We start from the raw sequence: 104029 nt of genomic DNA on the forward strand, positions 1-104029 counted from the left end.
TATACACAATCTCAAGTAAATGCTAGAAAAGTCCTCAATCCTAAAGAACATCCCCTCATTTTCATTTATTTGCCTGTATTTTGTCTACAATATTTTATCTCGACTTCTCTGTAGAGTTCTTTACAAATACTATCTCATTTTATCCTCACAACAACTCTGGAAGGTAAGTGCTATTATCATTCCCATTTTACAGATGAGGGAACTGAAGTTGCAATAGTTTAAATAGGGGCAACTAGATGAGACAGTTCCAGGGAGACAGTTAAGAGAAAGAGAGATGTTTGAATGCAGGACTGGCAGTTGTTTGAGGAGAAAAATGAATCAGGTATATTGTAAAGGTAGAATACAAATAAATTTGGGAGGTAGAATTGACAAGTCTTTTCAAATGATTAGAGTATTGGGGTGAAAGAGAAGGAAAAGTCAAGGATGACTGAGATTGAAAAACTTGGATCATTTGAAGTGCTGATCCCAACAGAAAGGAAAGTAAGGAATGAAGATAGGAGAAGATGGAGAATTCTGTTTTAGACATGTGGAGTTTGAGATGTAGATAAAAATCCAGTTGCTTCAGAAACATCATCTAGGAATTTTTCTCATGAAAAATCATCATGGTCCATGGATATGCTTAGCAAGAATTTGGATGAATTTCTAGAATAATGAACACTAGGAGAGAGAGTTTGTAGGTTATATGAAAGCATTTTCTCCTTTCTACATTACTATATAAATATTTCCCCAAACTCTTGCCCCATTTCTTTCATTCATTCAACATGCTTTAATTAAGTACCTGCCATATGCTAGATCCTGGAGGTGAAAATATAAAAACAAAGCAATCCTTGCCCTCAAGGAGCTGGTGTTCTGCTGAAGGAGAAGCAATGCTCACAGAGAGAATTCAATATAATATGTCATATAGAGAAAATAAATTGTGAAGATCAATTCTGTGGTGAAGATCAAATGAGGAAATATATGTAAAGCCTTTGCAAACTTTAGAGACTATAAAATGTCAATTATTATTATGTTAATCCCAGTCGGAAGGGAAACACACATCTTTGAAAGTACCAGCTTATACTAAAGAGCTTAGAGATAGGGAAAAAAAGCCAAGTCCTCTTTGGGGCTTCTCTCTGCAGAGAATGGAAATTCTAGGCCCTAGATAATGAGCTTTAAATGCTGTGACAATAGAGAGAAGAAAAGTTGCATAATTAAAAGTGGAATGACTCACTGGTATCCACTCCAAATGCTTAGTCATTGCCCATTCTGTAAAAAAAATGAACCAAAAAAGCAATTGTCAGTACTCATTCTTTCATGCCTTACAGTATTGGTGGTTGTTGAGTAGTTTGCTTTTTTTTTTCCCCAGGTGTCAGATATTTTTCTAGTTAAAGAAGGCCAGTTTGGGTAAAGAGGGGAGCCCCAGGATTCTTTGTAGGCTACCTCCCTGGGACCAGCTTCGTTGAGCTCACTGGGAGAATTCCCCAAACCTTGACTACCTTCTTTCATTCATATGACATGCTTCTATTAAACACCTGCTATGGAAAAGGTTCTGTGTAAGGTCCTGGGAATGAAAATATGAAAATAAAACAATTCCTGCCCTTGAGGAACTGGCATTCTGACAAAAGAAAGGCAAAATTCATAAGGAAAAATGCATATAATATATGATATAGATGAAATAAATACAAAGTAATTTGATGGGAAAGAGCATCAATACCTGGAAAGAGTCGTGAAGAACCCCCTGTAGGAGATGGCAGTGAAAATGACCCTTGAAGGAAACCAGGATTTCTAAGGGGCAGAGGTGGAGTGAGTACATTCCAGGTGTGGGGGATGTTTTCTTGCAAAGGTACAGAGTAGGAGGAACAGCATGTTCTGATCAGGGAGACAAGAAGGCCAGTTTGGCTGGAACGTAATGGATGAGAGAGGAGTTAAGTTATAGCCACATAATGAGTTTACAAACTAAACAGTTCATTTTATCTCAGAAGCAGCAAAGAGCCAGTGGCATTTTTTTTTTCCAACAGAGAGGTGAGATGCTCAGACATGTGCTTTATTGTCTGTCAGCTGTGTGGAAGATGTTCTGAAAAGAAAAGACTGTTAGGAGGGTATTGCAATAGTCCCTGTGAAAAGTGAGAAGTGTCTAAACTAGGAGGGCAGCTATATGAGTAGGAAAGCTGGGGGGTGCAGAGGATAAAGCACTGGGCTTGGAATCAGGAAGACTCCTCTGAGTTAAAATCTATTCTCAGACACAAGCTGTGTGACCCTTGGTGAGTCCCTTAACCCTATTTACCTCAGTTTCCTCACCTGTAAAATAAGCTGCAGAAGGAAATGGCAAACTGCTCCAGTATTTTTGCCAAGAAAACCCCAAATGGGGTCTTTAAGTATTGAAAAGCCCAGATAAGAGAGGTATTATAGACGCTGCATTGATCAAAGTTGATAACTGTTGGGATGTGAGGGCCAACGAGAGCAAAGAGCCTGATATCTGATTAGTTTCACAAGTCCCATCACAGCAACTCTGCCTCTTCTTATTGAACATGATCCATGATCCTTCAGTTTTGAAGGGGCAGCAAGATTTCCACTTATTTATTTCCTATTTCTTGTTAGCCATGTCAATTTGCTTGGCCATTGATTCTTTCTGTCTCTCACCCCATAAGACATCCCTGAATCTCATATGGACTTTAAAAGTTTCTGTTTCGTACTGCTAACATTAGTCTCAACATAGTTCCAGCAACCATCCATATTCTAACATGTTCTAAAGTTAGAGCCTGTCAATGGAATCAGCTCATGAATAGAAATGGAAAAGGGGTGAAGCAGTATTGAAAAGCAAAAAGCTTATATGTAAAAGCATTGTCAGGAGAATGTGAATTAGGGAGAATAGGACCTAAAAGTCTGCATTAAACCAATATTGACTGTAAGATTCTGTTGATTATATTTCTGGTCATTGACCAACTTTTTGTGTGTGAGGTATGAAGAATATAGCATTAAGGCCTCAGTTGTATTGTAACAAGTAAATAACATAAGGGCAGCATCCTGGTCTAAAGTCCTTGTTCTCTGGACAACTCAAATTAAAACCCTCATTAGTCTTTCTTGAATTGAAGTCTTTATTTCAAAGAGGGAACTTAAATCCTTCAGACTAAGAGTTTGTCTAAGTGTAGAAACATCTTTTGGTTTAATCTAATCCTTAGAGATATCTCTTTGTTCATCTTTGACCAAATTGAAAGGGAAATCTTTAGAGGAAGCGGTATAGCAAATGTTCTCTCTCAAGGTATCCTCCATTTATATCACTATGGTTTTACTTAGTAACTCTAAAACTCTTAATTTCATTTATGTGTCTTCTTTTTACTTTGCTTTGGAATTTTGTCTTTGGGTTCACAATTACTATAATTGTTCAAGGACTAGGACCATGCCTTGAATACAAATTACTCTGGCTCTCATTGAGTGACCAATAATAGATCCCAAGCTAAGCCACACTTGGTCATAGTTTAGAGTCTAAAAAGAGATGAAAAATTGTTGATGAGACTATTCAAAGCTTGCAGGAATTATTGGATTCCTGGCACATGAACTAATAGATAATGGATTCCTTTTGGACTATTTCTAGGACTTATGGACATGTATAAATTCTCATGTTGATTCATGTTATTTGTTACATTACTACTAGCCTGTGTTATATTGGGCCAGGGGTCCTCAAACTTTTTAAATAGGGGGCCAGTTCACTGTCCCTCGGACTGTTGGAGGGCCGGACTATAGTAAAAACAAAAACTTTGTTTTGTGGACCTTTAAATAAAGAAACTTCATAGCCCTGGGTGAGGGGGATAATCGTCCTCAGCTGCTGCATCTGGCCTGCAGGCCGTAGTTTGAGGACCCCTGCTAGACCCTGATTGGCTTGGAGAAAATGTAAATAGCAATTGTTTCTGTTTTGAAACCCACAGGGTCTTCCCCGCTCAGATTGATTTTTTTTTTTTTTTGACTTGGTAAAAGAAATTCTCTGCTTCATTTTTTCACATAGCTTTAATCACTGATTGGGCATTATCTCAGTCAAACTGAAATGTGTTAAAAACCTTACCTTACAAAGGCCAAAGCCTCCCACTATCATCTAGGGTCATGTCTAGTCATCCTGATCTTTATCTTTCCACTGGACCCAGATGATTCTGGAAGAGAAAGTGAAGCAGATGGCTTAGCACAATCCTCCCATGGGATTCTTCATGACCCCATTGGGGTTTTCTTGGCAAAGATACTGAAGCGGTTTACCATTTCCTTCTGCAACTTATTTTACAAATGAGGAAACTGAGGTAAAAGGGACTCACCGAGGATACCACACAGCTAGTGTCTGAGAGATTTTAACTCATCGAGGAGTCACAAACAACAGCTACAAAATGTAATTTGTAAATTGCTTAGGCAGAGAAAGAATTCTGATTATCAGGGTGATTTCTTCCAGCATGAATCTATCTTCAAAACTAAAATGTTTGTTGACAGACTTGGGTTAAATTATAATGTACAGAATTTTTCTTCTGTAGGGGAAAGTTCCCCATAATCTAACCCCTATCGAAATGAAAATCCTTTTTCTAACAACCAACCTCTCTTTAAGCATCACCATACCTTTTACTTGATTTCTGGTTGTTTTTTGAGACTAAAACTGGGGTACCTTATCTCACCCAGGCTGGAAGCACAGTCATTCACAGCCTTACTGCACTCTTATTCAATATGGAAGCTTTATTCCACTTCCTCAGTTTAGTTTGCTCTTTCTTCAGCAGCCTGATGGTCCCCCAGCCTCAGATGCTCACCATTTTAGCATTGAGCTTCGTGTGATACCCAATCAACTTAGCCGACTTCAGTTTAGAACTCCTGAATTCAAGTGACCCACTAGCTTCAGCTGCTCCAATAGCAGGCATTAGAATATACCTCCACCAACTGTGAACGAACCCAACCATTCTGGAGAGCAATCTGGAATTATGCCCAAAAAGTTATCAAACTGTGCATACCCTTTGATCCAGCAGTGTTTCTATTGGGCTTATACCCCAAAGAGATACTAAAGAAGGGAAAGGGACCTGTATGTCCCAAAATGTTTGTGGCAGCCCTGTTTGTAGTGGCTAGAAACTGGAAATTGAATGGATGCCCATCAATTGGAGAATGGCTGGGTAAATTGTGGTATATGAATGTTATGGAATGTTATTGTTCTGTAAGAAATGACCAGCAGGATGAATACAGAGAGGCTTGGAGAGACCTACATGGACTGATGCTAAGTGAGATGAGCAGAACCAGGAGATCATTATACACTTCGACAACGATACTGTATGAGGATGTATTCTGATGGAAGTGGATCTCTGACAAAGACTCAGTTTCAATTGATAAATGATGGACAGAAGCAGCTACACCCAAAGAAAGAACACTGGGAAACGAATGTGAACTATTTGCATTTTTGTTTTTCTTTTCGAGTTGTTTTTACCTTCTGAATCCAATTCTCCCTGTGCAACAAGAGAACTGCTCGGTTCTGCAAACATATAGTGTATCTAGGATATACTGCAACATATCTAACATATATAGGACTGCTTGCCATCTAGGGGAGGGAGTGGAGGGAGGGAGGGGAAAAATCGGAACAGAAATGAGTGCAAGGGATAATGTTGTAAAAAAATTACCCTGGCATGGATTCTGTCAATATAAAGTTATTATAAAATAAAATAAAATATTAAAATATATATATACCTCCACCCCTGGTTATTTGTTGTTAAATATAGTGAAATTCCATTTTAAAAAATTTTGAAATCATCCTAAAAAAATCTTCACTTTGTGAAAGGAGAATTCCTCCTAGACCACTACATATACTAAATGTTGAAGAAAAATAAATTTTTACTCTGGATGCAAGCCAACAACTTCCTTTATTGAGCCCTGTGTTTTTATATTCATGGCGATAACTCCAAGCTTGAAAGAATCTGAATTTAAATCCTGGCCTTTATACTTATGAACTGCATAACTCTGGGTAAGACATTTATCTGTGTCAGACCTTGGTTTCCTCATATGCAAAGAAGTTTTGGATGTGATGACCTCCAAGGTTCTTTTTAGCTCTAAATCTGTGATCTATGATGATATTATGAACATCAAGGGTACAATAGACTTTCATCAAGGGTACAATAGACTTTTTTGCACAAAATTTAGTCTAGGTATTTGGAATTTAATTCTGTTAACAGAAGTTGTGGTTTCCAAAAATTATTTCTGGGCTATGTGAAAATCTGCTTAAAGGTGTATCATCAAAAAAATAAATAAATAAATTCCTAACAAACTCTTTAGAAAGAAAAATCTAGAATAAGGTAAATAAAGGCAACTGTTTTTCTTCTCTGCCCCCCCCCCCCGCTTAAAAGTAGAAAAACTACTTTTCTAAAAAGCAGGTAGTTTTCCCATATTGGATTATTTTCTTTTGTCAGATTAGATGTTTCTGTTCCAATCATTCTAAAGAGCAATTTGGAACAATGCCCAAAGGAGCTTTAAAAACTGTGCATACCCTTTCATTTAGCAGTGTCTCTATTGGGTCTATATCCCAAAGAGATCATAAAAGAGGGGAAAGGACCCACATGTGCAAAAATGTTTCTAGCAGCCCTTTTTGTAGTGGAAAAGAACTGGAAATGAGTGGATACCCATCAGTTGGGGAATGGCTGAATAAGTTATGGTATGTGAAGGTTATGGAATATTATTGTTCTATAAGAAATGATGAGCCATGAGAGCAACATAATATAGTGAACAAGACACTCAGAAAAACACCATGGTATAGTGAATAAAAGATTTTGCCTAAGAGTCAGAAAGAATCCAGTTTCAGTTCTAGTCCTACCTTTGATATTAGCTGGTTGTGTGACACTAGGAAAGTCATTTACCTTTTCAGTACTTCTGGCAACTAACTGTTAGAAACAGATGCCAATTGTGGAGCAAGTATGAATCTATGTTGGCAGAGGATGTTCCTTACCAGGAGCTTCCTACATTTATATTACATTTAAATGACATAAAAAATTATTATTTTTAAAAATTATTTATGTTGCTTTTACAATATCCTTTAAAAATTCTATTTTAATTCTTAAATTTGATTACAATGCACCTAATGTATGTATATAGTATTACATGTATGTTTATTATTAAATAAATAAATATCTTTATGTTGAGAGTATATATTCAATTTTTTTAAATGATCAAAAAAGATAGGAATTTGAAAACCACTGTCCTTTAAGCAATGATCTCATAAAACCTGTAGAAGAAAAATTATTCATCCCAGAGATATCAGCACCATCTAGTGGTAGAAAAATACATCACACTCATGCTAAAAGTTCATGCAAAGCTCAAAAAGGTTTCCTTTCAGATAAATGGAAAGTTTTTTCAGCAGCTTCCTCAATATTGAAAGCATTTCTAATTCTCAAGCTATGTTTTGCCATTTTCTGAGGCATAAATGCTCATGCTGAAATTCTTTTTTTAGCTTTTTATTTACAAGTTATATGCATGGGTAATTTTACAGCATTGACAATTGCCAAACCTTTTGTTCCAATTTTTCCCCTCCTTCCTCCCATCCCCTCCCCTAAATGGCAGGATGACCAGTAGATGTTAAATATATTAAAGTATAAATTAGATATACAATAAGTATACATGTCCAAACCGTTATTTTGCTGTACAAAAAGAATCAGACCCTGAAATAGTGTACAATTAGCCTGTGAAGGAAATAAAAAATGCCAGCAGACAAAAATATAGGAATTGGGAATTCAATGTAATGGTTCTTAGTCATCTCCCAGAGTTCTTTCCCTGGGTGTAACTGGTTCAATTCATTACTGCTCCATTGGAACTGATTTGATTCATCTCATTGCTGAAGATGGCCACGTCCATCAGAATTGATCATCATACAGTATTGTTGTTGAAGTATATAATGATCTCCTGGCCTTGCTTGTTTCACTCAGCATCAGTTCGTGTCTCTCCAAGCCTCTCTGAAATCATCCTGTTGGTCATTTCTTACTGAACAATAATATTCCATAACATTCATATACCACAATTTATTCAGCCATTCTCCAATTGATGGGCATCTACTCACTTTCCAGTTTCTAGTCACTACAAAGAGGCCACAAACATTCTTGCATATACAGATCTTTTCCCCTTCTTTATGATCTCTTTGGTCTATAAGCCCAGTAGTAACACTGCTGGATTAAAGGGTATGCACAGTTTGATAACTTTTTGAGCATAGTTCCAAATTGCTCTCCAGAATGGCTGGATGTGTTCACAATTCCACAAACAATGTATCAGTGTCCCTGTTTTCCCACATCCCCTCCAACATTCCACATTATCTTTCCCTGTCATTCTAGTCATGCTGAAAATTTAACAATCAGCTCTTGAATCAGCTGACTTTATTATAACCCAATTTGGAACAATTTAGATTTTAATTAATTCTAACATGTAAGTTATCATAACTTTTCAGTTATTCTCTCTCTAGGTCTCCATTGTACATTTTTTTTGGTACATATATTCTCCTTCACTTATTTTCTTATATGGTCTCAGTACATAATTTGGTTTTTTGTCATTATTCATTATTTCATGAAAGTTGTTCCAAATTTCTTTGTATTTCTCAAACTTACCAATCTAAATAATATCATAATAATGTGTCACTCTTGTTTTAACCTTTTCCTTATAGTGTTTTTTAGAATTATATATAATGCTGTTCTGAAAATTTTTGTATGGGCATCAATTTTGTTTCCAATAACATTTTCAGGGCTTATTTCCAGCCATGAAATCATCAAATCACAAAGTGATGATATTTGTAACTTTAATTGCATCCTGAGAGATGAACTATATTAACTCTTTACTTTTCCCTTCAGGACAGTCATTGGAAGGGCCTGAAAGAAACAATTCTCTTTGGTAAAAATACATGTGTATTGTACTGGGCCTTAAATGATTTATAGGAGTTAGAAAAATAATATGCTTTGCCATTTAAATACTTAATTAATATTTGAAAAATTGAATTTGATGAAATGTTAAATTGAAAAATGGGAGCATCATGGGAGCAAGAGTAGGGCAACAGCATGAATAAATGGTGAGCCTAGACTAAGAATGTCACAGTTTGGGTCAGAAAAGAGACTGCCTAGCTTTAGTGGGGAAGGGTATTCATGTTAGAGAGTAGTAGAAGATACAAAGAGCATTCATTATAAATGAGCATTTAGGAAGTCCCTGAAATATAGTTTTCTGTATGAGTTAGAAAGTATAGTCATTTCCTATTTAAAGTGATACTATTAGATAGGGATTGTGACTAGGATAATCTAATCAGATAACCTAGTTTCATATTTGATTTAGGGATACATGATGTAATGTATTTGGGCACCACATTTCTTAATTATGTTTTGTTTATTAAATTAGTTTCCACTCCCTGAGCAAACACCACAGCTGAAAGTTGAAGGAAGTTTACCCAGATGGTGGGGGAAGCAGCCAACCTGGCAGTGAAAATGGATTGTAGGTAATCCATGTGTAGACAATTGAGAATTAATTGTACATTAAAACATTATTCTTGTTTACCAGGAGCCCACATACTAAAAGTTGTCTCCATGTTTATTAGATAAGATGAATAGTCTGTTCCTCTATCCATCTTCATTTATACTCTACATTATATAGCCTCTACAAGAGGCTGGAGGGACATGCCTGACACAGTTAAGAAAAAAAAAATAACCTATCATGTTTTAGTTTAGCTTAAAACATAAAGTGAGAATTAGAGCATTTTAGAGCATGTTTCAATTATATTCTTTTAAAAAGGAGATTCAATGTGTTGTGATTGAAATTCTGAGAATAAGGAAAATTAAAGCAAAGAGTTTTGAAAATGATCAATTTATTAGCAAGACTAGTAATTGCCAATGAAAGAGATCCAAGTGATATAGACTTTGAGCTTACTCTCTTCCCTTGTCAGGAAGAAGCCCAACCAGCTATTATTAAGCATAACCAAGTCCCAGACTATCATATTTGATTGTAAGACTTGGAGCTCTTTATCAGCCTTCATCATCTAATCCCTTATACCTCTGGGAATCTTTAAACAACCTTTGAGATATTGATGGGCATAGCCAGGTCTGGAACCTGGTCTGCCAGGTACATTTTATCAAGGTCCTCCTTGATCCCTCAAGCTACCAAATTCTTCCTTGGTACTTCCTCTCCTCCTCTGAGAAACCACCAAGGTTATATTTCCTCTATGAAAGATACACTCATAATAAAGATCTTTGCTAAATCCTTCTTCCCTTTAATGGTGTCATTGGCTGTACTATAGCTAACTGCTAAACTCTTCTATGGATTTAACCTGCCAGTAAATAGCATATCCAGGCATAGTCCTTCAATGGATTCTTCCAAACTCCTTTCCTTGTAGTCCTATTACTGCCCCAAATCTATTTCATATTTATTGTGTCTGTTGCCTATTTTATCTCTTCATTTTATCTGTAATCTCTTCTCCTAAATAAATCTCCCTTTTGGCAAAGAGAATGGCTATTGAAAATTTGTCACATGTTTATTTTGAATTAGTAATTGTTACCCTAACTTCATCATAAGGATCCTCAGTGGCCAAGGATCCTGAACTGAATTTTAAAAGCATTTTTATAAATCATAAATGAGGAACATCAGAATGAGAAACAAAAACAAAAAATGAAGAACATTGATCCTAATTGAAGAATGTGATAATCATTCTCAAAAGAGTTCACACTTTCTGACTGGTTGGGGTATTTGGGGATTTTCTATTGTCAATATAGAAAGCTGTCCTGTGTCAGGAACAGGAAACTTCCACAGCATTTGGGGCATGGAGATTTTCCAGCCCTACGTGATCTATAATTTCTATTACCTATAAGCTAAATTGCAATGGGAAACTTTGGTCTTTTTAAGCTAAGGTCTTTCCCAGATCTCAGTTTATCTGAGGCAATGCCCATTCAATGATTAAGGCTGGGTAGAAATGAGGCAGAGAATGGCTTTTTACCTAATCCAAAAAAAAAAAAAAAAAAATCAGTCTGGAAGGGGAAGACATTCAGGGTTTCTGGCCAAAACAGAAATAATTGCTCTGAGCCATCAGAACCCAAACAGTGACCTTTGATCTGAGACCTATGTTGGCTAATCAGGGAGACTCATAATGATTGAGGCTTAAGACATGGTCCTTAAAAAAGAAATCTAAGCCATAAACCCCAAGATATCTTTTGAGTTTTCAGCAATCAAAATTTATATTCCTTTGGGTAGAACACCTGAAGGTAAAGATATGATTCCTATGTCTACAGAGGAAAAGGAGGTAAGGGAAGGAGAAGAAAGAAGAGAAAGGAAAAAAAGGAAGGAAGGAAGGAGCTTTGTTGCCCACCTGGAACTGGAAATCTTAAGAGTTTTACAGAATAGCCTTTAATATTTAGATATGCAACTCCCACCTTGGTCTACCCCATAGAGAAGAAGATGAATGATGGGATATGGAGTTGCAGAAGTGCTGAACCCCAGAATATATTGGAGTTTCAGGAATTTCAGACTCCCCATACAGTCCATTAAATATTTGGGAGTAGGAGTTTGGATCCCAAAAGTATATTGAGGTTTCAGATTTGTGGAATTAGACCTCCAAATCAAGAGGCAAAGCTTTTATTATTACACCATTGACTGTTGTGCTAAATTACAATGATGTGTTAGGTGTGGTTAGTAGAGGAACTTATTTATCTCTGGGGTAATACGGTTGAAGGCTCTGATAGAGATCAGTTTAGCTCCTTGGTCCCTCCCTTTGGGGAGGTATAGAATCTGAAATCCAAATTATGTCAAATACCCTTTGTAAAGTCTCACCTCATCATGTCCTGTCATCAATTCCAGTCATGTCCCTGCGACTATATTTTCTCTATAAAATCTAGTTATAGGCTATCCCATGGTTGCTGCTTTCTTTTGGGTCAGTTCACCAAAGCATTCTGCCTCATTGTGTCTTTTCTCTTCCCCTTTCCCCATGTCACATGGTATCACTCTTGACTCCCTATGCTTCCCAAGCCCACTTCTCCTCCTTAAAGCTGACTCTTTTAGGGTGCTATGTCCCTTCCAGGACTTAGCCTGCCAGCTAAGCACAGGCCCCAAACTCATGGGATGCTCCCTTTCTACTGGGTAATTGTGAGTTCCACTGAGGAGCTTGTCTTTCATATGCTCTCTCACTCTATTTCATATCCACCATTCCCGGTGTCCATTGTATCCCTTCATTTTGTTTGTAACTTATTCCCCTAAATAAATCTACCTTCTGCCAAAGAGAATGGCCATTGTGAATTCTTCACATGACCAAACTCCAACTTTTGGTGCCTGCCAACTTTTGGTGACAAACCCCACATCATAGGTCACATCACAAAAGGTAGTTTTAGCCATTAACAAGGGGAAAAACAGAAGCTAAATTCTCTAGCTAAACTCACAAAAGACACCATGGTGGGGGGTGGATAAGGGGGTTGGGGGGGTGGTTTGGAGGGGTTGGGAAGTGGAGAGAGTGCCATAAGACAGACAAAATTAATTTGCTGCTACAAGGTAGGCAATTCCTAATGGACCTGCAAAGAAGTGGGGAATTGGGCCATTGGCAGGTTAACCCTAAAAAGGATTTAGGGCCCTAATAGACATTAACAAGCAAGTGAAGTATAGGTAGGTTTTTTTTAAGAAGAGAAATATCTTGGGGGTTGACATTATAACTTGGTCTTCTGATTAGAAACAGTAACTATAGGGTTTGTCAGAGCAAGGAATTGAACAAGGAATTCAATCAGGGACTATAACACAAAAGGTCTAATCAAAATCAAAAGGTCCACTTAAAGAGATAATTTTATCAGTAATTTGGGTCCTAATGCCCCTTCTCAAGACCCACCCCACTACCAAAGACCTAGTCTTTGTTGAGGTTTTTTTCATCCTCATCAGAAGTACTTCTAGCCACTTTAACTGGACTTCAGGCTTGAATCAATCTCCAAGTCAAGGGCAAAGTTTATTATAATTGTAATGCTAATTGCAGGGGGCTAACTTCCAAAAGGATTTAGCAAAGAACCAAGAGCAAGAAGATACAGGTATAGGAAAAAGATAAAGAGATTGGGTGTTTCATGTCACTGATATTCTAATTTTACAGGTTAAGGTAAAATTGAGGAGTGGTCTAGTATGTACCTCATTATTGAATTTTATGGTCCAGACTGGTATGCACCTCATTATTGTCTCAGAAACTTTGTTATTACTGACCAACAGACTGTTATCTGGCAGCCAGCATTGTTTGTGGAATGACAGTACTCCCTAGGTGAGGTGACCTTAGAATTACTACCACATCTCCCCTGGAAGCTGTACCTCATCAAAAGCAATGAACAAATTTCAAATAGGATATAAGATGAGGTCTGACTACCATAAGAAATGGAAGAATGACAAGTTGGTTAAATATTTGTCCTGGAATCAATTTATTCTTTCCGTTTTTCAGGAAATGCTTAAACACTCACCCTGGGAGCTTAAGTTACCATAGTAAGGCAAATGTGATGTTCCTAGATGGTCTTGATTAGCATCTTTAAGGTACCTAATGAAGAGGGGACCCCGAAACTCTAAAAATCCTTAAAGGAGAAAATCTCCTTCAACTTTGCCTCAGTGAGGGACCCTGCCCCGAGGAATAGTTTCATCCTTGTTAAATGGGTGGTGTCAACTCAGTCCTGAAACTCATTGAATTCAATTCAAATTCCAGCTCAAGCTGAAACCCAATGATGAGCCAACTTGGGACTCCACCCATGAGTTCCTTTCAGCTAAAGCTCCCATTACAAAAGAGCCAAACTAAAACTCTCTCTTTGCAGAGGTTCCAAACATGCCAGCCCTATGCTTGGCACCCCAAGCAGCTTCTGCCCACTGGAATACTCTTTCCAGTGCCGTCCTCTCTTTACCCTCACCTATTTCCCTAACCAGACACCTATTTCCCTAACCAGACTTTATGCCTCTGTCAGGATTTCTAACCTTACTTCCAATCCCTATAATAAACCTCTTTTATCAATCTAGGTTTTCAAGTCTGTAAATTCTTTTACAGAGAACCTCTGTGCCACCAAAAGGGAATCCCCAAAACTAGCGCGGAATCCCAAGGGGTTGCAGGGGAGCCAAACCTCTCCATTTGGTTCCCTGAACTCGAACCTGCCAGTAGATCTTATCACTTAACTCCCTGACCACCAGAAAACCTAATTTCATTTTGGTTCCCTAAATCTAAACCTCATCACTATGATGAGAAACCAGGCTTTCCCAGACTGCCTTTGTTAACATCGTTCATAAAAATAAGAGGTGAAATAGGCACAAGGATCGGCAAATATGAAATAAAGTTGAGAGAACACATAGTTAACAAGGAAAAGACAAATTCCCAAAGGAATTCACAATTAACCAGGAGAAAGGAAATACTCCATGAGGTGGAAGTAAGCCATTGACTTAGCAGGTTAGATCCATAAAGGAGTTTAACAAATTAACCAAAATTAGCTAAAGAGAAAGGTGCCATTAAAAGGAAGGTACTATGAGGGAGATAAAGAGAGTGCCTGATAATAGTCTTAGCAAAGATCTTCATCATAAGCAGATCCTATATAGAAGAAATACAGCCTTGGGATTTCCCAGGCAGGAACTCAGAGAAAGGATCAAAGATCAAAGGAAGTACCAGGGAGCTCAAAGGTAGGGGGATAAAGGAGCTAGATGGAATACTTCTGACAGACCAAGTCCCAGACCTATCTAAAGATATGCTAGTCAGTATCTCAAAAGTTGTTTAAAGATGCAGAAGTTGGGGGACAGACTAAAGAGTTCCTTGCTCACAATCACTCTATTCAGACAGAATAGCCGGGGAATTGGTTATATCTGATAATAACCTGTTAGGCTTCTTCCTGACAAGGGAAAAGAGTAAGTCACATCAAAAGTAACCTTTCATTGTTTTAGATTTTCACATGGTTCACAAGATACTATGATTTTACCAAGCATGATGGATCACAGCTCATGGAGGGAGGGGAAGGAAGTTTCCCTTTTATTAATCTTCAATTTTTTTTATTAATCTTTTATTAAATCATAATAATTCTATATTTTAAGAAAAAATGTACTTCATTATAATTTTTCAAAGACTATTATCACATTCATTTTAATTACTCATTAGGAAGGAGGATTAAGAGTATTTCACAATAATTTAGAAAAAATTCAGAGCTTATAATTAAAAGCATGTTCTCTTAATCATAACAGAATTCACATTTCTAATCACCTCTGATATTCTCCCAACTTCCACAATACAAGAAAAATTATAAGCTGAAAGAATAATATGCTTGTTTTGTTTTTCGATTTTTTCCAATTTTTAAAATTTTATTTATTTATGTAAAACAACTACAAAATAGGAAAAAAAGACATTGCCATGTAAACATTAAAACATAATAGAGCATTCAAAATATGAAACAATAAATTTCCATTTCAAGAAAGCCTATATAATTAATACTACTCATTGTGTTTAGAGCTGTTCATCTTTTCTTTGCTTCCTTGTACATTTTCTCTTGTTTTCTGCTCTGCTTTTTATTTTGTTCTTTTTTCCATTTTCTTTTCCCTTCCCTATCTCCCCAAAAAAGATTGCAATTAAATATGTACATATTTAGTTGTCTATACATACATATATATATACATAAGATATCTATAATCACATACATATATATTTATATATGTATATGAAAGATCATACTATACTTGTCTGTCTTCTGTTTTTCTGAAGGTGGATAACACCATCCTTCATAAATCCAAGTTTTTCCATATTTTCCATCATTTCCTATACCTTAGCAACATTCCGATCTTATTCCACTAGGAAATTTTCCCTTTTCATCATTAATTATTTAAAACCCCTTTCTGTGCTCTTCCAACTCTATTTCATAGTTATCATTCCAGTGTCTATTGTATCCCTTCATTTTGTCTGTAACTTCTTCCCTAAATAAATCTACTTTTTGTCAAAGATAATGGCAATTGTGAATTCTTCACATGACCGAATCCCAACTTTTGGTGCCTGCCATCATATGGTTTTTACATTACCCATGTTGGTCCTCAAACACATCATTTGGTGTCAAATCACACATCACAAATCATCTCATTAAGTACAGGTCTTTTTGCAATAAAATTCTGAAATTCCGATATTTCATTGAATTCCTAACTGTATTGAGTTGGAAATTAGCTCAGAGACACTCATTCAATTCCAAGATTTTCTATTCTGATTCCAGATCAAACTGCTCCCAGCCCCAACCAAGAGCTGTCCCCAGCTTCTAGCTAAGGTTTCAATTATAAAAAGAGGCAACTTGGGCCTCATTCCTTGCAGAGGACTAACATGCCATACCAAGGAACCTCTCTCTCTGCTTGGCATAAGCTGCAACCCTCTGCCCACTGAAATGATATTCTCCTTCAGCGTTACTCTCTCTTTATCTTTATCTTTCTGTTTCCCTAACAGGACTATGCCCTCTTTCCCTCCTTGCTGGGATTTCTCTGCTAGAGGATTTCTCTGTTAGAAACTTTCCCTCTGCCAGGACTCCTCCACTAAAACCTGTATATCCCTCTGTGGGGACCTTGCCACAAAGGAATTCAGTTTTTCTATTCATGCATAGCAAAGGCTGACTTCCCAATGCTTCTTTTTGCCAGCCTAGCTTTTCAAGTTTGTAAATTCCTTTACAAAGGACCTCTGCGCTGACCCAAGGGATTCCCACAACTCCCAACCCTGCACCAAACCTCATTATTTGGAGACACAACCCCAAACCTCTTCATTTGGCTCCCTGACCACTGGAATTGAGAGGAGCCAAACCTCTTCAGTGATCAGTGGATTTTTTCTATTTTTACTTTCCCCTTTTGTTCTAACACTTCAAGACAAATTTAATTATTTCTTATATTATTGTATAAGATTCTTTATTTTATCATAGTTTTCAGGTAGAACAATTATTCTTATTTTCTCTTCTTAATTCTACAGATCTGTAGTTTTTCTTATGAGATGTCTCACATTTTTTCTATCTCTTTATTTTTTATATTTTGTTTTATTATTTCTTGGTCTCATAATTTTGTGGCTTCATCATGTCCAATTCTAGTTTTCAAGGAATCATTTTTTCCCCTTAAGATTCTGGATCTCCTCTTCTAATTGGTTGACTTTCTTTTCATAATCCTAGGGTAGGGATTTCAACAATCTTTCATTTGATTTTTAAAGTTTCTTTGAGTTCTATGAATTCTTTTTGGGCAGGTTACCATTTGACACATCTTTGGGGTAGGAGACACTTGTTTTTGCTTCAATATCCTCTTTTGATGGCATACTTCATTCCCATAGTAACTTTCTATGGTAAAGTTCTTTTGTCTTTGCCTGTTTTTGTTTTTTAATTTAAGCAGATTGTTAGTGTAACCACCTTTAGTCCTGGGATATAGAGGATGGTACCTTCTTGAATTCTCCCCTTTAACCTGGAACCCACAATCAAGAACTCAATTCTCCTGTAAATGATCATAGCCAGCCCTTTGCCTCACTGATTCTATACTCATCAGGATTGTGTCAGTTCCTTCTTATAGAGTCACTTCTGGGCAACAGAGCTGGGTCTGTTGTCTCTTATCAGAAGAGGTTCCCAAAATCTTCCCTGACACAATTCCCTGACTCTCCATACTATCTGGAGATGAAAATTCCTGTGGCTGGGGCCAAAGCTACCTCCCAACCCAGCTAGCCCCAGGGTTCCCCTTTACCATTTCAGTATAACTATCTTGGAGATGTTTACATTACATTCAAGAGCCAAACCTCAGTTCTGGTATATTTCTTAGGTCTTCCCAGATTGTCCCAGGAGAATCACTGTTTTGCCCCAACTCTTATTTGTTTATACTTCTCTGCGTTTGACTTGAGGCACTATTTTATCTTGTTTGTGGGGAAAATCTGGAGAGCTTGGAAATTTCTGATCTATTCTGCCATCTTCTCAGAATTTTCTCTGTTGAATTTTTAAACATAAAACTTCTCAAATTTCACCTATGTACAAAATCTTAAATTATCCTTCTTAGAAAATCATTCATGTGGAGTGCCACCCCAACATTGAAACTTACCCTTGCCTAAACTTAAAAGCTTAGATAATTGAAAGTACAGCAGAATCCTTGGGGCCCACAAGGAAAACTGCTATTTCACTGTAGTCCACATGACTTAACCCACCTGTCCTCAAGGACAACACGAGACATCCTCTTGGCTACATGCAAAACCCCCATAGTTCTCTACTCCCTCATGTACCCTTCATGCACAAAGGATAAGCACAAACTCAACATCCCATGCTCAATTCCTTTGCAGGCACCTGTTGCTCCTTGACAGGGAAATTACAGTAAACTCTCCTTTTTCTTAGGCCCATCAGGGTTGCTTTTCAATCAGGGGCTCCTTTGTTAATTTTGGAACATCTTGGGCAGCATAAGGCCTAAGGACATCCCTAGATAAGAACAAATGGCTGGCTTTTTGTTTCTGTACAACTTCTAAAATGGCAATAAGGACCCTCTCCCTCATGGTTCTTGCTCCTTATAAGCTCAACTCTCCTTCCATTAAAATCTGCTCAGATTTGGAACCCTTTTTCCCCCTTGTAGCCATACCCGCAAATCAATAAATCTCATCAAATTCTGTCTTATCTCACATCCCTTCCCGCACAACATATTACCTTCAATGTGTTACTTAATCTAAAACCCTACAATACTTAACATTTATACAGTACCCAGTAAGCAAATCACTTTAGAATAATTTTATTGCTCCAACAAACTTTGGGAGGTGGATGCTAAAAGAAAATTGATTAAATTATCTAATATGCCATAATTATAATGTAATTTCAGAACAAAATTTTTGACAAGCTCAAATTCATATTTATAACCCCCAATAAAAATATTTAAAACCTAATTTTTCTAAGAGCCCACTGTTTTCAGCTAACATGCTTTAATTTGTTCAAAATTCAATGTTTTAAATATAAAAACACAAACTTTCTTAACTCCATAAATTAAAAAATGATGCTGAGCCTATAATTGCTAATATTCAATGAACAGTAAATATCACTTTTGTTCTAATTATGAGGAATTAACTGAATGAAGATATTCTCATGGGAATATAGCCTTAAACTATATCTTAATTGTGATTTTAGACTTTATAATAACAAATAGAGCCATAGCTAAAAGTTGCAAGTGTTTGTCCTCTCTTATTTTTCTATCACCTCTTAACAGTTAAGTAACTCTTGTAAAAGTGATGATGGCTTTGAATTCTCTTATCTGGCTTGTATTGCAGTTCTTTAGGAAATTTAAATTAAGAGTTTATTATTGTTGATTTGTATTCTTTTGTTTCTGAGTTAGAGTTCCATGATTAGAATGTAAGCTTAAACTCCCCCTAACAATGGGAGAGAATGCAAGCAAGAGTAGGGATTTCTGCCTTCAGGGACCTATTCAATCTTGTGTTTTGCAGTTTATGCTTTGTAATTCCTTGTTGACAAACACCTTGTCAGAAGGGAGATGTACTTTCTTGTGAGGTTGTAATAAATCACTTTTTTTGCTTTTTCTTACTCTGAGAGTTTCTGATTGTTTTTGTGGATGATGCTGTCCCATACATAATTTTAAAAATCAATGAAAGTTAAACAAATTTAAGTAAACAACTGACACATATCAGTGTTGAGGTTCAAAAAAGAGATCCAAAAGGTTGAGGTATCAGACCCATGTTGCAAAGTATCTCAAAAGAATTTGCAGGCTTGAATCCATCTCCAAATCAAGGAATGAAGTTTATTGTAATTGTAATGCTAATTGAAATGGGTTAAGTTCCAAAACATTTAGCAAAGAACCATGGGCAAGAAGACAAATTTATCTAGTTCTTCTTGTCACTGATATGCTAATTTTATGGTCCAGAAGAACTGAGGAGTGGTCTATTTACTATTGTCCCAGGAATTTGTTTATCATTGTCCAGCAGATTATCTGACAGTCAGCAATATTTGTAGGACTGTCCTGAGGCAGAAGACTTTAGAATCATTGACATCTTGATTCCCTGGGGCGGGTCTCTCAGGAGAGAGCTTCTCTGAAGGGGTTTCCCAAGTTTTCCCCCCAAAGTCTAAGAGAGAAAGTGAGTTTTGGGGCTCCCCTCATCACTACAACTTATAATATACTCTTTTTAATTTCATCTTTTGTGATTTGAGCCTTTTCCACATAAGGTGAGCAACATTTAATGAATTGTTTAGGTAAATTACACATTCAAGGGAGAAGCACTTAGCAAAATCTTCCTTAGCTCTCATTAAAAATATAGAAGCCAACTCCCAAATAGTAGTGTAAGTCATTAACATTTCACCTTTCTAGATTTTTTGGTAATTACTGCAAAAAAGTAAAAATCTTTAGAGTTCTTTTTTTTTTTCTTCAGGAGTCCTCTAGGTTTCCCCAAACTAGGTAAATGAAAAGGGGGGGTGGGGGGGAGGAGAGGAAGACTTCCCAGTCAAAATAAGACAAAGAGAAAATATTCTATGTCTCTCTAATGAAAACAGATAAAGGGAGAAAAAAATTTTCTTTGTCAATATAGTACAAAGGGAGATTCCCTAGGGATTACCTGGGTTCAGGGTGTAGAATTAATCTAGGTTCTGAATTTACATTCAACAGGCATAGTCTTAAAGAGGGTAGGTACAAATTTACTATTGTTCAGAATCTTGATTCAAACAAGATTTAAGAGGAAACTCACAGCATGAAAATAATGTGCAATTAACAAACATGGTAATCAGCAAGACAATATAAGAAACAGACAGCATACAATATACATCATCATCACTATGAGGAAGCACCAACATCTGAATTCCTTTAGCTGGGAGAATCCGGGTCTCAGCTATTCAAAGTCTCCAGTGGGAGACTATTAAGCAAGTGGCACCAAACTTCCTGAGTTTCATTGATCTTCCATACTTTCCTGTCTGATAAGACACTTAACATACTTAACATACTCAATAACTCAGTAGAGTTTTACTGGACTTGGCTTTTGAAACTACATCACCTTTTAAATATAACACATTAATCAAGGAATTAAACTGAAGTTGAAGGTAAATGTGGAGGAAAACAAAGTGCTTTTTGAGTTGTAATAGAGAAAAGAAGTAGAACTAGTAAACAGAGTGAACAGTGATAATATATGATAAATAGAACCATTCAACTCATTTTCTCAGACTAATAGAATGATTTATGGTTCAGAAAATCAAACAAAATATCTAATATGGAGTTGAAACCTAGGAGATGAGCTCTTAGCTTTTCTTGATAAGTTATGAAAAACTATACCCCAAAGCATAACAAAAATTGGAAGATGTGATTGCAGATCCATTGTGCATATTTTTGAAAGATTACATAGAATGAAAGAGGTGTTGCAAGTACAAACAATGCAAATAGCCTAATTTTTTAAAAATGGAAAAGAGTAAACAAACAAAAAAAACCCAGTAGCCTAATGCTTCTTATTTCAAGTTCTGGCAAAAATCTAAAACGCATTATTAAAGAAATGGTTAGTAAATGCCTAGAAAAAGGAAGAATTGGTCAAAAAAACACCCTGCATGGTTTTATCAACAGGTTACATCAGGCTATCTTCATTTATTTTTTTTAACAAGATTATTAAAAGATCAGATTGGAGAAAATGCTAGGAAGAGTTTAGGAAGATTTCTACAAATTCTATTATACTGTTCTTATGGACCAGATGGAAGTGGGAAGCCAAAGGATAGTATAGATAGGTGGGTATAGAACTAAATGGCTTGATAAAAAATATGATCAATTATGGCTCAATTTAACTTATATAAAATTTTTAAATGAAATGTCCTTAACTTGGTTTTTCAAAAAGTTTGTCATTTAGATCATATAATAAAATCTGAAGATGACTCAGAGCTGGGATAGATAAAAACAAACATTATCCATAGAATTTTTCTTACGTAAAAAGGGGAATTGGTGCCTCATGAGACAGTTTTCATTACTATTGAAGACTTTTTTAAAAATGGGAAAATAAACCAACTAACCTAAGTGACTAGTAGTGATGAGGTCCTTAAAGATGTTTTGGACAGAGAAAAACTAAAGAACTGATCCCTGAGGCAAGCAGAGGGAAGGCACTGATAAAGATCAGTTTAGCTCCATGGTCCCACTGTAATGCCAGAGAAACTGAGGCAGGATAGAGACTAGAAAGTTTTTAATATTTTGAGAGAAAGAGATTGTGCTGGGGATATATTGCCCCCAGCATTGATGTCTCAAAGCATCCAGCAGCGAATGTGTGTTTCCCATGACATATATATGGCTCTAAGCTCGGAAGGACAATTCAGGGAAATTGAGGCAGTACAATTAGGGAAACTGAAGCAGGACAATTAGAGGAGACTTGCACAACACCACCTTCAGAGGAGGTCTCTGGAATCCAAGTTATGTCAAATCCCTGAGACCCATTCTCTGTAGAGGTCTCAAACAGTCTTACCTTGGCCATGTCCTGTCAGGAATTCCAATCATAGCTAATTCAGTTTCAATTGATCAAGGATGGACAGAAGTAGCTACACCCAAAGAAAGAACACTGGGAAATGAATATAAACTGCTTGCATTTTTGTTTTTCTTCCCAGGTTATTTATACCTTCTGAATCCAATTCCCCCTATGCAACAAGAAAACTGTTCAGTTCTGCATATATATATTGTATCTAGGATATACTGTAACCTATTCAACATGTAAAGGCCTGCTTGCCATCTGGGGGAGGGGGTAGAGGGAAGGAGGGGAAAAATCGGAACAGAAGTGAGTGCAAGGGATAATGCTGTAAAAAATTACCCTGGCATGGGTTCTGTCAATAAAAAGTTATTTAAAAAAAAAAAAAGAATTCCAATCATGTCCCTGAGGTTAAATTTTCCCTATATAATTTACTTATGGGCTATCCTATGGCTGCTACCTTCCTTTAGGTAAGCCAGCCATAGCACTCTGTCTAATAGCATCTTTCCCTTTCCCTTTCCCCCATGCTACACTCCACTATGCTTCTGAAACCCATTTCTCCTCCTTACAGCTAACTCCTTATAGCATAATACTTTAATGATTATCTAATTCAGTCTTCTCATTTTACAGAGGAGGAAACAACTAGCAAGGAAAGTAAGTAGTCAGTGTCAAGTTTGTGAGAAATGCTGAAATGTTGGGTTTCCACAGTGTTGCAAACTTTGAGGTAGTGTGCGATTGGGATAGTGGGTATACCATACCAAGAGCTATGAGAGGTTAAGGAAGATTAGGATTCACAAAACAATTAAGTGATCAATACATGCCGTGAGCACACAAGAAATTGAAGAACTAAGAAGGCGCAGGTAGATTCAACCAATCAGAAAGAGTCTTATAGTTTTGAGAAAACCACAAATTTAAGATAACTCCAAACTAGTTGAGATCAGTGACCTGATAACCAAATCACTACTGTGCCTGCTAATAGCTAATTGAATATTAAATAACACACCCCAGAGGAGGAGTTTTCCGGCATTTTTGAACATGGGATATATGATGGGGGGGGGGTATGTTTTATACATGTTAAGGGGAAACATGTAGTAGGCATATCAGAAAGACTGTAACGTGGATAAAAGGGACCAATCCGTTCTCTGAAGGGAGAAGCTGCACCACAGGAACAAGTATAAAGGTTGCCCCATTTCTGTACTTGCTGCTCCCTCTTCCCAAAGAAGAGTGGGGCCCACTTCTGGCCAGAAATGTTAAGATGATTCTTTAAGATTCTTCTTTAATTTTCCTTGATATCTAATTTTCAGTGTAAAGAGTGTTACTCCTAACAAGTTTATAGTAAATTCAGACTCATTTCTTCTAAGACCAATGTTCTTTTGAGACTGAATATATCTTCCTCTTCAAAGTACTGGGTCTTCCTCATATTTTAATCTTCCCAAGGATATGTAATTTATCATTGTGAGCACTGTTCTCATCAGTGCAGATCATAAGCCAAATATCTATAAGCAAAAAAAAATTCATCTGGTGGCTGTTGATTGGCCTTTCCATACATAGCTAGGCTGTTTCTCAGAAGAGAAATCTTTTTTCTGTAATCATTTTTGGGCTGATATTTGAAATCTTTCCAGATTGATAGTTGCTGATAAAGCTTGTAATTAGCTTTCATAGTTGACCTTAATAAATATTCATTGATTTAAGTAAAATTAAATCATAAACATCAAACTGGGATTCCATTGCAATGATGTAAAGAAAGAGCTCTGGACTCAAGAGTCAGGAGGTCTGTATTCTAATCCAAGTTCAGCCAACTCATAAATGTTGGTATTTTTCTTTATTTCCTTGGTTGCCATAAACAAAATATTTATCACCTAGTGGCAAGTTAGGACCATTTTTTAGGGTGGTCCTTGGAAAAGTGTTTGTCACTGAGACTATGCTTGAAACTTTTTTTTTTAAAGCATTATATTACTTGTTTTGGAGGACACTCCTGAGCACCCAAGGTTGCTTCCTTGAACCAAAGTCCTGGTACTTTAAGCTAGATACACTTAGGATCTTGGAACCTAGAGTTGGAGGAAATCTTAAAGATCGTTAAGTCCATCCCCTTCATTTTACTCAGAATGAAAATGGTATAAGGAAAGAGATGAATTATAATTCTTCATTCACTGTAGTCTGAGGGTTCAAGGCATTTACTAGCACATTTTAGAATTGGATGTGACCATAATGAATATCTGACCCAATCTCATTTTTTTTTTTTTTTTGATGAGGAAAGCACTTGAGAAGCACCTTGAAGGAGAGATTCTCCTTGAACCCTGCCTCTGTGACACCCACCCCAGAGATTCAAAACAAAATGGTTTATCTTGGTGGGACTTGTAGAAGTAATCTCATTTTATAATTGAGGCCTTGGCTACAAACTGGGGTTAGAATCTCTCTCCAGACTCAACTAGCCCCACCTAGATAATAGAATGAAGCTGATTCTGTTGTCTTGATTCCCTGGGGAGGGTCTCACAGAGGCAGGATTCAAGGAGAATCTCTCCTTCAAGGAGCTTCTCAAATGTACCTCTCCTTATTTTTACATTTAAGGATAGACATCATCAGCAATGGCCTTGCCACTGCTCAGTCGGATTTCTTCCAATATTAGCATTCCTCTAACATAATATCCAAAAAAACAACCTGGGCTTCTCCCTAACTGAAAGTCTTCAAACAAAGGTCACTTGACCTTGGGTAATTTTGTCTAGTGCAAGATTAAAATAGGAGACATGTAAGGTTCCTTTCAACTCAGATTCTGTGATCACTAGGCCTCGTTCTCAATTTTCTTGAGTTTCCAAGCTTGTTTTGTGACCATGGATAGGGCAAGGTATACAAAGTTCTTCATATCCATTGCCTCAATTGATCTTCACAACTTCCTGTGAGAGAAGGGGCAGCATCTATCCCTCCCTCTGCTTTTTACACAGAAAGCAAATTTCTCTTCCACGTGGTAAATTCTGAGAATTCAAACCCCAGTCTTCTTGACTTTAAGTCACAAGTTTAAGGCCAGAGCAAGGCTGTAGGGCGGTGATCGGCATTCTACCCAAAAGGAAACTGAGGCCCAAATTAGTGCAGAACCTATACAGTTCCCAGTCTCACCCTTCTGGTTCCTCCCCAAATTAAATCATTTCCCTAATTTAATCGCTTTATGTCACGAGTAGTAAGCAGATGACGTGGGATTTAGGGGTTCTACCCAAAGCCCTACTACGCGGGGCTTCCGCGCACAATCACGGCGCTCTGGCTGCCCCGCCGGTATCTCGGGGACGCTCCCAGGTGCATAAGCGCCTGTCCCTAGCCCCGAAGGAAGGAGACAGAAGGAAGACCAGCCCGGTCCTAGAAAAGCCGCTGTTCGGCTTCCGGACATGTGAGGTTGGACGGCAGGAAGGCTTGGTGGGCTGGACGTCTGGGCGAAGACATCAGGAAGCCATGCTACTCCCAATCCCGCACTTCCGCCCAGATGGTCGTCGCATGCCCCTCACAAAAATGGCGGAATCTAGGAGAAAAATTGTCTCCTCCTCCGCTCCAAACAAAAATGGCGTCACAGGAGGAGGGTCTCACGCGCCTTTTGGGACTAGCGGAAGTGACGCGGAGAGCAGAAGCCCGGCTCATGGAGCCCGGGCTGCAGGGCGTGCTGAGCGAGGTCGCGATGGGACGGCTCCGGCGGCCGATTCTCCCACCGTTGCCACCGCTGCTTCTGTTGCTGCTGTTGTTCATGGCTCCGGCGGCCGAGCCGTTCGAGCCCATCAGCGTGGGCATCGCCATCGGCGCCGCCTCGGCCCTCACTGGCTACCTCTCCTACCCAGACTTCTACTGTCGCTTCGTAGAGTGCTGCCGCGAGGAGCAGCCGCTCAACGCCTCGGGTAGCGGGCTGTGGCCGGGCTGGGAGTCGGGGAGGCTGGAGAACGGAGGGGTTGTGCCGAGGCGAGGCGGCGTGCGCGTGCGGGGAGATCCCGGACCGCCACGATTGCAGTATGGGGGGGCGGAGGCAGCTGCCAGGCAGAATTCGGGGTGTGATGGACCGTGCAGCAAATGGGGGCAGGGACGAGATCGCAGCCCCCGGTGAGGGTCAATGGGACTGGGAGGACACTAAAGCGACTCTTGGGTGGTTCGAGCGCCGAAGGAGTGGATTATCTCCGTCAGGAAGAGGAAAGGGCGATGGGGAGAAATGCACCTCTTAAAACAAGTGAAGATAGTGGATTGAATTAAATTAGGAAAGTCACTTAGTTTGGGGAGGAACTAAGAGGGGAATGACTTGGAACTCTTGGACTAGAAAGCCGGAGTGGTAGTTTTTAATCTGCACCTAATCCATCATGTTCTTATCCCAGTTTGACACTTGGCTTTAAGTTGCAGATTGCAGAAGTGTTGGCTGGTAATACCTTAACTGATGAGAACTCAGATAAGACCTTAAATTCTACACGTCAAAAGAAACTAAAATGATAGCACTTGGGAGTGATAATTGTTTTATGTTCTCTTCCCTTAGCTTCTTCCTTAAATGCTAGTCTTGGTAAACTTTTGGAATAAGAATCCTGTTGAATCTGGTAGAAAAAGAACAGTTGCACTTGGTTTCTTTCTAGGGGATATAGAAGAGGCTTAATTGGGGCAGAGAATTTTCTTAATTCTAAGAAAAGAAACTGGGAAGAAAGTAGTGATACATTTGAGTGCTGTGTCTTAGGATGAAACTGGCTAATATGAATGAAGATATATGAAAAAACACTTTACAGAAAGTGGAGATACAATCAGAGTGGCTTTATTTAGCATGCATAATTGGGCTTTATCTATGGGGTGTATCAGAAACCCTTCAAAATTTTTTGATCACTAACCTTAGCCAAGAATCCCAAGTTAGCAGAGCTAATTGTCATCATCCTGTTGTGTTTTTAATGTGTGTGTATCTTTTTTTTTTTTTTTTTTTTCTGGGGTGGTTCATTCAGCACTAAAGTTAGATTTAGAAGAGAAACTGTTTGGACAGCACCTGGCTAGAGAGGTGATTCTCAAAGCATTGACTGGCTTCAGGAACAACAAGAATCCAAAGAAACCTCTAACTCTCTCTTTACATGGATGGGCTGGCACAGGCAAGAACTTTGTCAGTCAGATTGTGGCTGAAAGCCTTCACCCCAAAGGACTCAAGAGTAACTTTGTCCACCTGTTTGTTTCCACTCTGCATTTCCCGCATGAACAGGAGATAAAATTGTATCAGGTAAAAGAATTGATTGTTTTCTGATCCATATATGCACGAAATTTAATCTTGGCGATCTGCTAACTCATACTTCTTCACTGAAGTTCCCCTGATTTCCTTTGAGATTTGCATTTTCTAGCTGTATAATGAAACACTTTTTTAAAATAATTTTTTGTCCCTGGTCCTCTTGTGTTCCTTTCTTTTCTCTTTATGGAACTAATTTGGGTAAAAGTGAACCTTAAAGGTCCCACTCACCTACCCCTTTTCCATTTCATTTCTTTGAAAGTGTTCATTAGGCTCAATTTTAAAGTGTGTGTTCATGTTTTCCTATGAGCAGAAATTAACTTCCCAGTAGAGTTAAGGATTATGCCCCTTTGGTTGAGTTCTTGTTTCTAAGAAATAGAAACTTAACCAAACAAGGAAGTGCAGTTAAAAAGTCTGGTTATCACAATAACCTTTAAAAAATGGAAACCAAAATAATATAAGAATTTGGAAAAGAAAACTGTTCTTCCAGATCTTTTCCTGATATTGGTGGATTAGCAAAAGTAAGTGAATGTGTCTTTTGAAATGTTATCCTATTTCATTTAAGAGAATAAAGATAGGACTTTTAACTTTGTCTTTTACTCAATGGCCTCAAAGTAAGTAAATGTTAACTTAGCCATTTCATAAGATATTATCTCCTTCAGCCTGTGAATCTGTAAAAAGTTACCTTTGTGACTTTCAGCAAGTCATTTTAATTCTCTGGGCCTCAGTTTCTCAATTTTTAAAATAAAAAGATTAGACAAAGTGACATATGGTATTTCATCTTTAAATCATGGGATCCTTTATTAAAGTCATACCTATTTATTCATGTAGGCTTGTTGCTCACTGGGAATTTTTGTTTCTATATGAAATCTTAAAATTATGAGTTAGAACCTAGAATTGATTTCTCCCTAATGGTGAAAATTTTTAAATGGATTTTTTCTTCATCATGAGTTCAAATCTGTCCTCAGATGCTTCCTGGCTCTGTAACTCTGGGCAAGCCACTTAACCCAGTTTGCCTCAGTTTCCTTAATTGTAAAATGAGTTGAAGGATGAGATGGCAAAGCACTCAAATGTCTTTGCCAAAAAAGTCCTAAATAGGGTCATGAAGAGTCGGACACAAATGAAAAACAACTGAATAACATCAAATTTCCTCTAATATAGTTCCCTTCTAGATTTCTTGAAAGGTACATTCAGAGTGGTTTTAGTGAATAAATTGCCATGCTCTTGAATTTAATCAATGAAAGTGTGTAAAACACAGTATGATTGATTTATCTTTTCAAACTGAATATAGAGCAAAAGGCTTATAAATGGTTTTTTTCCAGGAAAAAAAAAGTTTGTATTTGTACTGAACTTGTAGTCAGGATTGACCTGGATTTAGAACCAACTTTTTCTGATATCTAGCTCTGTAACCTTAAACAATAATGCAATGTGCTGTGGATAGAGCACGGGCCCTGGAATCAGGAGAAACTGAGTTCAAATTCAGCCTCAAACTTTTAATACTTCCTAGCTGTATAGTCCTGGACTGTGGTGTTCTTGTTCTTCTTTTAAAATAATATAAGAAGGTTCTCTCTGGGGGAGAGAGCAGATTTCTTGGGGGAGGTTTTTCTGGAGGTAGTCTTAATATCAGTTCAGATCAATAATCACCCCAAATGCAGCCAGCTGGTAAAAATATAAACGTTTATTTCTCCTTCCAAGTCTTGTCTCTTTTCTTGGGCCCGAATTGCTAGATTCTTAGAGGCCTATCTCTCTGCTTGGTTCCAAGAGCTCCCTCTGAATGTCTCCAAATACAAAGGTTTGATCTTCAGCCTCTGCCTCTGCTTTCTTCAGTCTCCAGCCAGCTCTACTCTTCATGTAATTCCGCTGAAATCTGTCCAAGAGCCTCTGTCTGTTTCTTTTATACGAGAGAGGAATTGTGGGATACGAGAGAGAGGGATTATGGTTTTCTCCCATAGTCCTCTCTGGCCCCAAGAGCTTCAAGGGAGGTATGAATTCACAAAGTTACAAAGTTTACTTTGTGAATCTCCCATACTTGTGAACTCCAATGAGTAAAGGTGTAAACAGAAGCATTGTATCAATTAGTTCTACTTAGTATCTTGTTTCAAGTTCTGGCCCAAAACATCTTCTTGTAAGATCAGATCAATAATCTATCAACTCTAATGAGTTAGCAGTTTGTAAAGATTCCAACACTGGACAAGTCACTTAAGCCCAACTGCCTTGCAAAACCAAACAAATAAATAACGCACTGATCCAAACCTCAGTTTTCACATCCATTATGCTAGAGATGGGAAGAATAATGCTTATATTACTTACCTCAGAGTGTCAAATGTAATAAATGTATGTGAAGCACTTTGTTAATCTTTCAGGCACAGCACAAGAGAGGCCTCCTCCAAGGAACCAAATATGCAGGTTTTAAATCAAGAAGTGCATTCAGATCTATTGCTTATTAACTTGTCTTCAACAAGTCACCTAACTAACCTCTTTGAACCCTTATTTTCCATCTGTAATATGAGATAATGGCACCTTTAGTATTTGCTTTCTATCAGTTGTGAAGTCTTTATGAAGTAATCTATTAAAATACTTTAAAAAGCTTAAAGTTCCATAGAAATGAGAGATCTCGATGGTAAGAATCAAGAATGCTCTTCCTTCTTAGTCACACTGCTTTCAGCCCATTCCCATTCCCTCTGCTCTTCACTTCCTATGCAGGGTTTCATATTTCCTTTTTGTTCTTCGTATAGGAGCAGCTGCAGAAGTGGATTCGGGGCAACGTGAGTGCATGTGCAAGATCTGTTTTCATATTTGATGAAATGGATAAATTACACCGTGGGCTCATTGATTCCATCAAGCCATTTCTAGACTACTATGAGCAAGTTGATGGAATCTCTTATCGGAAAGCCATCTTTATCTTCCTCAGGTTAGGATGTGGTGGAGAAATTTGCCTTGTTCTTTTGATGGGTAATACAGTACTTAGCTGTAAGGAAGGCTTCTGAACTTTTTTCCCTTTATTCCATAAATGCTGAAATCCTAGTCCTCAGTCTGGTCCACGTTCAATTTTATATCAACAGTCTATGAGAGAAGATTGAATCGATTAAACTGGAAACCCTCTTTGTGTCTGTTATGGTGTGGGGTATGGGAAATAGAATATCATAGAACAGTAGACTTAGTGGTGGAAGATAACTCTGATCTTCAAGTCCAGCTTCATTTTACAAATAAAAAAAAACAGGCCCAGAGAGAGGTAAGGACTTGCCCAGGGTCAGAATGTTAGCAGAGCTAACATTTGAACTACAGCCTCTTACTACAGGATCCAGTGCTTTTTCTTAGGATCAGGCTTGTATAACATTTCAATGGAGTTTTGTTATAATGTATTAATATATTGTAAATATTAGCATTATGATGAAGGGGTTCGGGATATTTACCCACAAAAGAATCTAACATGCAGATAAAATAGTGATTATTTACATATAGAAGGTTGTGTGGCAAGGAAGGGGTAGGTAGGGAAGTGTGTATGGAGCATTTTTGTCTCTTGCTTTACCAAAGGCCTTGAAGTAGAATTCCTGAATGTACACATCCTGCTTCATCAATACAATAACAGTATGACTTGATACACATCCATCAGATTGACAGTTTGTCAGAGTACAACAAAAAATTATGTTGAAGAGAAAATTTCAACTTTGACACTTGATAGAATCAAGCCTTGAATAAATTTTACAATCTGAGCCTGACAGCTGTGCTTCCTAATATCTTGGCCATATGTACTAAACCAGTGAATTTAAGTACAAAACTGCCCAGTCAGTTATTAAATATCAAGTTTTGTTAATAGGCATTTATGAAAAGCCTACCTGTACAAATTGCCATTAATGGTTAATAAATTAAAGATAATCTCTATAATATAATAGTCACAAAAATGGAGAGTAATCTTTGTAGAGACCGAGGCTTTCACAGCATCCAGTAGAAGACCATACATATATTAATAGCTTAGTAAATGTTTGTGATTGAAAAATAGCAGAATAGTGGAGGAAGGCATCATTCTAAACTTTTAACTGTTTTATCTTGGGTTCTAAAAATAACATTAAGCTTTTCTTCTTCACCCTCCCTTCTCTTCTCAAAACTCAGCAATGCGGGAGGTGATCTTATAACCAGAATGGCCCTTGATTTTTGGAGGGCAGGAAAAAAGAGAGAAGACATTCAGCTCAAAGATTTGGAGCCTGTGCTATCTCTAGGAGTCTTCAATAATAAAAACAGTAAGTATGCATAGCAGTTTCCTTGACTTGGCCAAAAGTCTTCTCTTGACATGAATTTTTTTTTTTTAATATGAAATTCTATTGTTGGACTTGGTTTGATTATTTGCTCTTCCCCTACCTGAAGCTGGATCAACATCCTTTTTATCCATTGATACAGTCAACATTTATTGAAAGCCATTAGACACTAACTCTTTTGCAGGTAACATCATTAGTAGTCAGATTCCATTGTTTTGCTAAAGAGTATTTAAGATAATGAATATTTCAGTGGCATAAGGAATTGCCAGGAAATTCTCTTACCAATGTAGGCTGGTATTTCCTGTAACCCATTGTCATAGAAAATTTAGATTCTGAGAATGTCAAAGCTGGGACTTAAATCCAGTTTTTCTTGTCTTTAAGGTAATCTCTTTACCCATTCCTCTGCCCCCCTTGGAGATTATTTACCTTCATTACCTTTATCTTACATCATTGTCTCATTAATTATTATGTAAAGCTGTCAAGCAGAGAAAAAGTGCTGAAAGGTCCTACCAAGATGGAAATAGAAAACGGTCCTAATGATGAACTGAGTCTCTTATTATATCCAGCCAAAATAAATTTGAAATGGATCCTCAACAATTTGGTCAAAGAATGCTGATTTTTCCACTGCAACAAAACTTAAAGATTGTAATACTAAGTTATAGAGAAAAATATTGTTATTCTTTTTCACACTGTTAAAATTACTGGTCTTTGTGACATTGAAGAAGTATTTAAAAGAGATCAACCACAAGTTGAATATCATTTCTCCTTAGACTTTTATCTAACTCAACTGTGATTTGTTTTATAGGTGGCTTGTGGCACACTAGTCTGATAGACAAGAGCCTCATTGATTATTTTGTTCCATTTCTGCCCTTGGAATACAGACATGTGAAAATGTGTGTGAGGGCAGAGATGAAATCAAGGGGTTTTGCTATAGATGAAGAAGTTGTTACAAGAGTGGCAGATGAAATGACATTTTTCCCAAAAGAAGAGAAAATCTATTCTGATAAGGGCTGCAAGACGGTTCAGACAAGGCTGGATTTTCACTGAGCTTTTTACTGTGAGAGGCAACCAGAAGATGCAGGTCTTGCTGTTCTGAAGCACTTTTTGAAGACCCTTTTTAGGAATCTGCACATTTGCACTTACTGACTTTTGGGAAAATAACTTTCTAAGAAGAGTGGATTTTAAAAACATATCACTAAAAAACTGCAGCCTAACTGATAGTTTTCAGTTGAAGATGGTACTTGAAAAATTCCACTCAAGCTTGTCATCCCTAACTGCCTTAAGTGGCCTTTACAACTATTTGTGTTTGTAATTATTGCTGACTCATAACGTCTGCTATGCATCAGAATGACTGTCTTAACTGAAGGGAGTTCCTTGGGGCTGGCCCTAATGTTTCCACGTAATATTAGGTGTTCATCGGAAAAATTATAGATTGGATTATTCTGTTTACTTTCTGCTCATTACACGTAGAACACTTATAACTTCTGGGAATGGTCATTTAAAATCTAGAGCACTCCGCAACTACAAAGGATACTAGGTGAGAGTATATGACCACATGTGTTCTTGAACTTGAAGAATTGTGCCATTGAGGAAACTTATCTTATTCTACAATCAGCCCATGTTTCCAAAGTGGAGGATAGAATCTCTTTGACCTTTTAGTCTGTCTATTCCTCCTCCTATGGTGACGTGGAGCACTGAGGTCATCTAATATAAACAACCCCTATTGATTGATTCAGTGTCCAGATCACAATGCTCTCACACACTTTTTCTGGTCAGAAAACTGCATTGTACCTCTAAACTTCAGCCTCATGTCTCTGAAATACATCTCCAAACTCTGGTACCAAATTCAAATTGCTTTGGGTGATTGGGTCACTAGTTCTAGTAGTCAAACACTTCTGCCTGTTACAGCTTATATAACAGTCAATCTTGGAATTTGGTCCCTGCAACTCTAGTATGAAATCCACAGGATTTGTAAATTAATAATGAATGACTCATACCTTGTATGAACATGCAAGTGACTCATGTCACTGAAAGGTTATTATGTCATAACTAGTATTTTCAAAGATATATTTTTGATAGTTCTGATATATGAAAGGTGTGAAAAACTATTTGATATAAGGAAAAATATAGAATGGAGTTAAAATTTATCCCTTTCTTCATACGGACTCTTACACTCAAGTGTAGTTTGAATTCCCATTACAAACTTTATAGTAATGTGAGTGAAAATTAAGATCTGATATGGTGGCTAGTTATAGTCTGCCTTGCCATGGGAACCTGAATAATATCAATTCCCCTACATGGACTGACTTAGTTGCCTCTTTGAGGGAAGTAAGAGTTTTTTTATTCCATGTGGGAACTATAGTTGCAGTGCAACTAGTTAATTGTGCAGCCTTTTTATACATAAAGTTAAGAGAATGAATATTTTTGTAATATGTTAAACATTAGAAAAATTTTAAAGCACCAAATGAGTCTTTTAATAAAATTCCCCCAGGATGGCACTTTCTATATTTTTAATATACATTCTCAAATTGGAATAATTAGCTTTTTTTTTTATCACCTTGTGGGTAGTTGGTCTTATGGTGACCTGTTTATTCTGTTGCAATAAACAGAACACATTAGTAACCTTAGGCCTTTGGACTGTTGTTTCTGATTTATAACTTAGAAAACCTGCAAGTAATTCTCCTGTCCCCTATCCCTCTATTCTGTTCCCTTAAAAGATGTGAATGAGAATTTTAAAGTATAAATAAAAATAAAGATGAAATTTTATCATTTGATATATGTCTTCCTTTCAGTAGTTTGTTATTTAGCAATTTTTAAACAAAAACACTTTTTTACTAGTTCTTTAATTAAACTGACAATTTTTATGAGATTTAGCCTGAGAAACGATTTTAAACTTATTTTAGGCTCTAAAGTTATAGAAGTTTGGAGAATAAAAATTGTATTTTTTCATAATAGCTTAGTAATATTGGGCAGACTCACCATACCTATGAGGAGTACAAAGCTTATTTTCATTCATGTAAGCTTAATCATTTGGGGAATCAAAATTGTTACATACAATGTTTTTGTCAGAACTTACAAAATCTTTTTCTACATAAAATACCATATTCATAAAACTCTTTGCAAACTTTTAAGTGCTATACAAATGCTAGCTATTAGGAGTAATGTTTAACAGCACAGAAAATGATTATATACAAAATGTGTGAAAACCTGGTGAAAAATTGAAAGCAAATTGATGTTTCTTGTCGTGATTCAGTTATATAGCACTTGTCTTTTATAAAGCATTTTTGTCATTTCACCCTAAAAAGAGATTATCTTAATTTTTTTACAGATAAGGAAATAGGCTCAGGTAGGTAAAATCATGTGGGCAGTGGTAGAGCTGTTAAGTACCAAAGTCTGAATTCAAGCCAGGCTTTGGAATTCAGTCTTGCCACTCTGCCATGCTGTCTCTTAGCCATATACAATTTGGAATCAAACTATGTTATTAGACATGTAAAGGCCCTCTTAAACTTAGGCATGACCTCCGTGCTGATTTGAGATAAATGTGTGGCTGTTTTCAAATAACTGAAAAGTTCTTAAGTGTGATTTAGTGGGAAAAGTACTGGCTTTGGGGTTCAAAGATCCAGGTTTCAGTTCCAATTCTATTACTTAAGAACCTCTCTGACTTTGGGTAAATTCCACTCTCCACTTCCAGTCTGTTTCCACATCTGTAAAATGAGGAATGGAAGCAGAAGAAAGGCAAGAAGAGTTCCTTTTAGCTCACAATTCCATGGCACTTTGTAGCATTTGTAGATTTGTTTGTAGCAGAAGTGCTCAGACCTAGGGCCAATGAGCAGAAGTTAGAATGAGGCAGAGATGTGCTTTGTGGACACTGTTCACATGGTAAAGTTACAACTTTTCTGTTACTGTTTGCATCTTGGTTAAATGATCATCTGTCAGTGAGGTTTTAGAGTTTTGATTTAGGTATGAGGTCAGACTAGATATCCTTCTAAAAATCTAAGACTGTATGAGTTCTAGATAACTGTCTTTTAGATGCAATTCCTAAAAACTTATTACCAAAAGGAGGGTGTATCTCCATGAGGCAAAGTTTTCTTCTAAAATGCATCATAATATTTAATCTCAACTACTTCTAGCTATCAAACAAATGTTCAGAATTTTTCTCTTCATTCTAACCCAATAGTTTATATATCTTAATGATGTGTGAAGTGTACAAGGCAAGGGCTTTCAGGACTTATTTTTTCCCCTGAAGAAATGTATTCACAGATTAGAAAATCAAATTTTATTGAAAAACCAGTTATTTATAAATAAAAACACTATCCTCAGCATCTTTATTAGATGCATGTACATTTCCAAGGTTTCCAAGCCAAGGAAGAAGATGGTTTTGTTAATCCCTTTATCATAAAAGCAAAAACTGGTCATTATAGAGAAGAGCTTTAAAATGTGGCAGAATTCACCACATATAAATAAGGAATGCAGGTACATAAAGAGTACAGTTGCTCTTCCTTCGGAGCAAGGCATCATGAGTAAAAAGTGAGATGGACACAAATGGGATATTATTTGGCCTTCCTTTTCATGTTTCTAGTCATATACTGAAAACATTCAAAATGCCATGTTACTTTCATTTGAAGAACAATACTGTTTTTACAAACTCACTGTTTCAGTTCTTATAAGTTTTGCTAATTACCAGTTTTAGTACCACTGCAATGAACTTGCTTGAAAAGACATTTTAAGGCTTTTTGTGACACAAGCACAGCCTCAAAAGTTCATCTTCTCAAGTAGTTTTCCTTTATTTAAAAACTCTCAGCTCCTGGGGGCAGAAGTGACAATTTCAATTACCCTCTTCTCACAGATTGCTTTCTCTCTATTCCTGTCCCTGGGCTACACCAATACAAATCTAGGAAATGCCTTCCAGATTACTGATGCTTCTGTACTAAAGACATGATCATTATCAAGTTGGGGTTTGTTGTTGTTGTTTTTGTAAATTCTTAAACCTCAAAATTTAAACTCTCTAAGCATAATTTCTCATGATGTTAAAAACTATTTTGAGTCAACTCATATTTTTCATAAAACTTACTTGTCTTCTTGAAACAAAAACTTGTCATTTGAAACTTGATTTAAAAAAATCATAGGCACTGTTATAAATATGTTAAATAATGGATGACTTCTTTCATTGGTGCTGTTCCCATATAAGTGAGGGAGGCAGATCCAGGTTTTTGAAAAGGTTCGATGGGTACTGCAGATTCTTCTGAATAAAAAAATGCAAGGAGAAATCCCTTTTTTTTTTTTTTTTTTTTTTTTATATAAAAGACTCAAAATTCATTTTCCTCCTCATCTAGGAAAAGGAATTTGGAAAAAGAAAAAAAAAAACAAGTGTTTCCATTTTGAGTACTTTCTTTTTCAATGCAAATAAATGCATCCTGAAATATTTAGTCATCATAATAATAATCCAACTTAGTATATACAGTTTTGCAGCCTTTATCAGAGAAAACTCTCTCCTCTTTGGGGAAGAATGTCATCTCCTCTGCTACTCTGGTTACAATCTCTTCATCAACTTCATAGCCACGAGATTTCATTTCAACTCTGATGCACATTTTTAGATGTTTGTATTCCAGAGGTAGAAATGGAACAAAATAATCAATGAGGTTTCGGTCAATTAGGCTACTGTGCCAAAAACCACCTGGAAAAAAGGGAAACAAAGTCAGTACTGGTGAAAGTTAACGTTCTTCTGGGAAAGGAGCACTGGAATTGCAGTCAGGACATGGATTTCAATTCTCATCTCACATATGTCAGACCTGTGACCTTGAGCAAATCACTTAACTGAGGAAGCTAGACCTGTTTCCTCATCTGTAAAATCAGGGATTAGAACAGATGACCCATACAGAATTCTGTATAGTCAGGGAATAACAAAGTCACTATTCCTGCATATTCTGTGGCCATAAATATCACTACTTGGCCCATACTCCAGAAGATTGGAAAGAAAGATAAAAAGGATCCGTATGGATTGCTTTTTTCATTTTCAAGAGGCAGAGTCCTGAAGGAATGCCTCTCAGTTGGAAGATGATTGAAAAATTATGGTACAACAGCACCACTAAAACAAATATCTCTGAAGGACTTAAGAACTCTGGACAATGGAGTGACAAATCCTGGCTGCACAGTAGTAATAATAAAGCCTACTACCCACCCACAGACAGAGGAAGGATGAACTCAGAGCAGAAAATGAAACAAGCATTTCTGGATCTGGCCATTGTATTTGTTAGCAAGATTTTGTTTCTTAATGTTATTTTCAGTTAAAGAGCAGAGAGTTGGAGGGAGTGAAAATATGTTTATTAATTTTTTAAAAATAAAAGTTTAAAAAAACCAAGGGACAGAACCCGATTCAAGTTTTAAAAAGTTAAAGTTAGGAATGTAAAAATAATTCTAGATGAAGAAGTCCACATATCCAATTCACTAGAGCTATTATAGCTCAAGAAAATTCCTTTTCTTCCACAATGAAATGATTTAAAATAAGAAAATAAAAAACTATGAAAATTGTTTTAAAATATTTTAGCAGCTCTGTTTGTGAGGGCAAAGAACTAGAAACTGGAGGAATGCTCATCAGATGGAGAATAGCTAAAAAAGTTGTAGAATATGATTGTGAAGGAATACTACTGTGCTGTAGGAAATGAGCAAATTGACTTTGGATGGAAAGATTTGCATGAAATACTGAAGACTGAAATTAGCAGAACCAAGAGAACACTATGTAAAATAACAGCAATATTACTCACAAAATAATTCAAAAAATTTAGCTATTCTAAGCATATAAGTATTCAAATCAATTACAAAGATCTATGAAAAAGTACAAATAATATCATTCTTATATATATGTATGTATATAAATATATATCATCTATACACACACACACATATATATATACATATATAAATGTGTGTATATGTCTCTGTCAAATGGTGGCATTCTCAAATGCAGAGTGGGAAGGGAAGGCATGAAGCAGTTTAGACTAAAATGTAACAAAAAAAAAAGGATAAAAATTATGAACATTTCCAAATGTACAGACTAACACCTAAAACATTCTAGACATGGAGAAAACAAAGTCCCCTCCTCAACCCATATATACAAAACACACACATACTGCTACTTACTATTCTTGTTATTGAAGACTGACACAGATAATGCTTGTTCTACATCTTTCAGCTTGATTTCCTCTCTCTGCTTGCCACTTCTCCAAAAATCTAAAGCTATATCTGTTATTCTTTCAGCTCCTGCATTGCTGTGAAACATATACAAAAATAAGGACTTATTTTAGTTGCTTTTAAGACACTTCAGAATTCTTTATTCCTTCCAAATCTCATCTTACCTGAGAAAGATGAAGATGGCTTTCTGATAGGAGACCCCATCTATCAAATCATAGTAGTCAAGAAATGGCTTGATAGCATCTATAAGTCCTGCATGCATCTTATCCATTTCATCAAATATGAAGATAGACCTTGCACAGGCACTCACATTGCCCCGAATCCACAATTGTAACTGGTCCTGGATTACAAGAAATCAAAAATACTCAGAGGAGACCTCAATAAGAATTACATATAAAATATATACGAATGTTACCCCAGAAGTAGCTAAAATATCTAAGGAATCTTTCTTTTATTGATATCACGTCAATGTCATGCCGATCTTTTTTTCCCCTTTTTGTCATAATTAGAGAAGAAAGAGTGAAATATATGATCCTGTGTATTTTAATGAGGAAAACATAGTCTACTGAGTTATAGTATGATAACATCCTATTGATTATCTGGAAATAAAACATTTTAAGTTCAAATTGGATACCACTAGTTGTAAAATAACATAAAGCACATTAAAGAATAACCTAGTGAACTAAAAATAGTGGAAAGACTTCTGTTATTTATGACCATAGAACAATAATATTAGTATATCTATACCAATGAAAGAAATAATGAAGAAAATCAATTTAAATATTCTTACCCATTCTCAAAGACAAAAAAAAAAAAAAAACCTCCCTAAAAACTTTTGGTAGTGAAATCAAACAAACAAGTTATAGAAATGGTACAACATGAACGAGGTTCCACTGGCAGAAGTTATGAGTTCTAATCTAGTTCTGTAATTAACTAACTATATGAGTAATAAATAATTTCCCCACTTTGGGCCTCAGTTTTATCAGATGAAAAATGAGGGACTTCTTTGCCAGTTGGATCCCTAAAGTGGGATTCTTCCAGTGATATATTCTATTCCTAACCTGAATGTTAATCTTACCAATTCAGCACAAAGGACACTTCTACAAAGCTCTAACAGCTTAACTGCTTGTGTATCAAATATATATACCACCACCCAAATGCTATAATTTTTAGGAATGTGCAAAATACAATATAAAACTGACATCAAAAAGAAATCCTCAGAGATCATTCATTTTTTTCAATATATTATCTCATGAACTTCACTGCCACCCACACGAAATCTTCAAAGACCAACTCCTGTGTAGAAAGAAAGAATTCCAAATTGTCTTCTTGCCTTATACTGTGTGATGTTTCCAGCGTGTGGAAAGTGCAATGTGGCCACAAATAGATGTACATAGTCACTGTTGAGTCCACCCTCATAAATATGCTCAGCTATGATTTTGCTGACAAAATTTTTCCCCGTGCCAGTCCATCCATGCAGGGAGAGGGTAAGAGGTTTCTTGGTCTTCGGGTTATTTATGAACCCAGACACGGCATTTAAAATCACTTTCTTTGCAAGGTGCTGTCCAAAAAGTTTGCTGTCAAGGTCCTTCTGCAATGCTGAGGAAAAAGCAAAACTTGTCATGTGCAAATAATCAATTGGTTTGCAGATTAGACAAAACATACTACCAACTAAGGGTTGGTTTGGATCTTCTGGAATGGAAACTAACTCTGACTAGCAGTTGGCTGAAATAACCTGATTCTTCAGCCCCCAAAAAATACTATGGAAGACTCTTCCCACCAGACTCCTTGCTGTTTCTTCCCTGCTGTAAACTTCCTATATATACCATGTCACCTCATCTTCTACCTTTTTCAAACAGGAACAAAAACTGTCATGAGTTTGCAAAACAGGACTCTGCCTCCTCAAAGTCTACATCACATGTGAGGATTAAATACTCAAATTCAATCCTACTTTACTGCCTTCCTCAGTTCAGGAAGAAAACAGGGCTCCAGTGTACCACTTATATAACTGAGGCAAGACTCTTTCAACATCTTTCTTCTTTTCAATTAAGATGACACTTCTATTTTCTCTTGTAAAGAAGGTTGAAGTAGGGTCTCCTCTTTTCCCAAACATAGAACCTCCCCCTTTTTTTTTTGGAGGCAGGAAGCAGTTCCCCATCTTGAGTCCCATACTCCTCCCCACAAAATCTCTACACATCTCACGAACCTCTACTACTTTTTTCATGACAACCAAATTATCTTCCCCCTTGACCTTACCAGGTACCACTGATCCTCATCCAATCTCCAACTTTTACTTTTCTCTGATCTCTCCCCTTGAGGAAGTACAATACAATGGGAAGACTACTGGATTTGGGAGTCACCCTGGTTTTAATTCTAACTTTGTTATTTTAATAATGGCTCACATTTCTAGATTACAAGGTGTTTTACTGATAACACTATGAGATGATGTTTTTTTTCTTTGTTTCTTTCATATGTAAAAGGGAACTTTTAGTGTGGAAAATCCCTTCATTGATATAGGTGGGCAACTCTGGTTATTTATAGATATACAATTTTCTAGGAAACTAGGTTAAGTGACATGCCCAGGTCATACAAGACTTGAACCTCAGCTGCTTTAGACTCCAAGACTAGCCTTTACCCACTACATCTTTCTTGCCTTTCCAAAAAGTGATCTCTGCCAAGAAGCATGGCCAGGTCTTGTTCTCACCAATTAAGATCGTGGCTCCAGACCAGTCAAACTGGACAAGTCATGCTATCTCACTCAGGCTTCTTCCTCTTTAAAACTAAGCTAATATTAAACCTAATATAAAATATAAAACCTAATCCAAAAACTCCCTCCCCTCTCTTTCTACTTCTTTCTTTGGCAACTATAATCAAATCTACACCACCACTTTTTTCTGGAAAGGACTTGCCAAACAGGCATCTATTAAATATTGCTCCAGGCCCCATGCTGGGTATTGGGTAAAGAAATACACAGAATGAAACAATGTCTACTCACAAGGAGTTTACATTCTAACAGGGAGAAACAAGGTCATATAAATACATATGGAATAAACATAAGGAGAGTAAATACAAAGTAGTTTGAAAAGAGAGGCCACTAGAATGTGAGGGAATCAGGAAAAGTTCCCAAATTGCAACAGAACTGCATCTGAAGGAGAGGGGCCCTAGGAGGCAGAGGGGGTACTCCAGACAGGAGGGAATGGCCAGGACAAAGGCCCAGAAGCAGGAGCCTCTAGGACCTACGGGGCTGTGGTTCCACTAACTACTTATCCCCCTCGCTTCCCCCCCCTTCCCCCCCAGCCATCATCCTAAAACCCTTTCCAAAAAAACAGGCTCCGGGGGAGCAGGGGCCACCTTAATTTCGTGATTTTCCTTTTTTTTTTTTTTTTTTTTTTGAATCCCCAGGGCTCTGTATGTTCCTGTTTCTCTCGCAGATAGGGGGCGCTGTGTGTACCCCTGAACAAGTCCCTCAGTTTCTACATCTGTAAACTGGGGACAATAACAGCACCTCCCTCCTAGGTTGACTTTAAGAATAAAATACGCTTAAAGCGCTAAATACAAGCTATCGTTACGATTTGTGCATTCATCTATTCACACATTTATTCATAAATTTCAGAATCTGGATTCTAACCTGAGTCTCAGGTCTCTATCCAGAGCCACAGTTCTCTCTAGCACAACATAATGTGTTTCCGACCACTGGGGTACTCTCGGGCCCGTGATTCGTCCTTGCTAAGAGACCTCAGTTTCTCGATCCGGTCAAACGAAAGGACTGAACTAAATATCCTCCAAAGATCCTTTCCAGCTCTCTAAATCCTCCAAGGGAGACTCCGCTTCCTCCCCACGTCAGAGACTGGGGGTCTCTCGGGGCCGGAGTCCAGCAATAGATGCTTCCTGGTCCCCCTGAATTAGTTTCCAGGGAGCACGGCTCATTTAGTCCCCATCGCCCCACTGAGTAGATGAATAAACTGAGACTGAAGAGAGGCAAGATGAGGAGCCCGGCGGCTGTCGCCCGCCTCCCCTCTCCCCCTCCCCCTCCGCTCCCGCCACCTCGCGTCCCAGACCCCGGGCTGGCCCTACCCTCGCGACTAAGGCTCCTCTTCCGGCCGCAGCACTCGGTGAAGAGGCAGTAAAGGCGCGGGTAGGAGATGTAGCCGGTGAGCACGCCGGCCAGGGCCAGCCCCAGGCTGATGGGCTCCACCGCCTGCACCAAGGACGGAGCCAGAAGGAGCAGGCCCAGGGCGGCCCGGACCAGCTTCATGCCCGGACCCGCACTGAGCCGAGCCAAACCGAGCCCGCCTTCCCGGCCGCGGCTTCAGCCGGTGCCAATGACAGGCTGCCGCCGCTTCCGGCTCCGCCCCGCCTCTACCGCTGGCTTCCATCTTCGTGAGGGGGGGAAACACTTCCTGCGCTTCCTCGGAGCACTGGCAGCGAAATCGAAGTCGGCCATCTTGGAATCGGGCAAAAAACCAACTTCCTTCTCACTTTTCCTTTCTCCGCCCCCTTCAGGCAGTGGTTCCCAGGACTATTTTACACACTTAAAAATTACTGAGGATGCTAGCTAGACCTGGAGAGAAGAAGACCTGAATTCAAATACGACTATGTTTCCTTGGCAAGTAAGTCATTCAACCTCTGTCTGCCTTAGGTTCTTCAACGCAAAGTGAGAATAGTCATCCAAGTCAGGGCAGCTATCTAGAACCTGGACTCAAAACAATGTGCACTTTTTTGTTTCATGAAAGGGGGTCGTTGTTAGCCCCCATTACCAAACTGCCCACCAGTCATGTGAATCTCACTCCCATGATGTCACTTACCCTGCAGTTCTTCATTCTACTTCCCAAATCCCCATAAATTTACCTGCTTGCTTCTTACTCTTTTCCTCTCTTGAAATTTAGCCCACTTTAATTGGTATTACAATTATAATAAAATTTTACCTCGGCTTAGAAATTATCCAAGCTTCCAAATTCTTGGGTGTTTTTTTCTCCTGAGGCAATTGGGGTTAAGTGACTTGCCCAGGGTCACACAGCTAAGAAGTGTTAAGTGTCTGAGGTCATATTTGAACTCAGTTCCTTTTGACTTCAGGGCTGGTATTCTATCCACTGCACCACCTAGCTGCCCCCAAGCTTCCAAATTCTTTTGGGATACCTGAACACCAGTCCAGGATCCCAAGATATTTTAGGGATACCCTCCATCCTGAACCCCAAGAACATCCCCATTTTTTTCATTTTACAGATGGGGAAACAGGCTCAGGAAGGTTAAGTGCCTTGACGAAAATTGCATAGGTTGTAAACTATTGCTAAGATTGGATTTAACCCCGCCTCTTGGTCTCCAGAACCAATGAGCATTTTACAAACTAGTCAGGCCCAGAAAAGGTAAATGCCCAAGAAATTAAGGATAATAAGTAGCAGAATTTTGATTCAAGACTTTGTTTCATTCCCTCACAGATCATCTAAGCACCTGTTAATATAGTGCTGCCAATGCTGGGTCCATGACCACCTCTTAAGGATCATTGGGTAGGCATTATGCTGAATTCTAAATATTGAATTTAATAGAACCACTGTTAGCATAGAAAACATGAGGATAGACTTCAATACCCAAAGTGGCCACATACTTCTCAAATCCACCAGTCAAGTGATGTAAACATTTGTAAAATGTGGTTTTTTTCTACTGCTGTTATCCCCAACACAAGCTTGAACTGAATGTAGAGTTTTCCTTGGGCATCCTTGGTGATGTTCTAGAAGCATCTGCCTTTGCCTGAATGGATTCCAAGTTAAGTGCATTTCCCTCTGCACATTGCCTTAACTTCAATAGGACTGAGTTTTCTTTTCTATAAAATGAGGTAACTGGCCTCCAAGATCTCTTACAGGCCTGAGGTTGTGTGATTCTTGACACAAAAACTGACTAGATGGTATTACTGCCTCCTACATACTAAAAGTGTTAGGAATACAAAGATTAAAAATGAAAATATGCCCTTAAAAATCTTACAATGACATTCAATATACTGAAAATACATCTCCATAGATATATACAATATATTTTTTTAATACCTGATGTGTAATTTCATAGGTATGCAGAACTCTCCCTACCAATGTAGATTGGCTTGTCAGTCAATCAGCCATCAGCCAATAAACATTAAGTGCCCATTACAGACCAGGCAGGGTGCTCAGGGTTAGGGATACAAAGAAAGGTAAAGCAAAATCTCTGCCCTCAAGGAGCACACAATCTAAAGAGGTAATCATGTAAAAAAACTATGTACAAAGTACGGACAGGATATACTGTAGATAATCAATGGAGGACAAATATGGAAATTTAAGATCATTGTACATGATAATCAATGGAGGGAAGGGATTAGAATTGAGGGAATGAAGAAGGTTCATATAGGTGGGGATTTAGCTAGAATTTGAAGTCAGGAGGTAGATATGAGGAAGGAGAGCATTCTAGGCATGGGAGCAGCCACAGAAAATGCCCACTGAAGAGATGGAATGTCTTGTTCAAGGAAAAACAAGGAAGTCAATGTCCCTGGATACTAGAGCATATGATGGGACAGAGGTGAGGGCCTTCGTTCTAAGGCATAGTTAAGTCAATCATGTCAAGTCTATCACTTATGAATGAAATGCCTGGCTTATGAATGCCAGGGCTAGGGCTCAACACCTACAAAAATTGAGATAAATGTCATCTTCAAGCAGGTTATAGTTTTTTTTAAAAATAGTTTTGTTTATATCATTTTCATATCACCTATTATATCCCAATGTTCCTTTTTTTGGGGGACCCCCCAGAGAACCTTTCTTTATAATTGTAATAGGACACTGACCAAAGAGGATTCACTCTTCCTGAGGTTAATTGCCTGTTTGATAAGCTTGCTTCTCAGTGTCAGCTACGGAAGAAAGGAAGGGATTACTCTCCTATTCAGCATACCCTGGCCATTTTATGCTCATTTACTAATTACTCAACAAAAAAAAGGCTTTTTTAGTTGCTTGCTAAGCCACAATGCATTAGGGGCCACACAAGGTTTTTTTTTTGTTTTTTTTTTCCTCTTCATGGTGGACAAGGTGATATCTGCTCTTAAGCATCTAGATAGTAGAGGGAGCATGAGGGCTAGCAACCTGGTCTCACACCTGGCTCTGAATAGGTCTTTTTCTTTTGTCCACTTGAGTGTGTCTTTCTTGATTTTAGGTGATGCATTGGAAATGAACTAAGCTGTGGACCCTGTAAATTTTGACAGATCAGAAGAGTCACAAGTGAGCAAGGATCTAGAGTCCATCCTAGAGTCTGTCATTATCATCAGCAGTAGCAGCAGCAGTAAAGAAGCATCAGCATTGCTATTTGGAGTGAACTGCCTGACCTCGTCCCAGCAGTGGTTAGATTAATAAAGAAGTAACTTTTTCAGCAGGTAGTTCACATTCCCAAGTAGGCTTGTGGGGCAAATATTTCCTGGCAGCAGCTCTAAACTGAAGCTCACTCTCTTCAGGCACTGAAGTGGTACAGACCCTATTATGAAAGGGATATTTGTCTTTCTCACCAATGTGTCTTCTCAGCAAATATCCTTTGGTAAAAGCTAACTGATATTATTGGTTAAATGATACCAGGATGCTCATCACTAGAGCAATAAATACTAATTGGGAAACGTGTTGGAATAGGGGATTGAGCCAATGATATTAGACATTTCCAACTCTTCAGGGATTTATTCCTATTAACCAAAGGAGAGACGGAGCCCGCCCTCTGGGGACCTGTCTGCAGTAGGGAGGCAGAGTGGGAGCAGGAGCTGGAATAACAATCCCAAGTGTTTAAGGACTACATAACAATAAAAGAGGAAAAGAGTACCGCAAAACTACACAACACATTTATGTTATCTGACATATATTCAGTGTCCACACCCACAGTCCTCCACATCTGTAAAGAAATGGTACCTTCTAATATCTCTTCCTTGGGTTCAAGGTTGGTCTTCATAATTTCACAGTATCCAGTTTCCATTGTTATTTCCATTTCCATTGTTCAATTAATTATACATTTAATTTCCTGGTTCTGTCAACTTCAGTTTACACCACTTGATATTTTCTCATGCTATCACCTTAGCTCCCATCTTCTCTAACTCACTACCATCCTTTTCATTTCTTCTTCTTAAACTTTATTCAGATCAATACTACCATTGCTTTTGGAAAGAACATGTCAATTAAATGTTATTCCCCTCACCATCTCTGAGACTTTGCAAACTAAAACAACCTTTCTTAGCCACCACTTCCCCCCTTAGAATGTTACTCTTTGAAGGGCAGGGACTGTCTTCACTTTTTGATATTTATATCTCCAGTGCTTGGCATATTGTAAATATTTGCTAAGTGCTTTTTAAATACATTTATTTCAACCTTAGATTGCTCCTTGGAGAAAAGTTCATCACTGTAATCATACTCACACCATTACAGCATAAAAGATTCTGCCAGACTCCTCTAAAACCCAGGTCACCTCCTGCCACACACAGCATCAAAGCAGGACTTTAGTGGAAGCCAGTCCTCGCTGAATTATCAGATCATGGAATTTTAGAGACCCATTTTCCTTTCTGAGCTGATCTCTACACCTCTCTCTGAAAGGCACAGTAGATACTGATTGAATGAGGGCAAGTCAATAAAGGAGTACTAATACATCTGTACTACAATAATCACCACTGTGACCCAGAGCAAATCATTGAATCTTGACAAACCTCAGTTTCCTCACTTGTAAAATGAGAAGATTGGATTAGACGACATCTATTCAAGCGCCATATCAACAATCTTATAATACAGCTCACAAATCTATAGCACTTCACAACTAATCACAAAACACTTTCCTCACAAGCCTGAGGTAGGTAGTGTAAGTATATTATTAGTTTAATGAATGAATGAAAAAGCATTCATTAGATGCTTACTATGTGTTAATCTCAAAAGGCAAGGTGAATAATCCCTCACATTTGTAAAGTACTTTACATTTATTCTCTTGACAGGCCCTAAAATATCACATTTTGGACCTGACTTTCCTTGAATCAAAATTTTCAGCCTGTAGCACAAACTTTTGGGAGCATTTTAGGAGTTTTCAAGCCTCCTATTTCAAGATGATCACTGACTATTCCTTCCAGAAGGAGGCCTATTTTGAAAAAAAGGAAGCCTACAATCCAAGTGGCAATGTTTTTTAATATCAAGTAATTTTGTGAAACATCAATTCCTTATAAATCAGGTTTTTAAAAAATATCTTTTGAGGGAGATTTGAAAGTTCATTTTAGTCACTCAGGTTCACCCCGGAGTTTAAGAATATAAAACCTTAGCTCCCTGGGCATCCGAAATGCCAGGCACCAGCAGATCTGGCAGAAGGTAAATATCTCCCAGATAGATTTGAAGTGTCTGGTTTTAATTTCTATTTAAGAATTATGAATTATTTTATGTAATTATTAAAACATCCAGTTATAACTTCTTGATAGAGAAATAAATTGTATAGAACAACCAATAAGATTCTGGGAAAGTCAGAAAAGCCACTGTTGTCTCCTTAACTCTATCCTGGATTTCTTTGCTGTTCTTGTTTTCTTCCTTTTAAAAAACAAGCACTACAGGATTACAAAGTACTTACTTGATTTTCACAACACCTTTTGAGGTAAGGTAATATAGTTATTAATCACCCCATTTTACAGACAAGGAAAGTGTGGCTCAAGGGGAAAGGAAGACTTACTCAAGGTCACACAGCAAGTGACAAATTTCTGTCCTGTGAATACTTCTTAAACAAGATTTCCTAACTAAGCTAAGAATCAATACTTGGGCATAAGAAAATAGTTTAAAGAATAAAATCACATAAATCCTGTGCCTATTTCACATGACCCAAATATCAAAAGAAAACCAACTTATTTACAAAAGAGATTTGGAAATAGGAACAAGAATACTATTTGACCAAAAAGAAAAAAAAAAGGAAAACCTCACAGCTTAATGAGGTTAATCCATATCTTAAGAAAACTTGGCAGGTAACATGCAAGATCATTACATTTGAAGTTCATATGTCACATTCATAAACATACTTATTTGCAAAAAAAAAAATTAGTAATAATTTTTAAACTCTAAAAAGATTATAAAACTACACAGTCTAAAGAGATCAAAAAGAAACAAACTTTTCTTTCTGTGATATTTACACTGCATCTTGTTCTTGACAAAAAATAAACTCTCTGCAAAAATCCCCTCCCCACCTACTCCCATTAAGTTAATATCAGTATCGTCTGTTCATCTTCTTAAACTTCTCATAATGATAATCATCGGTTGCCTTTTCATTGGGGGGGCGCTTTCTATTTGGAGGAGACTCTTAAAGAAAAAAAAAAGAAGAAAAATATGTCAGCCATAGCTTAAAACCGAACATCTTAGGCAACAAATATCAGCAGTTACTATGCACTTGGTTAAGGTGAAGGGAAGATGGCAATGTTCAAGTAGGAGCTTCCAGGACAGATTCCTGTGATTTTCTTGCTAGGGGATTCCCTACAAATGAGAACTGGAGAGGAGAGTCACAGGAGATAAAAAATTCTTCTCTTTTGCCACTCTGATCACATGCCTCTTAGAATACAGCCAAGGGAACCTCAAGGCCAATCCCACCCAGTAACAGATGTCAAGAGGACCAGGCCAAACAAGCAGACATGGATTAAATAGCATTGTTTAAGGCCAAAAATAATAGCAGTCAAAAGAGAAAGAAAATAGAAAACTATGATTTTTCTATTTAGGATAAAAGGAAAAGCCTAATAGTGCTGGGCTTTTGGAGATAAAGAAGGTAGGGCAGAGTCCCAGAGCACCTCCTTTCAGGGAACATGTTCAGGAGCAACTACCAATGGGGGCCCCTTGTCTGCTTAGTTTGCTGGGTTTTCAAGAGAAATATGCAAGATTTTGAAAGGGTTATAACAAAATCAGCCTTAGATAAAATATGCAGAACATAGTCTCTAAAAAAAATCTTGCTATTGAATGCCTTTTTCTTCTCTTTCCTGTCCTTGCCATTTGTCAAGGACTCCCCCCTAAATTCCAAAGCAAGGAAGTACAGAGACACTTGCTCTTACTCTCAGGTTCTGGCTTCTCTGTGTCTCCCACCCTGAGAGGTCGGGTTTTCGGCTCCTCTTTGTGCCTCCGAACTGGGGCGTTGAGCTCTTCATGATAAACTAATAGGGAATAATTGAACAACAAATTCAGCAAACATTGAGAAGCACCTACTGTGTGCAGCTCACTCACAAGTTAAGGACTCCAACTATGTTCCTGCCCACACAGTGGAACAGAAGTAAGAGAAAGGGCATTTGGCCTGGCCACTGTGGTGATCTGAGAGAGGAAGGCGGGGCCTGAGAGACACTTACATCGGTTGTGTTGCACATAATTCACAGCCATGTTGGTGGGAACAAAAGACGTTTCACTGTCTTTCTTTTTGTTCTGTTGCTCAGCCAGTAGGCGCGCCTTGGCATCCTCTGTCGAAATGATATTTTTTATTTTTGCACTATAGGGAAGAGAAGGAAAAATCACTTTATCTTAAAATATGGGAAATTCAAAAGCAAGAGTTAAGCCTGCCACCTTCCCTTCACCCTCACCAAGTGCACAAGAGACAGAAGATCATGAATTAGAAAGAAGCTGGGGGAAGAGTTCTTTACTAAGATTTTAACCAAGTCCACATGCAGAGGAGACCTTAAAGAGAAGGTACACATCCACATAAATAATTTTTGATTAATATATTGGTTTGTTACTATCCATACTATATTGTTAAATACATGTACTTGGTTACTATATTGATTTGCATTATTTTCTCTCTTTTAAAAAACAGCTGTTTTAAGCTGAAATGAAGAGGGATGATTAAGAAGGAAACTGAACTAATTGCTACCAATTTCACTGTTAAGAAGAAAGTCGGAGGCCTCAAGGATCAAAATGCCTTGTTGAAAGCAATATTTAAAAACACTTTTACTTTTAACCACAAGTGTGTGTGTGTGTGTGTGTGTGTGTGTGTGTGTGTGTGTGTGTGTGTGTGTGTGTGTGTGTGTGTGTGTGTGTGTGTCTTAGACTAACTTTGTGATTTTCACTGACATAGGGACTTCCCAGGAAACTTCCACTTCCAATGCAGACTGGTACCTGCGCTGCCACTTCTAGCTTCTGAGTTACCTGGAATACCAAAAGGTTCCTTGATTTGCCCAGAGTAACACAGCTAGTATGGATCAAGGGCAGGACTATTAACTCTGAAACCAATTCTTATCCCACTTTACTTTTTCATGGGAGGGAAAGATGGGGAGAAAGAAAACAACTTCAAAGACTGGGTTAAAAGAAGTAAGTGCTAATCAGCTCTCCAAACCACAACTTGTTCAGGGTATTGGTCCAGAATCCTTGTTAGCCCTCTCCAATTATATTTGCTATTCTTGAAGTAGCATGGAATGAACTGGGGACATTAAATTTATTTTTTATTTTTGCAACACTCCCCTTAAGTTCTATCTAATGTGAACTGGTCAGTCAGGTAGCAGTATATAAAAAGTTCTAGATTTGGAGTCAAGAGGGCATGAGTTCCAATTGTGTCTCAGACACTTACTAGGTTATAACATTAGTTAAGTCAATTAACTTCTGTCTACTTTATTTCTCCCATCTGTAAAATGAAAATGAAATGAAAACAGCACCTATTTCCAAGGATTGTTGAAAGAATCAAATGAACATAAATTGGAAGGTATTTTCCAAATGTTAAAGAGATATATATGCTAGTTATTAGAATGATTATTTTTATAAATATATTATTTCTATTGATTGAAAGGATAAAGTAAGAGAATGAAACCTACTCAATGCCTAAGTCCACCTCAGGAATGCCACTCAGCATCTGGTTGGACAGCATCTCTTCTGTTTTCTTAGCTGAGGAGACTCGGATGCTCTCGGGGAGTTCATAGAGACAGTCTTCAGCATTCTTCAACTTCACCTTCAGTTCTTCATTTTCCATAATTCCTTTTCTCTTCTTTAATTCAGTTTCAATGTATTTCATCCTAGAATATACCAAGAGACAGCAAGTAGCTTACAAGGTAGGCTCTGATTTATCACCCTTCGGTTGGTCCAGCAGAAGAAAAAAGCATATTGAGGGGATCTTCAGGAACTACAGGGTAGGTAGAAAAGGTTGGGAGAATGGAAGACAGAAAGGAAGATGATTTTGAAGCCTTCTAGAAATTCCAAAAATTTCCCTTGCTTTAGTTGGGAAATAGGACTTAGAATCCACAATAAAAAGGTAATCTGTTCACACCCTAGAGAACAAAAACACTTACATGTCAGCATCTTCATCTCTTCGATTGGTTTCTGCTGAAAATGATGTCCCCAAGTTGAGATCCTCCTCTTCATTAATCCTAAATGGAGATAGAAGTATCTTTAATGTTGCTTTGGGGGAAAAAAATTATTCAGTTCATTTAAAAAAAATACATTGAAGAACATTTTGTCAGTCCTTTTTTCACACCTGCTGTTTCTTCCAATCTCTCTGAGGATGTACGTGAGTCTTCCTACTACTATGAGCAATCAAAATTGAGTACATTCACAGGAAGAGAAAATGTTCTCAACAGTTTCTAAAAATGTTTTCCACCAACCTGTCCTTATTTCTTTCCTTAATTTTCTTCATGTCCACCATTCCACCAGTGTTGATATTAAAGGGATCATCCTACCAAAAAAGAATGATGATAATGAAGACCAAATATGGTTTGTAAGTTCCATGAGAGACAATGATCATTTCTTATTTGTGTTTTTTATTACCTATAGTATAATTATCAGTGTTTGAACAGTACTGAGTGCTAGACTCTAAAGCACTTAGGATTCTGAATAAGTTACATCAATAAATGTTGGTTGATGTAGGACAGATAACCTTTTTAGAGGACAACCTACTTTCTGGAGGACAAATATGCTTTACTGAACTATAAACCACACTTTTAAAACCTACTAATCTTCCAGGGTCATCCTTCCTAGCCAAATATCATGACATTCATCAAAGATGTCAGCAAAACTCACCACTAGAGTTGTTTCTTCCTGTACTTTCTCCCCAACCAGAAGGGCTACAGCACTGGGGGAAAAATGTGGGTACAATTCAAAGACAGAAAAATATAAAGCAGTCAATTCAAAAATTCATTACCCAAGCTGACAAAAAAAAAAAAAAAAAAGCTCATGTGAATAATGGCAGCCAAAAAGGCATGTTAGGAAAGATTATGTTTAAAAAACAAAACAAAACAAACAAAAAACCAAACCAACAAGACTAAAAGTGATACTAGATTTCCAACTTTACCGGTATGTTCTTAGGATTTAGAGGTAACCTCATCCAAGACTCCATTCCCTCCCACCCAAGTCACAAAGATAAAAAGGGCCAGCACTTGAACCTAGATCTTGTGATTCCAAATGCAGCCCTCTCTCCATGATCTTTCCAAATTGAGAGGGACTCAAAATTTCTGCCAGTTCCTTCAGTTCCACAGGATGTAAAAAATAAGATCGTGGTATCCCTCATATTCTCTAAATAATTTTTATCATGTCATTTTCAATGCAAAGGTCATTCCCTTGGTAGAGAAAACGGAAACAAAATACACGTTAAGCACCTCTTTTGTGTACTCTGTCTACTTCTCATTCTGAACTATTGACAAATGCCTAGAAAAAGCAGGGGAAGCCAGGTGGTAGATGAAACGCCTTAGTGTACAGTTTAACAGGGAAGATAGGCTATTTCAAGTAGTTGTACATTTGTTACAGCATTACACAAAGAGGACCCAGACATACTTTTCATCTTTTCTTCTGACTGTGGTCCACAATCCAAGGTGCCGGACCTACCTCACCCCTTTAGGTCGTCTCCTCAAGCTCTGAACTTCTTTGGTTTCCTCCAGTTTCAACCTGAAGATAACATAGAGAAATGATTAAGCAACTCAAAAATCAAAATGAAATAAGGTCTGACTGTGAGGCTCTTTCCCCAGGGATCTATATTTCCAACTAAAGACAGGTTAAGGAAATTTTCTTACCTGCTGTGGGACAACAGCCCCAAAGTGTAGCAGTTTTCAACCTTACCGATGTGTGTGTATCTTCATAGGAGAGGATTAGGGGAAATTTAAATGGAGTGCTAGGAATTAATTTTTGTTACACTGACAAATTAGATTTCAATATCTCTTTTATCGCCCTTCATTCTCCTCCTTTATTTCCTATATGTAACACTGTTCCCGTTTCTCTCAAAAGAGAGGAAGTTTAGTAAATCTCCTGAATACTATGGGATAGGATATAACATACATGTACGTCTATATATGTAAGAAGGAGAATAAGGTTCCAGGTGCCCACTTCACAGGCTCAAATGAGGTGACTCTGTGATGTAGCTGTCAGATACGACAGACACCGAGGAAAGCATGGCTATGCTGGCGACGACATTGGGAAGAGAACACACAGTATCTACTTTAGGAATACTAGGCACCCAACACAGTTTCCTGGCGAGACAACAGGCACATGTCCTGGATACAGAGAAAGGCAAAGCCAGAGTGTCCTCAAAGAGCTGCCATTCTCCTGCAGGGGCGGGAGGCGAGCAGAGAAACCAGGACTGGCCGGGGTACAGGGAGGAAGGACCCGGCGGCACTTGCCCAGGGCGGGCAGAGGAGACGACCACCCGGATAAAAACCAGGGAGCAAGGTATCGAACAAAAAGGCTCGCGGTTAGGGTCAAAGGGTCGGCTGCCCTCAAGTCTAGGCGGAGGTCTCCCAGGTCTGCAGGGAGCCACCCAGACCCGGGGCTCGGCAGTTTTCCGCAGGTCTTGCCCTGGGTCAGGGCTCCTCCGCACCGCAGTTCTGCCGCCCTGCACCCCGCTGCCCACTCACCGGACTTCTTCACTGTCCTCGTCCTCGTCCTCGTCCGAGTCGCCGTGGTGCTTGCGGAAGGTCTTGCCGGGCCTCATGGTCCCCCGCACCCGGGCTTCTCCCGGGGCCTGTCGCGGGGTCCCCACGGCTCTGCTTCCAGGTCTCGGACCTGCGCAGATGTTTGGGGCCGGTTCCGGCGCAGGCGAGTGCGGTCAGAGCTGCGTACGGAGTCCGCGGCTGCGGGCCCGCCTCCGGCTGCCAGGGCCGGCGCGGGGCGCTCCCCATAGGGCCGCGCGCTCGAGAGCCCGCCCTGCCCTGGCCGACCCCGCCTCTATTCTGCGCTGCCGCCGCCGCCGCCCGAGCCGCGGGGGATGGGAAGGAGCAGCGGCGGCTCGGGAGCCCGGTCAACCCCGGTGAGTTTGGGCTCGCGGGCTGATGGACGCCAGTTATCCTCGTAGAGCCGTGGGGCTGGGGAGGGGAGGAAGGCTGCGAACTTCTGGGAAGGACCCTTCCCCTTCCCCTCTCCCCGGGCTTCCCTCTTCTTTCATTCCTCTCTCCTCTCCTTCCCTCCCTTCCCTGCTCATTCCCTTCTCTATTCCTCTCATTGAATTACCGTCTTCTCTTTTCTTTTTCTCCCCTATTCTTCTTCTCCTCTAGTTCCCCTCCTCGCCTTTCTTCTTCCTATTCCTTCCACCCAAATCCCGCATGAGCAATTGTCAAAGTAATATCGATGTTCCAAATTCCGCGCCCTCCCCCCCTCCAAAAAAAGATGCTTTCCAACGGATCAGATTTGGGCAAAATAAAGTCCTAGAGATCTCCTTGCTGCTCAGAACCAAACATCTTCAATTTGTACCATTGATTCTAGTACATTTTAGTAATTATTTAATTCAGATGGTAAAGAACTATCTATTAAAAAATGAATGAGATAATACAAAATAATACTTTTAAAAGTAAATTTGGAGACGTAAAAGATTTTCCCAACATCCCACAGTCCTGAGATGAATTTTTTAAAAGGAAAAAAAAATTACACCTTTCCCTCCTGTTATTTTAAACCAAACACCACTAACATTTGCGTCAGGATCCAGACCGCTATCATCCCTAACCAATCAGCAGAGAGTTTTCTGTAGTTTTAGTTATCATTAGTATAGTAACCCAATGCAATTGGATTCTGGAAGGAGAAGATTCTGTACTTGATTTTAATATTTACTTGTAGTTGCCCTTAGCCAAGTTGTTTAATAATTCCACTTGCTTTCTTTATGGGTAAATGTCCGAAGAGCATAAAATCTCTTTTTCACAAATTCTGTGAGGATTACCTTCATCTTTTAAAAGTGGGTTTTTATTAGTCCATAGTAATTGTTCATTTTTTTTTTAAACCATAGGGGAGGTTATTCTGGTAGTTTGGGTCTTCAGCTAGCAAATTGTCCCAGTTTTAACAAAGTGGGTTCCCATTTACCTTCCTTTTCAATTGCCTTTTCCCCCCCCAGAGGTAGTTGGGGTTAAATGACTTGCCCAGGGTCACACAGCTAGTAAATATTGAGTGTCTGAGAGGTCGGATTTGAACTGAGGTCTTCCTCACTTCAGGACTAGAACGCTATCCACTGCACCATCTAGCCCCCCTTTTCAATTGCTTTTAAGGTATGCACCAATGCTGATTTTTTTTTTTTTTTTTGGTGCCAGATCTCATATCTTTGAACTGCCAATGTTGACTCGTACCTGGGAAATAAGGTATTTTATTCCTCTGAAAGGATAAAGCTTAACCTGCCCTGAGCTACAACATACTACAATATATCACACTAAGCCTGTAAAGTAAATGGCACTAGATAATCTTTAAATACAGATGAATAGTAGATATTGAGATTGCTTAGCTAACTAGCCCCTCCAAAAGTTCTTCTCAACTCTAACTTTGGCTGTAATCTAGGCCCCTGCACACTGACTATGCCCTTCAATTGAATAGGTAGCCTATCTCATAAGTTGGTACTATGACTAAATGATTGGCAATTTTGGTTTAGTGGAATTAGCACTGGACTACAAATTAGAAAACCTGAGTTTGAATTCTGGCTGTGCCGCTTGTTTGCTACATGATTTTAAAGAAATCACTTAAATTTGATGCTTCTGTTTCTTCATCTGTAAAGTGGGGATGATATCTGTATTACCTACCTCACAGAGCTGTTATGATGTAGATCATGGATGTAGATGATGGGGATATAAAGCATTTTATAAATCATAAAGTGTTGTTTTAATGTCAGCTTTTGTTACTATGAATTTAGATTTAATGTTTGTTGGATTGAATTGTGAGAATATTTTGATTTTTTTGTTTTGTTTTGTTTTAGGAGAGATATTTGTATGGTTTGAACTGGTTAGCTAGCTGTTTGCTTAAAAAAAATTGGTTTAGGTTAAAGGTCAGTAAAATTAATATTTGTCTTCAGGAAATTAGTATTTGTGATTCAGCAAATTGGTATCATTTGTGCTGATTCCTTAGTTGATTGGTAGGATGGTGAAAAGAGCACCAGAAATGGGTTCTGCCATTAACGTTCAGGGTGAATCTAGCCCTCAGTTTCCCCAAGACGAACAGATTACTAGCTGATGTATCATCATGGGCTTTCTAGCTCTAAAAAACTACACATATATCTAAGTGCCTGTTTAAAAGTCTGAATGATCTCTCTAGGACAGAGGTGTTTAATACAACACACACAGTCAGCATGTACAAGGCCCCAATATTCCTCAGTATATTAGAACATGAAAATTGGAAAATGTTTAACAAAATATATAAAAATACAATATAACATTAATAATATATGGTTTTCTTAAGTCCGTATTTGTTCTAAAAAGATCCTTATGTTTGGTTTAGTGGTCTGGTTTCTATTTGAGTCTGACACCAGTGTATATAATAATAATTAAGCCAGATCAGAGAGCTTTTTATATATATTTCATTTGATTCTCACAATGACCCTGACAAGTAGGTGCTGTTATTATCCCCACTTAATAGATGTGGAAACTTGAGGCAGATAGGTTGAGTGACTTGCCCTGGGTCTCACAGAAAGTTTTCTTTTTTTCTTTTTTTTGTTTTGTTTTTTTGTTTTGTTTTTTTGCAGTTGTTATGTGATTTATTTATTTATTTATTTTTTACAACATTATCCTTTGCACTCGTTTCTGTTCCAATTTTTTTCCCCTCCCTCCTTCCACCCCCTCCCCTAGATGGCAAGCAGTCATTTATATGTTGGATATGTTGCAGTATATCCTATATACAATATATGTTTGCAGAACCGACCAGTTCTCTTCACAGAAAGTTTTCAAGGCCAGAATAGAACTCAGGTCTTCTGACTTTAGAGCTTTATCTACTGTACCACCTAGTTGCCAAGGAATGCCTAATGTATATGTTGTTTGTGATTAAGCTTTGTGGATTTTCCCTATCCCTATCCAGTCCCCTTGCACTGTATAGGAAAACCCTGGCTTATCAAATCACTGTTTCTTGTGCAGAACAGTAATGTTGGATACTAAAAGGTTTTAGAATTACAAATTATGGTCTATGCCCTCAAGAAATTTACAGTTTAGTTGAGCAGTCTAGATCCTCACAAGTTAAATCATTCCCTTAACTAGTATTTATTGAGTTCCAACTCTGGATAAAGTACTGTGTCAATCATTGAAGACGATGAACATGACCTATGCCCTACTCCCAAGGACCTTCACTTTAATGAAGGAAATAAGATAAAAGGAGTAGAAATAACAGCAATAATGTTTATTTATTATATTGCTTTAAGTTTTAGGAAACATTTTCTTTCCAATAATTCATAACTATAATGCAAATTAAAATATCCCCTGTCCTTAGATTGTTGTTCGAATTTTTGTATTCTGGGCATCTTTGATAATGCCTTGAAGCAATAAATATTTAATAAATGTTTGCTGAATCGAGTGTGTAAAAATATAAATATTCATATTGAGTGTAACACTAAAAATATTTAAAGAACAGTCCAAAGCAATACAAGATGTCATAAGGTCATAGCTGATTGTGCAGCTAATTATGTAGCAAATAAATGCACCAGGAGCCCAGCCATCTCTGGGAATTGGGCAGGGTTGAGCTAGTCCTTGAAAGCTTCTTGGAGAAAATAGGGCTGGTGCCAGGTCTGGAAAGTTAGGCAAAATCCAGACCAGGAGAGAGAAGGGAATTTTGTTTGCTTTACCGTAACGGTCCTGTGCCCCTACCCCAGTTCCCCCAGGATTTCTAATACTCTAGTTGTCAGTGCTGGGACAGTTACTTTTGCGGGTTGGGTAGTGGTCTTTGACTTTCAAATGACTGGGAGATAATAGGTGCTAATTTTGCTTGCAAAAGCTATGATTGCTTTTCTTTTTAGTAAGGTTTTACTGATTATCTTAAAAAAAAAAAAAAAGTCATCGTCACTTTCCAGTGATCCCACCGATTGCATCGACCCCTATAACAAGTAAAGTCTACATGCGATCCAATCTTCGGCCAGGCCTGAAGATGTATTCATTGCATGTACCGCTCCTGAAGTCTCGCATTTCTGCAGAAAGGTTAAGCACGGTCCCTTTTCCCGGGAGGAGGTAACCAGGGCACTGGGGGAGAGGGCCACCCCAGTAAGCCCCAGGAGTCCCCGCCTCTCGGGCTCCGAGCTGGGATGCCTGCGGGCCCCGCCTCCGCCCTTGGCCTAGGAGCTGCTAGGCTTCTGCAGCTCGCGCCTCGAGCTCTAATGCTCGTGGGCTAGCTCTCCAGGTAGGAGGCACTTTTCTGCGCCCCCTGTCCCTACTCAGTTCGTGGACCAGCCCGGCGCGGCGCCCCTCCTCCCCAGCCTTCCCTTGGATTCTGTCCTGGTTCTGAAGGGAGTCTTTCCCCCTCCCTGAGCCCCAACCTCTACCCACGAATCTGCTTCTCTCCGCCCCGGGCGCAGTCTCGGACCCCCGGCCTCGGTCAGAAGGCGGGCGGAGCCCCGGGACCCAGGGTGCCGCAGCCGCAGCCCGAGGCCGGAGAGGCGAAGCGAGGCGAGGCGGAGCCCAAGGAGGCGAGGCCGGAGGAGGGGACCGGTGAGCAGCCGGGGCCCCATTTCTTCCGTTGGGAGACTAGGGGGAGGGGAACCAAACCCACCGCTTTGGAGAGTTGGGGTACAGGGGACAGGTTAAGGGGATTGAGAAGGGTTGAGAGAGAAAAGGAAAAATGGGGAGGGTTGTGAAGGTGAGGACACGGTAGAGCAGTCTGGGAGTGATATTTGGGGAGGTGCTGAAAAGGTTTAAAAGTAATGGGGGATTGTGGATGGATGGATGGCCTATCTCCTCTCACCTCAACTCCCCTCTTTCCCCCCAGATGAGGAGAAGTTTGTTAAACCTCGGCGGAAATGTGAGGGTTTTTTTTTTTTTTTTGGTGGGGGATGGGAAAGAGTGGTTAAGGTTAGTAAGAAGCAAGATATTTATATTTGGAAGATAGAATTGAGGGAATAAATCGGGGCGGGGGAAGCAAACTAGGCAGTTAGCGTTTGGAGCGGGGGATGGTTTAGGAGAGAGGCTGGAGTTGTGCTGGAAAGGGGATGAAGTGCATTGGTAAATCGGGTAAAAGAATTAAAAGATTAAAGCTGAAAGCAGAGTAGTCAAGAAATGTGTAGTACATGCAGAAACGAGGTAGAAACCAGAAGGAACTGGTGATTCCCGACAGAATTAGTTAAGATAGTTGCTTGGGACGAGAAGTGTTTCCTTAGGGGCTGCTTCTTCAGTCCTCTGTTCAGTTTTTGCTCTGCTGCAGTTCTTCTCTAAGTGAGCATTTATGGGCTGGGTCCTAGGTCAGTTAACCCTCCTTGGACTCATTTTACTATTTTTTGTTTACATGCTAATGGAAGTAATTCTGCAATTCCAAAGGCTGCTATCACAGCAAACACCTGTGTGGACTAGAATGATGCAGCAAAAGCTCTTTGAGAAAATGATGAGTAACACTCTGGGCAACAGGCTTCCTGGGTAGAGCCCTAGTTCTGTTGGAATTTGATGCTTGCTCATGGGCCTGCCTCCTCTAGACCCAGACCCTCCTTTGTCTAGGAGTAAAGTATGACAGCTGCAATTGATCTCTTCTGAAGGAGCATTTATCTTCACCTGCAGCCTCTCTTTTGAAATCTTAATTGTGTAACCTGGCAGCCTCCAAAGGAAGACTGATTTCACTATGAAAGCTCAGTGGAAAGCTTTATATATCAGTATGTGTGTGTATAACATTCTTCTCCCATTTCCCCTTTCATGTAGTGCTTCCCTCTCCCCCAGATCTTCCGAAAAATCTTTGTAAGGTTTTTTTTTGTTTTTTGGTTTTTGGTTTTTGGTTTTTTTTTTTGTTTCTGTCTTAACTTGGAGGAAGGTGGCATGTGAATTCTTTCCAGAAGAAAGAATGGATTTGTGTGCAGTGATATTGTAGTTTTTGTATGAATATGGAAGGTAATCGATTATTTATAGTATAGTGAGATTTGTCAAAAGTCAGGATGTCCATTTTAGCTCAAGTTTTCGAAGTGGCCACTGGAGGAAGAGGGAAGACATAGGAGCTTTGTTTTTTGTAAATTATAATTCGTTTTCAACAGGTCGTGAACAAATGCCTACTGAACAAATGCAAATCCTTTGCCAGGCACTCCATTTCTTTAACTTTTTCAAACTGTTTTTATTTTTCTAAGATAAAAATGAGGGCTCAGAAACATTGCAGATTACTGGCAAAAGCTGGATAGGATTAGTGAGCAGAAAGAAGTTGTCAGTTCATTCTCTGGGAAAAGGTTGTCCATTGATAATTAATTGGCAGTTCTTGATCTCTGCTGCATTTTTAGGGTTTGCTCATCAGTTCCTATTAAATGAGGATTATTTACTTGGCTTCAGAAGCAATTAACTTCAAGCTTAATTGATGCTTACTTGCAACCTTGCTTTTCTTTGTCTACTTATAGACTTTTCTTTTTAGGTTCTGTGAGTCTGGATGTTTGGCCTTGGGATTTGGTTCTAATTCCTACCTAAGTATGGTCTTCTTCTCAGGGACTTTGGTCGGATTCTACATGTGATGTGTCAAAAGAAGAAAACATTATTGGTGGGTAGAAAACTTAGCATGTGGAGTAATCCTCCTCAGCTCAAGGAATCATCTCTTAACAGGTCTGAACCACAATTCAAGGACTGTGGAGATGTGTGCTTCTTATGTTATCCTCTTTCTGTATGGCCTGGACAAAAGAGATGCCAATAGAAGCTGTGCTTAAGGTAATTTAATTTTTTTTTCTTATCAGACACATTGTAATTTTAATAAATGACTGTTTTAGGAAAGCGGTGATACAATTTATTATGATGACTGTGTCTTGTTACAATGAAAGAATCCACTTGGTAAAGTAGATAGAAATAAAAGGCATATCAGTAGTCAAAAGAAAAGAACACACATTTGAATCTACCATGATTATAAGTATTCCTCAATTTAAGGAAAGACTTTTGTTCTCTCCCCACCCTCCCCACCCCCATAACTAGGTGAGAGTCTTTTTCTTTTGTACACATGATATGATAAATGTGGTATTTATATAATGTAGAGCAGGGCTTATTAACTTTTTCCACTCCTGACCCCTTTTCACCTAAGAAATTTTTATGCAATCCTAGGCATATGTATATTAAGTATATTAAATAGGGATATATGTTAAACATTATTGATAATCATAATTTTATTTTAGAACAATTTTCTAGTATAAATGTAATTTATACCATTTATTAAAGAAGAAAGCAAATTTATATACAAATGAGATGGATATGTTTGTTTATTTTTATATAAAGAATTAAATCTTAGTGGAATATTTGATACTTTTTACTGTTGCAAAAGGCCCATGGTTTAAGAAGCTTTGATGTAGAGCATTTCTTTAGAGAGTTACAAAGTTTTTCTGGAAGCTCCCTTGAATTTAAGCAAAAATGTAACCAAAAAAGGCTTTTTTGGTTTTGTTTTGTTTTGAATCCTCTACTTCAGACTGCAGATTCTAAATGCAGTATAGTTACCCACAAGCTTTGGTAATCCTGCAGAGGTCAACATTTCCTTCCACACTGAATGAAAAGAATTTAGTGTTTCTTTAATAGCTAGAGGAGGTCTCAAGTCCTGATTTCCCAATCTCAGAGGTAAACAAAAGCAACAACAAAAAAATAATTTATTAAGTTCATGCTGGAAATGAATTCTTTTCAAAATCATGGCTAGGTTAGAATGTGTTGGAACAAACACAAGGTAAATATAGTTATCTGAGAAGAACTGAAGAAAACTTTTTAGATAGTAGCCTATTGTTAAGTCTACTTAAATTTAAAGTAGATATGTTAATAATTAAGGAGTCATCAAAGTTTTATCACCCTCAGGTACCTACTAATACAAAACATTAATATTGTAGATTAATAATAATGGTATTAATGATAGATTTCTTTTATATAATACTTTAAGTTTTGCAAAGTGCTTTACAGATATTATTTTGTCCTCATAGCAAAGATGGATACTGTTAATACTCTCATTTTACAGATGGGGAAACTGAATTAGACAACAGTTAAATTACTTATCCAGAGTCACTCAGATAGTAAATGTCTGAGGTCAGATTTGAACTTGGGTGCTCTATTCACTGAGCCATTTAGCTGCTTCCAAACATTTCTTGATTCAAATCAGAATTAATGAGGGTAACTCCAATTCATTTTTTTTTTTTAAAGCAGGGGGACTTAGCCAAGTTGTGCAGATTAATCATCCTTACTATGGATTTTATTTATTTATTTATTTACCATACTATTGTGCAGTTTAAATGTACCAGTATGTAGCTATTAATTGCTTGCCAACCATAAATTATGATTTCTTTATTTTTGCTATTTTGAGTTTCCATCTCTGCCAAAGTGTATTGTCTGTATAAGTTGCAAAACTATAATATGATTGTGAAGAGTATTGATCACTGACAAACACTGAACAATGGAGCAAGGTGTTCTGTTAAGTTGATTGTTGTCCTTGGTACTCAAAGAAGACCAAAATGATATCACTCGGATGGGGTCAAGGTACAGTATGTCCAACTGTGGCTGCTTAGACCAATATAAGCTTGGAAGGCTCTACCACAGGATGAGCTCAAATAGTTCATATGAATATTTGGAGTGGAAATGTCCCTAAATTTACACATTGCTGTCTGTTAGGATAGGCTACATTTGGCAAAAAACCTGGTCCTTTATTTCTCTGAGAAAAGAGAGTCCATCCATGGTTTTTTATCAACAATAAGATGATTCAGGCCAGTTCTAATGATCTTGTTATGAAGAGAGCCATCTATACCCAGAGGACTGTGGAAACCGAGGATGGATCACAACATAGCATTTGCATTCTTTTTATTGTTGATTGTTTGCATTTTATTTTCTTCCTCATTTTTTTCCTTTTTGATTTGATTTTTCTTGTGCAGCAAGATAATTGTATAAATATGTATGTATATATTGGATTACTTTGCCATCTAGGGGAGGGGTTAGGGGGAAGAGGGGGGAAATTGGAAGACAAGGTTTTGCAAAAGTTAATGTTGAAAAAAGATCCATACAAGAAGTTTGGCAATTGTCAATGCTGTAAAGTTACCCATACATATAATCTGTAAATAAAAGGCTATTAAAATAAAATAAAAAAGAAAAGAAAAATTATCCATGCATATGTTTTGAAAATAAAACGCTTTAATTAAAAAAAAAAGAATCAAACAAAAAAAAGAAAAGAAAAGAGAGTCCATCCATGAGGATTTTATTTCCTTCTCCTTAGCTCACAATCCCTGCTCATGTTTTCTTAGTTTTTCCTCCATTCTCTGAAAGATGGTGGCTTTCTTGTTGAAACCAATCTCTCTTCTTGTGCTTTTGATCTCCAGTCTCTTCCTGGAATTTGTTCCCTTTGTCATTCCCTGTCCTTTTTTTTTTTTTTTTTTTTTTTTTTTTAATCTTTCTATACATGGCTCCTTTCTCATGCCTTAAAACTTGGCTCATAATTTAAATGACCTTCACTTGATTCTGCTGTGCCTTTGAATGTTTCCTATATCTCTTTCTTTCTCCATCAAATTCCTGGAAAGGGGTCACTTAATTACCTCCATTTCCTTACCTACCATTCAGTTGTCAATCCCTTTACAAACCTATCATTCTAATTTCTTAAAGATGACCAACAATTTCTTACCTGCCAAATCCATTGATCTTTTTTCAGCCTCATTCTTCTTGGCCTCTTGAAAGCTCTGCTTCTCTCTACTATGATAGTCTTGGTTTCCTCTCATTGTTTTTGAACAGATGTGTAATTTCATTGGCACAAGGAGCTTCAGGTAAGGGATTTTCCCTGATACAACTGCTTTTCACCTTTGCAGCTATAGAGCTGTCTAGGGTACTGAAAGATTAAATGTCTCATCCAAGGTCATATAACTAATATGAATCAGAATCCAGGTTTTCCTTATGCATATGACTCCCATGAAGGATCATATAATTGAATGTGGGGGTCATGAAAAATTTGACAACAATAAAAGGTATCGAATATTTTACAAATATTTAATTATATAAAAATAAATACATATGTCCATCTCATTAGTATGCAAATTTGCTTTCATCTTTAATAAATGACAAAATTATAAACACATATATGCACCAAATAATTATTTTAAAACAAATTTCTGATTTATTGTCAGTAAATGTTTGATTTGTATGTCTTATTTTACATATCTATATACGCAGTCACATAAACATTTCTTGGATATAAAAGGATTGCAAGTGGAAAAAGTTTAAAAAGCCCTAGACCATACTTCTTCAGCTCTTCTGATCATTCCTCAGTATTCTTTGGATGGAACATTATCCTCCTCTTCACTAAATATGTGCAACTCTTAAAGCTCTTTATCATCTAGTCTTCTTTCTAGATATCCTTTAGTCTTTTCTCCTGTGATCTCATCTGCTTCCATGATTATAGATCATGACTCCCCAAATTATCTCTTTCTTTCCTGGAATCTCACCTGCATGCTGGATGTTTCCATCTAAATGTCCTGTAAGTATCTCAGATGATGACAGAGCAGATATTTGGAACTGGAAGGCATCTTAGAAATCATTTAAGTTTTAGCCCCTTCATTTTACACATGAAGAAACTGAGATTTAGATGTTATATGATTTGCTTAAGATAGTAAGTTATAGAGTTTAGATTTGAGATCCTCTGATTGTACTGATGAGGGGAGCCCCGAAACTCTTTCTCTTTCTCTTTCTCTGACTTTGGGAATGAGCCATGAGATAGAACACTTGAGAAACTCCTTCAAGGAGAAATTCTCCTTGAACCCTGCCTCTGTGAGACCCGAAGATAAACCAAGGGAACCAAGATAAAGTGATTTATCTTGATAGGACTAGTTGAAGTAATCTCATTTAGCTGGAGATCTAGATTTCTATTCTATTGTTAGCTCAAAACTACTCCCAGTAAGTGGTCTCATCTAGGCCTGGGGACAGTGACAACATTGAAGGAATCCCATTGTCTTGAAACTTCTGTCACAGATTTTCTTATAAAAACAGCAATTTTCAAATCATTTCTTTGCAGAGGATCTAATATACCATGCCAAGGAAACTCTCTCTCCCTGGCATAGCTGCAACCCTCTGCCCACTGAAATGATATTCTCTTTCAGCATTACCCTCTCTTTATCTCACCTATTTCCTTCACAAGACTTTATACCTCTCTGTTGGAATTTCTGTACTAGAAACTTTACTTCTCTGTCAGGACCTTGCCACTAAGGAATTCAGTCTTTCTATTCATGCATAGCAAAGGCTGACTTCCCAATGCCAGTAATAAACTTCTTTTACCAATTAGGTTTTCAGGTTCATAAATTCCTTTATGAAGGACCTTTGCACCATCAGAAGGGGGTTCCCATATGCCAAATTTCAAGGGAATTTAGGGAGCCAAACCTCTTCATTTGGTTCCCTGAACCCCAAACCTGCCACTAACCTCATCATTTAACTCCTTGACCACTAGGAACCCAAATATCATCATTTCCATATCTTTTCTGCCAAACTCTTCTTCCTAGCTTTTATTTTATGAAGAGTTATCATCATCTTAGATACTCAGGTTTAATATCTTGGGTTATGCTTGACTTTTCTCTCTGTAGCTCCCATATTCAATCAGTTTCCAAGTCTTGCCATTCTTTTTCTACATCTCTTGCACCTAGATTCTGCAAACTTATTAGTCTCAACTCTAGCCTAGACCTTTACTATCTCTTGCCTGCATAATTGCAGTAGTCTTACAGTGGTTTTTTTTCCTGCCTATAGTCATTCCCCTGTCTAGCCCATTCTCTACACAGTTGCCAAATTGACATCACCCAATTAGATCTATGTCACCACCCTACTCAAAAGCTTCTGTAGTTTTGTTGCATCTAGGATAAAATACAAACTCCTCAGACTAGCATTTGAAGTCCTTGTGATATTATTCCCATCTACATTCTCCTTTTCATTTACTATTCTTTTCTTTCTTTTTTTCTCTAATCCCATAAGAATGGATTACTAATTGTTCTTCACACCATGACATCCTTTCTCTCACCTTTGCAGTAATGATTACTGGTGTGGAGGAACTTAATCGTTTGTCACCTTCAACTCTTAGAATCCTTAGCTTCTTTTAGCGCTTGACTCTAGTGCATTCTCCCATATAAAACTTTTTGTGTTCTCCCTAGTTATACTGCTGCACCCTCTCATCTTTGAAATTGCTTTGTATAAGTTTTGGTTTTTTGGTTTCTAGTACACATTATATTTTCCAGAAAAATGTAAACTCCTTAAGGGAAAAGAATGTTGCTTTTTAATTTTTTTTAATCTTTGCACATTCAGCTCCATTCTTAGCATTTAGTTCATAATAAATGCTGGTTGAATTGATTTGTTCTGAAGTAGTTAAAAGTCTAAATTGTGAAGAGAGAATCTATACAAAGGTAAATAACTTTTCAGTAAAGCATAAATACTAAATGAGTGTGATAGCCTCTGGGGAGAAACTTTTGAAAATGCTGCTTATTCTGTTTTAGGGGATGGAAAGATAAGGAATTTAAAACTTGAAGCCAATCATTGTCCTGTGATTTGTGGATTCAGTTTAAATATTGTTCCCTTCCAAATGCCACTCCTTTTTCAAACAGTTCTTTTTTAGGTACTCTAGTCCTCCCGGGGAGTTGGAGAAGGGGTGGATGGAATTTGTTGTAGCCACAATCTGAAACCTTAAAAACTTTGAAGGATGAAGTAAATTGTAATAGGTTTGTGTTTCTGGAAACTTAGGAAAATTCCAAATGATAGCTCCTTGAAACAAAATATGATTGATGAGCTAGGATGGAGTGTTTGATAAAAAGCCAAGCCCATCCTAACTGAAGGGATTTGAAGCTGAACCCGAAAGGGAAAAGAAAAGAATAGTATTTTTGGGCCAAGACTAACAGCCACTGCTCTGAATCCACATATCCTCCTGTAGCCTCTATGGAATTCTCCTTAATAGGTCTGAAGGAATCTGGTGAAGTCCAGAGGGCAGATAATCTTGCTTGCTGAGCCTGAGCTGGCTTCAAGGCTGAGCAATTTCTAGTTGTCAGAAAAGTCCATTGGAAGTGTTGGCAATGTGCCTAGTCTATCTGCAAAATAAGATAAATTAATCTTAGAAATTAAAGGTCTATTTGGCTTTATTGTTTGAATGCTTCAGTTTGCATGGTGAACTACCCTTGATGGAACTTCAATCCAGGTTTCAGATCTCAAACTAGATTGTTTTTATTTTTATTTTATTTTATTTTTTGCTTATTTTGCTGAGGCAATTGAGGTTAAATGACTTGCCCAGGGTCACACAGCTAGGAAGTGTTAAATGTCTGAGGTCAGAGTTGAACTCAGGTCCTCCTGACTTCAGGGCTGGTGCTCTGTCCACTGCACCATCTAGCTGCCCCTAGATTAGTTTTAGAGAGTTGCATGAAGTAGCTAAAAGATAAGTGACTTGCAGAATCATATAGTTAGTAAATGTAGAGAGGAGATTTAAATCTAGGTTTTTCCAATTCCAAACTATTATAACCTACTTCATCCTTCAAAGTTTTTGAGGCTCCAGACTATGGCTACAACCAATTCCACATACTCCTTCTTCAACTCTCTGGGAGGGCTAATGTTCCTAATAAAGAAGTTTGAAAAAGGAGTGGCAGTTAGAAGGGAACATTAGTTAAACTGAATCTGCAAAACACAGGACAATGATTGGTTTCAAGTTTTAAATTCCTGATTTCAAATTTCTTAACCAAAGGTTTTTGAACTTAAAAAAAAATGCTTTGATAACTATATTTAAATGTAATTAATTTCTTTTATAATTAGCATATTGTATTTTATGCATTGAAAAATATGATTCTCAGAATAGTTTTATTGGCTTCCCCATAATACACAGAGGTTAAGAACCCCAGCTCTGGAGTGTGGCATTTTATAGAAAACGACTATACGTCCTGTCTTACAGGGGTTTGTTAAATATTGATCACCTGATATTAGAGGCATCTTAAATTTTTTTTTTTAAATCTGCATAGGTCTGTTAAACCATGCAGCCAGATGGCCAGGGGATGGAGCCCTGGACTTGGAGTAAGAAAGACTTGAGTTTAAATCTTGTTGCAGACTAGCTGCATGACCCTAGTTAAGTCCACTTACCCTCCCTAAGCCTCAATTTATCCATCAAATGGGAATAAAATAGCACTCAGCTCATAGGGTTAAATGAAATCATATGTGTAAAGTGCTTGGTAAATATTAAAAAGCAATATTCATGTTAATTCATTTTCAGTCATGTTGTAACCCTGGCTGGGGTTTTCTTGACAGAGATGCCAGAGTGGTTTGTCATTTCCTTCTCCAGCTTAAGTTACAGGTGGGAAATTGAGCCAAAGAAGATGAAGTGACTTGCTCAGGGTCACATAGCCAATAAGTATCTGAGGCCAAATTCCAACTCAGGAAGATGAGTCCAAGAGAGCCAGGCCTGGTGCTCCATCCACTGCTCTGCTTAGCTGTTCCAAATATACATGTTGTTATTAATATTATTGTTTATTATATATTAATATTAATAAAAGTTATTTTTTTAAATAATGAAAGACTGGTATTTGTTTTCTTTTTTCTAGGCTCTTTGGTATAATCCTGATCAGCTTCTTCCAAAGAAGTTGAAACGTTGAATCATCTATAGGAGAATGCTTACAACTGCTCAGTGGATTCACTTAGAGGTATGGCAAACCAGATTCTCACAGGTGATGGATGAAATTGTTCATTCATGACAATGATAAAGCCACCTTTGGAGATCTATGTGATTTCTGTTGAAATACAGAAGAGCTACATTAAGTTATTATACATATTGCTTTTTTGTCTGAATTAGCCCTGCTTTTATAAATAGATCCACTTACTAGTTTAATCAAAATAGATTAAATGCCTCTATATGCAGTGCCTTTGACAAGGTACTTGAACTCTGCTTTGGCTTCTTAGATTTAGAAAGTTGTTTCTGAATGACATTTCCCAAAAGGAATCCTTAGTAAGGGCTGATTATGCTGCTTTTACTATTATTTGTCATTATTTAATAATTTTAGGTACTCCTTTTGATGAAGTTGTTCACAGAATATAAAACGTTTTGTTTCTCTAGAGGAATATTTAGGAAAATTTGGATAGAAATGTCTGATCTTTTTTCTCTGTAGCTCTTATAAATATAATCAACTTTCTTGTATTGCTCCCTAACAATTATCAAAGGAGAATATTCACTGGGCTAAAAAATTTGATTCAGTCTAAAAAAACAAAACAAAAAACCCAGTAGCAAACAGTGTCTAGTTTTGAGCATATGGGTGTTTATATTAGTAGTTAACTTTTTTTCCCCTGTGAAATGAGGCTAATCAACTAAAGGTGACTTTTATATCCTCTTAGGTGCATTAGGGTAAGAATGGGAGACTCCAGGGAATTTTGCCCTCACCTTGATTCTATAGGTGAGGTCACCAAAGAGGACTTACTACTGAAATCCAAGGTAAGATGTCACACTTTTATAGGAGATGGGGTCTGGTTATTGGACTTGCTCTTGGAGTCCAGAAATGACCTGTATCAGTGGAAGGGTTCGACTATATACAAAGACCTCCTGATGCCAATTTCTTGTGTCCTCATCCTCCTTCCATCTTTTTGAACATATTGACATCCTGTTAGGAGGCTGTTTTCCTGGTGATGTATTCTAATGGCCAACCATGATGAGTTGGATCAGTTTGATTTTAATTTAGCTAATGGTAATGCTCTCAAGCCATTGGCATTTGGAAATAATATATAAATACTAATACAAAGGAATACTCATTGGGGATTTGGTAAATTCATTTAAAATGAGAAGATTAAGGCATCATTGGGCAAAATACTTCATATATTTGCTGTTGCCCAGAAAGGGCTGGTTGGTCCTTTTATCCTTCTTTCGTACAACCCTTGTTAGAATGTGGCATGAGATGAAAGCACCCTAATCTCTTTCCAAGTGAATTATTTTTCTGAGTATTAAAAGAACAGTTGTGAGTGCCACATTTTAAAGGCCATATAAATTAGTTTATGTCCAAAAGAGTACAAAGCCTTTGAAAGCCATGTTACATGAGGGACCAAAGTAATGAACTTCCATTTTTGGAAACACCTAAGCAAAGACCTAATCCCAGAATCTTTGTAAATGGAATTCTCAGTGTGGGACTTGGGATTCAGGGTCTTTGGGTCCTTTTCATCTCTTAAGAGTTTATGATTTGGAGCAGCTAAGATGGCATCTATCGATTGATAGAGTACTGGCCCTGGAGTCAGGAGAATGTAAGTTCAAATCTGGCCCTTTTTCTGGTGATCTGTACATCTCTAGAACTTCTCTGTTTACTTTCAAGAGTGTCATGAAATTCTTGAAACAAAATTAACTTTAAATAATAAAATACTTAGAGGAGAAAAGTATGGCATAAAATCAAACAAGGTATAAAACACATTGAAATTCCAAAGCTGTTGAAAATCACGGGTGTTTATGTTCGCTCTCTCTATAGCATGAATTGCACCCAAAACAGGATGTTTTTATAATTTACCTTCAAGAACAGACTTAATAAATATCCCTTTAATCAGTGATTACCAATTTAGTGACTGTTTTCTAACAGTAGCCTTTTAAATCTCAGGGCTTTTTTCTAGATGTTTTCTTAGATTTTTGTTTTACGTGTCTTATATTCTTTTAAAACTAACCAAACAAAAAATAGCTCTTGAGTCTTGTGACAGAAGCCTGTATAACCTCTGGGTGCGATTTGGAATTTCTCTCAGAATTAATGAGGTATGCAGTGGAGATGGAAATTTAGGCTGGGAACTCTGCCACCTGTATTGTTTTTGTTTCTGTTACTACTATTAGACTTTGAATTGATCACCTTGCCCTCTTTGAATCTCTCACTATCTTCACTTTTAAAATGAAGGCATTGTGTGCATTATCTTATGTTTTTGCTTTAAGGCTATACAGCAGTGGTATCAAACTCAAATAGAAACGGGGGCCACTAAACAAGTAGGTAAGGATCCCTGCCCACTACATATTGACTGAGAAAAACAACCATATTGTTCTATTGTATTTTTACATATTTTGCTAACTATTTCCCAATTACATTTTTATCTGGGACAGCCTGAGCTTTCCATGTAACACCTCTGCTTATAAGCAGTCTCTAATAATTGGATCACATAGACAGCCAAATTCCACCATCATTAGCTTCTGGAGACAAGTAATAAGGCATCCAGTTTTATATTAGAACTGTTTGCCCCTCTGTCAAAATTAAAGCCTTTGTGTTTTTATTTATCTATGGCTTGTTCTTTTTTAGATTTGTTTAATCAAGTCCTGCCCCTGGGGACTTCCCATTTGGCAGAGGATACCTGGTCATTACCTATGGCTTCTTTTTAATGCAGATTCCTTAGTCTTGTTTCAACAGTTGACCATTGGCCATTTTGGGGCACCTAAGTGATAAAATGGATAAAATAGGCTTCCACCTTTGGAAAACTTGAACTCAAATGTAGCTTCAGATATATCCTAGTTGTATGACTATGACAAATCACTCTATCTCTTTTTTCCTCAGTTTCCTGCACTATAAAATGGGGAAAACAGCATCTGCCTCCCAGGGTTTTTGTGAGAATCAAAAGAGATAATTAGCACCTAGCAGAGTGTCTGGCACATAGTAGACTTTGTATAAATGCTGATTGCCATGATTATTTGAACTGGGTGTCTCCTATGCAGTATGTCCCAAACTGAACTTGTTCTTTTTTTTCCCAAAACACTATGTCCTTCTCAGCTTCCCTGTTACTGGGGAGGACACTACCATCCTCTCAGCCCCCCAGGCCAAACACCTCAGTATCATTTTTGCCTTTTCACTCAGACTCAACTCCCATATCCAAACTTGTCATTGCTGCCTTCCCAGCATTGCTTGGTGACCTCATCAGAGACCTGTGACTAAATTACTTTCTCTCTCTCCTGGTGATTCTCAAATCTGCTTACCCAGCCCTAAGGTCTCTTATCTCTTAACTGCCTGTTGGCCATCTCAAACTAGATGTGACATCTTAAACTCATCAAGTCCAGAACTGCACTCATTTTATTCAACTCCCACTTCCTCTGCTAAACTCTGCTATTATTGTCAAGAGCAACACTATCCTTCAGTCACCAGGTGCGCAGCCTAGGCTTTCTCCCCAGCTCTTCACACTCAACCCCACAGATCCAATCTGGGTCCCCAACTATAGTTTTTACCTTCATTCCCTCTCCCTTCTGACAATGTCACCCTCTATTACAGGCTCTTATTACCTCATGCCTGGATTATTGCTATGGTTTGGTGGCAGGTCTCTCTGCCTCAAGTCTCTCCCCAGTCCATTATATTCTACACTAAGTGACCAAAGAAGTTTTCCTAATACATGGGTCTCTCCATTGCATATTTAACTCTAGTGGTTCCCTGTTAATTTCCTCCATGATCAAACCCCACATTCTCTGTTTATCATTTAGAGTACTTAATCTGTCCAGCATTTACTTTCTGGACTGCTTATACTTTCTCTCCTCCATGTATGCCATTATTCAATGATACTGGTCTTTTTGCCAGTCCTTGCACATAACACTTGATTTCATAATTCCCTGTTTTTTTAACTGGCTGTCTTCCACATCTGGAATTTTCACCATTAAAAACTTTGCTCAAATCTTGCTTTCAGGAGATGTTTCTTATTCCCTTTACCTTTCCTTTAGTGCTAATGCCTTCCACTTATATTACATTTATAATGGGAGTAAGTGTGTGTGTGTGGACATAAACACACACATATCTATGTAGTACATAGTTGCTTGTGTCTTATATCTCCCTTGAGAATCTGAATTCCCTGAGGCCAGGAACCAGGTTTGTACCTTTCTTTGTATCCCTAGTGCTGATACAAAGCAAGTACTTGATAAATGCTTGTTGACTAACTGATCAGTATGGAATAATCAGAATATGGGATGTCCAAACAGGGTTTCAGCCTGATCCCAGGGATTATGCGATTAACCAATTGAAAGTTGACAATATACATTACATTCTGCCATCTATTACAGGCTTTAATACCTTGATATCTACCCTCTCCTCCTGAAACTTCTCCCACTCCTTTTCTGCAGACCCCTTCTGCACCAGTCTTAGACTCCTCTGAGGTAGTCTTAGTCTAATTATTACCAAGTACACTACCATCACCTCAGCTCAGATTTTCATCACCTTTTCCCTGAACTATATTGCCTTGTCTCCTAATTGGTCTTCCATCCTCAAATCTCTTCCACACTTCAATCAATCCTTCCATATAGCCAGCAAAATTATTTTCCTAAAGCTCAGATGTAATCATATCATTTATTTACTCAATAAATTTCATGGGCTTCTTATTGACTCTAAGGTCCAATATTAATCTTTGTTTAATTTTTTTATCAAATTTTATTTTTGCATAAGTTTTATAATATACAAAATTATTAGTATAATAATACACATACATAATACATAAAAAGTAGATATATGCATATAAAGAGTATGTGTTTAAATGGTTTTTAATGTTAGGGATTCATGATCATAATAGTTTGGAGACCATTGGTAAAAAGCACAAGACTGAGATGTTGATGCTTGGGGTGATTAGAAGGGCATCATAGTGGAAAGAGTCTTTCCTAGAACATGAAGAAGCCTGGCTCTAGGTCTGTTTTTGCCACTGACTGAATTAGGTTGCTTCCTTTCTCTGGACCCAAGTTTCCTTCTCTATGAAATGAAGAAATGGTTTTCAAAGTCCCTTACAGCTCTTACATTCTGTGTTCTGTGGCCCAGTTCTCCACTGGCTCTGGAGGATGGATTTGTTGGCTGGGACCTCTACATAGTTCCTCCTCTCAGGATGTCAGGTCTGAAGTCACAGGTCACCCTTGGAACTGCAGGTAGTAGGACTGCAGAACTGTGTATAATCTGAGTACCAGGGTGCCAGTGGGAAAGCCCAGAGCTTATATATTGGCAAGTCTGAGGATTTCATCTGGCTGAGATTTGTAGACATTTAAAATGGGAAATTGAATATTTTTTGCTAGAGGAGAACAACAGAAGTGATTCCACCTCATAGACTTGTACTGACTGACTTACCCAAATACTTGATGATTTCTGGGTCAGTCATAGACGTAAGCAAAAGCTCTGAGGGACTCCTGCAACTTCTTAAAAGAGATTCTTTTTCTTTTGCATGAAAAAGGGAACTTGCCAGTCCTGTGGAGCAGGAGGACCGAACCTCTGGGCCTGTCTCCAGGTAAAACAACTCAGGGTTTTTCACAGGCTAGTGATGTTTACAAGTTAGGTAGTCTATCTCCCTAAAGCCTTTAAATAGAAAATAGGTTCTATCAGTTCAGATGTAGTTCTAAAAAACCAAATCAAGAGGGCACCAGAGGCAAAGAAATTCAGGGCACATGATGTTACTTATTCATATCTCTTCACATAAAGATGGGAAGCTCATGAGAGAGGGCTACACCCTGTTATATTCTAGCCAGTCACCCAAATGACAGGCTCTGACTGTGCACATGCCATACTAGTTCTGTGAAAAGTATGGAAAATAATAAGAAATGAAACTGTAATTCATTGAGGAGGCAAGACAACCCTTCAAAAAGTGAAGGAGAGTGTGATTAAGTGCCAACCAAGAGGTAAAGATGAATGGCACAGGAGTACTGTGAAAAGTTAAACCAGTCTTTGAATTGGGGTGATGGGAGAAAGCTTTATGTCACAAATGGGATTATATTGGACCTTTGAAGTAGCCATATTATTTGGAGGAATTAGGGAAGATATTCTAGGTATGGGGAATGGCATAAACTCAGGCAGATTACAAATCACAAATCTTCAGAAAAAGACATTCTCTACTCTCTCATGACAAACAAGAAGTAGAACAGGGAATGAGAAAACTCTTTTAATGGAGATAAGATGGTTAGAAGAAAAGATCTGTTATGAGACCATAGCAGGGTCATCTCCCCTTACGCATAGCATAGCATTGAAAATCCTTTTTAATTGCAAGGGAAGAAGAGTTGTTGGTCATGAAAGGGTCTTAAAGGGCCCAAAGCTGATCTTTCTGTAGAATCCCAGGCATGTACCCTTCATTTTCTGAGATGATAAATATTCCCAATTTTAGTTTACTTTTAGAATTTGAAGTCAAAAAAATCCCAGCAATGTCCAATTCAGCGTTGTATCAAGAGTTTGGAAGAAGTATAATAATAATCTAGATGCTAAATAGTAATTTAGGATGCAGTTATTTTTTTGGTCTTGATTTCCTAAGCTGCTTAGCATTTGCTTCTACTAACTCATTTCCTTTTCTGTTCTCCTAGGTTGCTTGCCCTTATGTTGGATGTGGAGAATCTTTTGCTGACCATAGCACTATTCATGCACAGGTAAACCTTTCCCTTCAGGCCCCTCTAACTGGGTGGAAGAGGAAAGAGAACAGTCCTTACTTACTAGGTTGTCCAAAGAGTTTACCAAATTTTATTAGCAGTTACACAGAGCCGGACTATGGCAGGAGTCCATGTAGCCAGAAGGCCTTCAAGCTCATAACCTTATATGACTATTCAGCTACTCCTTTCACTTTCTAGGCCAAAAAGCACAATCTGACTGTGAATCTCACCACTTTCCGTGTATGGTGTTACGCTTGTGAAAAGGAAGTCTTCTTGGATCAGAGGTTGGCAGCACCCACACCAGCTCCACCATCCAAGTTCTCAGAGCAGGTAGGTCTTAACACTATTCAATCTGCAGATACTTCTCTAGTACCTCCTATGTACTAGGTATTTCAACTAGCCCCAACATTACTGTTTTTAAAAAAAAAAAAGTTGGCTTTTTTCAGCCCAAAGGGCACTGTAATGCTTTAGACAAAACATAGCACTAAACACTGAGGAAATTTAAATTGGATTCTTGTGAGTATACATGTGATTTTGGGCATGTCATTTCTTTTGGATCTGAATTCCCTTTCTGACATAGAATAAACACTTCCTGTCCTCAGCTTTCCTAGAATATCTGAGCTTTTTGGAGAAGAGCACTGTTGAAAAACAAAGTAATGTTGCTAAGCAAACTTTTTCATCTCTTTCCTAGTGAGTGCTTTTATATTTAAGGCTTTTGCCTCAGTATGTGTATATGTATGTATACACATATGTATACATATCTATTATATATAGATACACACATATCTGTAGCTTTCTCAAGTGAAGTTTATATATTGCTCTTTTCTTCTGGGTCTTTCATATAGGAAACTCCTTTGCCTTCTCACTCTTTGAAGGCTGTCCCTATTGCAGTAGCCGATGAAGGGGAATCTGAGTCTGAGGATGATGACTTGAAACCTCGAGGTAATAGCCCACTTTAAAGAGCTAAGCTGTCTACTTTGAGTCTGGAGCATGTATATAACCACATGCATATGTGGTTTCAAAATTCTCATGTACCTCTTTCATTCCTTTCCTGCTTCTGTAGGCCTGACTGGTTTGAAAAACCTTGGGAATTCTTGCTACATGAATGCAGCCCTCCAGGCACTCTCCAACTGGTAAGTAATCAGGACACCTGGGGAGATAATAGGAGATTAAGGAACCTAAGGCTCCTCCAAGACACAGTAAAAAGAAACAAAGCACTCTGTAAAGAGATATATCAACAGGGGCGTAGCCAGAGGACTCCTTTGGGAGGAAATATAAATTTCATGGAGTTCAGATCTGAAAGAATTAGAATGGCAATAGAACCAATTGGGAAGAGACTGCAATGTTTGGTTTGTCATTAAGAGTCCTTTTGGCTATCTTCCCCAGGGCTTTAGAGCTTCGTCATGCTGGCATCAGCAGGCCCTGCTCTGGGTAGGACTTCTGACTCAGGACAGGTTGATCTCTTATAAATAAATATCCTCAACTTCCCATTCCTCTTCAGTCCACATATTTTAATAATTTGCAGAATCTTGTCAGTTCTGCTAACATTCCCTTCTCTCTGCTGCCTCATTTTTCTCCTGACCCATTGTGGTAGCCTCCTAATGAGTCTGCAGTCTCTCTGAGCCCTCCTCCAACTCACAGTTTAGTGATTTCCCAAATCCATAGGCCTATGCCACCACCACCCCTCACTACGCTCTAATGGCCTATGACTTCTTGGGATCAAACACAGATTCCTCACTTTGGATTTAAAGTCTTTCACCAATTGATTCAAACTTACATTTCTGACCATTTTATGCCTTCATCCCCTCCATGGATTCTACTATCCAGCTAAGCTTGCTATCTTTTTTCTGTCTCCGTTTTGTGACATTCCATCTTTCAAATCAGGATCTTTGCTCCAGCTACTTTCTATACTTGGAAATCATTCCTGTTGTGCCTCCTCTATCCCCTTTATCACTCAGTTCAGGCACCTTCTGCATGAGGATTTTCTCTCTTTCCCCTCTCCTGTGTGTGTGTGTATACAGACACACGTGCATAGTATATATTACATGTGCATGCGTATGTACACACACACACACACAAACACACATACATATATGCTGCTCCTTCAATAGAATGTAAGTTCCTTGGGGACAAGGCCTATTATTTATATTTTTGTCTTTGTATCTTTGGTGCCTGGCACATGATGAATACTTAATGAATGCATATTATTTGACTGATTGAACCATTCCATTTCTTTATCCAGCTTTATTAAACTCTGAAAATTATTCAGGAGAGCAGTGTTTTAGATGCTGATGTATCGATAGCAGTTGATATTTTGTGTAAGAAAGAATAAACAATGTAGTCAGTGTAAAGATCAATGCACTTGGAATCATTTACTAGCTGTGGGTAACTGGGGTAAAGTACATAACTTTGGGATGCTTTGGTTTCCTTGTCTATAAAATGGGAATGATAAATGCATTCAAATTTCTAAAGAAGTTAAATGAGTTACAGGAAGAAATACTCAATAAAACTATACTAACAGGGGACCACATCTTTCCCTCCTCAGAACTTAATAAATCTAACCACAAAGTAAACAAGAAAGAAGTTAAAGAGGTGAATTGAATTTTAGGAAAGTTGGATATGGTAGACCTCTAGAGGAAAGTGAATGGGGATGAAAGGAATATACTTTTTTCTCAGCAGTATATGGCACCAAAAATGGGGATGGTAATACTTGTTTTCTTATCTTTACAAGCTTATTGGGAAGATAGGGCTTGATTAGGTTCTCACTGGCATTGTTAGAATGCTTGAAGATTTACATACTTAGTACTTTCCTTATACTAATTGGGAGTACAAGCATTTTATCCCTCTCATATAAATAAGTAAATTTGAGGCTTAGAGAAAGTAAATAAATTGCCCATAGTCAAAGAGTCACAACCTGAATACACACTACTGTGATTTGGAATCTGAAGCTATTCCCATCATCCTGTGCTGTCTTTATCTGGGCTTCCTGCTAATCCTGCCAGATATTTCTTTGATGAATTAACATGTGTTCTTCCTCTCAATACTCTCGTTTGTTTTTACTCCCTCTCTAGTCCCCCTTTGACCCAGTTCTTCTTGGAGTGTGGAGGACTGGTGAGAACTGACAAGAAACCAGCCCTATGTAAAAGTTACCAGAAGCTTGTCTCAGAGGTCTGGCACAAGAAGCGGTGAGTGTGCTTCTGGTTCAGGCAGATGAGGGGAGAGAGAAGGTGGCCCCTCAAGTTCTGACCCGGGAGGGAAATGGATGTCAAGTTTTTTCTTTTTTTCAGCTTGAATTGGCTCTGTGCTAGCTTTGTAAATGGGGTAGAATTTAGTCATTTTTCCATTTTCCTTACTTCAAGTCATTTCCCTTGAATAACTTCCTGGTGGGATAGGGACAGCTTTGCAAAGAACTATCTATCTGTCTTCCAAAGAAAAGTCCAAGATCTAAATGAGCCAGACCTAGGTTGTGTGAATTCATGGCTTTTTCAGCCATAGTCTATAATTCTTCAGTAATTTAAAGAGAGTTGATCTCGCTGTCAAAGGGAGCTAACCCATACTGGACATGCCTTAGGCAGGCCTCTGAGACTTTAGGTGCACAACAGGTAATGACTTCAATAGATGGAGGGACTTTGGCATTTCATCATTGTTGGCGCCTTACACTGATGAAATCATAGATTTTGAAGGAAAAAGATTGTGGGAACTTTTACAAGGAAACTGGTGTACTCTGCCCTCCCTCACTTGAGAGAGGCATTGTGTTGTAATCATCAGAGTCCTGGCCTATCAGTTCCCAAGACCTTCTTCAGATTCTGCTTCTGACACTTCTCTGAATCTGTTTCCTTTTCTCTAAAATGGGGACATTTTAGAGAATATAAAGGACTGTAAACTTTAAGGCACCATAGAAATGATAGGTATTATTCTTTATAATGAATTTATTAATAATCATCATTTCTAGTCCACAAACTGATAAAATTTGATCAATTATTCATGTTTCTTAGACGCTGCTGATAATAGTTGATACCATGTATGAGAAAGAACAAATAATGTAGTTAGTGAAAAGATCAGCCCATAAACTGCAGCCAAGACCTCTTCAGTAACTTGGAGAGCCTTAATATTGTCCTTTTTGGCTTGTACTGTTCACTCTTGTTACTACGGCCTGGCTGAGAAGATGTGGTTTAGATTGTTCCATTAAAGACAAATATCTCTCCATATGCAGACTTGTGTGACTCCTGGCCCTGTCTTATTCTGAGTGATCGTGTTGTCACGGGGGGAGCAAGATAAAAACTGTCTCTTCTTTTTTCACAGGCCCAGCTATGTGGTGCCTACCAGTCTCTCCCATGGAATCAAGTTGGTCAATCCCATGTTTCGAGGTTATGCACAGCAGGTAGGCCAGCTGAGAAGTCCAGTGTAAAGCCCAAGAACTTTAACCAGATTTAGTATTAAGAAATAGAATATGAACATCACTTATTGGTTGAATCCTGAAACAAACTTGCAAATGATCTTTCTTTTTTAACATATAGAATTGAAATTAATTTGTTATAATTTTAAAGGCATTGAAACCAATCAAACATTTATTAGGCATTAACTATGGCAAGGCACATATAAGGAACCCCCAAATGGGGTGAAGAATCAGCATGATTAATCAACTAAACATCACTACCAACATATACTGGTTGTTGTGCCAAGCACTCAAGATAAAACAAAAAAATGTAAAAATAATCTATTTTAATGGTGGAGGATACCATGTACATAGATAGTTACATATAAGTTACATATATGATACATGATGAAAAACAAATACATGGAACAATAGATGGCAAACAGCCTTGGAATAATCCAGAAAAGCATCCTGAAGATGCCAGGTTTTTTGTTGTTGTTGTTGTTGTTTTAAATTTTCTCCTTCCCTCCATACTCTCCCAGCCGTTGAGAGAGCAAGAAATATGATATCCATTATACATATAAAGTCACATAAAACATTTTCATATTAGCCACATTGGGCCTAATGAAATCAATTAAAGAGAAAATAATATGCTTCGATCTGTGTTCAGAGTCCATTAGTTCTCAATCTGGAGATGGATAACATTTTTCATTGTAAGTCCTTTGGAATTGTTGTGGATCACTATGTGTTGATAAGAGTTTTTAAAGTCTTTCACAGTTGATTATCATTATGATATTTCTGTTAATTATAAACACTGTTCTTGAAAGAAATGATTATTTCTTTCTTGTATTTAACAACTAATTCTTGAATTAGGCTCAAAATTTTTCTCCTTTTCTACTTTCTCATTCAGAAATAAGTCCCTGTAGGTTACTCAAGTGGCCTTTGAAGTGCAGGGCTAATAATGAGAGAGAGAACCCAGATCTATTCAAAAGGTAAAATTAGGTTATACTCCAGTTCCCTTATCTTAACTCTTAAGTGTATCTTTGTTTCAAATGTATCTTATAAGCAACATATTGTGGTATTTTGGTTTCTAATCCATCCTGCTGAACACTTCTCTTTTGTGCATGAGTTTACTTCATTCACATTCATAGTTCTGATTGCTAACTCTGTATTTCCTGCCATCTCTTCTATTTATACCTCTCTTTTTAACCCTGTCTCCTCCTCAAAAGTCTCTTTTGTTTCTGACTCCTGCCTTTCTTAATTTACTTTCTTAGCATCGCATCCCATTCCATTTCCTCAACCCCTTTTCTTCCCAGTTCCCTATTGAGCAGGATAAGTTTCTCTATGTATGTGGATGTACATTTCTATCCTCAAACCAGTTCAAATAAGAATAAAGTTCATGCATTGCTTACTCCTCCTTCTTATCATCCTTTCCATTGTAAAAACTCTCCTTTGTGCACTTCTTTTATGTTAGACAATTTCTCCCATCTTCTCCCTTGTTCTCCAAGTGCATCCCTTTTGCTCATACTTCCATTTTTCTCTTGAGATCATCCTAACGTAATAGACTGCTCAATTATGTCCTCTTAAGTACTTAGACTTCTTTTAACTGCCCTAAAGATACTAATTTTCTTGGAGGTTACATGTATCATCTTTCTATATGGCAATATAAACAGTTTAAGCTTATTAAATCCCTTATGATTTCTTATACATCTTTACTTTTTTTATGTTTAAGTCTTGTGTTTGAATGTCAAATTTTTTTATTCAGCTCTGATCTTTTTGTCAGGATTACTTGAGTTCTCTTTCATTAAATATTCATCTCCCTTAAAATTATACTCAGTTTTTTGAGTAGGTTATTCTTGATTTTGATCCTCCTCCAGAAAACTACATTCTAAGCCTTCTTCTCTTAGATAGTTGTAGCTACTAAATCTTGTGTGATCCTGACTGTAACCACAGTTAATGGTATTTGAGTGATTTCTTTCTGACTATACTGTTTTCTTCTCCTCTCCCCTCCTCCCCCCTCCTCCTCCTCCTTCTTTTTCCTCCTCTTCCTTTTTATTTACAAGATATATGCATGGGTAATTTTTCAGTATTGACAATTGTAAAACCTTTTGTTCTAATTTTTCCCCTCCTTTCCCCCTACCCCCTCCCCCAGATGGCAGGTAGACCAATACATGTTAAATATATTAAAGTGTATGTTAAATATAGGTATATATGTCCATATAGTTATTTTGCTGCACAAGAAGAATCAGACTTTGAAATAATGTACAATTAACCTGTGAAGGAAATTTAAAATGTAGGTGGAAAAAAATAGAGGGATTGGGAATTCTGCATAGTGGTTCATACTCATTTCCCAGAGTTCTTTTGCTGGGTTTAGCTGGTTCTATTTATTACTGTACTTTAGTTCATCTAATTTAGTTCATCTCATTGTTAAAAAGAGCTACGTCCATCAGAAATGGTCATCATATAGTATTGTTGAAGTATATAATGATCTCCTGGTCCTGCTCATTTCACTCAGCAGGAGTTCATATAAGTCTCTCCAGGCCTTTCTGAAATCATCCTGCTGGTCATTTCTTACAGAACAATAATATTCCATATGTACTGTTTTCTTCTTAAAAGCTCTGGATTCCAGCTATTATATTCTTGGGAGTTTTAATTTGGAATTTTTTTCAGGAGAAGACTGGTATAATTTTTAATTTCTACTTTGTCCTTCTTATCCAAAGATATCTTTGCAGTTTGCCTTTATGATTTCTTGAAATATAATGTTTAGGCTTCTTATCAATTATTAGATTATTTTGATGATTACTGCTTTGTAATACAATTTGAGCTACCTTCCTTTTTGTTTTTTCATCAATTCCCTTGATATTCTTGACCTTTGTCCTTCTAGATGAATATTGTTACTATTTTTTCTAGTTCTATAAAATAATTTTTGGTAATTGGATTGGTATGGCATTGAATAAGTAAATTAAGTTAGATATAATTGTCATTTTTATTTCAGCCTATCCTTGAGCAGCTGATATTTCTCCAGTTGTTTAAATCTGACTTCACTTGTGTGAAAATACCGAAAAGTATTTTGTAATTTTATTCACATATGTCTTGGGTTTGTCTTGGCGGGTAAACTTCCAAGTATTTTACATTATTAGATTCATTTATATGTAATCAGCAAAAATAGCTCCTAATGGTTGTTTTTATTGCTAGTGAATTTTCCTTTTCATTTTTGATAGTATTAATTTGGTTTTCTTCTTTTTTAAATCAGATTAGCAAATGGTTTATCTGTTTTATTAATTTTCTTAAAAAATGAATAGCTCTTAGTTTTATTCAGTGCTTTTCTTATTTTGAATTTTATCAATCTCTTTGATTTTCAAGATTTCCAATTTAGTTTTCAGGAATTTTAAGTTTCTTATTTTTTAAAAAAGTTATGTTCAATTTATTCACCTACTCTTTCTCTGTTTTATTGATATAAGTGTATAATGATATTAATTTTCTTCTTAAGTACTAATTTGATGGTATCTCATAAATGCCAGTATATTGTCTGATATGTTCTTTTATCCACTTATTCTCTAAGACTAGATTATTTAGGTTCCAATTAATTTTTAATCTATTTCTATGACTCTTTATTGAATGTAATTTTTATTACATTATTATCTGAAAAGGATGCATTGAATATTTGGTTGTGAGTTTTTTATATCCTAACATATGGTCAGTTTTTCTGTTAAGTGTTATGCACTACTGAAAAAAAAGACATATTCCTATGGTATTTGAGTGATTTCTTTCTGACTGTACTGTCATCGTCCTTCTTCTTCTTCCTTCTTCCTTCTTCCTATCTAACTCTTTAAAAATTCTCTTCATCTCCTTAACTTCTTTATTGTTTATTTTTGGAACATATTTTTCTAGTTCTGATAGGGGAGAGTTGAGGTCCTCTACTAGTATGATTTTACTATTTATTTCCTTCTGTAATTCATTTATTTTTTGTTTAAGCATTTAAATGCTATACTATTTGGCACATATATGTTAATATTGATATTACTTCATTGTAGTACATTTTAGCAATTGTTTCTCTTCTTATCTCCTTTAATTATATCTATTTTTGCTTTTGCTTTATCTGAGATCTTGATCGCTACCACTGCTTTTAAAATTTCAGTTGAAGTATAATAGATTCTGCTCTATTCTTTACCTTTACTTTGTATGTGTATATTTCAACTATTTCTTGAAAACAACATATTGTAGGATTTCCATTTTGTGGATGACTTAATCACATTCACTTTCACAGTTATGATTACTAACTCTGTATTTTTCTCCATCCTGCTTACTTGCCCCCACTATTTATCCTCCTCCTCTCTCTCTCCCTTTCATCCTTTCCCTCAAAAGTGTTTTGCTTCTGACCACTACCTTCTCAAATCCTCTTCCCTTCTATCAGCTCTCCTCTTACCCTTCTCATTTCCTATTTTCTCCCAGCACAAGATAGATATTTTCCCATTTATTTAATATTTTATTTTTCCCATTTACATGTAAAGCAATTTTAACATTTGTTTAGAAATTTTGAATTTCAGATTCTTTGTCATCTGCCCTCTCCATTTCCCCCACATTAAAAGACACATGTGGTTATGCAAACATTTCCATAAAAGTCATGTTATGAAAGAAAACATAGATCTTTCTACCCCCTCCCCAAAAAAACCCTCAAGAAGAATAAAGTTTAAAAAATTCTTCACTCTGCATTCTTACAATCAGTTCTTCCTCTGGATATGGATTGAATTTTTCATCATAAATCCTACAAAGTAGTCTTGAATCATTGTATTGCTTAGAATAGCAAAGTTATTCACAGCTGATCATCTAACAACATTGCTTATTACTTTGTACACAGTATATTTCACTTTTCATGAGCTCAAGTTTTTTCTGAGAACATCCTGCTCATTATTTCTTATAGAACACCAGTATTCCATCATACTCATATATCATAATTTATTTAGCCATTCCTCAATTGATGCGCCTCTCTTCATTTTCTAATTCTTTGCCTTGAGAAAAGGGCTGATATAAATATTTTGTACATATAGATCTTTTTCTTTCTTTTTTTTTTTTTATATCTCTTTTGGGACACCTACATTCCTAGTAGTGGTATTGTTAAGTCAAAGGGTATGCATGATTTTATGGCCATTTGGGTATAGTTCCAAATTGTTCTACAGAATGGTTATTATTAGTTCATAATTTCGCCAACAATGCATTAATGTCTCATTTCCCCCACAGTCCCTCCAACATTTGCTGTTTTTAATTTCTGCCCATTAGTGAATACAATAAGTGTGAAATAATACGTCAGTATCGTTTTAATTTGCATTCTATCAATCATGAGTTAGAGTATTTTTTCCATTTGGCTATTAATAGCTTAAGTTCATCTGAAAATTGTTCATATCTTTTGATCATTTATCAATTGGGGAATGGCTCTTAATTTTTTATAAGTTTGACTCAATTTCTTAAATGTTTGATAAATGAGACCCATAAGATAGATTTCTATACCCAACTGAGTGTTATATTATTCCCTCTTTGAGCCAGTTCTGACAAGAGTCAAGTTCAAATGTTGCTCCTTACCCCTCTTTTCCCTTGCCACTAATTTGTCCATTCTATGTTTTCCTTCTTCCTCCTAGTGCATCCCTCTTTCTCATGTTTTAATTTTTTTAGCTATACTATCACTATATACTTGCATCTTTTATGTATGCTTCTATCTACCCTAATAATGATAAAATTTTTAGGACTTGCAAGTATCGTCTTCCCATGTAACATTTAAACTTATTGAATCCCTTATGATTTCTCTTTCCTGTGTAGCTTTTTATGTTTCTCTTGAGTCTTGTATTTGAAAGTCAATTTTTTTTTTATTCAGCTCTAGCTAATATTCATCAGGGATGATTAAAAGTCCTCTTTTTCTCTTTAAATGTCTGTTTTCCCCTTTAAAGGATTATATTGTTTTTTTCTGGGTAGGTGATTCTTGGTTGTAATCTTAGCTTATTTGCCTTCTAGAATATTATATATCAAGTCTCCACTCCTTTAACATGAAATCTGCTAAATCTTGTAGTATCTTGACTATGGGTCCATGATATTTGAATTGTTTCTTTCTGAAGTATTCTCTTTGACCTTGAAGCTCTGAAATTTGTCTATAATATTCCTGAAAACTTTTGTTTGGGTATCTCTTTCAGGAAGTGATCAGTGAATTTTTTCAGTTTTTATTGTACCCTCTTGTTCTAGTATATCAGGATAGTTTTCCTTGGTAATTTCTTTATGACCTTTTGCTTTTTAAAAAAATTTTTTTTTGGTATTTTACATTTTCTTCTCTTTTTTTTCATTCTTTTGATTTTGTTTTATTGTTTATTGATGTTTCATGGAATCATTAGCTTTCACTTACCCAATTCTAATTTTTAAGGAATTATTTTTTTCAGTGAGCTTTTGTAACTCGTTTTCAATTTGGCCAATTCTACCTTTTGAGGAATTCTTTTCTTTGGTTATTTTTGTACATACACACACACACACACACACATATATATATTTTGGTAATTGGCTATTGTTAGGGGTAGAGGAAGGAAGAAGTCTTCTCATAGTTTTCAGTTCTTCCACATTAGAATCTAATAATTAATTAGATAATCTAATAATAATCTAAGAAGAGGTGTGGTCACTTGCTGGCTTGTACTCTAGTCTGTGAATAACCACAAGTATCTTTTTCTGCCATGGAAATGTGATCAAGGTCCCCACTCCCTTAAAGCCCCACATTCTAGTGTTCTAGTGCTCCTTCTTGTCCTGGCTTTGTGACATAGAACCATATATATGGCCAGTGCAACAGAGTGCTGCCCTCAGTGCCAGCAAAGAGTCCCCTATAATCTCCTTCTGTTTGGTTGTCCAACCTCCATATTGTCTGTGGGCTGAGAACTCTGGAAACCATCACTGCCATTTCATTCATTTCCAGGAACCTGCTGCTAGAGCGTGGCCTGTGCTAGAGTACACTCCACTCCACTTTCACTCCAGTGAGACAGATCTTTTCTGCTGACTTTTTGATTTTTCTTGGCCTGGATAGTTATTTCATCCCATTGGTTCTACCACCCCAGAATTCATTTTGATGTGTTATGTTAAAATAGTTTAGAGGGGAATTTGGAAGAGTTACAGCAAATGCCTGTCTTGTCTCTACCATCTTTAATTCTGATTTTTAAGGAACAATTTTCTATAGTAATTCTTGTGCCTCTTTAAAGTCAACTTAATATTCTTTTCATAATTTTCTTGAATAGCTCTCAATTCCTTTCCTCAATTTTCCTCTATTATTTGGTTTTTATTTTTTTTATTAAAGCTTTTTATTTTTCAAAACATATGGACAATTAAACAATCAAATCAAACCAGTGGGAAAAAAAAAAGAAAAAGAATAAAATGCAAGCAAGCAACAACAAAAAAGAGTGAAAATGCTATGTTGTTCAGTTCCCATGGTTCTCTCTTTGGGTATATATGGCTTTCTTCACCATTGAACAAATGGAACTAGTTTGAATCATCTCATTGTTGAAGAGAGCCACATCCATCAGAACTGATCATTGTATAATCTTGTTACTGTGTACAGTGACCTCCTGGTTCTGCTCATTTCACTTACTATCACTTCTTGTAAGTCTTTCCAGACCTCTCTGAAGTCATCCTGCTGGTCGTTTCTTACAGAACAACAATATTTATTATTTGGTTTTTCAAGTCTTCTCCTTACCCCTGCCTTTTTTTTTTTTTTTTTTATCTCTTTAATTTTTTCAAGAATTCTTGTTGGGCTTCTGTCTAAACTTCATTTTTCTTTGGGGGACTCTACTTGTAGATAATTTAAAGTCCTTAATTTTCTAAGTTTGTATCTTAAGTTTTTCCTGTCATCATAGTTTTTAGATGTCATATTTCTTTTTGTTTGTCTGCTCATTTTCCCAGCCTGTTTCTTTCTTTATGTTAGAGTTAGGCTCTGTTCATCTCTGGGGGAGAAGACTGGCCTGAGCTTCAGGCCATTTATGTTCTGCTGCTTTTATCACTGGATCTGAGGACTGGCCCCACCCCATTTGGAGTTTTCTTGGCAAAGAGTCTGAAGTGGTTATTTGTTTTTCTAGCTTACTTTACAGATGAGTAACTAAGACAAACGGGTTAAATGCCTTGCTCAGGATCATACATCTAAAAAGTGTCTGAGACCAGATTTGAACTTATGAACTCAGTCTTCCTGAGTCTAAGCGCAATGCTCTAGCCACCTGCCTGTCTACTACTCCCTTGAAATCATGAATGGAACCTCTCTCCTCCAGCTTGGAATTGTAACCCAGAACTGAGGAATGGGCAATGAAGAGTCCAAATGGTGCTTGAGCCTGCTAATTCAGGGTCCCCTGGAATCTCTTTCTGACTCAGTGTTCTGTCCCTTTACCATCCTTGTGTATTGGACTCCAGGTATCCCTACTATTGCTGCCTTCTACAAGACCCACAGCCAGTAACTCTTCTATTGTGCTACCAACTCCCACCTCTCTTTCTTAAGTCTTTGTAAGCTACTTTAGGCTGGAAAAAGGAGTCAGGGTGATTTTATTGTTGGCTTTTCCTTTTGATTTGGTATTTTATGTGGTTGGTTCTTTAGAGAGGCTTTGGGGGAAGTTTTAATTGTTCACTTAGCCATTTTGACTTTGCCTTCCCTTTAGAAAGTTGTTTGGAACTGAGTCTTGAAGGAACCTCTGCTATTAAGAGGTAGAAATGAGGAGAGAAAATATTCTGGGGGTGAAGGATGGACAGCAAAAAGTCCCGTAGACGTGAGGTTGTCCAGTAAGGTTGAACCATAGAATATGTAGAAGAAAGAGATGTATAACAACTGGAAAAATAGGGTGGAGCTCGTTTGGGGAATGTTTTAAATATGAAAAAGAGGAAGTAAGAGTCATTGGAGTTTATTGACTAGTATACTGGCCTCTGGTTTAGGAAAATTATTTTGACAGTTGTGTGGAGGATAGTTTGAAGTGGGGGAACACTTGAGTTAGAAAGCCCAATTAAGCTGGAACTTGACATGGGGGAAGCTAGGAGGTAGAGATCGGGAGAAACAATTACAGGCATGGGGAACAGCCACTGGAAATGCCTATAATCTGAAGACTGAGTGTCTTGTTCAAGAAAAAGGTAGAAGAGCAACCAGCTTTGCTGGATCACAGAGAATTTTGAGAGAAGGCAAGATAGGGACATGGACAGGTTATGAAGGACTTGTTTATTTTCCTTTTGTGTTTTTAAATAATAGCTTTTTTATTTTCAAAATATATACAAAGATAGTTTTCAGCATTCATCCTTGCAAAACCTTGTGTTCCAAATTTTTTTCCCTCCTTTCTCCTCATCCCCTTTCCCATAGAGACAAGAAGTAATCCAATATAAGTTAAGATGTGCAATTCTTCTAAATATATTTCCACATTTCTCATGCTGCACAAGAAAAATCAGACCAAACAGGAAAAAAGAATAATAAGCAAACAACTAAAAAGGTGAAAATGCTATTTTGTTATCCACATTTAGTTCCCATGATCTTCTTCTTGGCTGCAGATAGCTCTCTCCATCACAAGTCTTTTGGAATTGGCCTGAATTATCTCATTATTGAAAAGAGCTAAACCCATCACAGTTGATCATCACATAATAGGAAATCATGCTGCTGATCATTTCTTATAGAACAGTAACATTCCATTGCATTCATATGCCGTAACTTATTGTGCCACTCCTCAACTGATGGGCATTTACTTAGGTCAGGAATTTGAGAGAGAGAAGGAGGTTTGAGGTTGAAAATGGGGGGGGAGGGAAAGAGGGAGAGAGGGACAGTGTGTGTGTGCACATATGCGTGTGTGTGTGTGTGTGTGTGTGTGTGTGTGTGTGTGTGAGGGGGGGTGGGGTGGGGAGAGATTCACCTGGCAAGACCTGCACTTTAGGAAGATCACTTTGATAGCAGTGATGAGGAATGCAGCAGTGGGGACTTGTGGCAAGTAGAGCCACCCCCAGACTGCAGTCCAGGCTGAGATGATGTCGGCTTGCCCCCCAGCATGTGGTGCAGAGGAAAGGAGGCATGTGCAGGAGATGTTATGGCAGCAAAGTCAACAGATCTTCAAGCAGAATGACTCTGGGGGGCTGAGAGAGTGAGGGGTTGAAGGAGGAAACCGAGGTTGTGCCCTGGGCAACTGAGGATGGTGCTGCTCTTGACTATAGTAAGAAAGTTGGGAAGAAGGGGGTGGAGGAAGATAATGAGTTCAGTTTTGGACTCCAGCTAAGGAGACCAAGAAGAGGTCTGCCAGGAGGAGAACAAGAGAGAGCTGGGTCCCCAGAATCTAGAAAGAAGAGAGAATCAAGGAGGACAGGGCTATCAGCTGTGTCAAAGGTTGAACAGTGGTCAAGAAGGTTTGAGAAAGGACATAGATTTGGCAATTAACAGCTCACTGGTGACTTTGGAAAGAATAGTTTCAGATGCATGAGGAGGTCAGAAGCCAGAATGTGTGGAGTGGAGAAGAAAGGAAATGCCTCTATTCCCTTGTGGAGTTAGCAAGTTTATTCACAGAGGTTACTTAGATGGGAGAGGGGGAGCTACAGGATATTTGAAGAGGGATGCAAAGATGTAGTCCATTGGGATAATGAGTTAGTTAGGAAGGTGTAAAATAAATGCCTTACCCATAGTGAGCCCAGGTTTCTGCCCTCCACTCTGATTTGTAAGGCATCCAGTTTGCACAGTTTGATGCTTCTCTCCAGGTTTGTTTGGCAGCAGTGTAGGAGCAAAGGTGCACGCATGGGAGTGATCCAGCCTGAGGCTTAATAGCAGGGCACGATCTTTGATAGAGTAAGGGGGAAGGAACTTGAAAAAATAGGATGAAGTGGAATTGAAACTGGTTTGCTAAGAAGTCTAGCTGAGAAGAGAGGAGAGGTGGCTAGTTCAGGGGTGATGGCATTGGAAAGAACTTTCAAAGCAGTTGATGTATGTAAAAAGTTGAAGTCACTGTGAAAGTTGGATGAAGATTCAGCTAAAGAAACTAGAAAGAAGCAGTCAAACCAGAGATATGAAATTCTGAGAAAGACCTCCAGAGGAAGGGAGTAAAGAAGAGCTAAAAAATTAGAATTTTAAGATCTTTAAATTCGGTAATTAAGAGGTCCTTAGTAACTTTGAAAAGAACACTTGTGAGTTGAGTGATGAGTTTAGAAGACATGATGAGTAGTTGAGAAGTGAGTGACGGAGATGTCAGCAGTAAGCACACACAATTTTGGCTGTTCCAACGTCTGTTTGACTACAGTGTTAAGCCAGAAGCATCAAAACATTCTCCAAACTTTGACTGAGCTGATATTTCCTTGACTTCAAGCTCCTGACCTTTGCCTGCCTACGGCCTGTGCTTTTCATTGCTAGAATGGAGTTTCTTTAAATCTAACAGGAGCCCCCACATTGATCCTCACATACTTGGTGCTAATGGTTCAATCTTAGGTTGTGTCTATAATGATTTTAGGGAATCTTTGCATTTGGCTGCTGCCTTGGAGGTTCCCATGTATTTGTACTGCCCTCTCATACGCCCTTCCTGTTTTAACTCCCATCAATCAGTCTTTGTAGTGAAGAGCTATAGCCATTTTTCTGTCCCCATTGAAGCTATAGGAAAGGGACAGAGTTCTTCATGCCCCAGAGAGAAGCCAGGCTTAGAAGAACTGGATCTGCTTATTCCTATTAGTCCTCATCTCCTTTCCTTAGGGAACTCTGTTTCCTTTTTGTTCCTTTTCGCTCCCTTTCTGGAGATTTTATTTTAGTTTCAACTTTTAGTTTTGGAGGAAATGTAGACAAGTTCTCTGCTAAGTATATTCGTACTTATTAAATATTTGTAGGAATTTTAATTAGTGATGTATTGAACATTTCAGGAATCTGGTTTAAAAAAAAGTCTGCAGGTGCACAACTTGTGGGGCCACTATGGGTTTTTAAATCACCTTTCTGTATAGCCTGATGGATTACATACCTCCTCTGATCCTTCAAGTCAAGTGAGATAAAAATGTTATTCTTTGTAACAGTAGGTTTCAAAAAAAAAAATGCACTCCCTTTCATTGCTGTTTCCCTTTGGAACTTTGAAGGATGAAGGAGCCTGGCTGCCAGTTTGTTGTCTGAAGCTGATCCATTCACGACTTATTTCTCTGGATTTCCAGGTTGGCGCTAGCTGTCATTCGCCGCCTTGGCAGAATCAGAACCTCTGAAAAGGCAAAGGACTGTCCAGTGAGCCCCCCACACCCTAGTACCATTTCTCGGTGTCCTAGAGGACGGAGGGGCTCACTCTTATTGTTGATTGGCAGGACACCCAAGAGTTCCTCCGCTGTTTGATGGACCAACTACACGAAGAGCTCAAGGAGCCAGTGGTGGCTGCTGGGAGGGACTCAGACTCCAGCGATTCAGAAGAGAAGCGCGAGGGCGACCGGAGCCCTTCAGAGGATGAATTCCTCTCCTGTGACTCCAGCAGTGATCGGGGTGAGGGGGATGGGCAAGGCAGGGGGGTGGGCATGGGCAGCACCCTGGCAGAGACTGAGTTGCTGATCCAGGATGAAGCGGGCAGGGGGATTTCAGAGAAAGAGAGGATGAAGGACAGAAAATTCTCCTGGGGCCACCAGCGAACTAGCTCTGAGCAAGTTGATGAGGACGCAGATGTTGATACCACCATGACCGCCATCGATGATCGCCCCACGGAAGCCCTTTCCTCTCCACGTTCCACCAGCCCATGTAGGACACCAGGTACAGATTCACAGCCCAGAGCTCCTCTGTTTCTGACGGGGATGGTACAGAGGGAAGAGAAACCTCAGTTGGAAAGGTGAAACACCATAGGTTTGTGGCATCCACTCTCCCAAAGAGGTATCGCTTCTCCCACTGTGGTGGTGGGAAAGGCAACTTGTGATACAGAGTTGAGAGCAGTTGATGTGTTCTTAAATTGGGGAAATAACTGGAGGTGTGGTTTGATTGCATTTATGGCACAAGAGAATGTTCTTCCCCCTCAGGCACACTGTCAGTTGATGGCTATGTAGGCAGGACAGTCTTGCCTCTGAAATCACTGGGAGTCCTTTGGATTCACAGCGGGGTCTCTTTCTCTGCCTAGAGCCAGATAATGATGCCTATATGCGCTGCTCCTCACGCCCTTGCAGCCCTGTCCACCATGAAGCGCACGCCAAGCTGTCAAGCAGCCCTCCTCGCTCCAGCCCTGTGAGAGTGGGACCTTCCTATGTGCTCAAGAAAGGTAATAGTCTCCAGAGGAAAGGGAAGCACAGAGGATGTTGTTCTCTGCAGGGCTATCATTGGAGATAGCTGCACTTGCATTAGTATCATCTCTGATACAGATCAAGAAAAAATTTTTAAATGTGTATGTATTCAAACAACTCTTCAAGATTGGGAGAATAATCAGAATATCCTTAGACTGTCAGTCTGTCAGCAGGGTACTAATCCATCCATCCTCTTTGCTGAAAGCTCCCATCTGGAGACTCAGTAATTCCTCTGTTAGCTTTTCCTTTCTAGACTTCATGGCATTCCTTTAATCTATCCTGTTTTCCAGCTCTCATCTTTTATGTTGTCTCCTGGATATTCTCCTGCTTCTGTACTTTGCAGGGTACTGGAGCTAGACACTATTCCATGTTAACTTGAATTTGGGAAGCACCATTCTTTTCCAGCACTGAGTGCTTCTCAGGCATTATTTTATTGCTTTGTGAAATAGGGGAATCAGATTTAACCCCATTTTGCATTTGGGAAACTAATGTCCAAAGAAGTTAAGTAAAATTCCTTGTCCTGAGTCATGTGGTAAGCCCCTGATGGGAACCAAGACTTGCATCCCAATGTTCTGATTCCCTAACTGGGATTTTTTCCATCTCTACTATACCTCTGTAAATGCCTGTTGACAAGGGCTTTCTAGGCAGATCTGATCTCTTGGGGCAGGTGATACACACCTCTTGGGTTTTCTTCTCTAGCTCAGGTGTTGGCTGCTGGGAAAAAGAAGAAAGAGCTTCGCTACCGGAGTGTCATCTCAGACATCTTCGACGGCTCCATACTCAGCTTGGTGCAGTGCCTCACCTGTGACAGAGTACGTCACGTGCTTTTTAACTATGAAGCTGCTGCTGCTGCCGATAAAGTACTAAAATAGCAAGGCTTGTTCCTAGGATACCACACCTTGAGACATAATCATTCTACTTTAAATTGTTTTTGATGAAAGATAGTGTCTCATACTTTTTTTCCTTTATCTGATGCAAACTAATTTTCTCATACTTACAGTCTACTTCCCCAAAACGGCTTTTAAGCTACAAAAAAATAGCAGGTAGAAAAAATGGAAGTAGAACCCATGACTCTAGAAGCAGGAGGTCACCGGACATAGATCCAAGTGACTCATCCATAAGGTTTTTGTATTTTAAATGAAAAGCATGGTGATATTTGACCCAAAGAACTATGTGGCTAAGACCCTATTACTCCAGTTTCTAATGCTACTAGAAATCATATTGTTTCAATTTTAAGTTAATCAAGGTTTAATTGTAAAAGTCTTTTTTGATTGAAACAGGAATGGAAGTGATTTCAGAACAGAAATTTGGCAACTGTATTTCCTTGGTACATTCCCATAATCGTCACACAACAGTATTACTCAGGCCAGGACATAGGGCTGAGTAACACCGGAAACAAATTCATTTAATTTGCTCATGGCAGGTATCCACCACCGTGGAGACATTTCAAGACCTGTCGCTGCCCATCCCAGGGAAGGAGGACCTAGCCAAGCTGCACTCAGCCATCTACCAGAATGTGCCAGCCAAGCCAGGGACATGTGGGGATAGTTACACATCCCAGGGCTGGATTGCCTTTATCATGGAGTATATCCGAAGGTACCTTCTGTGTTCTCCCCATGAAGCATATTAAGGAATTCTTAGTATTGTTTCTTTCTTCTTCCTGTCTCTGTAAAGATCCCTGTTGGTTTTAGCTCCTTAACCACAAAGGCCGCCTTCTCATCCTTTCCGCCATATGCACACACACCACCATTTCAGATAGTGCTGTCAAATAAGGGGTCCTTTGTATCTTTTACCTTTCCCAGGTTTGTGGTATCTTGCATCCCCAGCTGGTTTTGGGGTCCTGTTGTCACTTTGGAAGACTGTCTTGCTGCTTTTTTTGCTGCTGATGAGTTGAAGGGTGAGTTGGGCTGTAGCTTTGAAGGAAGGGAGTCCAGTTCACCTGTAGAGCCAGCCATTGTTCTTCAGAAAGGCTGCTTGGTCCCTCAACTAGTGAGTGTTGCTTTGCAGGTAAAAGCTGAGAAGAACATGTAGAGATCTTGCTTTAGTAGTTTCCAGAACTGTCAGAGCATCATATTATCACTGATGCTTTGACAAAAGAATAGTCACAAATAGGCTGGTCTTCTCTACTCATTATCCCAACATAATATCCTAGAGGAGCAGGGAGTGGGAGGCAGGAGAGAGACAGTGTACAGATGTGGTTTCCTTTGTCCATCCTGCATTTGCCACAGAGTGGGCGAAGCCAGGAACCTTCCTCTGGGTACTGTATCCTCACTGCAGGCAAGGCATTCAATGCTCGACTTTGGTTTTCTGTTTCCTCAGTTCCTTCATTTCTTTCTCCCCAGGGGACAATATGTATAGCTGTGAACGATGTAAAAAGTAAGTGCTTCTTCTTTTCCTTTGAGACTTCTCCCTGACTTCCTTCCATGCCCTTTCTTTTGTCTTCCCCTTGGATCCTTTCTCTTGCCACCTCATTAAATTGAGTAATGATTAGTGAGAACCCAAAAGAAGCTTGAGGGGAAGGGAAGAGCCCAATAAAGCCTTGCCCCAGCAGTATCTCACGCCTTCTTACAGGGCTTCCCTCATATGGGGCTTTGGTGGTTTATCTCTTTTAGATTACGAAATGGAGTGAAATATTGTAAAGTTCTTCGGTTGCCTGAGGTGAGTAGAGGAAGTGCCCTGTTCTTCCTTTTGCTTCTGTCCTTCACGCTGATTGGTAGGAATGTGAAAAGAAGACCTGAAAGAGAGAAGCCATGTCGCTAATTGGTAGAAAAGAAGTGGGGTTTTTTTGTTGTTATTTTGGTCCAAAGTCTTTGAAAGCAACCTCTATGTCTTAAGGGAGGAAAAAAGCGTCTTTTCAAAGAAAAGACTTTTGATTCCATGTTCACATTATCAGTTTACTTTGCTTCTGGTTCATGATTCGGCTAAAAGCACATCGAAAGGAATTATAAATCCCAAAGTTTGAACAGATCTGCTTCTAAAGTACTTTTGATCAGATGCTGTATTTCTTTGTAAGAGTGAAGTAGCTAGTGGGATATTATAGCACAGCTTTCAAAAGATTGGTCAGTGTAGCAATAGACACTGTGCTTAACATGGCTACACTCCTAATTTCTAATTCATTTTCTTTAAAAAGTGACCAAGTGGAATTCAAATGGAGTCACTTCATCTTGATTTTATCAAATATTTATTCTTGTAGGGAATTTGAAATGGGGGTCTTTTGTCATTACTTTTCTCCTAGAAACAAAAAACTCAAAACTACCTTAACTTAGTAGATCCTAGATTTTTTTGTGAATATTCCATTTATCATTCAAAGCCTCTGTCTGAATGATCAAAAAGAATACAAGGAATCCTGACTGAAAATGTATTAAGAGACTGTCAGAAGCTTGCAGAGATTTTCTGTTAGGCTATTTAGAGCTCAGATAGTCTCATATCTGGTTGGTTTCTGGAAATACCATTTTTTTTTTGTTTGTTTTTTTCCTTTTTTAGATTCTATGCATTCATTTAAAACGTTTTCGGCATGAAGTGATGTATTCGTTCAAAATCAGTAGCCACGTCTCCTTCTCCTTGGAAGGTCTTGATCTACAACCCTTCCTTGCCAAGGAATGTGTCTCCCAGATCACCACCTATGACCTTTTATCTGTCATCTGCCATCATGGCACAGCAGGCAGTAAGTCAGTCCATGTTCCAGTTTTCAGGCTAGTCCAAAGGGACTAGTATCTTACACTATCTCTCACCACTGGTTATCCCATCTTGGAATAATAGGCTCCTTTATAAATAGCCAGACCAGCTTGCTTTTGAACTTTTCTTCCTGCTGTTGCTATTCTAGATCTTTCCCCTACATCCTCTGTGTTTCTCCATGACTCTTTTCTTTTACCATAGGTGGGCACTACATCGCCTACTGTCAGAATGTCATAAATGGCCAGTGGTATGAGTTTGATGATCAATATGTCACAGAAGTCCATGAAACAGTGGTCCAAAATGCAGAGGCTTATGTCCTATTTTATAGGTAAGCTATTTCTAGAGTGATATCCTGGGAATAGACTTTAAAAACACCTGCTCTCCATGTCTCTCCATCCATGGAGATGAATTGTGATTAGTCTGGAGTCCTGCTGCTGCATCCACAGCTGTTGACTCTGCACCTGTAGAAGGAGGAATGGTTCCAGTGCTTCCCCTTGGTGTTCATCCTTGTAGAAATAGAGTGCTCCAGTCTGTTTTTGCTTCTTATTTGTCAGGAAGAGCAGTGAGGAGGCAGTGCGAGAACGTCAGCATGTAGTATCCCTGGCCACCATGAAGGAGCCCAGCTTGCTTCAGTTCTACATTTCCCGCGAGTGGCTCAATAAGTTCAACACATTTGCTGAACCAGGACCCATTACAAACCATACATTCCTCTGTTCCCATGGAGGTAGGGCCCCATATCAGGAGTTGTTTCAATAACACGCTCAAGTTTTGGGAACATCCTTGGATGATAGCTCTAGGCCTTTCATTTTATCTTCTTATTTTTGGTAGGAATTCCACCCAATAAATACCATTACATTGATGATCTTGTTGTGATCCTGCCCCAGAATGTATGGGAATATCTCTACAACAGGTAAGATTCCTTGATCACAGCAGGGTTTCTCTGTGATCCTTCTCTGTTCTCTAATCAGAAGCCGTTAAAGGGAAGTGAAGTCCAGAATCTCATAACACATTTTGTAATGCAACAGGATTTTCTATATTGTACCATTTGTGAAATGCTAGCCTAGGAGATAAATGTCCTTTAGTCTTCTCAACTACAAAGAATTCCTGTATTTAGTTGCAGGACAGGAACACTTGGTTCATAGGGTACTCTGCCTAGTTTCCAGAAAAATCAAGCATTTCCAGAACAGGGTGGTTTGAATACTTAGTAACCTTGTAAATTGGGAAAATGCCAAGAAGCCCACCCTTTTCTCTCCCTCTTTTCTGTTTATTCCAGGAGTATCTATAGCACTTTTTCCCCCTGAAGATTTGTTGCTGCTGCTCTTACTCTGTATAAAGTTTTGGTCCCATTAAGTGCCCTTTACTTGAGATTTGTTAGTGTTCTTTCTTCATCTGGCTGTATAGGTTTGGTGGTGGCCCTGCTGTGAATCATCTCTATGTGTGCTCAGTCTGCCAGGTAGAGATAGAAGCCCTGGCCAAACGAAGGCGGATTGAAATCGACACCTTCATTAAGGTGCATAGGGGACAGAGAAAATAGGGTGGGGGGATTGTTCCCTTTCAGGTTCTGGAGCTCCCTGTCCTCAACAGATAGCTTCCTTGTCACTACTTTCAAACATCAATTTAATTCAAAAAACAATCACCTGATTAAGGCTATTGAGAAACAGCACTGGGAGAGGAGATGGAGGCCACCAAGGATTTCAGTTTCCTAATGTGTACAATGCACAAAACACTGTTTTATGTATGGGGTTACAGGCGTATATGGTTGGGTGGCCGAGGGATTATCAGGAAACTGAGATTTATTGTTGCGAAAAGACCAATTCCTTGGAATTAGAAGGCTAATCTCTTTTGTCCTCCTGGTAGCTGAACAAAGCATTTCAAGCAGAAGAATCCCCCAGTGTCATCTATTGCATCAGTATGCAGTGGTTCCGGGAATGGGAGGCCTTTGTTAAGGGGAAAGACAATGGTGAGTAGCATGAATTCTTGAACTAACTCCATCCTTCTGGCTTAGAGACACAACTCAGGCCCTTTTGAATGACGGGATTTTTCTTAGTGGTAACTGATGCTGGCTTATCAGCAAAGGGATCATTGAGATCTTATATTTGGGAGGGCTTCCCTTTGTGGAACTTTGGCACCCGCTCTGCTGATAAGTGCCTACGGCCCTAGGTGAGAACACAAGGAGTGAGAGAAAATGTGGGTATGTCTTTTCTTCATTGATCTCATCCACTTGGGAATCATGAGATCTATGAAATTTGGTTCTGGGTGAGACGTTAGTGTAACCCCTGTATTTGCTGTGGGTTTTCCCCTTGTACTTAGTCACTTCCTGTAATATTTGCTTTCTCACTTTGGGAGGTGGGGAAACAGGGTATAACCTAAATGCCACCAGTCGTGTTAAAACCTGTGCATGAAGCCCTGGCTTCTGATTTCGTACCTTCTGACAGTTCACCAGGTTTGGAAACTGTCCCTTCCTCTTGACCAATTTAATTTTAGATGAATTATGAGAATTTGGCTTGCCTATCCAATGAGGTTTTGGAGGGTCGGAAAGTCCTTCTGTTACTCTATGGAATTAAAGGGATCTGGGTAAAACTAAAACATCCCTAATGACTTCCCTGAGCCAATGTCATTTTTGTTCCAGATCCTCCAGGACCCATTGACAACAGCAAGATAGCACTGATTAAAGGTGGTGGTCACATCCAGGTGAAGCAGGGTATGTCTCAGCCTCCCCTTCCCCCAGGGCCTCTCGGGAGCTGATTTTGTCGCTTTTGTAGCTTCTGTGGTTGCTGCATCCCCTTGGGGCCTAGTAAACACTTCTGACACATGCTTCCTGTGTGTGGTGACTCCTTGCTTCTTCCCCTTCAGTATCATACTTATCTCTTCCTGGTGATTTGAAGACCAGGGAAACCTTGATTTTTGTGGACGATGTGTATTCTCTATCTGGCCCGTGCTCAGAAGCACTCCCCTTCCTCACCTCGCCCTCCTAAAAGCCCACCTTCTACAGGAAGCCATTCCTACCCTCAGCAGTGCCTTCCCCCTTCATCCTGCATGTGGCTTGTTCCTGCTTAGTTGTTTGTCTCTTCCATTAGACTGTGAGCTCATAGAGGGAAATTATTTTTGCGGTATTTATTGATGATGGGCGTACTTAGACAGCTTTTCCTAAAAAATAGAAATCGTTTCCTCCAGGTCTGTTCTTTCCTATTAAGAGGCTGACTTAGGGAGGAGAATGGGTAATGACAAAAGCAGGGCTTGAATTCCCCTTCTGATACTTAGTAACTTTATGATTTAGGTCAACTGTTTTAACTCAGTTTCCTATCTAGAAAACAGGGAATAACTATTTTGCACCCACCTTACAGGGTTGCATGTAGTTTGTAAGGCTTATATGAGAATGTACTTACAAACAATGCATAAATGTTGAATATTATTTTAATTTCTTTGGGTTTAGGGGAAGGTGTCTTTGCCTCCCCCCTTCCCCCCCAAAAGGAACCAGTGGTCACCTTAAACGGCAGCCTGATAGCATCACGGGGAGGTCAAGGACCTCAGTATCTCAGGCACTTGCTTGTTCTATTGTTCCTACTTTTGTAGGATTTGTGTCCCCTGGAACTGCACAATTGCCCTTTGTTTTAGGGGTTCCCTTTTCTCTGTCATCTCTGTTCCTGTGATGACAGTCAGTGTCCTTTCTTCTCACCTAGCAGGCATCTAAGAGAGCTGCATACAGTTCCAAGTTTGTGCACCTTCCTTTGCAGGAGCTGACTACGGACAGATTTCAGAGGAGACCTGGACTTATCTGAATACCCTTTATGGAGGTGGTCCTGAGATTGCAATCCGACAGAGCATTGCCCAGTTGCAGGAACCAGAGAACCTGCATGGGGAACAGAAGATTGAGGCAGAGACCCGGGCTGTGTGACCTCCATGGGCCAAGTTGTAAGTCACCCTGGACCAGAGCCCCATCCCTGTCTAAGGCCCCTGATCTGCCTTTTGGTGCTATTATTTTTTCTCAAAAGGGATTTAGCACCAAGCTGCCTTTAAAAATACTTTGGCACTCAATCAGTTGGAATTTTGGGTAGTTTTGTTACTGAGATCCCAAGGAAAAACAAATACCATTAATCAAGGTAGAATCTCTTTGTAAAGCAGAGACTTCCTATGAGGCACAACACATTGCCCATCCAGCAAATATTATCTTTTCAACTTTTTTTTGGTTCTGTAGGATGATCCAACTTTTCTTATAGGTTCTGAAACAAGATTGTCTCTTGCCAGTGGACGGGCGCCTTTGCACCTGAGAAGAGGCCACGTGCTTGGGAAATGCAGTTGTGTGAAGAGGCAGAAGCTCTGTGCTTCAGTGACCAGTGCTGCAACTAGGAAATACATTACCTTGCAGGCTTGATAAGGCTATCAAGACTTTGTAACATTCTTTTTGGTTTTTGTTCTGGTGGGACACAAGTTAATCATAGTTAATGTTCCTGAAGCTTTCTCTTAGCCTAGCTCTTCCAACACCACTGGCTCTTTGGGCTTGGTTTCTGTGAGTGGGTCTGGGTTCCATAGCTCTAGCCTTTCGGTCTGCCTATCTGCCATGTTCTCAGGGGATGAAGGTAGGGGAATTGCTTATTCAAAAGAATTTCCAGACCAATGTATTTGGTCCACTGTCTTTGTAAACCACAAAGAGTAACTAGAAACTAAACCTACATCGCAGCTATATTAATAGCTTCACCCTCTTACTTTCTCCATACCCCTCAGTACCGTTAGCAGAATCTCAGTTCAGATGAATTAAAAACATTTCATTATTCAGAACCAGATGCCCTCCCAGCTTGTATAAGAGAAATGCCAAATTATATTTCAATATTTTCCCATTCAACAGACATAGATTTGACTTGAGTTGCTACTCTGTCCACTTGTAGTGGAATTGGGGCATCCAAAATATTCTTCAGATACAAGCTATGGTAAGGTCCTTATTTGGTCTTAACATACATGCACTAATAGTTGCACTACTACAAAAGATGAAAGAGGGCCTCTGGTCCGAGGCGGGCCCAGGAAGCAGCCAGCCAGCTCTCCTGACCGCACTTCAGTAGGGATTCTTCTCTATTGCAGAGTAACTTGGTGGGGGGAGGGTTAGTGAGGTTTGGTGTCAGGGGAAAAAAAGTCTTTCCACTTGACTCATTTGCTCCTTGATGCAGGTTACCTTAAATGGCAGGGTGACGGAACATAACCCTCCTTTTCTCCTTTTTGCTCTTAAATACTTGTTAGCTGTGTAGTACGTTGGCAGGGAAATGGGGCCAGGACTGCCGGCCCTGGTCTGGTTCTGAAATTTATCTGTGAACTCATGTATGCTATTCTTCCTCCTTTCCCCTCAAAAAAACTAAATGCATTGTGGTCTGCCACAGAGAGTATATGTGTGAACAAAGGTCACTTTGCAGCTAACACCAAGCTCTCTGCAGGAACGTTCAGGTGATTCACCCAGCAGAGATGAAGGCTCCATGGGCTGGAGGTTGGGGGAAGGGTAGGTTTGGAACCTAAGGAGCAGGGTTGGCAGCTTTTAGAAGGAACCTTAGCCAAAATCCTAGCAGCTGTGCTGCTCAGAATACCGCAAACCCTTTGCACAACCTGTTGTGGGGTTTTGTTACATTGTTTCCCTGGATTGTTTTTCTTGTCCCATCAAGGCAGCACCAGGCTCGGGGATCAGAAAATGAGCCATGTTGGACCTTGTCGGAGCCCCAAGCTTCCAAATCTCCTGCAGAGCCTCTAGGTCCTCCGGTCCTCATGCTGTTTGTGTTGTATAAATTCTGCTGCAAAGATTGTAATAACATTTCTGTGTTCAAGTTTGTGCTCAGTGTCCTAATAAATACATGTGCATTCATCTCATGGAAGGCATCCTTTTTCTATGTTCATGGTGCTTCATATTACTAGAAGGAAAGATTAAAGCTCTTCCTTGAAAGGGGTAGATATTTTTTTTCAACAGGATTGGGGTTCTAACCATGACAAATGATTTGATTTTTTGTATTTTCAAAAAACTACCATAACCATGGCTTTCTAAAAGCAGGTACCATTTGGACAAAATGTTGTGCTGCCTTAGAAAATCTGAATCATTATAAGTTTACTTGACTGTTTTGTTTGCCCTGAAGATTTCCCCCCCACTTACCCATGGTCAGTTCTCTATGAGTTTGGGAAGGAGAATAGTGAGATGTGATCAGATAATGAAGCACTAAACAGATA

At 38.5% G+C, this 104029-nt stretch overlaps 4 protein-coding genes and 1 long non-coding RNA gene across 9 annotated transcripts; 3 read left to right on the forward strand and 2 right to left on the reverse strand.

The window, feature by feature from the left end:
- The first annotated feature begins 25886 nt into the window (after positions 1 to 25886).
- Positions 25887 to 34570, forward strand: TOR1B (torsin family 1 member B). Its single transcript, XM_051980190.1, has 5 exons — positions 25887 to 26214; positions 27283 to 27548; positions 30287 to 30462; positions 31662 to 31789; positions 32610 to 34570. The coding sequence occupies exons 1-5, from the start codon at positions 25887 to 25889 to the stop codon at positions 32849 to 32851; spliced, it is 1140 nt and encodes a 379-aa protein (XP_051836150.1). The 3' UTR covers positions 32852 to 34570.
- Positions 34571 to 36065: 1495 nt separating this feature from the next.
- On the reverse strand, positions 36066 to 43338 carry TOR1A (torsin family 1 member A). The gene is made up of 5 exons (XM_051980191.1): positions 43067 to 43338; positions 40326 to 40591; positions 39157 to 39332; positions 38942 to 39069; positions 36066 to 37478 (listed from the first exon to the last, which is right to left on the reverse strand). The coding sequence occupies exons 1-5, from the start codon at positions 43245 to 43247 to the stop codon at positions 37228 to 37230; spliced, it is 1002 nt and encodes a 333-aa protein (XP_051836151.1). The 5' UTR covers positions 43248 to 43338; the 3' UTR covers positions 36066 to 37227.
- Positions 43339 to 43490: 152 nt separating this feature from the next.
- On the forward strand, positions 43491 to 45355 carry LOC127550898 (uncharacterized). Its single transcript, XR_007950958.1, has 2 exons — positions 43491 to 43602; positions 44428 to 45355. It is a non-coding gene; the product is annotated as an uncharacterized LOC127550898 (long non-coding RNA).
- Positions 45356 to 46645: 1290 nt separating this feature from the next.
- Positions 46646 to 54968, reverse strand: C2H9orf78 (chromosome 2 C9orf78 homolog). The gene is made up of 9 exons (XM_051980192.1): positions 54783 to 54968; positions 53761 to 53820; positions 52960 to 53011; positions 52545 to 52615; positions 52233 to 52310; positions 51762 to 51959; positions 50313 to 50449; positions 50025 to 50123; positions 46646 to 49287 (listed from the first exon to the last, which is right to left on the reverse strand). Exons 1-9 carry the CDS (start codon positions 54857 to 54859, stop codon positions 49196 to 49198), a joined length of 864 nt encoding a protein of 287 aa, XP_051836152.1. The 5' UTR covers positions 54860 to 54968; the 3' UTR covers positions 46646 to 49195.
- Positions 54969 to 55070: 102 nt separating this feature from the next.
- On the forward strand, positions 55071 to 103678 carry USP20 (ubiquitin specific peptidase 20). 5 transcript variants are annotated; one of them, XM_051980181.1, is made up of 28 exons: positions 55118 to 55174; positions 56439 to 56486; positions 61866 to 61967; positions 69800 to 69898; positions 70584 to 70680; positions 75378 to 75431; positions 76492 to 76554; positions 76753 to 76884; positions 77400 to 77496; positions 77618 to 77687; positions 79626 to 79739; positions 80857 to 80935; positions 93209 to 93641; positions 94000 to 94137; positions 94859 to 94971; positions 95583 to 95755; positions 95962 to 96056; positions 96502 to 96535; positions 96772 to 96817; positions 97643 to 97823; positions 98036 to 98162; positions 98389 to 98558; positions 98663 to 98744; positions 99236 to 99344; positions 99692 to 99794; positions 100464 to 100535; positions 101569 to 101746; positions 102080 to 103678. In XM_051980181.1, exons 5-27 carry the CDS (start codon positions 70600 to 70602, stop codon positions 101727 to 101729), a joined length of 2727 nt encoding a protein of 908 aa, XP_051836141.1. In that variant the 5' UTR covers positions 55118 to 55174; positions 56439 to 56486; positions 61866 to 61967; positions 69800 to 69898; positions 70584 to 70599; the 3' UTR covers positions 101730 to 101746; positions 102080 to 103678. The 5 variants fall into 5 exon arrangements, with proteins under 5 accessions (XP_051836139.1, XP_051836141.1, XP_051836137.1 ...); XM_051980177.1 differs by having other exon boundaries at positions 55119 to 55174; positions 102052 to 103678; XM_051980179.1 differs by lacking the exon at positions 56439 to 56486 and having other exon boundaries at positions 55071 to 55174; positions 102052 to 103678.
- Positions 103679 to 104029: the final 351 nt, after the last annotated feature.

Source organism: Antechinus flavipes, chromosome 2 (genome assembly GCF_016432865.1).
Source record: "Antechinus flavipes isolate AdamAnt ecotype Samford, QLD, Australia chromosome 2, AdamAnt_v2, whole genome shotgun sequence".
NCBI lineage: Eukaryota > Metazoa > Chordata > Mammalia > Dasyuromorphia > Dasyuridae > Antechinus > Antechinus flavipes.

Excerpts from the sequence above, each read along its gene's own strand:
- TOR1B (XM_051980190.1), top strand. The coding sequence starts at position 25,887 with ATGGCGTCACAGGAGGAGGGTCTCACGCGCCTTTTGGGACTAGCGGAA. Across the intron at positions 26,215-27,282 it reads GCAGCCGCTCAACGCCTCGG|CACTAAAGTTAGATTTAGAA; the intron begins GTAGCGGGCTGT and ends TGGTTCATTCAG. Across the intron at positions 31,790-32,609 it reads AGTCTTCAATAATAAAAACA|GTGGCTTGTGGCACACTAGT; the intron begins GTAAGTATGCAT and ends TTTGTTTTATAG.
- TOR1A (XM_051980191.1), bottom strand. The coding sequence starts at position 43,247 with ATGAAGCTGGTCCGGGCCGCCCTGGGCCTGCTCCTTCTGGCTCCGTCC. Across the intron at positions 40,592-43,066 it reads GAGGAGCCTTAGTCGCGAGG|CATTGCAGAAGGACCTTGAC; the intron begins GTAGGGCCAGCC and ends CTTTTTCCTCAG. Across the intron at positions 39,070-39,156 it reads GCCATCTTCATCTTTCTCAG|CAATGCAGGAGCTGAAAGAA; the intron begins GTAAGATGAGAT and ends TATGTTTCACAG.
- C2H9orf78 (XM_051980192.1), bottom strand. The coding sequence starts at position 54,859 with ATGAGGCCCGGCAAGACCTTCCGCAAGCACCACGGCGACTCGGACGAG. Across the intron at positions 53,012-53,760 it reads AGACGACCTAAAGGGGTGAG|TGCTGTAGCCCTTCTGGTTG; the intron begins GTAGGTCCGGCA and ends TTTTTCCCCCAG. Across the intron at positions 50,124-50,312 it reads TTATGTGCAACACAACCGAT|TTTATCATGAAGAGCTCAAC; the intron begins GTAAGTGTCTCT and ends ATTCCCTATTAG.
- USP20 (XM_051980179.1), top strand. The coding sequence starts at position 70,600 with ATGGGAGACTCCAGGGAATTTTGCCCTCACCTTGATTCTATAGGTGAG. Across the intron at positions 70,681-75,377 it reads ACTTACTACTGAAATCCAAG|GGAACTTGCCAGTCCTGTGG; the intron begins GTAAGATGTCAC and ends TGCATGAAAAAG. Across the intron at positions 96,057-96,501 it reads TGCTGCTGATGAGTTGAAGG|GGGACAATATGTATAGCTGT; the intron begins GTGAGTTGGGCT and ends CTTTCTCCCCAG.